Genomic DNA, 130,670 nt, shown 5'->3' with positions numbered 1-130,670 from the left:
ATCTAGGATGTGTCCCGTTCCAAAAGGAATCTCCACATCCTCAATCTCAGACATTAACACTAGGCAGAGGTGGTCAGGACTGTTTAACTAAACTGATAATGTCTAAATGTTTCAAAAAGGGTAAGAACTATGCATGTAGTTCAGTCGCAATACTAATGGAATAAATTTCACAGCACTTTCCCTGATATCATGGGCGAGTATGAAGAGTCAGGCATAAATATAAAACAGCAATATGAAGCCACCATATCAACAAGGTTTGTAAACACTGAGGCATCATTTTCCCATAAGACGCCATACCACCATTTCCACCCTCAACCAAATTACCCAGGGAGGTGGAGCTTCTAGTCTCTTTAGCACGTAGCAGCATATAAATGAAGTGTAGCAGTGTATAAAAGTGTAGTTTTATGAAAAATTTGTGTTTCTGTTACAGTGAGGGACTTTTCTGAACTGCCTTTTATTTTCCTCTCTAAAATGCTTTTGGTCTTCATATTTTCATGACTTCCTTGACTTATCCATACCATGGGACTCGACTTGGAGTTAATTTCATAAACATTGGTGGATTAAGATAGAATAAAATGTACTTCATTTTTTAAAAACAAAAAAATGAGTGCCTAAATAATTCTTAACATTAAATTACATTACTTAATTTATGTACACATACTACATCCTACAGCTTAAAGCACAGAACTCTGCAGTAGGAACATCATAGACATCAGTATCTGATTACAAAATGAAATGAATGGCGCTATATCCGTTTCACTATGGCACGTATTTAGCCAACAACCTAATCAAGGCCTGACATTTACTGTGGGAGGAAATAACACATAGGTAGCAAGGTTCTAGACATCTTTAGGAAGTCTGTTTTTTTTGTTTTATTTTTTTTTTACCTCTAATTCTATTAAATTGACTCCTTATTCAATATGATCTTTACAGAAAGATAGCGCAGGCAAGATTAAAACATTTCCAGATCCTTTTGGTGAAATATATTTGTAGGTTCAAGTTAAAGTTGAATTATGTTATAATTAGGAAACCCCAGTTTGAGCCAAAATAAGATTTTTCTTCTTTTTTTTTTTTGGCGATTTGTCAGAATTTACCCACTACATCATTTAATGGGTTTTTCTCAGACCACCACACAACTGCAGCCATTTTAGTCACTAAAGGACTTGTTACGCAACGAGTCAAGCAGTTTTTGAATATCAGACATTAACCAGACTTCTTTAAAATTCATAAAGCCTCTGAAGACCACCAAACAATGTTATGGTAATTGAGAATTTATGATTGTGTGTATATGTGTGTGTGTGTGTGTGTGTGTGTGTGTGTGTGTGTGTGTGTGTGTGTGTGTGTGTGTGTGTGTGTGTGTGTGTGTGCATGCGTATGCTTTAAAAGTGGTGGTGGGCGGTTAGGAGGAGAGCGTAGACATAGGTTCAGCATAGGAAGAGAGCTGCTTGGGTCCAAGTTAAAGCGTACAGCTAAATAATGCTATGCCTACACTTAACCATAACCCTAACCTCTGTAATCAAAAGGAAAGATTTTTCCTCTCATAGTTTTATATATATATATATATATATATATATATATATATATATATATATATATATATATATATATATATAAGCTCCTGGTTTTGTATGACAAAAGGCTTTATTCATGAACACCAGACAAGAGTCCAAAAGTCATACGTTCAGATTTTTTTATTTCCTTTCAGTCCACACCATGTTATAAAAATTTACACCAAGATAAAAAAAAAAAAAACATGCCCTCAACACACAAAATATTACAACTGCATGAAGGTAAAAATGCAGTCTTGTCAGTGTATTGGCTTTACATGGCTTTGAGAGCATCCATACAATTTAATGTCTCTCAACTATAATGCACTGATGAACACACACACACACCGCACACAGTCATACCTGCAGGCAGTTCAGACACGTGCTCCAGCCTGGACCCCATCTCACTGTAGTCCTCTTTAACACCTGTACAACTAGCTTCCTGATAGTAGGCCCATATGACAGTGAGCCTACAGCCATTAATGATGAGCTTGTAATAATGAGGATTTCCCAGGAGTGTGCTCAGTTGCATGTTGGGTAGTGAACTGAATGAATGCACACAGCTGCCTCTGCACCAGCATGAATCTCTCCAAACTGGTAGAAATGGTTCCTGCAAGGATAAAAACATACACTATTTTTATCAACACTGTCAAAAAAAATTTTTTATGCTAACATCATAGGATGTATATCTTACATTCATTATTGTCATGGATGTTTTACAGTTTTTTAAAAAATATAGGTTTATGTGTTAAACCAAAACAATCAGCACTAATATAAACCATTGGCTAATAAGATTTCTTCCTTTATAAAAAAAAAAAAAAAAAAAAAAAAAAACAGTTCTTCTACATTCCTCTATATCGGTTCTCTTTTTCAGGCCAAATTTACCTTTTACATGCAAAATTATTTGCCAGAAGGCAGCTCATTGAGAAAGGAGTTTACACAATTTTTTATTTTATTTTTATTTTTTTAAAGTATGCATTTATTTTCTGCTTCAAGTTCAAAACAGATGTTCTGAATCTGTGGCACTAGTCAAAAGTAGTACTGTGCAGGTAACTGGAAAAAAAAAGTGGATAACTAGTATTCATTATTTCGTATCCTTATAATACACAATCAATAGGCAATGCGTTACGTGACAGGGCTTTTAATATTTAATGTACCCAGAGTATTTAAGAGACTTTGCAATATTCATTTCATTTCATTTCAACACCAGTGATCATTAAAAGGTGAGTTTAACCATCCATTATGAAATACCTGCATGTAATAATGGACTGTTTTCACTGTATTTGCCTTTATGGTGGCCTGTTGGGCTTTTAATATCCAACTGATCATCGCCACCTTGTGTACAGCTGCATGCATTACAGAGTTACTGAAGACAGGCTCTATTATACACACAGATATTAAAACCTTACTTTTCACGTTGCAAAAAAGATACTACTATCTTTAGATAATAGATAACAAAGAGCTGCTTAAGAGGACAAGTGCCCTTGAAGGACAGAAAGAGAAATTGTGTAAATTACTGTTTTGGGACACAGTGCTAACGCAGGATAGTTAGAATCTATTACTAATACTAATTAGATCAAATTTCTGATTCTTTCAGCTTTATGTACGGATATTACACCAGTAATACTCCCTTGACGCAGCTGTTATGCAGACCTCATGCCATTTGAGTTCTGGATCTGAGATAGACAAACTCAGCAATTAGTATTCAATCTTTCAGACATATTAGTATAATGCAATGTATTGTTCATAATGTGGTGATGTTTATACTGTACTGTATATTATGCAGTACAGTGTATACATTTTAGCTACTGCCATTACTTAACAAAACTTAAAAAGAGGTGGACAGGCCACACCTACCTACCTAATCACTTGCTAGTGTAAATGCAGGGTAACAAGAAGACCAGCAATTCAACGTACAATATAAATTATTATGACAATTTGAAATAGATTATTTAAGTCATCAAACTGTAGAGAAACCATTTAGAAGGGAGGCTGAAGCCTATCCCAGGGCAAAAGGTGGGGGACAGCCTGAACAGGGTGCCAACCCATTGAGGGCACAATCGGACACACATTCACATACCATGGACAATTTTGGAAATTCCAATCAACCTACACATCATGTCTTTGGACTGGAGGAGGAAACCAGAGTACCCAGAGAAAGTCCCTGAAGCATGCGGAGAACATGTAAACTTCGCACACACAGGGCGGAGGCAGGTTTTAAACCCTCAGCCCCAGAGGTGTGAAGCAAACGTGCTAATGTGCATGCACTCTACTCTGCCTTATGCACCCTATGTAGTGCACTACATGTAGTGTACACTATTTGGTATTCAGCCACAGACATAACAGAGCTGAATTTAATGCAATAAAAGTACATCTCTTTCATTACATACAGTATGTACACAATTAAGAAGTCATTTTAATCTACTCTTACAAGTATAAAATTTACTCTTATAAACAGAAACTTGACAAACTGAGATGGTCTTGTTTATAAACTGAAGTTCTGATAGAGACATTCCTCCACTTGTCACATCTACTTCCTCCTCACTTACGTTTTCACTGCGTGCGGTTTTTCACTAAAACTTGCCTAGCAGCACTCAGATAATGTTTTTTTGGGTTTTTTTTTTTTTTTTTTTTTTTTTTTTTTTTAAGTTTTCCAACACAGAGTCTTCAGGATGGATGATGTTATATTTTCTGATTTCTAACACAAAAAGCTGAACTTTTTATTTGTCTAGTGACTTCAAGAGAGTGAAAAAGATGCTGGTACGAGAATGCCAACATAAGAATTAACGGGAACTAACTTGTCTCAGGAACATTCCACATCATTAAATGTAACTATAAATGGTTGGCATTGTATGATGTGCTGTTCTGTAATAATTGTAATAAGTGACAAATTTCTGTGGTATAAGAGCATTAAATCTCTTCAGAACATGCTGTTTTTGGAAAATAATAAGCTTTGGGGTGGTACCAGTAACTCTTTGCTGTTATTTTACTATACTTAAGAATTTTACTAGAAGGAAATGTAGGAGCAGTGAAAATATCCCAGGATAACAATACTGTGCAAACTGAGTAGTCCATTAGCACAGAGATGTATTAATGTAGCGGTGGGTGTACTGTGAATAAATTCTTCATTAGAAGTCCGTATACACAAACAGCCTTGCATACATCACTGGAATAGGCATTCTCCTGACAGAGGCTTAAAGTACATTTTTGTTGAGAGGTCTTGACCCTGAACCCACCGTACTCCAGATCTAGCAGGTATTTCAGACACACGTTCTTCAGCTTTTTACATGTCTGATACACCTCCAGAGACCACTGGAACATGTTGAAAGTCCGAGCAGAGATCTGAGGAAGATGCAGGAAACACTCCTCCAACAGGAGGAAATTATACACATATACAATATTTGCCTTTAATTCTCTTTTAGTCATACTTTGCTTTTGTCTGAAAAAGATTGAAGATTGAAACTGTTAATTTAGTGCAAAACTATGGAATTTGTTCCAGATGATATTCTCTTCAACATGCACACATTTTAGACAAGTTTACTAGGCTACTTGCTAAAACAAATCCACTTACCATGCAGATGTAGGGATTTTCCCCTAAAATGTTTGAAAGAATTGGGAAGTCCTGTAGAGAAAAAGAAAATGTTGGATCCATGAACAACAGGATATATCACAAATATCATGCATTAATTCAATTCTATTCTATTCGTATAGTGCTTTTTACAATGGTCATTGTCTCAAAGCAGCTTTACAGAAACATATAAACACAGGATACAGATTTTAAATGTGTGAATTTATCCCAATTGAGCAAGCCGGTGGCGACGGTGGCAAGGAAAAACTTCCTAAGATGTTAAGAGGAAGAAACCTTGAGAGGAACCAGACTCAGAAGGGAACCAATCCTCATCTGGGTAACACCAGATAGTGTAAAAGTAAAGGAAAGTTCATTATGGTTTAATATGAAGTCTGTTTGTTGAACTAGTCCACTGTTCAAAGGAGACCCGAGTGCAAAACTGCATGTTGTAATTGCAGTCCCAGGGCCTTAGAAGCAACCGTAGATCCAGCAACCACAGTGTGTGTGTCCATCTGGAATTGGAGTAGATGAGAGCTCCATTCCGAGGTAGGTCGTACGAACGGCTCAGGCAGGTCTGGAGAGCAGAAAGGATCAGGGTCTCTAGTATCTCCATAAAATCATGTGTGGCATTAATCAGATCTTGTACCACAGTGCTGTTGAATTCTTTAATCTGGTTGATTCATTTTTTATAACAGGTGTAATTCAAATCACAGGTGTACTTTATAGTAATGCACTCGTTCTAATATGACTTAATATGAGACATCCGGGAGGTCCTGGCCACCGACATCATGGTCTCCTCACCAGGTGGAACGTGGCCGCTCCTCATCAGGTTGATCCTCAAGCTCCTGGTGTCACTACTGCTCGGACGAGACTGACTGGGGTTCCCCACTGCACCAGACATGAGACCCCACAACCACCACCGCCAGAAAAAGAGGCCAGCCGTCAAAGATCTGGTCCAGCTGGACTGCATGGCCCAGGAAGAAGGGGACGCCGCAGGACGAACCCTGTCAGGTGAGACACTCATAACATCTAATCCAGTCTACTCTGTATTTCACCAGGTCTCTTGGGAAGGGAACTTTGGGTGCAAACAGAAGGAGGACGCCCAACTGAGGCACTGCTGGGGCTAGGTGCATCTGATCAACGGCGTGGATCAGCAGCCTGAGCAGCACCTCCCCGCCAACTACTTCCTGGTGTCCAATGACCTCCTTGGCACCGGGCCCGCAGCCAATCGCTTGACAGCCAACTCAGGGCCCACAACACCTTGGACAAGCTGTGGGATCAGTTCCTCTGCCCCAGCATGGATGCCGACATTCGGGCCTTCTGCCAGCTGTGCCCCCAGTATCAACAAACAGTGCCCCAATGACCACCGCCCGCGCCCCTCTCCCCATTATTGGTGTCTGCTTCGAGAGGGTGGGCATGGATCTGGTTGGGCTGCTCCCAAAGTCTGCCCGGGGCCACAAATATATCCTTGTGATCCTCAACTATGCCACCAGGTACCCCGAGGCAGTCTCCCTTTGAAAGGCCACCTCCCGGACAATCGCCAGAGAACTTGTGCTCCTGTTCAGCCAGGTGGGGATCCTCAAAGACATCTTAACTGAACAAGGTATGCCTAAGTTAATGGATGACCTGTGACAGCTGTTGCTGGTCAAAAACCAGGAAAAAAAAATGCTCATTTAAAAACATTAAACTGAGCTGAGACTCGAACACTGGTCGCTACACTTAACCTGCATGTTACTGTTACAGTAGACAAATCCACTGCACATATATTAATATAGATCATTTTTTTCTTAAATGTAACCGACCACACATTCCATTGTTTTCAGGCTCGACAACGTTTAATGTGCTCTGCTGCTTGTTGCAAAATGGTTCTGAGAGAGGTTCACAGATCCACCGGCCAAGCACAAGCAGATAATGGCCTTCAGTACAAGAAACAGCACCATTTGCTTGGTAAAAGAATGTATGTGCTTCCAGTATATGTCCAGGCAGAACTACTGTATCTACTAGCAAGCCGTGCTTATTCAGGGGTGGGGCGGCTGTGGCTCAGGTGGTAGAGCGGATTGTCCACTAATCGTAGGGTTGGCGGTTCGACTCCCAGCCCGCATGACTCCACATGCCGAAGTGTCCTTAGGCAAGACACTGAACCCCAGTTAGCACCTTGCATGGCAGCTCTGCTACCATTGGTGTGTGAGTGTGTGTGTGTGAATGGGTGAATGAGACAGTGTAAAGCGCTTTGGATAAAAGCGCTATATAAGTGCGCCATTTACCATTTACTTATTCAAATGAAACATGACTACCCCTCTTGTATTTCCTGTGCCCACAGCATGCACATGATTCCCGCATTAAATCGTAGGATCCCATTTACTTTGATGCACATTTTTAATGACCACATCTGTACGTCCGCTATACCGTCTGGGAGATTCCCCAAGCAGGTTCATCCCCGTTGAACTTCTCTCTGGGGAGCGACCCCAAGGACTACTGGATGTTGCCCATTAAGCACGGGAGGATCATCCCTCTCCATTCCGGTCCCTGGTCGACTACGTGCATGAAATGCAGGAGCAGATCAACCAGGTCACCCCCATCATCCAGGAGCACATGGAGGCGGCCCAAAGAGAGCAACGGTGGGCCTACAATCAACCAGCCCAGCCCCAGGAATTCCAACCTGGTGACCAGGTGCTTCTGCTGCTCCCGAAGGCCTCCTACAAATTCCTGGCCTGCTGGCAGGAGCCCTACACCATTCTTGAGAGGGTAGGCCCAGTGAACTACTGCCTGCAGCAGCCCAGTAAGCACACAGACACCCAATTATACTATGCAAACCAGCAAAAAAAAAAAAATTGATCCAGCCTGTACCTGTGCGGTCTGCTTTTTCTGCTGTCCTTTCAGAACCCGACGAGTGTACCTTGTTCCACTGAGGAGAGGACCTCACACCCACGCAGCGAGAACAGCTGACAGAGTTGATGGACCAATTCACTGACGTCTTTTCAGCCAACACTGGCCTGACCCATCTGGTCCAGAACGACATCAAGACGCCGCCGGGAGTGGTGGTCAGACAGCAGCCCTACTGTGCCCAGAGGCTTGCTGTTAGGATACTGAGGAGGAAGTTAGCTGGATGTTGGGGGACAGAATCATCGAAGAGTCCACCAGTCCCTGGTCCAGTCCCATTGTGATGGTTTTGAAGCCTGATGGCAGAGCCCAGTTGTTCAATGACTTCCGGAGGCTCAACCAGGTATCAGAGTTTGACAGCTACCCCCTTCCCCAGGGCCATGATCTGATCAAGTGTCTGGGGAGAGCCTGGTTCATCAGCACCATGGACCTAACAAAGGGCTATTGGTTGGTCTACCCCCAGCCCATATCCAAGAAACAGCCTATTTGGGATTGGTGGGATACTATCATCGCTTTGTCCCTAACTTCTCCTCTTTAGCTTCCCTCCTCTTAGATCTCATCAAGAAGGGTCAACTGGACTGTGTGCAACGGACCGAAGAAGCAGAGCAGGCATTCCAGACCCTCAAGCAGGCCGTCACCTGCTTCTCGGTCCTCTGGAACTCTGACTTCTCGCTACCCTTCACCATACATATGGAAGCATCCAAGAGAGGACTAGGGGGTGTCCTGTCTCAAACATTTGACGGTGAAGAGCACCCGGTCCTGTACGACAGCAGGAAGCGAATCCTGGCCGAACTTACGTATGCCGCTGTGGACCGAGAAGCCTTCACCATCAAGTGGGCCATCAAGGAACTGCACTACTACCTGGCGGGGTAACATTTCACCCTGGTCATTGACCATGCCCTCCTGCCATGGATGGCCAGGGCTAAAGACATGAACGCCAGGATGACCAGGTGGTTCCTTGCACTACAGGACTTCATTCCCAGTCCAACAACGGTTGAGGGTCCAGCAGGGGGACGCAGATGGCCTCTCAAGAAGGTATGCACTCTGGGCATGTGTGTATGTAGTCGGAGCTACATACACACGTTTACTAACCTGTCTCTCACTCTCTCTCCTGTTCCAGATGCAGACGCTGAAGATGATGAGGACAGCGGAAAAGAAACTCCTCAGCTGTGCTACACCGCTCCTGACCCTCCATGGCCTCCTCTATGCCACCTGGGTCCCACCTTGTGGCAGCTCCAGCCCCCTCGTCGTGACCCTCACTAGCACGATAGCAACTTCCCCGATCTCACTCCTCTCATTTGCACTCACACTCCTAACTTTGAATAAATAACACCATTTTTTGCACAACCTCGGCCTCCCAGTGTCTGTTCTTCTTGTCCTGGCCTAGAGGGCTCACATTCACCTTCTAGATAGATAGGTAGATAGATAGGTAGAGAGAGAGAGAGAGAGAGAGAGAGAGAGAGAGACAGAGTTGTTGTATATGAAAAACACAAGAAATAAACACGAGGGAGACCAAGGATAAGTAGTAAGTAACATTATTGGGAATTTATAGGGCTGACTTTATTGAGAATTCACTGGGCTGGTGGGTAGGTAATCCGAGAGCGGGGGAGAGCGGCAGGGAGAAAACGGGTGATAAAATGGGGTGAGTTCAGGGGATGTGGGATAGCCAGCCGAGGTGTACGGGGGAGAGTATTCAGGACTGGCAAGTGAGAAGGGGGGAGAGTAATCAGAGCCCGGGTCGGAGAAGGCCACATCATCATCAATCTGGTAGCTGGAGGAAGGGTCAGGCAGAGGATCTGTCTGTGTAGAGGCGTCAATACACACATTCGCGGGGAGGATTCTGTATCTGAGAGGTGGGGGTGAAACCCCGCATTTCCAGAGGGGGTGCGAAGAACATCGAGTAGCATAGTGATGTTAGCAGTGAGATGCGCGAGCTGATAGCGAGTGTTCAGATCCAAATCCAGCCCTTCCAGTAAAGGAGATAAGGAAAAGTGACGGGCACCTAGGACACATAGAAGAGAATGAACTGTATTAGGCGGTGATATTGATGAGTTGGACTCACACTTTAAGATTAACATTATGATTTATTATTCACAGAGAAATCTAGGAGCTGGGGAGTGCAGACAGAGAGATACACACACACAGACAAGGTCAGGCATGCAGACACACACACACACAGAGGCCTATACAGAAGCACACACACACACACACACAAAAGGAATGAAGAATATTATAAGGATAATAAAAGGAGTATAAGGATTATAAGGATATTATAAGGATATTATGAGGTATGGAGTACAGTGAAGGGGGTAAAATACTTGCAAGCATTATAAAATAGAAATGTAGAACAAATATGAAAGAAAAAGCATTATAAAACAGAAATACAGAACAAATATGAAAGAAACTTACCCATAATGCACATGAAGGTGTGGAGAGTCCTCTTCTCACGAGAAACAAGTCAGGGGTGACACAGACGAAGGCCTTAATTTTTAAGAGAGAATCAAGACGGGCCGTTTATAATATATTTGAGCTGTGCTAGGGCGGCAAGAGAACGGTCGACGGGAACGGCTAGGGCGGCAGATAACTGTCCATGGGAACGGCTAGAGCCGCAAGATAACGGTCTATGGGAACAGCGGACCCCGTGAGTACAAGGTCTCTCAAAAATGTTGAGTTGTGTACGTAATGGTATTATGGGAAAGCTTTTTCTAAACATATTGGTGTTTGGGTTTAGAAAACTGTATAAATAAGGGAGCTTCAGCTCCGGATGTGAGATCACTTTTGAGACTCTCAACAGTGTGGATCTCGTGTGGTGGAACGGAACAATAAAACCTGGACCCTTGCTTCTTCTCACTCACGGCTGGTGTCTTATTTTTCTTTCTCCTATTGAATATGTGAGTATCTGTTTCTATGTTAAGTGACTTCAGGTAATAGGCAAAATTTGAGCCTGCAGAGTGTTGCCTCACATTTCCAGGGTCCTGGGTTCAACCTTGAGCTTGGATTACTGTCTGTGTGGAGTCGGGCATGTTCTCCGTGTGTTTGCATTGGGTTCCTTTGGGTTCTCCAGTTTCCACCTCCTCTAAATTCATGGGCTGGCTAGGCTAAAATGCTTCTATGTGTGAACAATTGCCCTGAAATGGATTGGCATCCCATCCAGGGTGTTTTCACGCCTCACAATACTCCCACGGCTCCAGACCCTTGACCAGGGTAAAAGTAGTTACTGAAGATGAGTGAATATTTGTCTGTTCCCTCCCTGAAAGATCACATGATATTCAGACTGTTTCAAATGTTGCCAGGTTCGTACAGGTAGTCACATTGAGTCAATACAGGCTGAAATATCAGATCCATAACAATTTAATTGCCCAACACGGTCTGTGTTTAATATGTTGGAAGTGTAATAATGAAATGAAGACATCTAAGACCCTTATAAGAGCACAGTGTTGTCTAATATCCTTCCTCATTTCCTGTTTTGAGGCAGTGATTAGTTTCCATAGTGATGAGGTGTTGTAAAATATATAGTGAGGACAAAAACATAAAATGTACAGATAAACTTGATGTTCTATCAGTAAAATTCCATGCTTAGCTAAGTAGCTACTTAAAACTCCAGTACTAACATCGTGGAAAATAGTGTAACGTTAGGAGGCAATGCACAGTGGAGTGTGTGGTACCAGCCAACCAATCAGCAGTTAGTTTAACCAGACCCTCTACTACCAGCTATGTATTGCACCCAAGGAGAAATACATTAAGCAATGTATAACTAGTAGACAGTAGAGATATATTCATATGTATGGATTCTTCCCATTTGTCAGTTGCATGTATTTGAGCCTAAAGACATCGCCATGATCAGAAACACTAGGCGGTTATGTGAACAGAGCATCCAGGACTTTCATCAAAGAACTTAGCTTTCCGATTAGATGAAGAAGCCTTTGATAAAAAGGCTTGTTATAAAGACCATACTTTGTTTTAATTACTAAATATGGGCCATATTGCATAACATGATTGCACAAAAAGCAGCAGAAAAAGACCATAGTAACAGCTACACTTTCAACCTTAATCAATAAACTTAGACTCATTCATTCATCCTTACCTGATCAAGTCAGGGGTGCAGCCGGAGCCTATCCCAGGAATATAGACTTGAAACAAGGCGGTAATATACCCCGGATAGGACACCAGTCCATTACAGGGCACAATGTAAATACACATCAACACCTTGGGCAATTTATCGTAGCCAATCCCCCTGCTGTTTTCAGGAGGTAGGAGGAACCCAAACAACCCAGAATCAAAGACAGGGAGAACATGTGAAACTCCAATAACCTGACTCAGGATTGATCCAGGGACCCTGAAGCTGTGATGTGACACCACCACCATGATACCAAAGCACAATAAAACAAAGTACAATCCCTGACTCCTTTAACTAGGTAAACTGCAGCATTCCTCAGGGAAAATGGTGATAAGGATCAACTTAAAGAAATCCAGTTTAACAACCAGATACACTGGAGTACATAATAACAGAAGGAAAAGCAGCAGTTTGCATGACTGGCATTTGCATACTGGAATGTTATAGGCTCTTGGGCAGGAGTTATGTTGCAGTAATGCTTACCATGTTCAAAACTATCTCAGATTTTCCAGTGAAATTAACTGTTAATTAGGGAGTTACTCTATTAAGGGAGTAGACGGCCATACAATCCTGTCTTAAGTGCAGACCGTTTACCATTTATGAAGCACATTTTAACTTTAATGGTTCCAAAGCGCTGTCTCTCATTCACCCATTCACACACACTCGGAGACCAATGGTAGCAGAGCTGCCATGCAAGGTGCTAACTTGCCATCGGGAGCAACTTGGGATTCAGCGTCTTGCCCAAGGTCGCAAGGAACCACCAACCCTACGATTAGTGGACAACCCGCTCTACCACCTGAGCCACAGCCGCCCTGTGTTAATACTACTGTTCTACATGGCGCTTACATCTCTTCAGGATTTACAGTACTGTATAGGTCACTGTCACAAGGACATTTTACTATTAACTATGTAGATTGATTCACAAATCAAACCTCTTCTTCTTTGATTATCTTTGTTTAATTTTACCGTCAGTCAGTGAGACTTTACCACAGTTATTCACATTCAAAATGCAACGGTGTCCATATTTCACACAACTAAACATACACACATCATTAATGGCTTGCATTAATATACATGACAAAGCAATATTCATGTTCATGTGGACATTGTGAAATGTATTCCCACACACAATTCCCACACAATTGTTGCTCAGTTAACAAGCTCAGGCTTTTAACAAAACTCTTTATAGTCCAAGAACATGAGCACAAAGGATTTTTGATGTCTGATTTACAGATAAAGCTGTTGGAAGGCATTACTGTACAGGTCAGGTACAATAGCTTTATCACTACATACATTCCAATAAATCAATCAAACCAGGCAAACAAGTTTAAAACTACAAGGAAACCTAGAAATAGATGATTTCAATGCAATTTGATTAATTTCATATCAGGCACATATAAAACACCAAAAAAAAAAAAAAAAAATCAATATCGACATGTTTTTGTTAATAATAATAATAATAATGGTAATAATAATAATAATAATAATAATAATAATAACAACAACAACACAAATAAAACCATATAAATAGTCAATATCGATGGGAATATATTAGGGATGTTTTGCTATGGCCTAGGGAATGCATGCTTCTTGAAATCAAGCAGCAAAGAACATATCACCACACACTTTATATAAATATTGCATGATCACATGGCTATGTAGATACATACTTTAAATATATAGAAGAAAGCTTAATGGCTTCACCACCTTAGCAGCCGGCCTGAGCGAACGAATGGGACACTATACAGTCAAGTGCAGAGTACCTCCTCCTTTACAGTCTGGAACGATCCTGTTTCTGCTTGAATTAAAGGAATACTCAAGAGCTTTTCAACCTAATCTCTGTCTACAGCATATGTAGTGGCAAGAATTTCCATTTGAATTTCACCTGTACTGAGAAAAGAACAAACGTAAAGTTTACTCAAACCTCTCATGTAATTTAAATTCTAAGGGCAGTTGAACATGTTCATGAATCTGAGTTGAATCAATCAGTCTCTAAATTAAGCTCTATATCCATAAACGTTGTCCTTGCAGAGAAAGTACTACTTCTCAGAGTAAATCACGTTACGTAGTGGCACATTTTATACATTTATTGATGGAATTCAACAACTGCCCTTAGACTTCCATTACAAATCATTAAAGAGGTTTTCTGTTATATTCTTAGCTGTACTGGGAAATCTGTCGAAGTTCTCATCTGTGATGATCGCATATGTGCTACAGGTGCAGTAGATACAGATAGGTGTGGTTAAAAAAATAAAATAAAATAAAATAAAAAGTGAGAAAAACACAGGAGTATTCTTTTAAGAAGGTAAATATGTGAAATGTCTACTTTTCTCAACGTTCATCGTACTAGATTACACAATAGCGTAATAAAAATGTACATACAAATTAAGAGTCACACTGCCAAAGTGTACTAAGCAAAGTGCTGAATAAAAAGTATTTATTTTAGGTTGGTACAGGCGATGCTAAAGCCTATGGCAGCACAACTATTAAAAAAATTAAAGTAATCGTAAGTTGTATGTTTTCGCAATTATAAATTACGGACCTTGGCTGTATTTAATGTGTAGCTATAAGATGCCATCGTGACTGGGTTTCTCGAATATGTGAGTTGCACTACCTAAAAAAATAAAATAAAAGTCAGGTAGGTCCATCTTATAGGTTTTTGCATCAGAGCCCAAAAACCTATTTATCCTGTATTCTGTTATCCGTCTCAGCTAAGCAGAAATCGGTCTCTGAAATCAGACTGAACCTCTATAGGCCAGGAGGTAAGTCTTTGTACTGGCACAGTCTAGCACTCAAGCAGCTTCTTTGGCAACTATTTTGAAACAGGTAAAGCTACCCCCCGCCGTCACCCGCCCACCCCCAGGTCACGCCAGGTTTCTTATTTAAACTGCCATCAGCATGTATTAAAAGCTTCCCGCTCTGGATCTATTACAGCATATAGAGGGCGTCTGAAATGTCAGCCCTGAGGTTTAAAATCCTGAAGGGTAAAAAGTGAGATGTGCTCTTCATTCCGATGCATATATGAAAGGCAGCAGATGTTTTGTGTGGATAAGGCACAGTTCCGTGTGGAAGATAACTTTTTTAAAGGAACACTTCACCCAAAGTTCACTATGTAGCTAATTACTGTACAAGTAAAACTATTGGCGGGAAGGGGGGGGGGTGTAAGGAGGGGGGTAAGGAGGGGACAGTTAGCATTGTATGTCGGCATTCCTACACATCTGTTTTGGAATCGTTTTCACACGTGGATCTTGGAGTAGAGCTGATCGATCTGTTGCCTGAAATGGTTCCTGAGTTCAGCACGCTTGGCTTTAAGTGTTGGAGTCAGGAGGCCGTTCTGGACCGAGAACATCTCTGTGTGCAGAGCGATATCCTTCACCTACAACACACAGGAGCAGATTAAGATCATTAATATCACCCTGGAGAGCAGTTTAGGAGAAGTGTAAGGCTTGGAGATAGGATGATGTAATCGGATATCAGAAATACCTACCATGTCATTGGTCCTAATCCTTAACAAGCAGTGACATCACATGAAGTATGATTTAAACCCTTATCTATACTTGGTTACAATAAAACTCACCTGTTCGAAAGACTTCAGTCCACTTTCTTTGCCCAATTTAACAATATCCTCCAATATGGCATTTTTCACTTCCTGTAAGTAAGTTTGTGAAGAAAAAGTACATACGTTTGAGTGTGTAGCAAAAGGATATGCAACTACTCTACTGAGACATACTACCACATCATGTAACATAAGACAACACTGTTGCCTAGTTACACACAGTCACTATATAACTACTATAATTAATATAAAAACTTTGGTAAGTGTGTAACATTTAAGTTCTTACACTTAATTACTGAGAACACCTCGGCAGGTTTACAATCACAAAACTCCTCCTACCTTGTGCAAGGAAAAAAAGTGTCCACGGATCCATACTTCGAAAATCTATCAGAAGTACTAGGCCATCCGAGTACCTTTGGGATATTCATTTCGACATACTACGATTTGGGACACATTTATTCTAATCTCGGATAAAATTTAGGATGGCGAATTGGGACGTAGCAACAAACTCAGGCCAACTCTAGACTTAAAAAAAAAAATTAAAAAATTAAAATCAATGAAAATACTATACTCACAGTGGCAAGTTTTAAAGAAATATCTCATCTTTTTTTCAATAGAATCTCCCCATACCTCGTTTTCTCAAAATCCACTTATAGTAGACGTCTAAGGGCAAGTGTAGTAAGACATTAATAAATATTTGGGGAAACACTTGAACAGTCAAAAGGCTTTGCAAATGAAGCATCAGATCTGTAGAAGGTTTTCTTTCTGAATTTTAAGAAAGTGTAAGTAACTTTTTTCATTTTTAACTGTATTGCTCCAATGTTGTAAATAGCTTTTGTAGCAACCTTCTCATGCGTCAGTCTTTTAATAACACCCGGTATTGTTGTGTAAAAGATACAGATCAAGGGAACTCAACAACTGGCTTTAGACTTCCGTTAGAAATATGTTCAGAATAAACTGGTTTTCTTCTTTTCACAAGTCAAGAAATCCTTGTTCAATCAAATGCAGATATAGGCTGAGATTAAATAAATAAACAAACAAAACCTGGAGTATTTCTTTATTTCTAGCTGAAAGTAGTATCCTAGGAAATCTATATGACTTGTCACATCTCATTACCTTGCTGCTGCAGAGTTCCTCATACGAGCCGTGAAATCCTCTTTTATTGGCCCAGCCAAGCAGGAAGTCTGGGTCAGGCACAATGATTGCCACCAGGCAGGCCTGAAGAAGAGGTACAATTCAAAAACACTCAATTTTATATAGGTACTTAAATTTTATCAAGTTAGTTTCAGCTTGCACCTTGTGTGTTTCTCGCTCATTCTCTCACCACCAGATAAGAAGTACTGGGACCATTTCATGTATCGCATTATATATAATGCAATACATCTATAAACCGTCTTATTTCACATATCGAGATGCAGGTTATATTATCTCTGAAGTTGCTGCACGGCCATAGTGCTCACAGAGACGCAAACGGAGAAGAAAGACGTCCTGTCTCACCTGTAGGCTGTCTCCATGGACAAAAGCCTGAGCCACAGGTTCGCTCCGGATGTAAATGTTCTCGATCTTCTCCGGGGCAATGTACTCTCCTTGGGCCAGCTTAAAGATGTGCTTCTTACGGTCCACAATTTTCAGAGTGCCATTCTGTCAGAAGATAATGGGACACACAAAAATTGGAAATAAGAGAGTAAAGTCAGCTACGTCATATAGGCTTATTGCATCATACAGGTGTCTTTTAGATACAGAGGAAAATCCACAATGTCTGAAATTAATTGTTATTTTACAAAAAACAGTATGGTTCCTCCAGTGTGGTGTAAATGCAACAAAAACTCTTTAGCTCCTCAAAAGGTTTCTGAAAAATGCACATGGCCGGAAGTTCACCAGAACTGGTTTATGCAGTTTGCACTGAATTGTGTCCCATGAATGTAACTAATTACGCGTTAATTCTTATAATGGTTGGAAAAACCCAACCCTTTCTTTCAGTTAACTGGAGTTACCCGATTTTTTCAATCGTCATAAACATTTGAATTACTTTATTACCACAAGTCTGTTATAAGATTAGTCAGGACAATCAGTGCGTTTACGTGGACAACAATAATCCACACTTAACCCGATTAAGACGATACTCTGATTAAGAAACTACCATGTAAACAGCGACTTTTAATTCCCTTAATCCGATTAAGGTCATACTCGAAGTAAACACAAATCGAATTAAGACATGGAGTATTCCAGTTTTAGTCGCATTATCGACGTGCGTTACAGACATGTACACACCTTAATCACATTATTAACGTCGTGTGGGAGTTTTCACCGCATTTTGCGACAGGACACGTACACACACGGCAGTGCTCAACCGTTTAACGACAAACAAGAGAGCACCGCTGCGTCCCAAACCGCGTACTTACCTACTATAGGACTGTAGTACGAGAAATACATGTATCTCGGCTACTATATAGACGGTAAGTACGCGGTTTGGGACGCAGCCCACGGCTTCAAGCAGTCGTCTATTTGCACGTACAGCATGACAAATAATTAATCGCACTTGAATCGTCCGTTAAAAATTTAATAAAAACACCCAAAACTGTATACGGTACCATAACGAAGACGGACTGTATGTTGATACGTGAAATTCTGGAGGGACGTCGGACGGCATGGAGTGGTGACGTAATGACGTGTGCTGTTAATTGAACTATGTTCTAGAACACGTAAAACGGGTACATGAGAGGAGTATTCTAAAAGCGACTCATGTAAACACCTTAATCAGAATATTGTCTTACTCAGAGTAAGGTCAATAATTAGATTACTGCTGTCCATGTAAACGTAGTCACTGTTGGGTTCCTGTTCTAGAGTATTCTGACTCTGTGTTTAGCTGCTGCTCCTCAATAGCATTGGTACAGAGATAAAACTGACAGCACAACTAAAGCTTTTAAAACCCACCGGTAGCCACCTGCCGATGTCTCCCGTGTGGAGCCAGCCGTCCTGGTCGATGGCCTCCTTGGTCTTCTCTGGGTCTTTCAGATATCCCATAAACACATTGGGCCCCTTCACACACACCTAGCACCCACACACAATGCTCAATTGTGGAAACAAAAAAACAATCTGTATAAGAAGCAGCACCCAATCACACACCTCTCCTTCTCCATTCACAGCCAGATAATTCATCTCGGCAACATCCACCAGTTTCAAAATGTTACAAGGCAGAGGAGGTCCAACATGACCTATGAGTCAATAAAACAGAAGTAACGTGAGCCAGATATAGAAGAAATCCGAACGCATAAATTATTGTGTGGGAGCGTGTCTTACCTGCCGACCAGTCTCCCGGTAACGTGACTGTGCAGCCAGCTGTGCACTCGGTCTGGCCGTAGCCTTCATAAAACTGAACGGAGACGAAAACAGGGTTAAACTCAAAGTCGCAAGCTGGACACCGAAATTAATTCGTTAAAGAAAGACAAACGCTTTCATCGTTACATATTTTGCGCAGCTGAGGTCTAACGTTCAGTTCAAACTCAGTTTAATTACTATAATGCTTTTAACAACAATCACAAAGCAGCTTTATAGAAATCCAGATGTTGATATAGATCCCTAATGAGCACTCCAGTGAGGTGACCGTGGCAACGACACTGGATAGTCAGAGTATAACTCATTACTGTTCTGCAAATGTACACTACACATTCAAATAGTACCAAGTGGTTTGAAAGTGATGTTCAGGATGCAGGCTTTGGGTGTAACGGAATACATGTAACAGCGTTACGTAAATCAGGATACAAAAAACTGGCAACCGTAATCCGTAACAGTGACCTCAAAAAACAAAGTAATCAGATTACCGGCACATTTAGTAAAAAAAATAATTAAAAAAAAAGAGAATAGTATAAGGATTACATAATAAATTTTCATAATAAATTAATCTTTTGACATCATATAGACAGCTGCTTGATTATAGTTCTGGTTCTCTCTTGCCAGTTGTGGCTCACATGCGCAACCTCCTGGTGCGATTTGGCAGAAATGAACACAAACTGTTCTATGAAATGCTTTTGTGATGTTATGTTACCTGCATCAGGGACAGGGACCTTTTATTTATTTATTTAAAACAAATCCAAACATTGAATTTTCGATCATATTGCTTTTCTCTTGACTTTATTTACATACGTGACGTCGAAACAATCCAAAAATAAACAGATTATATTACTTTCATATTGTGATACTTGGATTACGTTACTGATGAAGTCATTTGTAACTGTAACGGAATACATTTTTAAAGTAACCCTCCCGACCCTGTCAGTATGAACGCACTGTTAATAAGAGTCCTGGGATGTGCACAGGACGTAATCTTTATGATTTTAGCAGCAGTTCTTATGAACAAATCTACATTGTTCAGGCGAGATTATCCACTGAAGTAGTAATATTCATTGTTCTAATAAGATTTTTAATGAACTGAAATTCATCTTCACATAAAGCAGGGATGAAAATAAGACTTCAGAATTGCTTAAAGGGTATTTAAATGGTGTGACCATGTATGAAACTGTTTCAATTATAGTAATTAATAGGCATATCTGTGCATGCGTGTTCATTTTTCAGACCTGGCATCCCACAGCTGCACGCAGGTAAGTCAGCACAGGAGCAGAGACAGGAGCAGCACCAGTCAGCATCAAGCGCACTCTGCCTCCAAGACTGTCCTGCAGGGGGCAGCAGAAATAGCAACCTTCAGCATCACCACACCTCTGACACACTACGCATACCAAACTCCATCTAAATACAGTGTGCAGTGCATGGCTTGTGAACAGGAATATTTCCAGGACACCAAAAATGCATGGAAGGTGTACTGTGTGCAGCCAGAGCCATGTTTATAGTGTACTACATCTCACTATGCAGCTTGGTCATTTTATATGAGGGGCAGTGGTGGGGCAATGGTGACTAAGGCTCTGGGTTACTGATCAGAAGGTCAGGGGTTCAAGCCCCAGCACTGCCAAGCTGCCTCTGTTGGGCCCTTGAGCAAGGCCCTTAACGCTCTCTGCTCCGGGGCACTGGATCATGGCTGTACACTGTGCTCTGACCCCAACTTCCTAACATGCTAGGATATGCGAAGAGAAAAGAATTTCACTGTGCTGTAATGTATATGTGATCAATAAAGACTCATTATATTCAAAATGAAACTGCAGCAAGCTAAATCGGGATCCAATTCGTGGCAGCAGATCCAGAGCTGGGCTCAGTACATCCCAAATAGTGAAAGGTTAAGAAGAGTAATACTAAAAAGCAGTACTGAAACACGGGGCTAGATCTCCCCAAATTGAATGAGGCAGAAGTTAATACCTGGACTTTCTTAAAAATGATTTTGTCCCACAGACTGTTTCTCCTCATAATGCCACTCATCATCTCAGCCTCTTTCCTCCGGAAGGCATATCCTAAGATCCACTTCTTCAGAGGAGAGTTGGCCTGCGCAAAGATCTGAAACACACATAATGTAATCATTCCTATATACTCTGATGCAAGGAATAAATCACAACAGGGTGTGTGCTATTATAAGAAAATAATCATGGTGAGGTGGTGTGATGAGGCCTAGTGTAAAGCAGAGTTACTGTTACTAAGACTAAGTTTTTTACTTTTCCTATAACGGCACATTCAGAGGAGTTTTATTCCTTTAATACCGCAGCAATTTGCGAACAATTACAGTTTTTTATTGATTTTTTTATTAATATTTTTTATTAATTAAAAAACACATCATACTTTCAGTCTATTTATAGTTACACATTTAATCTTGTGGAACGTCTGTGAAACAAGTTAGTTACCACGTATGTTGCAACACCTTCTGAACAATTTGATTTGACAATTCAACACCGCTGTGGTATACAATCCCCTCTGAAACTACTGGAACAGCAAGGCCAATTCATTGGAATATTGCTTTCCTTGGCCGACCCATTCGATGTCTGGTGCTCAGTACACCAGTGGTCCTTTTCTTTTTCAGGACATTTCAAATTGCTGTACTGGCTATGCCCAATGTTTAAGCAATGCCTCTGATTGATTTTCCCTCTTTTCTCAGCTTCAAAATGGTTTGCTTTTCTCCCATAGACAGCTCTCTGGTCTTCATGTTGGTTTATCCTTTTTAACAACAAATGCAGTACTCACAGGTGAAACTGAAGGCTTAAACCAAAAGTAGATGTTAAGAGCTATTTATTGTTTAAACAAATCAACCTAACAGGTCACCCCTGGGTACCAAGCACATTCTGACAGTCACATGTCCCAATCTTCTTTGATACATGTAAACACCAGGAAATAAAAGCTGAAATTCTAACGCTCTTCTCGTATTCATCTTTTGATCTCAAACCCAAATGTCTTCAGTCTACAGCAAAAACAAGTGAATTGGCCGTGCTGTTTCAATAGTTTTGGAGGGTACTGTAAATAGTCAAACACTATTAATTGACCCATATTAGGTAAGCATGATGCACACCTTATAAAAGGTTTATCGTTAGTAATAATGAATACATTATTAAGAGGTGTGGTTAGGCATACTGCTGCGAGATCCTCATACGGAAAGCATTTACGATACTCATTTCTCGCTAACCTTATCGAGCATTCGGTTGAGCAGACGTGGCACAACCGGAAAGACAGAGGGCTGCAGGGCCATTAGGTCATTCACGAGACAGCGGATATCTCCCGTGAAATAGCCGATGCGACTGCCGTGAACCAGCATCACACCCTGAGAGACACAAAACACACAAGAAAACCATGCAAATGATTACAGCACATCGAGACAGGTTACCAAAAATGTTATTACAAGGGCTACACATTCACAGAAGCATTCTAGTCCATACCTGGACTACTCGCTCAAACATGTGTGCAAGAGGCAGGTAAGAGATGTGCGAGTCGCTGGGACTCAAAGGACAGCTGGTCTGAAAGAAATGAAAAAAAGAGGGAAAACAGTATGAGACATGATAAGAGAAGATAAAACCTTGGCCATGCATTGTTGCACAACAAACACACAATCATATTCATTATAGCTTTTTAAAGCGAGTTTGTACTCTTAACACTCACACACAAACAAAAAAAAAAACCCAAAGGGCAATTATATTGTCCAGGCACAGTGTTTTTTTGTTTTGTTTTTTTTCATTAAAATCAAACTGCAGAAATTATTTCGCATTAGAGTTTAAGGCCATGTGCTTAAAAATAGATTTAAACATAGAAATTTGTAGAGAATAATCAGTGTCTGCATAAATCTGTTATACTTAGTTTGGTGATGGTAGTTTAAAACACAAAAGGGAGTGCTCTAATAGTAAAATATGTGTCCAAAAGTTTGTGGACACCTGACCATCACACCACTCCGTGCTTGTTGAACATCTCATTCCAGATGTATTCCCCCTTTGCTCTTATAATAACCTCCACTCTTCCGGGAAGTCTTTCCACTGGGTTTTGGCACGTGGCTGTGGGGATTTGTGCTCATTCATCTACAAGAGCATTAGTGAAATCAGGCACTGGTGTTGGTTGAACAGGTCTGGGGTGCAGTCTGTGTTCTAGTTCATTCCAAAGGTGTTCAGTGGGGTTGGGGTCAGGGCTCTGTGCAGGACACTCGATTTCTTCCACTCCAACTTTGGCAAACCTTGTCACATGGCTTTGTCATGCGGGAACAGGTTTAGGCCTTTTAGTTCCAGTGAAGGGAAACTGTAACACTACAGCATAGAAATACATTCTAGACAATTGTGTGCGTCCAACTTTGTGGCTACAGTTTGGGGAAGAACCACATATGGATGTGATGGTCAGGTGTTCACATACTTCTGGCCCTCATAGGTTCCCTCATCAGCAACTTTTTTTTCCCTCTCTTAAGACGAAAAACCAGCTAGTCACTGAGAAGCCCTCTGTTCTGAATACAATATTATCCTTTTATTTACATAAACCTGTGATTTAAATTACAACCAAGTTGTGGCACACACTGTTCTTACTATAGCATTTTTTTTTTTTAAAGAAAAAGACTTGAACAAAATAATAAATGGAAATGTATTAAATGTGTGCTATAAGAATGTGAAATCCATATGTAAGGAGTGTGAGGCTACGTCGTTTCTGCATTTACCGCCGTTATCATGGTAAACGCAGAAATGTTGGACAGGATGTTTCTGTGGGTGAGCATTGCCCCTTTTGGGTTTCCTGAGAGACAGTGAGAGAGAGAGCGAGAGAGAACATCCTCAGAGCAGAGTAAAATGATCCAAATGTGTACACAGACTCAAATATTAGCAAATCTATAAAACACACACCTCCCTGGAAAGCAAACACAGATCTATGTGCACATACCTGTGGTTCCACTAGTAAAGCAAATAACAGCCAGGTCATCAGACTTAGGAGGCTGTAAAGCGGGGAAAAAAGGAAATAATTAGCCATCAGGCCATGTGCATTTGAAAAGCAGAAAACAATGGGTATCAGAAAAAAAACGAGCAGATGATGAGACTCACTATAGGCTGCTGCCGATGGGCTTTTCCAAGAGCCTGGAAAAACAAGACAAGCAGTCATTAACATTTACAGTAACTAAGAGATGTGAGGAGTTTGATGTGTATATCTGTATGTAAGAAAGGAAGGAAACCAGCAAAAGTGACAGACTTCAACCGGGGTTCAGATAAAACGCAAACAGAGGCTCTGAAGAGACAGAAAGCCACAGCTCTACTAAGAGCCACTTACGCGATCACATGCATGAGTGCAAAATTAGAGAGAGGAAGAACAGTGCAGCTTTCTCCAGAAGCTACACACTCATATCAAAACATCTGCATTCACAAACACTGACTTCATAATGCACATGTACATATATAACACTATGCCAGTACTAGTGGTGACTGATATTCCAGTAGAAATGTTTCAGATTCTGCTTCGGTTGCAATGCATCAGTTGGATTTGGTGTAAAACGATACACTACTTTAATCGGCATCTTTTGTACACTTTTCTGGCCACCAGCTTCAGAATCTTAAAAGGTTTCAATCTGACTGGCTTTTGAACTTGTGTGTATAAGCACTTATGTGCACTGGACTTTTGAGAACTGCAACTCAGGTTTAAGAGCAAGACACAATCACTGGATTTAAAAAAAAAAAACAACAACCACCAAACAAAAAAAACAATTCAAGAGCTTTGTTTGAAAAAGTTAGTGACAGGTTAATAAAAAGGTCATTGCATATTTACCGAAAAAAGTAACATGGTCCGTCTTTTTTCAATGAAATGGGCGCTTTCTAATAAACCTAGCAGGTCTTGTCCACATTTACTGACTGATAGACAGTCTGCTACATTCAATCAACGCAAAAGGTGTAGCTTGTGAGATTATCATGCTACAGAGCACAGGCATTAAGGCTGGGTTATGTTTTTTGGCATTTACAGTCACATAAACTAGATTACCCAGCTTCCTTCACTCTGCAAATTCCCTCAAAACCTTCAAGGAACACCTAAAGACTGTTAACAATGCATGTCAACTCCATAAACTACAAGATCAGCAACTCGCCTCTGCATCTTTCAGGCTAATTATGTCTATGCCACATTTCTGTGCTTGAGCCACCAGCTCCGAGTCAAACTCCTCCATCAGGATCAGGGTTTTCAGCGAGTGTTGTTTGCCAGCCACGCAGTCTAGCAGCAGACGAACTTTCGCCGGGAGGTCACACACCACCGTGGAGATGCCGGCTGAAACACGCATACAAGCATTCCTTTAAAAATGGGATGGTTTCTCAAACGCACAAATTTCAAATGTGATTACAAAGTGATTTGCAGTGATGTTGACGTCTGATTAAAAAAAAAATCAATTAGAAACAAACATTTGTGCAAAATGTATACTGCAGTTAAACTGAGAATGAGAAAAGGACACACTCTTTTTGATGATGTAATCGATGGCCTCAGTCCCCAGAGTGTCATACAGAGGCACTGATACCAGAGAGTATGTGTAGCAAGCCAGCTCCGAGATGGTCCACTATGGAGAAATATACAGCATTATTATTATTATTCCTTACCAGTCTGTGATATACTAGACATGCATAGACAGTTTTTACAATTCCCTGTTTTATTTGGATGATATTAGTTTATCATCTTAACATAAGGTTTAGAAATAGATATATCAGTATCAAAATATTTTTTTTCTTACAAGACAAGTTTCTGAATCTATAATATAAACTATAGAAACTAATATAAACTATAGAATCTATAATATAAACTATAGAAACTATAATATAAACTATAGAAACTACTAAACTATAGAACCTAATAAACTATAGAATCTATAATATAAGCTATAGAAACTATAATATAAACTATAGAATCTATAATATAAACTACAGACACTAACAAACTATAGAAACTAAAACTATAGAATCTTTAATATAAACTATAGAACCTAATAAACTATAGAATCTATAATATAAACTATAGAAACTATAATGTAAACTATTGAATCTATTATATAAACTATAGAAACTATAATATAAACTATAGAACCTAATAAACTATAGAATCTATAATATAAAACATAGAAACTAATAAATATAGATAATAAATATTATACTAATAAATATAGAAACTATAGTAATATAATTGAGTCTACTATCTGTTTTCGCTGGCACTCTGTTATCAAAATCTAAATATTATAATATACAGTATATTGTGTATTGTGAAAAGATTTTACAAGTGCCAAGATATTTTTGTGTGCATCACCCACTCGTATCATAACAAGAAAAGAACTTAAAAAAAAAAAAAAGTGTGACATTTGGTATTGTGGAAATGGCAAATCCAAAAAGTAGACTGAAAAAAAAAAAAAAAAAAAAAAAAAAAATCACAAAGAAAATTTAGATTGTTAACTTCATTCACAAATATTTAGCATACTGTAACAAGCGCAAAGCCCAGGTAGATGCCCAGAGATGCGTCTCACCTCAGCTCTGTTCTGAGCAAAGATGCCGATGTACTGGTCGGTGGTTTTGGAGTGACCTTTGTGCAGCAGCACAGAGCCCAGGTTCTCGGCTCTCTCTGCAACCTGAGAGGAGGATAAAGTCAAAAATAACACAAAACCATTACCCACAATGACAGCAGCATTGGTACAGAATAATCACACACGCAGCCCTCTGGACGAGGGCTTTTAAAAAAAAAAAAAAAAAAAAAAAAAAAATGTTGCAAAATATTAAGCTTCTTAACAACTGTCTTAACAACAAATCATCGGTCAGATTAGCTTTTAGCTTGTAAGTAGTTACACTACTTTTTGGCCCACTTTTGTTCTTTAATTTTCTTAACATACATTTTAATATACAGTGTGGTCCAAAAGTCTGAGCGCACCAGTGAAAATGCTTCCATTTTGCATTCTTTTCTAATTTAATACAACGATTTTCATGACAAATTATATTACTGACACCAACTTGAGTGAAAAGTAGAATCTTTGAAACATTTACATGAATGTCAGAGTTTCTTAGTATTCATTACGCCTCCTTTTTTGCTTTAATGGCAGTGTGCGCTCGGGCTTGCATGGACTCCATAAGTTTGTGCAAAATCTTATGATCCGTTTTAGATCAAATCCGTCGTGTCATCTGAACACATGCTTCAATAGAAGAGATTAGGCATGAGGAAAATCTGACCTAGCACGGTCAACATCAGGCATTTGCTCACATTTAAATAGGGACCTAGAAATAGTGCAGAATCTTGAATATTAAATATCCAAGATATTGATCATTTACTTACTTTCTTTTTTAATATTTAAAAAAAAATCTAAAACCTTGTGTTTTAGTTCTAATTCTCAATGGAAGAAAAACCCCAGATTTTCAATGACTTTTGGACCCCACTGTGTGTGTGTTTACATAATAATAATAATAATAATAATAATAATAATAATAATAAATGTGTCAAGTCAACGAGTCGCATTTCTGCATTTGCTGGGAGTCGAGCTCAAACAGAGTCTATTTCCTGATTCCAGACACTGAAAACTGAAAAAGTCGGAGTCAATTCAACACACTGAAAATGATTCATCTCGCACAAACAAGGCAAGCAAGTGTGTTTTCGTTAAAGAGACAGTCAGTGGATATCGGCTTTTATTTTGAATTTGGCTGGACGGAATTCAAGAAATCATGACTTTACGTTAGATTGGGTGTCTGATTTGGTTGACCAACAACACAGATGGTCTGATAAATGTCAGTACTATAATATTGTAATATAGTGACCTGTTGAGCCTAGTTAAGAGTTCTGAAGCAGTAATATTTGATTGAAACACTTCCCCCCCCAAAAAAAAAACACGTATAAATTCTCAAAATAGTTACAGCCCTACATGAAATAAACTAATCTGAATGACTGAATCTCTGCTGTAGAGGGAGAGCTTGCAAGCAAGACAGTAGCTTTTTTAAACAATAACAAATGGAGACGTCTCCAGCAGTCCTACCTCTGAATAGGACAGCCATTCATATGGCTGCTTTGGCTTTCTGGAACCTAAGCAAGGTCCATTATCTAACGGGAGAGAAAAAGAAGATAGAATATGATTAACAAACATCTGTAACCTGAGCATTACATTTAACATTGCAATTTGTATGTATTATGCTCAAAACAAAAAAATTCATTATACACACAGTATATTTGTCCAAAAAAAAAAAAAAAAAAAAAAAAAAAGCTCCATAATGTGTGTTCGTAACATAAGGTCTACACACCTCAGACCTGGAAATGAATTGCTTCTATAGAAAAACACACTCAAAACCTTACAGACACTATTCAAGAACAATTCGTACTAGAAAATGAGTGCTTGATTGACACTGGTTAAAAAGTCTGACATTATGCCCCTTTAACTGTGGAAGCAGCTGCCATGTTGTTGGCTTATTACAAGACGGCACCTCAGAATTTGAGTGTGAATAAGGCGATGCGAAAAGTATTTACAAAGTGGATGTAAAGGATGCTTATAATCTACTGTAACTATGATATAATTATTGTTGTGAATTTGCAATAATTGAATAAAGAGTTTAAAAAAAACAAGAGCAACAACAGCAACAACAATGGAGTGTCCTGTTAAAGAAAAAGAAAAATAGCGTGATGTAAAAATCTGAAACAATAGTTTATTATTTTTCCAACAACAATACGTTTCAGAGTCTTTCCAAAAACATATTTAAACGCTTTGTTTATTAAAGAACAATATATCATACTCCTCTATCCATTTATAGTTATCTGTCATGTTGCGAACGGTATATCATAGCAGCTATAAACAGTTGTTCCCTCACCAGGCTTTCTTTTTATTCTCTGTTTTAAAACTAACAAGAAAAAAATAAAATAAAATAATAATCAGCTTGTCATGTTGTGGAGAAACCAGAAAGCACAAAATCCTCCATCCCGAGGACTTTCCCATGGTGGAAAATACAAACAATTTTACCTCTGCTTGTTATACGTTTATAAATATTTATAAATAAACATCTCCTCATAGAAATCTTCACCAAATCAACATTTATACGGCCATTTACGTGGAGCTGTAAGTTGGTAATATAGAGACCATACCATATTAAAACAGGTGAATTATTACTGTTAATCATTAATATCCATTTCTGGACCATCTGTTACACCGATCCTCGTTTCGCCCGCGTTTTGTTAGCAAACCTAAATATTACGATGAAGATCATGTGCTGTGAAAATGTTAAATATTCTGCTGACGTTTTCGTTGACTCTGGGTATTCTGCTAAAGCTAGCGGCGTCGTATGACGTGTGTTTGACGTCACATGCCATCGACTGCGAAACGGCTTATATTCCGGTTAGTAAAAAGCGCTAGTGTTCCATTTGAGACGACACTACCCTTTTAAAATTCATACACTAGACAGTCGAGTACATAGCGCTCAAGTGTATAGTACGTCATTTGGGACACAACTCTGGTCTGTACACCCTGATGCGTGTATATGAAACAGAAGTAACGCGTTGAGTAAATGTACCCCATGCCACACGCAGACCAACTAATCGATAAAAATATTCATTGACGATGATTTTCAGAATCGGTTATTTTCCAGGGTTCCCACTCCAAGTCAAATGTAAAATTCCATGACTTTCCCTGACCAAATTCTTGAATTTCCATGACCTACTGTGTGAAGAATGGTACAATGTATTGACTGGGTACTGAGCAGAAAAAAAACTAACTATTTTAACGCATTAAATCTGTAAGCTCGATTTCCTGGTTAACGGATATTTTCAGTGCAAAACTTAGTTTCCATTGCTTAAAAAGAACACGTACTTATCTCATGACTAGCCTTTACACCTCATAAACAAAATGGTCCTAATAAAACAAAATATATTTCTGTAATGGAAATAAAATCAATTCATCTACAAGGTACCGTAAGTCATTTTAAGCACATTTTTAACCCATAACACTGTGTCGCATTCAGCAAATGAGCACGCTGTTTAAAAAAAAAAAAAAAAAAAAAAAAGGGCTGATTATATATCTATATCTCACATTTTAGCTAATACATTTTAACATTTTACAAGCAAAATTCCCTGACTTCAACCCCAAAATGATAAAATTCCCTGACTTTCCATGACTGGAATAGACTTTATTAAATTTCCATGACATTCCAGAAATTCCATGACCCGTGGGATCCAATATCAAAAGGAAACATTGCAATTTAAGCTAGTGATTCTTTATTTAATTGAACCATTAATCATCAAGTTTCATAAAACAAACAAACAAACAAACAAACGAACAAAAATATCTTTTTCCACTTACTTGATACCCGTAGGCCCCGGGTAAAGACCTCATACATTGTTGTGGCATCATCATAATAAAAAGACAGAAGCTTGTCAGCATCCACAATCACTGACCTGCGGGCAAACTCTCCTCCCTGAACAACAACAACGCACAATTCATGGGAATTAATCCTGATTCAAAAATAAACCAAATCCAAACCCTGGCTTAACAAATAGGTTGCTTCTTTGATTCAGATCTGCAACATGGACTCACCGGCACCTCGATGGACTGCATGTGCAGGTCACAAGGTGGTTTGAGGGCTTTTGGTCGAGTGGCGTACCAGTAGGTTGTGAGTGCGGCGACGGCCCCCATGCTCACCAGCGTGCCGGTGGACAGGCTGCGGAGGTACTCCCTCACCTCGGCCAGCTCAGGCACACGCAGCTGCTTCAACAGCTCCTGGGCCTGCATGTCTCTCTGCTAATGGATCTGAGGTGTGAAACAAGGTTCAAAATTCAAGAGCCCTGAAGTTTGTGAAAATTTATGTATAAAGGAGACACATTAAGCTTACTGCAATTTTCTAATATTCAATTCAATTCAATTTTGTTTGTATACAAACAAACACTGGACATTGTCACAAAGCAGCTTTACAGAAACATGTAAACACAGGATACAGATTTGAAGTGTGTGAATTTATCCCTATTGAGCGAGCCAGTGGCAACGGTGGTGAGGAAAAACTCCCTAAGATGATAAGAGGGAGAAACCTTGAGAGGAACCAGACTTAGAAGGGAACCCGTCCTCATCTGGGTAACAACGGATAGTGTAAAAGTAAAAGAAAGTTCATTATGGTTTTAACATGAAGTCTGTTGAACTAGTCCACTGTTCACTAAAGGAGACTTGAGTGTAAAACTGTATGTGATAATTGCAGTCCCAAGGCCGTAGTAGCAACCGTAGTCCCAGCAACCACAGCGAGAATGTCCATGTGGAATTGAGGTCCAAAACCATTTCCATGGTACTTCAATATACAGATTATTTATTTACTTCAATTGCACAAAGAAAGTAGCCACAAGCAGCCAGTTTCATTTCTCCGAATAATACACCTGCGTAACATGATACACATTCCCACAATCCTCAGCTCTCACCCCACAGCATGCTTATTAGAATTTAATAGCAGACGTAATTGCCCCTTTTGTTTTCTTCGCGTGCAAAACCAAGGAGACTAGGCCGAATGTATTCAGTCTTCCAACAAACTAACCATAGTGAACTAGACCAAGCATAACCTTCACAAGTGCTCATGGTTCATTGAGCAAGGGTCACATTGCTGATTGAGTTATCAGATGTTTTGTAATGCTATCGCAATTGGTCACAAGTGTGGTATGTATTAAATGGTCTTTACTCCTTACCTTTGACCTGAAAACCTTGGATTGCACTGGCAGAATTCTCCCATCTCAGTATGAACCAGTATACTGAATTACTGGAGAGGAATTATACAGTACACAACTGACAAAAATACAAATATGAAATGGGTCATGAAAGCTAAATAACATGTTAAGGAAAGATAAAAGAAAGAAATAAAATGTTGGAAGAATATTGGTGTCGATATGTATTCAAGACACACATTAACATCGTCAGTGTTGCTTACTCGCAACAGAAGACGCATAAAAACGTTTCACTGGGTCCCTCTGTTTCCAACAAACTCTACATGGATGGAAGGGCTTTGGAAATTTACGGTTTGGGCCTTAAAGGGAAAACTAAACTAAAATATCACTGCAGATGTCTAAGGTGACGATCTTGTTATGCCTAAGATGATTAGAATTTTATCTTCATTTAATTAAATTGTATTTGTATAGCGCTTTTAACACTGGACATTGTCTCAAAGCAGCTTTACAGAAATATATAAACACAGGATAGAGATTTGAAGTGTGTGAATTTATCCCTATTGAGCGAGCCAGTGGCGATGGTGGTGAGGAAAAATTCCCTAAGGTGGTATGAGGAAGAAACCTTAAGAGGAACCAGACTCAGAAGGGAACCCGTCCTCATCTGGGTATTTAACCTTTGAATGCATGTAAACATGAACAAAAATTTTTTTTTAAAAAAGTGTTAGCATTCAATCAAATTCATTCAATCTCAATCAAAAGTTGTTCTTTATCTGGAGCATTACTAATATTGGAAGTTGGCTTAGTGGACAAACTAAGCATTCTAACACACAGGACCAGTTTGTACTACACTCTCAGTCACGATCCAAGCTAAGACAGGGTAAATTTGTACTTTTTTTTTTGTTTGCCCGTTTTGTTTTTACGTTTTATTTTTACTTGAAAAGCATTTACGATCTCAGAACACCGATCTTATTGAATCCAGGCCCCAAGTTGGTTAAAACAAAAACAACAACAAAAAAAACCCCCACCATTTTCTCATTGTAGTGTGAATAACGGAATAAAAATTGCTTTTCGAAAAACGCAGATGTAGGCTTGTCACGTGAGCTCTACAATTCTAGATGCTTACAACGAAACAAAGTTTTCTCTATTGGGTATCTTCAGCATGATCCATCCTAGCATGAACTAGGCATTAGGAAAAATGCTTTCGTAGGGGTTCTTTGGATGGATTTAGCTTTTTAAATTGGAACATTTTCTCAAACATAAACCCTCTGTTTTAAGGTCGGTACAATTTGCGGCACCTTTTACTGTGTTTGTTTAAACACTTTCCTCAGAAAAGTAAACATCTAAAACTATTTACACACTTATACAGGGTCTTGGCCAACAGCCACAAAAGTCATTCGATTTGTGTATCTTGGCTTGTAGTAGACAATCAAATACAGATAAAATGCAGCGTTTCCATTCATGTCACAACCGGCAAACCGAAACAGAAACAGAAGAATCAGACAATGTAAATTTATCACAGCAGCCCTGCTAGTAGGATTTGGAATGAGTCATCCTAGCTGTGAGGTTATACAAAGCACCCTGGATAGCCATGTTTCTGAAAGACTTTGTGTGTATATACACAGACACAGGTATATGTGAGTATGTGTGTGTTGACTCAACACACCATGTTCAACATGACCCAGACAGGACGTTCTGCTCCTTTCACCATTCACCTAGTTTTATTATTAACACACAGATATGGGTCCTGGCTAAGCTGTTCCACTTGTGTGAACAATTTTGCAATTATAGAGAAAAATAAAGCCTACAGAACCAACATCAAACACAAAGGGTCACTGCAATTCCATTTCTAAATATTGTTCTGAAAGTAAGAGGCATCCAAATCAGAATGTGTGAAAATCCATAAAAATCCTAAATTAAGAGGAAAAAAAAAAAAAAAAAAAAAAAAAAAAAAAAATTCCTTCTTCCTTATTAGATCATACACAAATGGTCACAAAGTTTGGCTTGGCCCTCAGCGTGACCCATATCCTGCTTCTGGTACCTGTAGGAAAGTTTACAAGTCTCAAGACATTTAACAGATATTACACACTAACAATACAAAATAAAAGTAAGTCACCTGAGTCTAGAGTGGAGTGATGTTGCAGACTCCTGAACAGGCTGAGTGGAGACAGGTAGCATTAACAGACATTTGTCAACAGTAAAGCATCCGAGTTTATGTGTTATTGCGATAGACAATGCAAATCCGAAGGTCAAACTCAGACCTGCCCCTTCTGCCGTCTTATTGGACGATCTGCCTTCGAAATGTGCCGCGTCAGCTGGTATATTGGGGCTCCACGGATAACAGACTTAAAAGTTCTATGATTAACGATTCTATTAAAGGACAAGCCAAGCCTACAAGACAACAATCCGCTTGACTACTTCATACCACCTCATTCCTTGACCGTTCTACAGGTAAGTCAAGATTTTACATCAAGAAACATTTTTAAAAGGTTATTGATTACCTCTGTCTGATTGCGCTACAGAAGCAGTGACTCCATCAGCACCTGGGCTACTTCCTCTTATAATTACAGAGGTCAGCGGAAGAAGCTGAAGATGTCCTGCACACGCACACAATCACATGCTGCTCAAGGCTTTCCAGGGTAAAGGTAACCAGAGCAAGCCCGCACTGTCTAAACTTGGTCTGCCTGAGAGTGTGGACCAATGATAGAGCCCAAAAAACGGTCACCCGATGAAGGCCAGCCAAGCAAAACTGCCATCCAACCCCCCCTCCTCCAACACTCTGCTATTTTAAAACCACACCGAACGGAAAACACGATGATGTAGAGAAGCATTTCAGCTGCTGTATCAGACATGACAAGTAGCCAATGGAGGTTAAACACACACACACGCACAAAGAGTAGTGATATGTTTCAAACAGGACTCTAGTAATGACACAAAGCAGTATTCGCACACTGTGCAAGCATCAAGAACTCCTATTATCTCCTCCACTAGACAAAAAAGAATTTCCTCCATTAAAAAATATAAGAAGAAGAATGAGAAGAAGAAGAATCTTTGCACAGTTTTTTTTAAAAAAAGGCTTGAAATATATTTCACTTTATGTGTAATGAATCTAGAATATATGAAAGTTCCACTTAAAAGTTCATAAAATGAACTTTTCCACAATATTCAAATTTTTTTTAGATGCACCTGTAATTATTGCTCATGGGGTAATTTTAATTGTTCATGAGATGGATAGCCTGAGTGAAAAAACTGTTCCTATGCCTGACGGTTCTGGTGCTCAGAGCTCTGAAGCGTCGGCCAGAAGGCAACAGTTCAAAAAGGTAGTGGGCGGGGTGACTGGGGTCCAGAGTGATTTGTCCAGCCTTTTTCCTCATTCTGGAAGTGTATCGTTCTTGAAAGGAGGACAGGGGGCAACCAATAATAATCTCGGCAGTCCGAACTGTCCTTTGTAGTCTCCTGATATCGGATTTCGTAGCTGAACCAAACCAGACAGTTATTGAAGTGCAGAGGACCGGCTCAATGACTGCTGAGTAGATCTGTATTTGCAGCGCACGTGACCGGTTGAACTTCTTCAACTGAAGGAAGTACAACCTCTACTGGGCCTTTCTCACAATGGCATCAATGTGGGTCTCCCACTTCAGGTCCGGTGAGTTGGTAGTGCCCAGGAACCTGAATGACTCCACTGTTGCCACAGTGCTTTACACCGTGTTTGGGGAAACTGAATCATGATAAGTTACTACATGCTGGAGTCAAGTGTAGTGCATCTCTTTTTTGTACACTTTTCTGTCCACAAGCTTCAGAATCTTTAAGGTTTGGCTATCAGGACATCTGGTTTCCAGTGGAATAGCAACTTTTTAACACTATTATACAATCAGTTTTTCAGATAAAGCTTTGCTCCCTTGACTGAAAACAGGCCACGAATTCCTGTATTTAAATGTTATTGAAAAGTTTGGTTTGAAGCAGTTAGTGGTGTGTAAATATCTCATGCTCAACAATGTGCTATGGGAAAACGTTTGTGGTTGTACATCCGCCATGTCAATCAAATTGCCCCTTTCTTTTAAAAAGTAGGAAAATCTAGGCTGTATTCATTGACGAAACGTAACAACTCTATCAGGACTATTCGAAGTCTGGTTTGCAAAACAAACAGATTTAGACTCGAGATGCTGCAAAGTGATTATAAAACGATGCACCTCCATTTTTTATGTCTATACGGTACATTATTTTTATTTCCACATTATGACCACTTGCTGCCTCTAAAACATAGTATAATTTCTATCTGTTATTACACACACTAGGCTTAGGCTTGTCTAACCATTTAAGATCAAAAAAAGTATTACCTATATTTATTTATTTGCATTGCTGTCTTTTTTATTTTACAGTTTAATCATATGTCTTATACCATCTTGTATTTTGTAGCACTTTCAGATTTGACTCAAAAGAAAAGTAGCATGTATTATTATTACTTACATTTTCATATTCAAATTAAGTCACAAGATTTTCAAAAATCCACATTTGAATACATTTAGTCAGCCTTCAAATCAAAACATACTCTTCATTTTTTCACTAAATCGCCCTAGTGTTGCTTGACGTGTTAATAAAAGCATATCATTCGTGACACACGCTTTTGTGTCTTTTTTTTCAACCGTCTCAAGTATTTTGCTCACGAAGTATCAAATATTCGTTTTGTGATTGTAGAAAAGCCTTCAACTGTTAAAAGTAGGACAGCATGGAAACTTTGAGTCCCAGGTGACCTTCAAAAGTAAAGTATTTACTCCTCCTCTACTACACAGGCCCCTAGTCACAGACTTGTAATGACCTTTACACAATGTTTTCACTCCCTTTCACCAGTATAAAGTGTTTGAAACACTGAGTGCGTGTACATTAATCCACATTACGTGTTTTTAACGAGAGCGAGTCAAATTAAAACCCTCGGAAAATACATAAATTAAAGAAATTTTTTTTTATTATTGTATGCTTTGCTTAGATGAGTTGGAAAATTTAACTACGCAAAATATTACTCAAGCAGACTAGAACACAACTATATATTAAAAGAAAAATACTGCTACAAACACATTTGGATTACCCTTGTATGCGATCAGCTGTACAGTTCCACCTTCAAGAGTAAGCTGGCGCCGTTATAATAGAAAACAGTGTCAGAAATAGGGCCGCACAATTAATCGAATATCGATCTCGATTACGATTTTGACTTCCCACGATTACATGGACATGATCGACTGCGATATTGACGTTTAAAGTTCGTCCTCCGCTCATAGAAAACTCCGCTTCATATCAAATCAAGCGCTTCCTAAATTTACAGCCAGTCACCATAGAGCGGCGCAGGGATGACGTCATTTTGTAACGCCAAAACCCGGAAACGAGTTAGCATTTTAGCGCTATCGCTGCGAGCTTCGCTTCGGGTTTCAGAACGTGCTGCGAGCTCCAGCGCTTTGCGCAAGGGGAAATCGTGACACTAACATGTTGCTAAACGGGACTACAGACGTTGTCTGGGACATTAAACGTCATCACGCTGAACAGGGAAAAAAAACTTAGCAGATAAACTTGTTCAGGTGTGCACAATTCCCCCCCCCAAAAAAAAAACCTGGATGAATATTCATCCACAGAGTAAATCCGTATTATGGAAAATATTTTAAATAAAGTTTGGGAAAGTTTGTCGGAAGCTTGGTGATGGTGACGTTGAAGACGAGTGACCGTGGTGTAGTTCGTTTATAGCGTACGGTTAGCTTTTTATTTCTGCTGATTGCATTTAGGCTTCAAACTTCATAAAAGTTGTGTTCATTTGTGAAAATGATCTTGGTTGACAAAAGTTTACAATACTAACACGTTTTGTCCATCACAGAGCTTTTTTTTTGCAATAACCCAAAAGTCTATGGGGAAATCCTATTGGGCTTTTGTTGAGGGAACCGGTGTGATGCTAACTTCCGGGTTCTGGTACAAAATGATGTCATCCCTGCACCGCTCTACTGGGTGATTAGTCTGTGTCTCTCCTCCTGTAAACACTGTTATTGCCTTTTCTGCATTCGCCTGAATTGTTTTCATTTGGTTGCATATTGTTATATTTGATGCATATTTTCATTTGGTTCATGACATTTTTATTTATCCTATATTTTGGGTACAATTTTATTAATATTTTGCTTCTACGAGATGATGCACTTTAAGGACCAGTCTAATTTGAAGCAAAGATTTGTACATTAGCAGGAACGTAGTACAACATGGAGGGTGAAAGCAGTGCTCTGTTTATTTAAATGAAATCTGACTCCTGCTGATCTGTGCTGCGACTCTGACTCATTCGGCTCATGCTGAATTGAGCAGACCTGTTCAGTTTTTAATCGTAACGTCTGTTCTCTAACTGAAATAAATGATTTGTATTACTATAAAAAAGGCAAAACGATGGTGTGGGCGGTGCCGTGGTGGGCAAGTGATGTAATCGGTGTGCGGCTCCATCACTGGTAACGCCGGCTATCGCAGCAAGCCTACCTGGGAGGAAACCGGAGTAACTGGAGGAAACCACTGAAGTACAGGGAGAACATGCAAACTCCATGCACACAGGGCAGAGGTGGGAACCGAACCTCCAACCATGGAGATACGAAGCCACCTTGCTGAAAACTTGTCAGAAAAATGTAGTCAATGTTTAGTGTGTTTATGAAGTGTTTATCAGCGGCAATGATCACGTGGAACCGAGAATCGAGTAGAAAATTCTAAACGGTGTAGTGATTCATTGACAAGTCCTGATTTTGCTTCCGATCACAGGAAAATAATGCAATCTAGCCCAATATACTGCACAGCCACAACATCCAGAATCTTTTCTTTATTTTACGATCTGTTTTTAGAGTACAGATTAAAGATGAACACTCTCCAAACAAAACCATAAAGCATACAGTTGTGGTTTAAGGGCAGGGTTAACCACACCCTCCACAACGCCCTCTAGATTGAAGGGGGAAAAAAACATTTCTTATGGAATCCTTGCATGATTAATGGTTGTCTCTTTTTACAGAGGTTTTACTTGGAACCTTTTCCAAAAAGGGAAACCCTTTGCTATAGATTTCTGCATAGAACGTTTAAAGGTTTCATGTATAAAAAAAACAACATTTGAATAAAAACCTTTTCCATCACTGCTCGAGACACACAGCAGGTACAGCACTTTCAGAAAAAAAGGTTTCCTCAAGAGATCTTTGGATGGCGAGGGGTTCTAGCATTCTGACGGGGTTCTACTTCGAACCTTTTCTAAAAGAGAAACCCTCCTGAAGGAGGCTTTAGAGGCTCCAAATAACATGATATGAGCAGAGCATAAGGAAAGATAATGTACTTTGCATGGCACTGTAGCAACTAAACCCATACAATCAGTACGTTTACATGAACAACAATAATCCGATATTAACCCGATTCAGACCATACTCTGATTAAGAAACTAGCATGTAAACAGTGATTATCGATGACCTTAATCTGACTAAAGTCATACTCGAAGTAAACACAAATCGAATTAAGACGTGTGGAGTATTCCTGTTTTAGTTAAATTATCAAAGTGCTTTACAGACGTGTAAACACCTTAATCACACTATTAACGTCGTGTGAGAGTTTTCACCGCATCGTGCGACAGGACACGTACACACACGGCAGTGCTCAACCGTTTAACGGCAAACAAGAGAGCACGGCTGTGTCCCAAACCGCTTACTTACCTACTATATAGTAGGAGAAATACACGTATATCAGCTACTATATAGTAGGTAAGTACGCGGTTTGGGACGCAGCCCATGGCTTCAAGCAGTCGTCTATTTGCACGTACAGCATGACAAATAATTAACTGCACTTGAAGCTTTTGTAAAATTAAAATAAAAACACCCAAAACTGTATACGGTACCATAATGAAGACGAACTCTATGTCGATACGTCAAATTCTGGAGGGAATGTCGGCCGGCGTGGCGACGTAATGACGAGTGCCGTTAATCGATCTATGTTCTATAACATGTAAAACAGGATCATGAAAGGAATATTCTAAAAGCGACTCATGTAAACACTTTAAATCACAATATTGTCTTATTCAGAATAAGGTCAATAATTAGATTACTGCTGTCCATGTAAACGTAGTCATTGAGAGCTTAGTTGTGCCTCCCCTTGGCTAGTGACACCAAACTAGCCTAGTTAGAAAAGTTTTATATTTTATCAGTCTGGTAGTCCTGTAAACAATGACAACACAGGAGGCAAGTTTTATGATAAATCCAACTTTTTCTGATCATGTCATACACTGACAGCTAAATTACCTCAGCGTCCATAAAACAAAACTTAGGCTACTAGCTGAGCTTGGAAAAAACGCATGGAGAAGAATCTGGGCTCAGCCCCGGATGATTAACAGTCCAGCTAACGCCCCTGTTGATGACAATGTTACAGAAAGACCGAGCCTATTTAAGTTCACACACACGTGCACACAAACCTTTCACCTCATTCCAAGCATGCAAAGACAGGTAACAGGTATGCAATCACACACAGGGGGTTTACTGAAATGTCAAAGTTATTGGTGCTCACAAAAACATATTGACCATCGTCCTCTACGTCCTCCAATTTCATATCCACACTCTCTGGAGGAAAAACAAAAAAAACCCTGCACTAAACTGCATCATACCTTCACTGGTACAGTAGCATTAAGAGTAGACCTTTTGTATCTTTACCTAGAAAAGGTGCATATATAGTTTACCTTTATACGTGTGCCTTAAATCCGTTTTTAAAAAAGGTACACTATATCCAAGTGAAACATGTGTATTAACTATCATTAACTAGAAATAACAAGAGTGCAGTTTAGCACCAATTTTTGAATGCATCTGCAGAGGTCTGGGAGGAAAAAAACTTTGTTTTGTTTTGTTGTCCTAAAAGCAGAAACTGGACAATAGCACAGATCAGATTCATGAGATAACAAATAAAACCTAATAAATCAGGCGGATTAGGAAGGTGAGACAGGTGACTAGAGGGACCATACAGGGCGCGCGCCTGCGCGTCCAAATCCTGATATTCAACATCTGAAGCTTTAAATCCCTTAAATCCTTAATGAAAGCAATGCAGTTTAATGCAGAGGTGAGTACCTGTTGAAGTGTTTTCAATGCACAAGAAAGGGCTGCTCTAAAAAGCGACAAAGCATGCTGCACTATTAGTAATAGTCTAAGATGAAAACTTGATGCGTTTTGTTGGTGAAATACAAACCTTAAATAAAGGTTACACAGACTGTTTAGCACGACATTGTGCACTAACACACACACCAAACTTGTCTTGACAACACGTTATCGTATACTCTCGCGCGCGCGCACACACACACACACACTGGAGACATACAAGTTAAACGCACGCGCGCTATCTGGACACGTCGCAAGATCTGGTGAAGCTCTCTACGCACGTGCTACATCTCTCTCGCTGCTCAAAAACAAATACACATAAACCTCTAAAATATATTTCACAACACTGACTCAACCCCATGTGAAATACCCGCACTGGTGTTTGGACATGAGCGTCCAGCACTGACCTGTTTACAAGCGCCGACACCGTGAGCAGAGAATGTAGTTTGGCGATGGCTAGGCTGCGGAAGGTATGTTTGTATACCGAAACCGGCTCCGTCAGCCAATCAGAGAGCAGGAACCAACCAAGTCGAGCTGCCTTATCCAATCGGAGCGCGGCATGTAACGAATGATCGTTTCGAGGCACCGGATTGGTCCGCTTTTTGACTTTGCGTAACCCTTGATTTTGCCTGCTCTGACCCTGGTTACTGTGACTTCTAACTCTGCACAGGATTTAATAATAATAATAATAATAATAATAATAATAATAATAATAATAAAGCTTGATGGGGAACTGCACACTGAATCTGTAATGACAATACAGCTATAATAATAATAATAATAATAATAATAATAATAATAATAAATGATTTCTTTATAGCAAAAGTCACAGGACAGCAAAATTGCATTTTTAAAACGTTTAAATGTATTTAATGTAATGTAAATGAAAATGAGTAAACAAAAAAATTTACTCTTGTATACGTTAACTAATTAAGTATTATTAAATGTATTCATTTGAACCCTGACCACCACTGTATATCATATTATTATTATTATTATTATTATTATTAATATTATTATTATTACTACTACTACTACTACTAATAATAATAATAATAATAATAATAATAATAATAATAGCTGTATTGTCATTACAGATTCAGTGTGTAGTTCCCCATCAAGCTTTATTATTATTATTATTATTATTATTATTATTATAACAAATATCCAATATCAGCACTTTTGGGTTCTGATGATAAGACCAGGGTTATCCTTTTACACTACAGAAATAAATTTTTCAATGTGTGCTCCCCCTTGCGGCTGTGCGCTGAACTGCAGTAACTGCAGCTGTGACCTTTATACACACTTCCACTGAATCCTGACAGCTGCGGATGACGAAGCCAAGTACATGTTAGGACCAAACCGCTGATAAGAACTCGTTGATCAGGGAGACTGGTGGAATTATGATTTTTTTTTAAAAAAATAAAACAATAATAATTATATTCTAGATGATATTAGATTATATAAGGAATGAGTGAGCTAATGATATAAAAATGAATGAACATGAGAAGAAATATAAACTAATGAATAATGAACATGTGAATGGTGAATAACACACACACACACACACACACACACACACACTCTTGAACAGTGAATATGTCTGTCCTTTTTACAAGTTTTAAAATGTTCAAAAATCAAAAACTTCCTGTTTATTCACAGGTCTAAATAAAAAAAAAAGTCAGCGTGGTCTCAGACGTCTGGACCCCACTGTGTATAACAAATAATAACAAATATTATGAACTTTTTGGGTAAGTATCCTCCTAAATGAATGACACCACTTTCACTTATAGAGACCAAAAATACAGTTTAAGCTGTACAATATTGACATTTGACTGGGGAGTGAAAACAGCAATCTAAATATGTGAAATTCAGGTCAAATGTAATCTGTAATTTAGTAAAGATATGTAAAGTTAACATCCCCTACATGTGGTTTTACATGCAACTTACTATAATTTGCTTGTAGAAGTGAATGCATCAAATTGTGGTGGTGATAAAGCAGTTATCTGTTAGCAGTGCACTACTACTACCACCAGGGTGGAAAATCACACCGCATTACCCAAAATTTCATTTTTAAATGTCCATTTAAATGTTCCAAAGGACATGCAGCCTGAGAAATAGTGTATTTATGTTCTCTTTTGCAAACTAATGTGGTCTAGGATCTGTAATTTTCCTGTTGCTATTATTAGTGCTGCCAACGTTCTAGCGCCACCATTGGGTCAAATTTGGGCCTAATTTGGAAATACGTTTATGGTCATAACTTTTGAACCGCATGTCCAAAATGTAAAAGTCCCTGGATTCCCTGGGTCGAGACGAGTTCAATGCACCATATGACATCAATTTCCACCTAAGAAGATTTTCCACCATCTTGGATTTTGTCAAAAACTGTTGTTTCACCACTCCTCCTACAAATTTCATCCAATCAGCAGCAAATTTGGCACACATCATCTTCAGAGTAAAGCCGGGTTCACACGGTATGATTTTGGCCACGATTTAGTCGTCTGAGACAAATTTTGAGAATCCTAATATACTCCTATAATCCTAGGTCAAAATCTGTACTCTTTGATATCTAGTTTGACACGTTCCCCGACAGCCGATTAACGGCCGTTGCGATCAAATTTTTCCTCCGATTAAATTCTGGCATTGTCAGAAGACTTGAGGCACAGTCCTGCAGTGTGGCTTCTCCTACTCTGTACGAGTCTACTTGCGTGTGTCCGTTTTTCGCGTCTTGACTGTCGTACAGTCTGACATTAATGACGGGTGGGATCCTACAGTGTGACATGGCTTACAGCGGGGATCATGTTCGTGCAGTCTGACAAGCAACAGTCGCAAAGGACTATTAAAAATCATACAGTGTGCACCCGGCTTAAGTTATCAAAAGAATTTTGAATAGTCTTAACGGTTTGCCCGTAATGGGCCAACAAACAAGATGTGAGGCTATATCTCAGCAATGACCTTGCACACTGACACAAATCTTGGTAGGCATATTCAGCACCATGCCCTGAGGCTACGCAACAAATTTTGTGACAGTGCCTCTTACTGGTCAAAAGTTATAACAACATGCCAGAAATGTATTAATCTAAGTGACATTTTTGCTACTACTCCACCAAATTTTGTCTAATCTGCACCAAATTTGGCTCACATCATCTTGAGATGTGTCTAAACAAAAATTATCAAAGGAACTCTGATATTCAAAACCATTCTCCTATAAAGGACTGGCAAATGTGTGTAACTACAAATCATTCTTAAATGTCTTTGCCTATAGTTATGGCTTTGCTGTTGCTTATGCAACAATTGCAAAACCCTAATTTTTCCATCTGGGGTTAATAAAGTATTATCTTATCTTATTATCTTAATTGTAGCACTTCTGTTAATGTGCGGTTCAACAAGTCTGGGTGCTTAGCCCCCAAAATGCTGCTTGCAGCTTTAATTATTATTATTATTATTATTATTATTGTGGTGGATAGTTGTACCCTCTAGTTCAAAACACAAGTTCAGCATCAACAGATCACACCAAGTTAGTGATTGTTTGTTATTTTATTGTCTTAAAAAGTTACACAATACCCCGAGGGGCGGGGAAATCATATACACTAAACATTTAACACCACAACTACACAAGTAGGGACTTTTCAATATTACAGGCTTTACAAAAAAAATCCCTCTTTGAAGTTATTATACTGAGTATGACATAAACATCTCTTACAGCTCGACGTAACGTCACAATGAGGAATAATGTCTTCGAGAACGCTAAGAAACCCATCATGATAAGGGAAGACATCTTATGGACTATCCACATTTCATGTGAAATATGTTCAGTATAAACACAGCATCCATCTTGGATGGTTCGTCTGTTAGTTGGTCTTGTTTACAGCCATTACACATCAGGCATTTAGTGCAAACGTTTTAAAATCGCCATTCTCTCCATTATTCTCTCCGTTATCTCAGGAAAGTCACGTTTCAGTGTGTCTGTGTGTGTTAGGAAGCAGAATGCAGAGCATTGGACTCGTCTCTCTGACACACATGGCGAATAGAGTAGGGAAATGTTTTAAATTAAACTTACACTCCTTCAAATGGATCTTTAAAAGGCTTAGTATAGCAGTGTTCAGGAATCTGGATGATTATAGAAGGATTAAAGGAGAATAATATGACTACACGTGTGAACATTATTCAGTTTTGGTGTAAGTTAATATTCCATGACTGCCAGGGAGTCACTGTGGGCCATGTGAAAAACCCTGCAAGAAATAGTGCAGCCAAAAAAAAAAAAGAAGAAAAAAAAAAAAAAAGAAATAAATACTTTCCCCATAACTGTAGTCAGTACAAACATGTTTGTTGTCTTTAAAAAAAAAAAAAAAAAAAAAAAAAAGTTTTCAGGCTGAAGAAATAAGGGACGAATAAGCATGTTTGGCTCAGAAATCATATTAATAACAAAAATACATAATATACCAATCAAATAGGAGCTACACTGCTGGTCAAAAGTTTTTGAACCCTTTTGAGTATTTTTTATTAATTTTTTAAAAACATTTTTGTTAAGGACTGAGAAGTGTGCATCTTTTAATTTTATTGGTATCATTTATATTAATGTGGATTTCTGGGAAAACCCTTCTTCTATATATTTCTGAATTCTGCAGATTTTCCTGAGCTGAAATATCCACACACTTATCCTACACAAGGTCACGGGACATCTGGAGCCTATCCCAGGGGACTCGGGGCATGAAACACCCTGGGGGGGCATCATATATATTAATTAGCCTTACAGTTGATCCAGTTGATATGATCACTGTCTAACAAAGTCAAACCTAGGCTTACAATAACTGCTTCATTTTTTAATATAAAGCACTCGTATACAGTGGCAAGAAAAAGTATGTGAACCCTTTAGAATTACCTGCATTTGTGCATAAATTGGTCTTAAAATTTGGTTTGATCTTCATCTAAGTTACAGTAATCAACAAACAAACAATCTGTTTTAACTAATAACACACAAATTGTTGTATTGTGCTTGTACATATTAAATATATGATGAAGAAATTCACAGTAAAAAGTTGGAAAACGTATGTGCCTATAAACCCTAGGATAATGACTTCAACAAAAGCTAATTAGAGTTGGAAGTTGGCAAACCTGGCGTCCAATTAATGAGACCATTGATGTGGGTTAGAACGACTTTGACTTATAAAAAACACTCAAACATTTTGACTTTGCTATTCACAAGAAGCATCTGCTGATGTGAACCATGCCTTGCAAAAGAAGAAATCTCAGAAGACCTATGATCAGGAATTGTTGAGTTGCTTAAAGCTCTAAAGGGTTACAAAGATATCTCAAAGACCTTGGATATTCATCCGTCCACTGTTAGACAAACTGACTATAAATAGAGACAATTTAGTACTCTGGCTACTCTCCCTAGAAGTGGCTGCAAAGCCAAGATGACTCAAAGACACATCACAGAATACTCAATGAGGTACAAAAGAACCCTAGAGTGACAGCTAATGACTTGAAGAAATCATTGGAACTGGTTAACGTCTCTGTTCATGAATCTACTGTATGGAAAACATTACACAGGCATGGTGTCCATGGCAGGACATCTGCACGCCTGGAGTTTGCCAAAGACCTTGACACTCCACAACGATAATGGGAAAAAGTTTTGTGGGCTGATGAAACTAAGGTCGAGTTGTTTGGGAAGAAGACGCAGCACTGTATGGTATAATAATGGCACAGCATACCAACATGAAAACATCGTCCCAACAGTTAAGTCGGTGGAGGGAATGTCCTGATTTGGGGCTGCTTTGCTGCTTCGGGGGCCTGGACTACTTGTAATCATTGAGGGAAAAAATTTAATTCTCAAGTTTATCACCATATCCTACAGGATAATATCAGGGTGGCTGTACACCAGCTAAAGCTCAGTAGAAGTTGGATGATGCAGCAGGACAATGAACCTAAACATTAAGGTAAATCCAATACAGAATGGCTTCAAAAAAGAAAGAAAGAAAGAAAGAAAGAAAGAAAATGCACCTTTTGGCGTGGCCCAGTCAGAACCCAAAACTCAACTCCATAGAGATGCTGTGGAATGACCTCAATAGAGCTGTTCACACAATATACCCTAAGATATAATAATTCCTGTGAACGTTGTGCAAGTCTAATCCACAGCTACCGGAAATACTTGGTTGAGGTTATTGCTACCGAAGGAGGATTGACCAGCTATTAAGTACCGTACTGTGTTCACTTACTTTTTCCACAGCACTGTGAATGTTTAATGGGATGTGTTCAATAAAGACACGAATGATTATAATTGTTTGTGTGTTGTTGGCTTAAGCACGTTGTGTTTGTCTATACTTGTGACTTGGATAAAAATGAGATCACATTTTATGACCAATTAATGCAGAAAACCAACTAATCCCAAAGGTTTCACATACTTTTTCTTGCCATTGTATAGTCCCACTACAATCTGAGCGTGGCCAATAAACATATCCTTAAATACAAACGTGTAGTAACTGGACTGAACACTTGTTAATTTTTTTTTCTCCTCATGTAAGTGCAGATGCTGGGTGAGCGGTCATAAAACATTCATGCTCAGAAGCTTTTCACTGGCAGTGTGTACAATCATCTGATTCTAACCTACAGGCTTGAGAACATATGAAATTAAGTGCTAAGAAACAAAATGGCTGCTGAGGCTGTTTTTAGCTCGATGTTGTCCTTTTGTCCATTTTAATAGATAACAATGTATCATACAGTGTCAGAAACCACATTTTAGATACCGAACACCTCAACATTGTTAGCTACTTTAGCCTCCAGTGCAATACCTAAGAAGCAAATGTTAAGACACCAAACATGGCTTAGCTGACACGCCTGCATTGGAGTAAGAGGAAAATTGTAAGCTGGATAAATGTGTGTGCCAAATTAAATAGAAAGTGTAAGATAAAGAGAGTCTTATAGCTATTCAAACCAAATCCAGATGATTAAGAAGTCCTGTATTTTTTAAAAGTCCACAGTCACAAAGAATTGTAAATTAGATTTCTAGCACTTTATTGTGGGTAACATTAGCACCTTCACCATCTGTCTCAGCTCAGAAAGCGCCCACAGCTCATTCACAGTTTGCAAGCTGCTAACCGTGGGCTTGACCAAATGGAAGAAACGCCATTCGTGTCACTATTAGCCATCATACCAAAGTGTGGAGGTAGCAGTGTGTGTTTTTTTTCTGTCATCTTGTTCAGTAGTTCAGAGCACCGGGTTAAAATAGAAAATTGAAAAAGGAAAGAAGGAAAAGAAAAAAAAAAAATCAACGGCTGGTGGAGAGCATCCATATCTCTGTCCTGTCCTAGATACGCAATTCATTTTTAGCCAAGAGAAGAATAGCACCTGTTGTATCAAAATTTGTATGAATTTGTTAGGGTTTTTATACAATGGATGCTTGATGCGTATGTATGAAAATATTCCTTTCTTTTTTCTTTCTTTTTTTTTGGTTTGGCGACAATTCAGCTATAAACAGAAAAAGGATTTTGTTGACCAAGGTGTCTGAATCGGATCCGGATCGTGAAGGGCACTGAGAGAACCGGTCTCGAGAGCAGGTGCACAGGACTGCACTTGTGAGAAATAGCTCTAAAGTTCTCTAAAGAGTCTATCTTCGCAGAACAAGGTGTGGAACTATGATTGACCTGAGAGTAGAGAATCAACACTGAACACGGTCGAGAACAAGTCGTCGGAGGCAAATCTGCAAAGGTTACGGAGACCCGTAGTTCCTTAGATCAACTTATTTAAATCAAATAATGAGAGCAGTTTCATACAACAAACAGCATCAGTCATTATGAAGCTTTTTTTTTTTTTTAAACCAATCCCAAGGTACCTAAAATAATGTCGTTTTTAATGGGTGTGTTTCAATTTATTGGCAATGCTTCAGTACGTTTAATGAGTTGTCCTTTCCTCCATGCTCCAGTTCCTTGTTTACACGCTGGTAATTGAGGCTTGTTTCTCTGGACGAGCGGCGGGTGGCTCTGGAACCGGCTGGAAAGCAGGTACGTGGTATGGAGGCGGGGGTCTCTTGCCGCCCATGTGCCTGGGACTCAGAGCCATGTTCTGCCGCCGGTTATTGTCCACGTTGCTTGATGTGTTGGAAGCAAGGCTCTCGCGAGTGCTAGGGCCCAGAGAGAGAGAAAGAGAAAGAAGAAGAAGAGAAAGAAAGAGAGAAAGCAAAAGGTGTTACGGTGGAGAAAAGATGACGAGGGTTAAATAGTAACAGAGATCAGTGAGAAAGCAAAAGGAAAAGGAAAGACGAACAGAAATGGAGCCAGACAGGAAAGCACAGCATCATGACATGACCCTGGTCATATCTGTAGAAAAACAGTAAAGACATTTTCATTCTTTAGGAAAGTGACTACATTTGCACCTGGTCATTTTAAGCATCTTGTATCTGGACTGTGTTGAGAGGTGAGATGTAACGAAGTACAATTATTTTGTTACTGTAATTAAGTCTGGTTTTTAAGTAGTTGCAGTCAATTGAACGCAAGTCAATGTGTCGATCCTGAACAATACATTGAGACGAGTTCATTTAAAACTAGCGTGATGTAGAATTTTATATATTTTGTAAAATGATCATGGGTCAAAACTTGAGGTAATACCTTTCTACATTTACTTCAGCAGAGGATTTGTTGTAGATAAGTAGATGCACTGTTATTTGACCAAAGAATTCGGGTAAATGTGCAAATCAGCTTACAAATCTCTGGTGTCGTTCCTCAAAAATGCTGTTTGTAATGACTTTAAACTCTGAGGAACATGCAATTTAGTGGTAGATGTTTAGAAGAAGGTACCAATGCACTATGATGCTCCACAGCTCAATTTGAGCATGAGAACAAAGTGAAGGCTGGTGGGAATTAAGAAGTTCCCAGTAGAAACAGATGCATTTCCATTTGTATAACATCTGGCCAAATATGTCTCAGATCCTGTTTAGGATATTTAAAAAAAAAAAAAAAAAGCAAAATGTAAAAGCATTTCAGATGCAGTTGAAACAGATTTCAATCAGAGAGCCACATCAGGCATTTTGGTAAGATGGATTAGTGTAAATACAGCTGTATGATTCAGCCAAAACCTCTCAAAACCCCTCCTTCCAAACCAAAACTGCTGAAAGAATACATTTGCCATGCAAAATCATGATTTTTAAAAAAATACTAAAACAAGTAACAAGTAGTGGTGGTTGCCAAGTGTGCTGCTTTGCAATAAAATAAATAAATAAATCTTAATATAAAGATGCATAAAATGACCAGTATACATGGTCTTGCTGACTAAACTGAATCATAATCTGTTTAGATTAGCTTTAAAACCGGAATGGCTGCATTTAGGCCCGTGTTTTTACATGAAATATGACTGGTGTAAATAGGGTTCTCCTACTAAACCTGTAATTAGCTCAATTTTCTTTCTGCTAAACCATAAGTAGATGTCAATAAGGAATGGTCCCCTGTTTTTCTGGTTTTCTGCTCTGCTGTCAGCGCTCATAACAAAAACATAGGAATTATGCTTTCTCCTATAAGAAAACCAGGACCAAAATGCCAACCAGTAGTTTAGACACTCCTGGCTGATTTCTGTCACGCCACAAGAATTGAAAATATTCAGAAAAAAAAAAAAAATGTACTAGAACCACAACAAAGCAGTTACAATAACAAAGCACATTAATTGGATGGTGAGAACTTGTGTCTTCAGTGTAACTTCGCTCCACCTGGAACCAATTGGTGTGGTTTGAATTGAATTGAGTCATCCAATTATTATTAAAAAAACAACAACAACAAAAAAAAACAGCTCAGGGAACATCAGGTTCTGATTCACTGCTCAGCAATTCGGCTCTTGCAACTGAGAACGTCCAAATCACATCACCATAAAATGGTTGGAAAGTTTGATGACTGAGGTTTGATGCGTTAGTGGTTTTAACTGCACGTTCTGTATACAGTGTGAGTGCGGGATGCCAAGGAGGCTCAATTTTTCCACAGTTTGGTGTCTGTTGGTATTGAAAGCGAAAAAAAGAACATTGGTGTGGCAAGAGAAGCTATTTCCTTAATATAGAACTGGGCTTTTTTTTTTTTTTTTTGGTCGAAACGCTTAGGCGAGATCAATCCAAATAAGACAAATTCAGAAGTTAGGTTGAACTTCCATCTCTTCTTTGTTCTTTTTCTTTGTTCTTAACACAACAGTACAAACAGTACAAGTGGGAATGAATGCAACACACACACACACACACACACACACACACACACACACACACACACACACACACAGAACTTGGGGAAATAAATACAGCAAACGGAGTACAACATGAAAAACACAGCGTTGTTTAATTCATAAAGACAATTCACATAATTAATTATAAAAAAAAAATAAAATAAAAAAAAATAAGACATACAGGGCACATTTTTGCTTCCGTGAATGTATGAAATGTCTTGAGAGAATTTTTTTTTGCCTCTTGCCAGTATCTGTACACTCCAACTATACCATTCCTTATCGCTGATGTAGTACTCTCAGGCGTACACCCTTTTCTAACCTAGATATTTCTAACCTAGAAAGGTGCACATAGTGTACCTTTAAATTCCACAAGAAATGGCTTGATTGGATTCTGAATGCTGAATTATTTCCTTTTAAAACAGAAAGTCAGAGTGACTGTACAGCTTGACTGACTTACACAACAGCCAATAGCGTTTGAGATACGGAAAATCTAAACAAACCTGACGGTAGGTTATTGAGCTAGCTAAACACAGAACTACGGAAGACCCAAGCGGGCATGCATTATTTTTCATTTCGAGTACACAAAAAATTAAGTGTTGATCACGAGAAAACAACTTTTATGTCGATATCATGAGAAAATTAAGCAAGAAAGAAAATAATAATAGTAATAATAATAATAATAATAATAATAATAATAATGCATGGCCACTTAGCATGGCTTCCGTAGAGACTGTAGGGATTTCTCACTGCCAACTTCGCCCAAAACTGTTAACTTGAACAAGACCAATATCCTAGATGACAAGATTGTGCAAGACTTTGTAGCTGTACTGTAGGTTTGAGCCCAAGATGAACAGCCAAAAACACCCCAATGAACCATGATTCTTGCGAACGAGCTGCTGCTGTAGAGTAATGTTCTAGAGATCGTATAACTGGATGGTCACAAGATTAGTACTCGTCAGAAAACTGTAATCACTTTCCCAGAATTGTTTGTCCCAACTATGACAATAAAGCAAGAATACATACACTAAGTGTCAGGTACAAAAAGCTCTGAAACGCCAATTTTGATCTCATGACCACTTTAAAGTCCAATTATGTACCTTGAATCTTTTTTTAAAAGGTACAATATATCCATATATTAAAAGGTATAAAGCATAAGAGTACCACCCTAGAGACAGGATACAGGTACAGTTAAATACCTTTTTTTTTCTGAGAGTGTACAGTGAATTCCCACGCTCAGGCAATGATGCTAACTTACTAACCTCTTGTTCTATTTGCTCATGAATTTTACGACACGATGAGAAATGTAGATTCTTAAATTACAGCACGCAAGCAGAAGCGGGAAGATCAGCAGACCTGGCCTACTGCGTGGAACACATTATTCAAAGCACTGGTTTTTGGCTTATGTCTAAAGGCTGTTGGATTATTGGACTGTTGTGTGGGAATGTCGAGAGAATGAACAGGCTGTGGTTTGACAGCTTTCAGACATCTGGGAGGCAGTGCCACAAATAATAATAATAAAAAAAAGATGTACTGTCGGGACTGGAGGGCAAAGACACAAACATGGCATAAAAGGGGAGTAATTCTGAGTTGCGCGGTGTGCTCGAGGCATCAAGGTTAATACTGCAGTAGAATTCATGAACATTCGTGCAATGTTTTTCAAATCCTGTCCCTGCAGACTTTTAAAGTTTTCCTACTCTAAACACACACAATCCAACCCACGAGCTAGTTATCGAGCTGTACGTAAGTCAGATTAGGTCTGTGTGGAGCAGGGAATACTCACATCTGTATAGGACAGTAGGTTGAGAAACCCTGCTTTAGGACATGAAAATCTATAGAGTATAAATGCTTGGTTACGGTAGCATGTCTGTCTATCAACAAATTGCAAAGGTTTATTTATGAACTGAATTTTTTTTTTTTTGCTTCTGCCGCTGGAAGAGCACACAATGCAACCAAACCACAATCAAAGAAATATGAACAACACTCATGTACACTTGGACAACAGCGATCAAGGGTACAAAAAAAAATAAATCTACAATGTAAACAAAACAGAAAATGAAACACAAACAATTAATCAGTTAAAAAGTGTAAACACTTCCGAAACAAACTTGGTAGAGGTATAGACGTAGTACCCACTAGAAAATATACAGGTCATGTGACTTTTTAATAGTAATCATCAAATAAAATTAGATTACATTTGTGACCTAAACAATTAGGTAGGTTTATATTTTGTGTTATTTTGAGAGCTTTCCCATTTAAAAAAGTTACACAAGCTAGTTAGAATGCTGAAAAACAGGACGGTTTGGAAACCAATGAAAACTTGAAAGCTGCGTCACTGTAATAATGAGCCCCAGGATACATCACTGTCTTTTTTTTGTCTTAATAGCTGGTGTCCTAAATAGAAAATGCTACTGGCAATAGAGTTGGAATGTGTCATTTTGTCCTGATAACACACACAGGTTTTTACACCAACAGCATGGTCAGTCATCCTTATTGTTACTCATGCGCATAGTGACTTTATTAAAACACATTATTTACACGCTTGGACCAGGTGTGTGGTTTGTGGCCTACCAAGTGGCACAAATAGTGCTTTCCCACTGGACAGTGCAGTACAACACCATACTATTAGTAATTAAAATCTAGAACTAGCCGTATGCTTGTTGTCGTGCATCACATAATAGCTGTGAAAGTAGGTGGAGTTCTCTAGAGGTTGAACAGTAAACGCTAGACAAAAGCATAAATTGCGGTAAAAAAAAGGAATTTGTCAGGAATAAAACACAATTGGTCAACAATGAGATATTGTACTTTTTTTTATCCGTTTATATTTAGATTTTGTGGCTATTCCATAACATTAAATGTGTTACTTCCCGTTATTATTTATGCTATAGCAGCTATAACAACTGTTCCCTCGCTAGCTTCTCTTTTTCTCTCTTCACGTTAATAATAAAAAAATGCAGCTTGTCACATTCCACAGAACCTGCAAAGCCCTAGATACTAAATATTTTCCCATGTTGAAAAACAGCTTAACCTCTGACTGTTACAAAGTACTGACACAAGAGACTCGTTCAAAATCTTATTTTATGTGGAGCACCACACAAGGCCCCATGTAACTTGTTACTATCCATCCATCCATCCATTTTCTGTACCACTTATCCTTACTGGGTTGCAGGGAACCTGGAGCCTATCCCATGGGACATGGGGCACAAGGCAGGGGACACCCTGCCACAGGGTGCCAATCCATCGCAGGGCACAATCACACACATTCACACACTCATATTCACACACTACGGACATTTTGGACATTCCAATCAGCCTACAATGCATCAGTCTACTGTCTATAGTCTATGTAATCAGCCTACAGTCTCTGGACTGGGGGAGGACAGCGGAGTACCCAGAGGAAACCCCCGAAGCACGGGGAGAACATGCAAACTCCGCATGCAGGGCTGTGGCGGGAATCGAACCCTCAACCCTGGAGGTGTGAGGCAAATGTACTACCATTAAGCCACCGTTGCCCCCTAACTTTTTACTATAGAAACAATAATGTATTAGCAAGAGCACATTAATATCAGCCTGTGATTTGCCTTGCAGCTGGAGCTAACGGCAGGTTTTGATTCGTTTTCTGTAACATAAGCTCTATCAGAATTGAGAATTCAATGGTGCTGTGGTATAACATACCATGCAGAACTACGCTGTCCAGTGGAAAAATACAAAAGTTGCTGTTGTGCAGAATCAGTTTTAATTTTTTATATATGAAGTACAGCGTTCATGCTGAACTTATATACCTTATATATGTGAAGATGATGGCATATGATGCTTTTCTTCAGTCAGAAACACCTGCTCAAAATATCTCCATGTGCATATTGGCAGTGGCTTACCTGTAATATTTAGTATATGTGGCTTTTTAATATTTGTGCCGCTGCTATATTAGTGAAAACGATTAATTTCACAGTAGTATTAATCTCATTCAGAGGTTGTTACCACTGATATAACAGCAAAAGATGTGAACATTCTGGATTAGCCAATGCTAATATTTTATAGAACGTGTGTCAAGTTTAAAAAGAAAAGAAAAAAAAAAGACCCTACTTGTCGAGGTGAATAAAAAACACTGACACTTTGTCTATTCACAGAATAGCATACTGCTTCAGTTCAAGCAGGAGAACTACTCTGGCATCCAAACAAGAGTAGGAAACCCAATACTGGACCCGAGTGCCTTACCGTGGGGAATTAAATCCACTGTCCACAGTCACACTGCTGGAGTCCATGCTGTCCAGACGTGTGGAGTGGGCCGACTTCTGGCTGTTGCTGCTTTCACCCTCTTTGGGACTGAGAAAGGTGAGGTTCTTTTCAAATTTGCGCTGGAGGTCTCGCTCCTTCTCCCGCTCCAGGAGCCACTTCATCGTCCCACCACCTTCCAGAACTTTCTCCTCCACTTTGTTCTTATGGCTGGTGTCCTCAGAGTCGTCATCTGATACATTGTAGTAGTCGAAGGTGGTTTCCATGCACGAGGCCTGCTCTTGACCAGACGATGATGGTACAGACAATGGAAGAGGATCCTCAAAGTGTTTCTGGTTCTCCAGTACCTCCATGGACTTTGTGTGTGGAGATTTCCGTATCGTACCTGGCCTGGAGAAACTACTTTCCACATAGTCCACAGGTTTGAACAAAGCCTCTTGGCTGTAAACCTCTGCCATTTTGTCCAAGTCACCTGAGTCAGGGTTGTGTTGGTGCATCAAGCGTCCATTGGGCAAAGGCTCCGGCATCTGGTTAGACACAGATAATGCTATACTGTTCTGTCCCATTGTCGAATCGTCATTATATTCTACGGGGTGAGGTGAGGTCAGAATTGGAGCTGTATGTTCAGAAGGAATCCCTTTCCAAACACCATCTGTAAAATCATGGTTGGATTTTACCATAGAAGAAGGAGCAGAGTAGGATGCCTCATTTACTGCTGTATGCTGGAAATAGTCATCCACAGGTGTTTTTAGGGAGCAGGCCTTGAGCTCAGTAAAGGCCGTTAAACAGTCTTTGCTTTTACTCTTTTCCAGCGTTCTACAGTGCATGGCATCCTCAGGGGCCCCCCTCCCAACATCAGGCACACAAATGTCAGAGTTCAACCTAGCAGCAGAGTGCATAGCACGAGTGTAGTGGCCCTTCTGGGCAGATGCCCTCAAAGTCCCATCATCAGTGTAATACCGATTCCGGTCATCTGGACTGCACTCATAGTCATCAACAGTGCCTAAGAAGGGTCCTCCTAGAGGACCCTTGGAATTGTCCATGGAGCGTGACCTCTCTTTAGCCTTATCTGACCTTTCATTCCGCGATTTCCTTTCCTGGGTGTGGCTGTGGCTGCGATGGACTTTGGAATGTGACTGCGCTCTGGATGGTTCTGGAAAGGGCATCTCTGTCCTTCTCTTAGCTAGCTCTCCTGACACGTCCCACTCTGGTGCTGTAGTAAAGTGTGACTCCACAATGTTTGGATTGCTATGCACCATGTATTTTCCCCTGTTCCTCTCCATGGACATCATCGTCTCTCTTGGAGAACGCACCAGAGAGGAGCTGTAGAACCTGTAGTCCCTGTCATATGATATATCCAGGTTGGAGCCTTCAGACCGTTCCCCTCTAGAGGCACGTGTTTTGCTGTGGGATCGCGAGGATTTGCCCTGTTGGGCCTTGCGGTGACTACGGCTGCGTTTGCTGCGAGTGCTCTGTTGAGCCGACGAGTTAGCTTTGCTTCTCTGAGCCTTCTCCTCCTCTAGCCGCTTCATCACGGCTGTATGCCGGGCCAGATTCTCAACTGTCAGGTCTGGGTTGATCCGTCGGATGATCTCCATCTCCACATCTCGTGGAACAGTGCTAGGTGTCTCCTCATCCCTCAGAGGCCACTCCTCAGGAGGAAACTGGGCAGAGAATGTAGCGAGATGCTTCGACTTGTCCTTCTTGAAACTCAGCCGGAAGAGCTTCAGACCAAACTTCTTTGATTGCTTCTCGCTGCCACCACCGCTGCTACTCCCATCCCTCTGCTTGCTGTTGCTACCTTCTGTCTTGAAAGCAAAGCTGAGTGCACTTTTGTTCTTCTCTGAGGACTGCTGAGGAGGAGGAGGAGACACTGGGTGTGGGGGTTCCTTATGCTCCTTGGACCTTCTCTGCAGTGTGGAGTTGTGCGTATTGGGCATATCGTCACGGTAGCTATCACTGTAGGGGTCAGCGTGGTTTTTATGGTGTGATCGTTCCCTGACACAGCCTGAGGCAGAGGGCGTCATGGTGCCAGTGGGAGGGGAGGAGCATGGCTGCATACCCCCTGGTATCCTCTCATCCAGATGATACCACTTGCTATTGGTGTGAATGAGGGAGGGTGTGATGAAGTATGTCTGTGGGGTAACAATGAAATAGCCCTCTGGAGTTGGATAAATCTTGCGCTCCCGGACCAGCATGTTGAGGGTATGTCGCAGGACCTCAAGGCTTGGAGTTGGGACTCCTGCAGGAAACACACAAAGCGGGTTAAAAAAATCTACCTCTAATAATGACACAGTCATGAATTAATACGGGTGATATTAAGGTATGAAGGAATTGGTTCATAGGCTGCTGACATTTGGGAGAGAAATTAAAGGGAAAAAATGGTGGCTCTGTTATGACCCTTTAGAGGGAACTCACTGCAAATCAATACAAAGTTCTTATGACTGATCCTCTTTATCCTATGCTGAAACATTTCTATCCTGAAGGGTGTGGTCTCTTCCAGGATGACTCCAGCTCCATCCACAGGGCACAAGGGTTCACTTAATTGCTATGGCCTTAACAATCAACAGATAACAGCATAATTGGAATCTTTTGGAGTAACATTTTATCTCTATTTTATAGAGACATCGCTCTCCAACACCATAATCAAAACATCAACTGAGGGAAAATCTTTTGGAAGAATGATGTTCGTTCGTTCAGAGACTTGTATAATTGATGCCAAGGTGCATTAGAGCTGGCCTGAAGACTTGTGGTGGTCCAACAACTTGCTAATTTTGTCACTCATCTGTACATTACTTGTAAGTCCTAAGCCATAATAATCAAAGTATAGCAAATCCATTTCAATCCCATTACAATATCCATTCATTATTAACATCACATCATTTAGTGTTCTAATAAATGGGTGGATTTTGACACACCATGTAGACACAACACTGCCAGGTCTGCCTTCGCTGTCTGGTTCATTCCTTTCAGAGCGTCACTTCACGCATGTAGCGTCCTTGCCCTTACCCTCTGTTACATCATTGAGCCCTTAACGCCAGTCTGGCATGATGCAACACTTTTGACTACAGAAATATGCATGAGGCAATTACAGCATTAAAGGTATACATGCTGAAGAGGGGGGACACCAGGAATATCTGGCTCATTTTTAAATACAAATAATGCTGCAAAGGCATTTGTTGATGCAATTATTGTGAAAGTAAGTCAGTTTGATGAAAGGCATATTTGTCAAAGGTTTGCGATTACCAATAAGAATTGTGTTGTTTTTTTTACTCCCACTAGGCTCGGGGCATACCAAGCCAACACTCTTGAAAGACACAAAATGTCAATTCCACGAGCTAGAAAAGTACTAGACACAAAAGATAAAAGTAACAATCCTACTGGTGTGCCACACCTGTTTGGGGATGTTTACCAGTTTGCAGCAGACAGCCCCAACACTTGCAGACAGACATAAAAACAGGTTTGCTACAATAAGACCCAAACCATTCCCATGATTCAATTCATGGATGTGTATTGGCAATAATGGCAAGCATTCGCCCTGTCACCAGCGATTGCAATGATGCCACAGTCATCAATGGCCAGGCGCCCAAGAGCACAAAATTGGCGCTGCTCTCTGTGTGGGTGAGATGGCAGTACTCAGTCCCTTGTCAATCACAGCAACACTAGCCAAACAGAGTATTCGAGCTCATGTATGCTGAAGAGGGCAATTAGTGCAAGGTTTCCTCTAAGTGTGTGGCTGCTCTGTGAACACGGCATGAACAAGATGTGGTAGCTGATGTCATGTGACTTGGATGAAGCATGTGCTAGCCATCACCCTCTCTGGTTGGTTGCTGTTGCATGATAAGTGAGATCCGACTTATAAGTGGAAATTGGCTAAATGACAATATTGGGAGAAAATAGATAAAATGGTATTGGAAGTGAATAGGATCCACCATCGTTGCAATTCCCTAAAATATATTATAAGGAGACTTTATATTTGTCACATATACATTACAATACAATTAAATCCTTTTCTTTGTATATCCCAGCTTGTTAGGACATTGGGGTCAAACCACATTGTCAACCACGATACAGCACATCTGGACAGAAAGGGTCAGGGGCCTTGATGGTGCTGGGACTTGAACCCTGACCTTCTGATCAGTTACCCCAGAGCATTTAACCATTGAGCCACCACTGAACGGTCTTAGCACAGGATACTGGTTGTATTACTCTATGAAAAGTTAAAATAGCACAGCGTGACTTCAACCCTTTAGTGCTAAAGCACTCCTGACTAATGCTAAAGTTCTTGAGAAGGCTTATGTAAAAATGTACAACATTAAACGTACTCAATAATGTGACATTTCTTTCTTTGTTATTGACTTACTCTAGAGTATAGAATGTCACTTAGTGAACATTCCACACAATTCATTTTAACTCTCATACACTGTGTGCAATGCTTGTATTTGTGCTCTATAAATTTGAGTTATGCGCCTCACATGGTTTGCAGCATTTCAGTGCTGTAATTCTTCGGCCTTCAGGGACTAGCAGTGTTGTGGAACATAATGGGAGTAAATCAGAGACACCGTTTTGTTTGCCACAGTCTAGTGCACGGAAATCACATCTTATTGACCATTCCTCCCCTCATCACTGATTTACAGCTCAAGAAAAAAATAAGCTTTCACCAACCTGGCAAATGAAAAAGAACTTTATATGTAGTTTTTTAGAAGGAATCTTTCAATATATAAATTCAAGATATTATTCTTTGAGATCAAAATCACAGGAGATCCATGTACTGGCCTTTTTAAAAAATAGCCCTTCCTGTACAGTTTAGTAGTTTTCCTTAATAATGGTTCCATAGTCATTTGAATGATTGTAATTGCAGTTGAATATTATGCATAAAGCTCATTGTAAATCCTGGCTAAAGCTATATACACACACACAGACACACTGCAGAGTACATACACCAGTATGCTGGAATACACGCTAATAGCTCTGAATTTTCACAAAGTTACGTGATAATTCAAATGTTAATCCAGTACATTGTTGTGAAGAGAAAGCAGCAATTGCAACAAGTATACATAAAGACAATTTTAAAGTGTGTAAATGTTAATGGAAAATTCACAAAGGCTAATTCCATTATGTAGCCAATCACAATGTGATTAGGCTGGTGTAATCAATAGAGATTCAGATTAGTGTCATTTAGATACCATTAAGTTTATGTAATGTAAAGGAGAACCTGGGAAGCATGTAGAGAGATGCTCGATGAGGGTCTCCTGTGTGACGGTCTTGCGTGCGGAGTTCATGGCTGAGATGGCCAGGCATAGGATGTCCCCCAGCGGGATGAACTGGGACTGACTAATAGGAGACATGCTGATCGGAGACACATCACCTGCGAGACAAAAAGGGAAAGGTCAGGGGGTCAGAGTCAGAATTGCTGAGGTAAAGTTGCATTGACAGCACCAGGATATGTGAATTGAAGAAGTAATACAAAGAAGAATAAGTTCACGCTCACCAGCGGTACAATCGATTAACAGACATTTCAAATGCACCCAGAAGAACTTAAACACCATTCTCATTGGTTATTCATCACACATACCATTCTTAAATACTAAAAAAAAAAGTCCAGATCACATATGATCAGTTTGTGTGCAATTCATTTCTGTATGAGCCATTTATAATTTTTTTGTATTATGACTTGTATTTCTATAGTTATGCGCCCTCTGCAGGTGAGGTGATGCCTTGTTGCTTGTTGAGTGGTGGCCTGCTGGGAGCACACAGTCTTTAGGCCTTCACCTTTGTTTGTGTGCTGGCTTTTTGTCTCATTTGTTGTAGTTCTTTTGCAAACACTGCATTTATTTCTTTCAATTTTATCTGCAACATGAAGAAGTTAATGAACAGCATGGAACTCAACTTAAACTTTGTGGACAATGGAAGAGTCTAAAACACTCAGCAGACCCAAGAAGTGACTAAAACGGACTATTTGTTTAAGGATAGTCACTACAATATCTATGCATTGAATACTTTGACCAACTTCCAAATATTCCAAAATTGTGCAAAACATAATGGTTCACTCCATATTTAACTACTAATGGAAAAGAAATGGGCCTGCATTGAGGACTGCACAATCATTAAAATTTTAAATCTCGATTTGTTTCTTCAAAATGTCAATTCTGAAGCATTACATAAGACCATGGCATAAAACAGAACAGCACTATTCCCCATTATTCGCTGTGACCAGTAACCAGTGACCACAGATGCTGCACGACATGACATCAAGTGTGCAATGAGTCTACAGAAGAAAAAAAAAAAAGAGAGAAACAATCTCTGAAAGCTGTGAGTGAATTTTAAACCAAACCAAGTGTCCGCTTGCGATGAAAAGGAACAGTGTGTCCAGTCTGGTTAAACAAATATTTAATATTATGTACTGAATAATAAATTCCCAATTACTAAGCAATGACTAAATGAACAAAATGAATAATGGGTGAATGAGTCATGGCTGCACATGCTGTCTCACTCACCAATGGTGCATTGTGTATAAAATCTGTTTATCATCGAAGGTTTTCACCCACTGTGGCTTATGAATCACTACATAACAGAAACATTGCCACGACTAATTGTGTAACCACTTCAGCCATTAATATTGTTAATGTCCAGATGCGAGGGTTACATTTAAACTTTTAGAACATACATTGCTAGTGTTACAAGGTGTCCGGTTTTTGTGCATTTTGACCAAATGTTAAAATGTCTGGTCGAGTCTCACGCTAAACAAATTCCATGTGGTGAAGTAGATAAAGCGCTGTTCTAGCCACAAAGATACACAGCACTCTAGGTTTGTGCTGGTGTATACTCCACCATGTCGCCTTGAGTGGATATTAATTTTCAGCTGTTAGATGGGCCATTCTGCAGCTCTGTCTCAAACCCTATATATCATAACAAATAGCAGGTCAACGCTCTCATTACTATGGTGGGCTAAATTAAAATGAAAGTGAACCTGTTTGATGCAGTATGAATCTATCATATTGGTGACCCAATGGATGCTTGCTGAACACCACCTCCAACTAGATTCCCACCATTCACTCATTTTCAATAGCTTTATCCTGGTCTCCAAAGCATGGCAGTGAGATGGCACAGAGGATGAGGAGATCCCCATGAGAAGGGACACCTAGGTGAGTAGCTCTGTGTAGACCTGAGGATATTGGTCAATCTTTTCACATGGGTAAAGTGACAGAAATGCCTTGTTAAAGCACTGTATTGGCCACAGACGAGAAAAGCTAAGCTGATTAGCCTGAAATGCCCACATCAGCAGAGAAAACACAGAGCTCCTTGTATGACTAAGTGGACTGTGGGTGGCAGACACCTTAAAAACTGAGCCTTTAGATCCTCCACAAAGTTAGATCAGCTTGAACATGTAGCCTTTAATGGTTGCTGACAAAGTTGCCTAAAGTGTGTGCGTGAGTGAGTGAGTGAGTGAGAGAGAGAGAGAGAGAGAGAGAGAGAGAGACACAACAGCAGGTCAATAACTATTAAATAAAGGATTACTGAAGTCTATTGCCAAATGTAATGTAATATTTTAAACTGCCATACAATTTATTTCTAAATAAATAAATAAAACTATCAACACGCAGTTTCCCTTAACACCAAGGAGCTTCCAGTGAGCACCAAGGAGTTCACAGGGATTGTATGATGGCCGCTCCATATAATCTAATAATAACTAATAATAAAAACACGTTATTTAACCAAGAAAGGTGTATATCATTCATACAGTTAAGTTTTATCTAAGGAGATATTTCTTTAGCATTTATGGAAGGTGTCTCAGGGGTTCGCATTTTTGTACGGTCAGTAACTTATCTTTCATGTGAAAGCCTTCAGGATTTAGCATTTTCTGGTTTCTCGGTAGCATGACAAGCTACATTTTGTTTTTCATTAGGGAAAAAAAACAAAACAAGAGAGGCTGGTGAGAGAACAACTGTTACAACATGTGATAACAGGAACGTCGCCATTTCCTAGTTGTTCCACAATATTGGATGTAACTAGAAACTGATTAAAAAAAAATTAAAAAATCATGTGGAACATGGGTCATTCTTTAATAATAACAATAATAATTTTAAAAAAGTGTCATCGCTGGCTCATCACTCTTTGCTTCGGATTACTTCACACCACGCCATCGATGATTCTTTTTCTATATCGGTATACCCCAAGTGTTCTATACCTTACATAATAAATAGCAGTTATTTTTGCTCAGGGTGTAGAGTATTAGTGTACAAATGTGCCAGTAAGTCAGTAACTAAGCAGACAGAACTAAAAACAAAAACAAACATGCATTTAGTATTATACAGTAGCATGGCAGAAAATTAGGTACAAGTAAATGATCTGAAAGTAGAACTTAATGATTTAAAAGACATAATTCATCGAATGTATGCCCAGCATCCAACCTCCAGCTTCCAGCGAAAAAAAAAATCTATATATTCAAAAACTGCTCGGGTCCATGGAAAAACCCTGGCAACACTACTTGGTGCTGGGTTTCTGGATATTCAGAAATCTAATCCTTTATCGAAATGAAAGGTGGCTTTTATTCACAGCTTAGAAGCTGAACAAAAGAAGAAAATGTAACATTTTAAAGCTGGTACAAACTTGTATTAAGAATTTACAACTTTCACTAAAACAGAAGTTTAAAAAAAAAAAAAAAAAGAATTCGAAAAGTTACACAACGTCCATCAACATCAGTGCAATCAGGAAAATATAGATTATAACAAGAGGGTAAAAGTTATTTATTCTAACTACTGAGAAGAATAAACTTTCTGATGGTGACGGTGACAGACACTCCATCTCATGATTACATCTCTGATTTAAGAGACAAACATCTGCACGCTTACGTCATTGTTTTCCTTCTCATTTCCTGAACTGAAGAACTGAAAGATCTCCAGCCTGGAACTGGGATCTTTATCGGCTTTCACACGGTCACAGAACAGGAAACAGACATAAGACATCAAACAGCACTACTTACTCCAACTCTCGAAGATTTAAACATCACCACTAACATATTCAATGATTCTTTTTCTGAAAAGTAGAGGTGTTGGTGTTACAATGCAGACCAATTTATTCAGTATTTTAGTACCTGAAAAGTGATTCCTACGGCATTTAACAGAAAACATTTTCATGTCCTTCAGTTTTCTGTAGATATGTTTGTATCCTGAGTATCTGGGGCAGTGGTTTGACTTGGTCGTTAAAGCTCTGAGTTACTGATTGGAAGGTCGGGGGTTCAAGCCCCAGCCCTGCCAGGCTCTAGGTTACTGATCGGAAGGTCGGGGGTTCAAGCCCCAGCCCTGCCAGGCTCTGGGTTACTGATTAGAGGGTCAGGGGTTCAAGCCCCAGCACTGCCAAGCTGTCACTGTTCGGCCCTTGAGCAAGGCCCTTAACCCTCCCTGCTCCAGGGGCGCTGTATCATGGCTGACCCTGTGCTCTGTCCCCAACTTCCTAACATGCTGGGGTATGCGAAGAAAAGAATTTCACTGTGCTATAATGTATATGTGACCAATAAAGACTCATTATCATCAGTAGCTTGCATCTTAATCGCTCAAAAAAGCTGGGGTTTTTTTTGTGTGTGTGTGAAAACATTTACCACTGAATTTACACTGATTTACAGTGGTTTTTTTTTTTTTTAAAAAGCACTATCCCGTGTGTTTCAAGAGGCCGATCATTACAGAATCAGTTTACCAATCAGTCCCTCCATGAGTCCGCGAGTTTGCGAACGCAGAAATGAATGCACCAAACTCCGCAATATTCGGAGGTGCTAGCAATTTTTCAAAAATTAATCGCGGATTTTCCGCAGATTTGGGCCAAGACGAGTCATGTGACGTCACCACGACGCGCGTTCAGCCAAAGCCCTCTTCGATTCCCGTGCATTGAACACGAGTACAGCGAGAAGGTTGCATTTACCAGCAAACATCATGGCAAAAGACAGTGCAAAACCATTTCAATGGCAAAATTGTGAAAATAGTCGCAGCAACATTAAGCATTTTTGACAGCAACAATCACATAACTCCGTGAAATCCTGTATAGACTTACTAATAAATTTGACTATGTAGGATTTTAGTGAAATTGGTTTTAATAGAAGATTCCAGATCCATGTTTTCACTTTGCTGTGCTACTTACATAACCCTACTTTCAATTTGTTGCAATTCTCAAAAACACGCTCATTTATTATCTAGACCATTGGTTCATCACTACAACAGAACTTATTATTATTGTTATTCCCCTTAACGATCCCAGTCATGTGCTACTCCAAGTTACTCCAGATGGTGTCATGGTAAGGAAATTATGCTTCCACAAATCCCCCTGACATCAGTGGTTCTCTTTGGCAGTGGAAAATACATAGAAAGGTTTGTGATTAGGAATTGTCTCAGGGGCCAGGATCTGCACCTTGTCATCAGTGGAAAACTACACACAGTCGTCACGGCTCAGTGAGGTCTCTGGTAGCAATGTCGACAGGATACGATCACCTCCATGCATTACAATAGATACAGAGAGAAAGATAACACCCAACACCTCACTACATTCAGCAGGTTTGCCTGGATTCAAACCTGAACCATTCACACGTGTTCATTGGGTTGATTTACAATTTATTCAGGAATACAATCCATTGATGGATATAGCACAGAGCAGTTAAAGAATAACAAGTAGCAGGTTAAGAATCCTAACAACAAAATGTTACCTTTGTATTATAATGTTATAATGATTTTAAAATCATAGAACCTTATTATACATTTTATACCACAGAATGCTGGATTCTGATTGGTGTGTAACAGTGTGTAATTATTGGAACTAACTTGTTAAAGAGAACTATAAATGCATAAAAAGTATGTTTCGTGCCTTAATTAATGGAAAATCTTAATCACCGGCAAATTGCGATGGTATAAGAGATATAAAAACAGTAACTCTGCATTACATTCCCCATCACGTTTTACATAGTTTGTATAAAAGTTCAAAACGTGAAGAATTAAGACAAATCCAGACAGACATTTTAGGTTACGTGTATTTTTTTATCATTTACACAAGCCACATCACATGCTCCGTACGTAAAGGTCCTTACTGGCTAAAATCATTCACGTTTATGATTCCTAACACAACTGGACCTGTAAGACACGGCTGCTTTGGGCCTGTTAATGTTTAACGTTACATCGTATTAGTGACTAATAATGTGATTTGGGCTGTTTTTCTGTGATGTTTTCGAATCAAATCTAAAAGCTTTTCGTGAGACAGCACCTCAAATGGGAAACCTAGATCCTGTCTGGCTTCCCAGACCATTCAGGGATCAAACATTTTCACACACACACACACACACACACACACACACACACACACCACTCAATCCTGATGCAATAAGAGCCAAGGTAAGTAAAGCCACCTTAGAAAGCATAGAGAGTGAATTACATGAAGTCTCAGAAAGGGAGAGAGAGACAGAGAGAGAGAGAGAGAGAGAGAGAGAAACACAGAGAGAGGGGCTGGCAGACATTTTCATTCTGTCCTGCTCCCTCCCCCTGGGTGGGTGAAGGGGACAGAGGAACAGCTGCAGTTCAAACAGTTATGGATGCCATTTTAATGACAACATATCCATTAATACCATAAATTCTTCCTCCTCAGACAACAACTGTATCAACAAGCTCTCCTGAGACAACCTTAACCTTTCAATGAAGGAACCCCTCCGCGCGCACACACGGCTAAAAGAGAAGAGCTCACTACTAAAAGCCTGAACTGCATAAATGCAGCGTGAGAAAGAAGAGAGAGAGAGAGAGGAGACCTGGAGAGACAGGTTTTCATGTTCAGTACTCGCAGCTGTCCTTCAGCAATCGCTGAATTCGCTCTGGAAGCCTCTGCCATTCAGCAGCAAGTCAGGAGACGCTCGCACAGCAGTAAACAATCCTGTTCAGCCAGGCTTCTTTGTCCACGCATCTCCCGGCTCAACCCCACCCCCTGCTTTTGCTATTCTGACGACACAGCTCCTGATTCCTCCTCCCGGATGTGCCCTGGAGCACTACAACACACAAACGTGGTGCGCTAGAGAAAGAAAATAAAGAGGCTTCTCTACCTTGCAGTTTCCTCTGTAGCTTCAGCTCCTAATCCAAACATAGCCTTCCAGCTTGGTCCCAACCTTGAGTGAGCATTCAGTCAGCCAGGGCTCCTTACCCAGCATGCTTCATTCCACACAAAGGCAGAGGAGGTGTGACCAATCACATTGTGACTGAAATCATTCCCCCATCCCCTCCTCCTCCTCCTTGATCACTCACTCCTTCTGAATTGCCCACTGACACTCAAGGCGGGGCTTCACCAGAGGGTTGTTATGGCAACGTTTCCAATGAGCCACATCTCCCTCTGACTTTCTCTTGGTTCACATCTCAGTGTGCTTCCTTTACTTCCTGTTTGGCTCCTCTCTTTTTTTTCCCCAGGACCATTTAAAAAAAAAAAAGATTAAGAAAGAATAATCTCTTTGGACCGCAGATGTTCTGAATTCTGAGTGGACAAATTATATTCCCTTTGTAGTGCACTATTTTCATTATTTTATTTACCTTTATTTAACCTGGGGGAAAAAAAAAACTCACTAAGATTAAAAATCTCTTTTACAGGAGTGTCCTGGCCAAGATAGACAGCAGAGTTTGCATATAAAATTATACAACAAAGTTGCAACATACAATACTAAATCCAACATAAAACATACAACCAGTTCAAAACGTTTACTCACTATTAATTCACTCACTAGGTTACGTAGTAAAATAACTGAAAATGACTAACACACCGAGTTTTGTAACTTCGGCTCCGTCTGGAGAAGCTTCCAATCCAAAATGGCGGCATATATGAAGGAAGTTTTACCAAGCTCAGTTCTGACAAGGGGCACACAAAGATCGTAACTTGATTGAGAACGTAATGAGTAATTGCCAGGAAATTTCCGTTGAATAAAACAACAACGATAAGAGGGCAAATAACCCAATATGGCTTTATATATCAATAAATACCAATACATTTTTCTTTGAATATTCAACGAAGGCCAAGCGACTCTTTTGTATAGTTCACAGTGGTGTGTTGAAAATTTACAATCAGTTATAAATCTCAGAGTACCATTATACCAAGCATCCAAAGAGGCGATAAGGTAAGAGGGAGCATGCTGATACACTACATCCCCATAATCAAAAACCGGTAAAAAAGTAGTGGACACTAATTTCTTCCTGACACTGAATGAAAAGCAAGACTTATTTCTAAAGTAAAATACTAACTTTTGAGTTTTCGCCTCAAATAATTAATATGTGAACCAAAACGTAATGTGTTATCAATAATAATACCAAGGTATTTATACTCCGACACTGATGTAATCTGACTTGCCTGAGAAGTCCAAAGAGTGACTGAATTTTCTGGAGACATTTTAGAGTTTGAGAATAACATGCATTTTGTTTCTTCAACATTTAAGACCAGCTTCAAAGCACAAAACCTATTCTGGAGAGATATATTATATATATATATATATATATATATATAGATATCTATCTGATCTGGTCTATCATATATATATATGAAAGATTGTATTAAAATTATAGATAAAAAGCAAATGCTTAATATCTATAATTTTAATACAATCTTTCATGATACAAGGGGGAAGCTCCGTAGTGGTTTTGTTGCCAGTTAGAAGCTTAATATTCCTCCAGAACTTCCTAGAGTTTGTTGAATTTGTTGTAGTTTTATCAAGAAAATAATCGGATTTAGCCTTTCTGATTGCAGCTGTGCATTTAGTACGAGTTTAAATTTGTTTGTCTAGCCTTAGCCCATGCTGAATCCTGCTCTGGAATAAAATCATTTAAGGCAGCCGAGAACCACTGTTCGTTCTGGCATTTAACTCAACATTTTCCTCATAGGTGCGTGCTTATTAATAATTAACATAAGACCATCATAAAAAATATACCCAGGGGCAATCAACATCTGGGATTAAAGTAATTTCATCCCAATCAAATTTAGCAAGATCATATAAAAAAAGCTTGTTCCTTAAAATATTTCATAGAATGCCTAGTAATAATTCTTGGGTTCTGCTTAGGTAACTTCCTGTCTCTGACTACTGCCACAACACAGTGGTCACTAACGTCATTTGCGAACACAGAAACTGAAGAGTATTTATGTGGAACGTTTGTAAGAAACAAGACCTATTAATGTAGAATTTTCTGGAAATTTCAAATTAGGCCTAGTGGGTCTGTCACAAAGCATTTTAAAATCATTGGATATTGCATGCATCCAGTTCAAATTAAATAATTTCCTTATAATTCAAAGAAGCCAACGAATGCATTACAGAATGTAAACCACAACTAGTAGCTGACGGAGGTCTATAACAGTCAGCTATGGTGAGCTGAAGGGTCTTAGACACAGAAAGATTTAGAGATAATAGTTCATACTGTTTAGCTATTGAAATTGAAAGTAGCAATGTTGTCTTAAAATGCTCTCGGACATAAACTGCTCCCCCACACCCCCTTTTTGGTCTATCTGATCTAAAAACCTTACAACCTGTAATACTATTATCTTTGTCTGAGATAGACTTATTAAACCAAGATTTATATATGCCTGAACATCTGCATTTGTATTTTTAGCCCAAATATACACCATATTGTAATTTAGGCAACAGACTACGAATATTTAAACCCCAGTCCTGACGTTGATTTTAGTTCAATCAGAGTAGTGAAATTTGAAGCAATGTGAGGTCCTGGGTTTGGTGGTACATTCCCAGACATTAATAGCATTAGAACTATTAAGCTCCTTCATTTGACTGGATTACTCGCTCTAATTCTAATCATCGGCCCCAAACAAGAAAAAAAGTTAATAATACAATAATTTTCTTCCCTGGTTAAAGCACATCTTGTAAGATCAGAATACGTAAAATTCAAAGAGTACAACATCTGATAATATTGTTCAGAAATGACAATGTTAGTAGACAGTCCATAATGTGTCCAGCTATCAAAATTTATGGATGAGGAATTGCACAATAATGGTAGACAAGAGACATACCCGCTGCCACTCCTGTAAACACAAGGTGTCCAAAGGAATAAACTCAAAAAGAGCACACATCCAGTGGTTAAACACCACATTGTGCTCCAAGAAGTCCTCAGCCAAGAAGTCCAAATAAGTCCATAAAGCAAAGCAGAGCACGCACCAAAACTCTTTTGCAACTGACCAGGATCCCCAGCACACCGTCGATTAAAAGGCTGAGTTGCGAGATTGAGCAGCCAGTTCTAATAAAGATGCAATGGCAAATGGCACCAACGAAGCAACAACAAACACGCCCTTGTTAGGGGGCTCGGGTCCAAAATTGCAAAAATGTGCAGAATAAAATGCTGTTCTCCTTGCTGCTCCTTGATACTTGCTGCGACGCTGCTTTCCCTCACTGCCAGGCCCGCGGACTGGTGCTTGTGTACGATGTAACAAAAACAGCCGGATTAAGATCCAGATCCTGAACAAACAGAAGCTCGTAGACTTAAAAACTCCAGGCTTGAGCAACAGCACACAATCACACAAGCTTGACAGCTTGAGCCAGGTGTAACTACAAGTGTGACACCACACTGAGTCCCAAGGGAGCACACGCTGACTAAACGACATTTACTATAATAAACACAGCGTTGAAGACGGAATCATGTAAAAATTGGAGAGCTTTTAAATTCAAAACCAGGATTGTGGCTTTTTAAAAACACGTAACACCAGAAAGTAAAAAGGAAAAAGTAAAAAGGAAATAATAAAGTAATAAAAGACGACAGACGAAGACAAACGCGAACAAACTAACGAGCTGCCATCTTGGATTGCAGATGCATATGCTATAAATACTATAGTATTACCCATAAGGCACTGCAAATCCAAGGTACAATTCCCGTACGTCTCAAAGTTTACTCGTCAGAATGGATTCCAGACTGACGAACAACAAAAAAGCTCTTTAAAGAACAAGAAAGCCAAAAGATACGTGTTAGTCATGTATTTAATACATAAGATCACTTTTAAACCATCTATATTTTTGTAGTTTGAGTAAATAGTGAAAAAGAGAAAAGGAACTATTTTAGACACAGCACTCGACTCTCATACACGTGCTTCATCGGAGGGGGATTTTCTGTAAATTCTACAAAATATCTTCTGGTCTGTACTCATCATGATACATCGTAACTTGATAAACAAACAATGTTACAGTCCACTTTTCTGAGGGTATCACTGGTTCTGTCAGTACTGTGTCTCAAAACACAAATGGCACTGTGGCATTGTTTGTAGATAGTGAATAGGAGGCCAAAATGGTGTTCCTGTGAATCCCAGTTTGAATAAGTAACGTAAAAGCATTAACTATCAGTGTCAAGAAAGCATTAATTGAGTAAAACACATACAATAAACATGAAACTAAATTAAGGTTACCGATTAGTGCTTTCTTGTGTTTTCCTTTGATTACGAACGGCACATTCTTCCTCTTCTGTGGCTTATACAAAACAAACGTCGGTCTAAAATTACAGACTCATTAATAACATCAAATACTAATTAATAATTTTCATCTACATGATATCTACCATTATTTTCATGCCACTAGTTATATTGGCATGTGTGTTATTGAAGGCCCAGTTTCCCAACAGCATCAGTTTTGCAAGATCATCTTAACTACAATCGTTCTACAATTTAACTAGGATCTATGCTGTAATGACTGCATAATCGTGCAAAGTTGTACAATCTAGTTAGACTTGGTTAGATATATAAAGCAGCATGTTGAGAAAAAGCAATACTATTAGTTGCTTACTATTATTACTACTGCTATTAATATTATTTCTCTTAACATAAGTATTAGTTAGAGCCGATATTTGTTTCGCACTGGTAATGTTGTATTGCTGTTTTAATATTGTACCGTGAACAGTCATGCCAATAAAGCAATCTTTGAGTTTGGGTCTACAGGATACTGACAAAACTGATCTAAACAGAACAGAATGGACATTCTTTAGTGTAATTTGCAATATACATTCTAGTCTGTGCTTCAACTTGTGTGCATTTGTGTGATATGGAAAGACTCTGACATGGTGTCCGCAAGAGTATTGGAAAGTCTTTAAAGAGGAAAGTAGCTAACGCTTGCTCACAAAGTAGCTAGAAGTCACCAGATGTCATTTGGCACATTCACCGACTCTTCAGGATTGTTTGCATATCGAAATGTGTTACATGTAGGAACTAGAGTTTTATAAGAATAGAAAACAATACAACTTATATATATATATATATATATATATATATATATATATATATATATATATATATATATATATATATATATATATATAGAGAGAGAGAGAGAGAAAGAAGTCGTCTTTGGGCACGGCACCACAAACTAACTACTCACACATCAAGAAATCAAACAAGATGAATGGTCTGGAAATAAACTTACAGGAAATGATAACGGATGGAGTAACTCACTTTTATTACTTGCAAATATCACCAAGAAAAGAGTTTAAAAACGATGAGCAAAAAAAAGTGAGTGGATGGACAAACAATGGTGCTCAGCAGTTGGCCGTTGTGGCTTATACAAAACAAACGTTGCCAACAACAGAGATCAGTTATTGGTTGTTGGTAAAATAGGGTCATGTAAGTGAAAGTCAGTCAGGCTTTACAAACTTGTGGTGGGTTAACCGAACCTCTTCTCTTAACTCATATAACCAGCTGCTGGAGAGCTGTATCGGCTGCAGGACAGTCATTAATGCCTGTTCAAGAAGTTGCTAGACTCTTTTAAATAAATAAATAAACAAACATTTAAAATTCAGTCTTGCAACAAAGTTGGCAACACCGATCAGCAAAGAGAGTGTAGTTAAGCTGTTAAGGTGACAATGATATGTGAGAGGAGGAGGTGGAGTGAGGGAGCGGGAAGGGGTGATGTATGCGAGTGGGGGAAGGGCAAATCATCTAAGGAGACGTTACGTGACACAATGGCCCTCTGGTTTTTCAGATGCCCTCTGTGGATATGCCTCACCCCCACACACACACCTCCCTATAACTTTATGTTCCCACGCCTGGCTGCCCAGAAAAGGGGAGCAGGGCCAACAATCAGGAAGTTTAAATTACAAGACAGGCCAGTTTCTTAATGACAGTACTACAGTTCATTACCGTAATTAACTTCAAACACAAACAGGCTGATTAGAGTTCGCTGAAACATGTTGATAATGTTGATATATCGAAGGCCTCGGTTACGGTTCATGGACTTGTAATCTAAAATAGTATCTTTTTCATTTTTTTCATAAACATGGCTGACCGTAAACGATGACTAATTTTAAACAAGAGGCAGGGACATGTGTATGGAACGCAGAGAAATATAACGAACCTAAAGCATCTCTTGAGAGAGCTTACCATGGTTTCTAAAAGCCAGACAAAAAGGTTAACCATCAATTTTCCAAATTCAAACTATTTAAATGGCACTATAAGGACGAAGTGGTGGGCCTCCAATCCATCATGGCTGACAGCGTGTTACAGCAGGGAAATCCTCGGCATGCTGAGTGTATTCCCTCAGCCATGACGGAGCATGCGCTCTTCCTGCACTCTCTGCACTTCAGGTCGTTACCTCCTGATGTGTGAAAACACAGAGCAGGTGCTGCTTCAACAAATCACCAGCCAAGAGGGAGCGGCTGTAGGCCACCACACGCCTGCGTGATCACAACCTCCCTCTGGAGTTCATCAGAGTGCTGAGCTTTAACAAACCTCAGAGCTGCATGCACGGCACAAGAAAGGGGGATTAACCTGAGCAGAATAAATTTGTAGAAAAGTCAAAGGAAAGACTTCATTACTTGTGCTGAACTATTAAATACTTTTTGAATTTGAAACACGAGAAACAGTCATCAAATATTGCAGCTGTGGATTTTCAACAGAGTGCTTAATTATTACAGTATACAGCAATCACAAGTCCTTCTGTGTAATATTATTAATTGGCATAAAACAAGCGTTCAATTTAGGTTGCGTCTTGGGGGTACAGAGATCTCCCTAGTTCATGCCAGCGCTCCGCTAGTTATCTCCTACATCAGACCATGTCATTTATTACATGTTGATTGCGAATTATACCACAGCACTGTTGAATTCTCAAAATCAAGATCAGACATAAAGTGTTGGTTTGTTTTCTATACCATGACAATAGTTCCTACTGTAATTCAAATCACAGGTTTGTAATCAAGCATGCACTCTAATCATCGTTTCTATAGTAACAGCTCATTCACAGGGACTTGTTTAGAGTTCACATAATCCAAATCTAATGATAAAATAATTTAAAAGAAATTTGTTTATTAACTAAGAAAATTGTGCAGTAGTTGAGATGGTTTAGTTTTCTTTAAGGAGACGATTATTTAACACTGCTTCAAGGAATCTCCAGTATCAGTGTTTTGTAAGAGATAAAGCTGTTCCTTTATGTTTTCTACCATGGGAAAGTCTTCAGGACAGAGCAGCTTGGTGCTTTCCGGTGCTTTTCTCAGTAGACTGCATTTTTGTCTCAAGTTCAAGAAAGAGGAGGGAAAAAAAAAAAAAAAAGGAGAGGCTGGTGACTGATGTTTTTAATTGGTATAATAAGTAACTGACTTGTTTAGTGGGAATTCAACAACATTAAATGTAACTACAAAAGGATAAAATGACAATGCATCATTCTTTAATGTAAAAAAAAACAAACGGTTGACGTTGGCTGTGGTAAAAGAGGAATAATAAGTTTGGGTTGTGCTGTTATACTAATTTAATACGAATGTAATGAAACAATAGGGGAAGTACCTGTGCTACACATTAACGGTTGGCTGTGATATTAGATATTAGATAGAGAGGCTAAAATCTAATATCCATTAATAGCTCAACAACAAAACTAATGTTGATCAATGAATTATATCAAAGGTATATTTTTGTCAACTGAAAACCTTTAACCTAAATTATTAGTTGTATTTTTAATCTATGCCTCTTTGCCTTGTTTGGGTTCATGACTAGATTTTCATGTTTTGTTTCCAAATGTCTTTTTTTTTAATGCTGGCTACATACTTTCATTAGAAAGTCCAACTTGCCACACACTTGGGGCAATGTGTCTGTGCATTTTGAAGCTTTGGTTTCATTACTGTCCATGGACATACACTCTGCTTAAAAAAAAACAAAAAACAAAACAATAGAAACCATCACAGAAATTCTAATGTTTTCCACTATAAATACCATTACAAACCCTCAGATAACCATTAAAACCATTACATTATTGGTCCTTAATGGTATCCACCAAATATAATGTTCCACCAATAGAAGGCAACAAATTACCATTAGAGAACTAAAGAGACCATTACAGTTTCCATTAAAACCAATACAATTCCAAATACCACCATTACAAATTCTATGAGGGTTTCTATTGCTTTTTTCAGCAGGGCAGTTAAATCCAAGTTTTAAAAATTCCTTGCTATACTTGGAGAATTTTCCTGCTTTGCTTGGATGTTCCTCCTCTTATGATTTTCTTTCACTGACAATGTGTCTCTCCATTTTAAGTGATTTTAAGTGAGTCCTAAAGCTGAAGACATTTTTAGCCACAAAAATAATGATTTAGCTAGCTAATACTGTAATTTACTTTGAACTCTCACGTGTTAAGTAGTATCTCATGACATGAGCAATAATTAATTCAATCAACTTCTATCACTTTTGACTTCTCGGCCTCTCCAGGATTTTGAGATCACAGAAATTAACGCAAAATTAAAGAAACGCTGCAATTTTCAGAGGAGCTTGCAATTTTTCTAAATTGCTGCAGATTTTCCGCAGATTTGGGCAAAGATGCGTCATGTGATGTCATCACAACACGCATTCAGCCAAAGCCGTCTTTGATTCACGTGTGTCCAACATGAGTACAGCTAAAAGGTTTCATTGACCAACAATCATCACCGTGAAAGACCGTGTAAAACAATTTTGTGCAACTGCAACTTCGCCAATTAAAGTAGCTCCCTTTCAAAGGGAACTAACCATTGCATGAACTTCACGCTGTGGGAAGCACCCTCATTCATGACCTGTATCTGAAGCTTGTGTAACATCATGCCTATTTATAAGCCTGCTGTGACTGGGAGACGTGGCAATTAAGTGCGTCGCCTGGTATAAAAACAGCACCTGTGAACCTCGCAGACAGCCTTACTTTCTTCAGCGAGACTGCATGTCAGTCATTTGTGTAACGCTGGAAAAAGACTTATTTTCTCGATCTTTTTTTTTTTTTAAAGAGAAAAGTATGAATGAGAGAGAATTCAGGAAGTGTGTCACGCCTTGCTCCCGTTTCGTCACGGGGGGGGGACACATTTTCTGTGTTAAATGTCTAGGGATGGAGCACGCCAGGGCAGCCCTCGAGCGGTCTGTGTGCATTGTGAATGCCTCACATTTAGGCAGCTCTGCTCGCAGCTCGTTCTCTTCTCGGCTGAAGGGAGTTCGGTTTCAGAGCCTCACGGATCTGGGCTGGCCGCTGCTGAGGCAGCCAGCCAGCTCAGGTCCTGGGGATATAGATATTCCTGGGGATATGGATCTAGAAGAGGAGCTAGAGACGAGCGCTGCTCTATCTCTTACGCTGTATTCCGGGTCCGTCTCTCCACCGGATTTTGGAGCTTGCGTCGCGACTTCTCCTTCCGCTATGGAAAGCCAAAAAAAACAAAACCTCTCTGATTCCAAATAGCCAGAAAGAGGGTGCCATTGCACCAAAAATGGAGAGCAGCTCTCAAGCATATAAAGAGCTGCTTGAAGTGATTACTAAGGCAGAAAAACTAAATCTAGACTGGCCCAGGGAAAAGGAAGTGGCTTGTAGCAGGCTGGACAAGCACTTCTCCCCAGTGAAAATAAATCTCCATCATACCACAGAAAACTCCCCTTTTTTTCCAGTAGTGCATGATGAAATATCACACTTACTAGCCATATTTATAACCTCACAACGACAGATTATTCAGCCATCATGGGGAATGAACGGCACGGCTATTTAGCTATGTCGAAGGTGGAGGAGGCGCTTGCGAGATACCTCTCTCCATCGACGGTAGGAAATTTAGGGGGGCCAGCTTTGCCATCCAAGCCATGTAAGGCCACCTTGGCATTGGTGGGCAAGGCCTATGCAGCAGCAGGTCTTGCTTGTGGGTCACTGCATACTATGACAGTGTTGCAGGCCTACCGAGCAGACCTGCTGAGTGAGCTTGACATACAGTGGCGTTCAGCCATTTCCTTCACAGTCATTTCAAGTTTGTCAGCGCTAGTGCAAGGGTAGCACAGAAGGCGAGTGTGGTGGCCCATCTCCCCCTGCGGAGAGCCAGGGGGACTGGGTGGCCACAGTCGCAGCTTGCTAATAGGCCTGATCTGAGAATGATCAAAGGCCAAGCAGACAAAGAAGGAGCAGTCCTGATGGGCCGTGGAGAGACATATCAGGGGGCATGAGGTTGTTACGGCAGTTAGCCCCCAGTATTACTGGAGGGCCACACCTAGCCAAGGCTGTACCAAGTTTTCAGTCTTCTCTGGTCAGTGAGCTGTCACAGGGCAACAAAAATCCTGCGTTCCTCCAACAGAATGGGGAATAGTTAACGTTTATTAAAAGACCATCTGGCAGTGTGGAAACTACTGCCAAATGTGTTGCCATGGGTTCTGTCTACCATAGAAAAGGGTTAACAGGTCCAGTTCAGAGCTCGACCCCCCCCCTTTTCAGAGGTATGCTCACCACAGTAGTCAGCACAGAGCAGGGCCCGATGTTAGCACAGGAAGTAAGATCCCTCTTGGAAAAGCGGCCATAGAAAATGTACCCCAATCCCTGAGGGAGGGAGGTTTTTACAGCCGTTATTTCCTGGTCCGTAAAAAAGATGGGAGTATGCAGCCAATTTTAAATCTGTCTCATCTGAACCAGGCTCTTCGGACATACAGGTTTCACATGTTGACGCTCAAACTTATTGTTCCACAGATTCAGTTTGAGGTCTTGTTTGTGATGACAGATCTAAAAGGATAGCATAGAAATATCGGCCCGTCACAGGAAGTTCCTGAGGTTCACATTTGGAGGCAACGCCTACCAATTACGGGTTCTTCCTTTCAGGCTAGCTTTATCCCCTTGCACCTTCATAGAGTGCATGCCATTCTGGCTCCCTTGCTACTCCAGGGTATCCATGTACTAAACAACCTGGATGACTGGTTAATTCTAGCACAATCCAGGGAACTGGCGATTCAACATTGAGATGTTGTTCTCGCCCATATGAAGTGCTTGGGGCTCAGGTTGAACCTCAAGAAAAGTATCCTTTCTCCAGTGCAGAGGACAACTTTTCTAGGGTTTATATGGGATTCTATTACGATAAGGGCATTTCTATTCCCAACATGCATAGGGTCAGTCACATCAACATTGAGCAAGATAAAGCTGGACCTGGGCATCCCCTCCAGTCTCTACAAGAGAGTGTTGGGGCTTATGGCAGCAGCAGCCAATGTCATACAATTGGGCCTATTGCACGAGACCATTTCAGTGGTGGCTGAAAAGTCTGAGAGTAATCAGTGTCACACGGCGATGCCTACATGCCCTAAGAATTTGTCCAGCACATGGTCTCTGGAGTGGCCTCATCTGGAGCTGCATATAAAATCGCTTAGAGAGCCGTATTTCTAGCACTGAAATTCTTTCTTCCTCAATTGAGAGGTCACCATATGTTAGTTATGACAGACAGCACAGCAAGGAGGTTCTGCACATTCATGCCCCCTGTTCAGGCAAACACAACTAATTCTTCTCTGGGTGGAGGAAAAGTTTTTGTCAGTAAGTAAAACGTACATTCTGGGCAACCGGAATATGGGGACAGGCATCCTGTCAAGGCAGGGGCTGAGGCCCAGGGATTGGAGGCTCCATCCACAAGAGGTGGAGTCCATATGGCAGCTGTTCGGCTAAGCAGAAGTAGATGTGTTTGCCTCCAAGGAAACAACACACTGCCCGTTGTGGTTCGCCCTCACTCCTCCCGAACCATTGGGGCTGAACACCATGGCGCACATGTGGCTGAGGTCACGTTTGTATGCTTTCCCCCCCCAATCGCTCTGCTCCCACAAATTCTAGCGAGACTTCACCAAGACCGTCTACGTCTTCTGCTAGTAGCACCTTATTGGCCAGCTCGAATACGGTTCTCAGAGATAATATCCCTGCTAGACGGCACTCCTTGGGAGATTCCCATCCCAAAGGATCTACTGTCTCAAGCAGGAGGGCTGATTTATCACCCTCGGCCGGAACTATGTATACTGTGTGTCTGGCCCCTGAGGGGCACACACTCATAGATTCTGGTCTCACAACTGAGGTTGTAGAGACTGTGTTGAACGCAAGTGCCCCATCCTGGAGGAAATTGTATGCACTCAAGTGGACTTTTTGTCTCGTGGTGTGAGGAACGTCAGCGAGACCCAGTGAACTGCACAATAGCTACAGTCCTAGGGTTCTTACAAGGACAATTCTCAGCAGGGTTGGCTCCTTCTACAATCAGAGTCTATGTGGCTGCTATTTCGGGCAGCCACGCCCCTATTGATGGAGCCTCTGTGGGGCAACATCCTATAACATCAAGGTTATACGTGGTGTCCGGTGGCTGAGGTTCATCTGCAGACCACACATACCTTCATGGGACCTTTCTGTGGTCCTGCAAGGCCTGTCAGGTGCCCCATTTGAGCCCTTAAAGTCAGCCTCAGAGAAGCTTCTGACTCTAAAGGTAGCTCTTCTGCTGGCCCTGACATCTCTCAAACGAGTAGGAGATCTACAAGCTCTCTCTGTTGCCCCTTCCTGCCCTGACTTTGCCCCTGGATTAGTCAAGGCCTTCTTATATCCTAGGTCGGATTATATTCCTAAAGTACTTATGTCTGCTCCCCAGCCGGTAGTGTTGCATGCTTTTTGCCCTCCTCCATTCCTCACACCAGAACAAGAGAAATTGCACCGACTGTATCCAGTAAGAGCTCTCTGTACTTACGTCCACCACTCTGGCCAGCGGCGTAAGTTGGAGGAGCTGCTGGTCTGCTTTGACAGTGAGAGTAGAAGTGATGCTGTGTCGAAGCAGTGCATCACTAATTGGATATTGGAAGCAATCTCTATCACTTATGAGGCGCACGGTCTCACAATGCCTCTGGGCATAAGGGCTCATTACACTGGGGGGTCGCCTCCTTGAAGGCTTTGGCCAAAGGGGTACCCTTACAGGATGTGTGTGCTGCAGCAGGGTGGTCTACACTGCACACATTCCTTCGATATTACAAACTGGATATACATTCCACAGCAGGCTTGAGTGTCTTGCAGTGACCCTCAGGCTCTGATCTTTTCAACAGGTCATGCCCTCAGTATTCTCATTCCCATAGCGTGAAGCTCACCCAACGTTGAGTTCCCTTTGAAAGGGAAGTCTGGGTTACGCATGTAACCCTGTTCCCTGAGAAGGGAACGAGATGGTTCACAGGCTTCCCACAGCATGAAGTTCAGCCAACGTCTTACTCCATTCTCAGCGAACAGGGTTACATGCGTAACCCAGACATTTTCCACAAAAAAATTCAGTAAGTTGAATTGTAAATTTTGAAAAAAGCCGCAGAAAAATCAAGCATTTTTAGCTTGATCACAAAAAAACTTGGCGAAATCCTGTACAGACAGAATTATGAGGCTTAAGTTTATATAGAAGATTATATAGTTTAATTTTTTATAGTTTATCATTTTATTTTTACCTTAATGTGTCACTGACATTTTATCACTGTCTTACGAACCACCTGCAATGCTACCACAAACCCATGGTTGGGAAACCCTATATTATATCAAAAGGTTTCTTCAATGGAACAAAATGTATGATGTGGAACTAACTATTACACACACTTAAAGGGCAGTTAGGTAGCTGCATTTGTTTTTATTATATATTAAAAAAGTTTTTCCAAGTCCACTGGGTTCATGACCTATTTCCTCCCAATACCAAGCATGGAAAACAAAAAAAAGCCATAACCCTTTTGTTCAGTCCAAAAACACAAAACAAAACAAAACAAAACAAAAAATCACATTAAACTTACAGATCTGTCATGTGTCCTTTTGTGTAATTTATTCTTTGATTGGACAATATGTGTTTAGTTTATCTACGTTTAGTTTAGCTGTAACATATTTTGGCTTGCTGTGTTTCTCCTTCAGCCACTCAAGTTTTTAGAGTAAAGCAGACTCAGTATTAGCACTTTAGAGAAAAAAAAACACTTCAGGTCATAGCAGCTCCAGCATAAAAATAACAACTCTTTCACATTTCCCATTAAATTTCATGATGCACTACAAACCAAAATAACAAACTATTGTAAAACAACCTCATTATTTGCATTGAAACCCTGAGCGCAGGCTTCAGCGTATGCACTTTCATCTGGTTCTGCTTTATCATTCAAATCAGCTCGCTGTGCAGACACACTATGGAAACACGAAGCAAACAAACAGCACCAAGCAGTAACGTGATCTCAGAAACTACTATTTAAATCGAACAGTGTGAAAAATGAAATACCAAACAGCCTGGATTTGAGATTGCTTCCTACCTGCAATGAGATTAATGTCACATGAGAGAAAACAAGTGAAAAGGGCGTGAGAGAGAAAATTGTGTGGCCATAAAAAAAAGTAGGACGGGCCATAAAGTGCCGAGAGTTATGCCTGCTATTCTTAATGCAACACTAACAAGCACTAAAAGACACAACCTTGAACACATTCTCAGGCACTCTTAAACAGAAGTGCACACACTCAAATTTGCTTAATGAAAGCACAACACTAGCACACACCCCAGTAAAAGAAAAACAAAGCGGTTTTTCAATTACCAATCTTCGCTGATACTGCAGGGTTAATATAATATTTATTTATGAAAAGATCCTGGGACAAAACGTGCATAAACATGAGTATTTCTCAATATCCAAAAATAATAAAGCTCAAAAGGCTGAGCAGTTTAAGTAACCACACAAGTGACATTTCTATCCAAATGATTACACAAGTTATACTCAAATTTTAAAAAAAGTGGCATAGCCACATCTATGAGGAGGAACAAGCTGACAAAATGAAAACACCACCAGCCAAAAACCATACAATCATACGTTTCTATCTATTAGTTAAACAGTACTCAAGCTGTGCTATGTTCTACATAACAAGCTATATTAGCTGTTAGCTAGTTGAGCATTTAATTAGCAGTACCAATAATTCTTTAGAGAGATTATAATGCAATACGGATATTACTGCAACGGATTTCCCAAAAAAAGGGTGGAGAAAGGTGACTTGAGGCTGATTCCTTAGCTGTTTTGTTCAATGTACTATACTCTGGGTGATTAGTGGTGCATAATTTACGCATGATTTTGTAGACTTTCCAAAACCATGTGGAAATTAGCACCATGCATGTTAATCTGAGCTGGGTCGACGATGTAGCATGGCCTTCCCCCAGAACTGGAATACTTTAGGTCTGTCAGTGCAGGCTGTTTTCCTTCAAGTGTGTAATAATTAGAGCCACAACTAATCGATAAAATCGATAATGATCGATTATGAAAATCGTTGTCAACGAATCTCATTATCAATTAGTTGGTCTGGCACATTTACTCAAATGCGTTACTTCTGCTCCGAAAACATACAACCGGAAACATGGCAGAGAGTACAGACCAAAGCTGTTTCCCAAATGACATACTATGCACTTTACCGTCTAGTGTATGAATTTTAGAAAGGTAGTATTGTCTCAAATGGAATGCCAACGTTTTAAATTTTTTTTTTTACTAACTGTAATTACAGTATCTCACAAAAGTGAGTACACCCCTCACATTTTTGTAAATATTTGATTATATCTTTTCATGTGACAACACTGAAGAAATGACACTTTGCTACAATGTAAAGTAGTGAGTGTACAGCTTGTGTAACAGTGTAAATTTTCTGTCCCCTCAAAATAACTCAACACACAGCCATTAATGTCTAAACCGCTGGCAACAAAAGTGAGTACACCCCTAAGTGAAAATGTCCAATTTGGGCCCAATTAGCCATTTTCCCTCCCCGGTGTCATGTGACTTGTTAGTGCTACAAGGTCTCAGGTGTGAATGGGGAGAAGGTGTGTTAAATTTGGTGTCATCGCTCTCATACTCCCTCATACTGGTCACTGGAAGTTCAACATGGCACCTCATGGCAAAGAACTCTCTGAAGATCTGAAAAAAAGAACTGTTGCTCTACATAAAGATGGCCTAGGCTATAAGAAGATTGCCAGGATCATGACACTGAGCTGCAGCATGGTGACCAAGACCATACAGCGGTTTAACAAGACAGGTTCCACCCAGAACAGGCCTCGCCATGGTCGACCAAAGAAGTTGAGTGCACGTGCTCAGCGTCATATCCAGAGGTTGTCTTTGGGAAATAGACGTATGAGTGCTGCCAGCATTGCTGCAGAGGTTGAAGGGGTGGGGGGTCAGCCTGTCAGTGCTCAGACTATACGCCACACACTGCATCAAATTGGTATGTTGTCCCAGAAGGAAGCCTCTTCTAAAGATGATGCACAAGAAAGCCCGCAAACAGTTTGCTGAAGACAAGCAGACTAAGGACATGGATTACTGGAACCATGTCCTGTGGTCTGATGAGACCAAGATAAACTTATTTGGTTCAGATGGTGTCAAGCGTGTGTGGCGGCAACCAGGTGAGGAGTACAAAGACAAGTGTGTCTTGCCTACAGTCAAGCATGGTGGTGGGAGTGTCATGGTCTGGGGCTGCATGAGTGCTGCCGGCACTGGGGAGCTACAGTTCATTGAGGGAACCATGAATGCCAACATGTACTGTGACATACTGAAGCAGAGCATGATCCCCTTCCTTCAGAGACTGGGCCTCAGGCCAGTATTCCAGCATGATACCGACCCCAAACACACCTCCAAGATGACCACTGCCTTGCTAAAGAAGCTGAGGGTGAAGGTGATGGACTAAACCCTATTGAGCATCTGTGGGGCATCCTCAAATGGAAGGTGGAGGAGCACAAGGTCTCTAACATCCACCAGCTCCGTGATGTCGTCATGGAGGAGTGGAAGAGGACTCCAGTGGCAACCTGTGAAGCTCTGGTGAACTCCATGCCCAAGAGGGTTAAGGCAGTGCTGGAAAATAATGGTGGCCACACAAAATATTGACACTTTGGGCTCAATTTGGACATTTTCACTTAGGGGTGTACTCACTTTTGTTGCCAGCGGTTTAGACATTAATGGCTGTGTGTTGAGTTATTTTGAGGGGACAGCAAATTTACACTGTTTCACAAGCTGCACACTCACTACTTTACATTGTAGCAAAGTGTCATTTCTTCAGTGTTGTCACATTAAAAGATATAATCAAATATTTACAAAAATGTGAGGGGTGTACTCACTTTTGTGAGATACTGTATAAGCCGTTTCCAAGTCAGTGACACATGAGGTCATATGCACATTTAGCAGAATACAATTCTGCTGAATGAATCAACAACAATGAATTTCTTCATTTTACTGTTTGTCAATGTTACATTTTATGCCCAACATGACCTCAGTCCCCATCAGACGGAGGTGTAAATGTCAAGTGACGGCAGAAAAAAAGTGTGCGACCCAAGTTCTCTAAGGCATGGGAGCATTTTATATTAAGCCACTGAGAAAACTGTAACCTGTAAACCTTACAAAGCACATCTTGTGTAGCACGGAAGCACGATAGTGATGCACAAGCACAAACTTATGTTTTTATCCAAAAATGCTCCACTGTGTGCAAGGGGTTGGGGAAATCGGTGTGAGTTGCTTAAAAGGTTTAGTTTAATTCAAGTTTATCATCATTATATGCTGTATTTGCACTCGTGCAGTGTGATTTCTGTCATTTATTATGACGGAAGTGATCTATTAGTAACGAGGCAGTGTTGCTCCTCACTCGCAGAGTAGACACGGTGATAAACAGTGGGAGCACAAGTAGATCTGTAATGTCAAATTAAAATGATCAGAGTAAACATAAGTAAAACAATATGCCTAAAGGCAGTGTGTAACAGAAACCGTAAGGTGCAGTGAAAGTGAGTCTTTTATTATTAGTCTAGGGCTGTGGTTTAATTATAGTGCTTTTTTTTGCATCCATATATGGACATACAGTTGTGTTAATACCAAGTTTTAGTCTGAAGTTGATATATGCAACACTCAGATTATAAATTTTCATTTAAATAAATGAAAAAATGGATTTTTTTTTTAAAAATCCAATTAATCGGAAAAATAAATAAATAATAATAATAAATCGGCTGATTATTCGATTATGAATTGATCATCATTAGTTGCAGCCCTAGTTATAATACAAGAATTATTCAGGTGAACTACCTGTATTAATACTGCTTCTCCACTGCCACCCTGGTCCCAGCACATACTTCATGAAATATTACATGAAATTCCTTGCATTTAGCGAAAGCAATTTATCACATTATACAGCACTCTTGTGACATTGCTTACTCTGACATTGCTAATTAATTGACTTTGCTAATTGTTAATACTGTGACTACTAATTGTTAATTTTGTGACATCGTTAATTCTGTGACTTTGCTAATGGTTAATTCCGTGACATTGCTACGTCCTTGATAAGGCTAATTCTGAGACATTGCTAATTCTCAGAGATTGCTAAATTTGTGGCATTGCTCATTTTTAATTGTGACAATGCTAATTTTATGACAAATTTTTTTGATTTTGCTAATTTTGTGTCTGCCAATATTGTGACGTTAATTTCATATGTACATCTGGCTCAGAGCGTTACAATTACAATTAATCTTCTAAAACACCAATGGTGCTTCACTGATATAGTATTGAATTTTTTTAATATAATTTGCATACAACAAAGCGTCGGTGCTGTCCGATACAAATACATTCACTCAAACATATGTTTTGTAATTAAATTTTTTGTACGGAACATACCAAAGCTAACAAGAGTTTTCAATGGAAAATTAGCCCAAGCCTAGACATTATGTGTCCCAGCCATCACTTATCGAGTGTGTTTCAAAGTGTTAAAGGATAAAAATAGCACAAATGAACACCATCCCCATCTGTACAGAGTGGCTCTGTGCCCTGAGAGAGTCATGATGATAAAATGTGGTTAAACTGGTAGATAAATTCATTAGAAATAAATCTCTACATTGCAGTTTATGATGACGCTTCTGTTCTGTAGACATAAATTTCCTCTCAGGGTTGCAGTGAGAGACAGAGAGAGATAAGAAGAAAAGCTAGAAAGGAAAGAGAGCGGGCATTTTGGGTTAATCTGAGCAGAGAGAAGGTGCACAGCGTGTGTGTTTCTACATAGAGAATAATGTTGCATCAGGAAACCGAGGGGCAGCCATAGGTTAACAAGTTCATTTCAATCCCAGCATGCCCTGCTCTGAGTGCATGAGAGCTGCTGTGTCAAAGGGAGACGACGCGATGCAGCGCGTGAGTGTGCAATGGAATAAAAGCAAAGTAAATAAGGCTGCGTTCACAAGGACGTATATAATGTATCCATTATAAACACAGCTCGTGCTATTCATCATGCTATACAGGAGGAAGGAATTACAGTACAACAGGCACCAAAGCATGGCAACGTGTGAAAATTACACAGCGTTATTTTTGTTGGAAAAAGTCCAACCAGAGATATTTTGATGTCGTGCCAGTACGAGAAGGTTTGAGGCGGGACTTCATGCTTTGGATATTGATTGACATATGAACAGCTAGCTATGATCAAATTCGAAATGAGGAATCTTGCTAAAACGAAGCTTTATAAGATATTACACGTTAGCAAAATTATGTTGCTAACAAAAATTTTAATTCTGATGTTCTTGTTTATATGCTGCAATTTTATATTTGCTTGAAAATACAAATTCCAAATTCAAATGTAAAAACAATGTATCAGTGTTAGCATGCTAGCACTGCAGGCATTAAACAGCACTCGAAGGGCTTCTGAATCTCCATGGCATCAAACAATGTGGTTCGAGGATAAACCGGAATTTTTATTTCTAGATAATTTAATAAAAATGTTTTTCTAACTGAAACATATTGTTCCCTTCAGACCAACAACCTCCAACAGGTCCAGCTTACAAGTACCCGTGTTTGTGGACAGAGGTCAGTGTTTTTCTTGCCACCAGGAAAAACAAACACACCTACACAACCAACCAGTAAAGCATATTGTATTTTTGACAGATGCCTAATATCCTTGTGAAATTCATATTGAAATGAAATCTGCCAAGCAGCCCAACAGTAAGCATGAAGTGTTAAACAATGCTAACTCTAAAGCTTTAATAAATGCTCACTGGTCTCCTATCTCTATATAAGGGCAGGGAACCGAAAATTCAGGATGCACTTGGCCGAAATCCGAAACTGCATTTTTTTTAAAAACCCATTTTAAAATAGGTTTTTTTCTATAATTATATTAATACTAGACTTTTTAATTCATTTCATGAATTTAATGAATCTGAATTGAAAAACTACAAACCTATAAAATGGTCACACTTTTATTGAAATTAACACACCAAAACAAAAACAATATTAAGTATATTATTCTCCATTCAGTTTTGTAACAAATTTGACAGATTTTTCTTTTTTTTAGCCAATTATCCAAACAATGTAAAGTTCTAGAAAACTATTATGATATGCAAAACAGCAGTCAAGTAATCAACTAGGTATGTAAACATATTACCACATTAATTAAAGATTATTGTGCAAAACTACAGCAAAAGAAACAAAATAATGTCCTTTAAATCGTGGATCCAGTAATGTTGCAATGCAGTGATAACCACTGGCTGGCTCGAGAGTGAAATCTGAGCGCCGAGCACTTATAGCACTTATGGCAGCATATATTTTGGTTCATATTTTCGGCCTTTTTTCTCTTTCAGCCAAGAGTTGAAAATTTTCAGCCGAAATTTTTTATAGTGATGCATCGACAATTCTAGAGGGCTGAGATGTCTGTACCAGGCGCTACTGACCATGAGCTGCAACTATGTTGTACATTTCTGGTAGACATTTAACTAAAAGTAAATTTAAATTCTACTAGGCACTGTGTAACAAGGCTCAATATGCTGTATTAGCTTACAAAACTCAGCGTCACATATTGATATCATTTTGCGTCTTGTACAAACCTACAAATTATTAACATTAGTTTTTTTTCTAGATAAATCCTACATACAAGTGCTATAAATATACTTAATTTGATCCTTAATCCTATAATGTATATACAAATAGCAAAAATATTTTGTATAAATGTATATACACAAATATATTATATATTATATTAAGAGTAAGAAAGTATCGAGCTAAAAATAAATAAATAAATTCATACATACATACATACATACATACATAAATAAAGTTGTCATATACTTCTGTGTCGAGACAGAGAGAGGGGGATTATGGGTAGACATGGCAAGCAGAGACATACTCCCTCCCAGTCCTCCCACAAGCTAAACTACATTTTGCACATATCTTCTGCGCTATGTCTCGGGTGAAAGCCAATTGCTTGGGAGTGAGGTATGTCTGATTGCGGATACGGACATTTTCTCAGGTGCTTTAATCCGATTTAAATTAACATTGTTGGAATCAGAGTAATAATGTTACTGTCAAGTACACCTGAGCAGTCTGTACAGGATTTCACAGAGTTCTCTTGTGATTGTTGCACCCAAAAATGCTTGATTTTGCGGTGGGCTTTTTCAAATTTTTTATTTTTTTCATTTACATTTACAGCATTTGGCAGACACCCTTATCCAGAGCGACTTACATTTATCTCATTTATACAACTGAGTAATTGAGGGTTAAGGACCTTACCCAAGAGCCCAACATTGGTAGCTTGGCAGTGCTGGGGCTTGAACTCCTGACCTTCTGATCAGTAACTCAGAGCCTTTAACCACTGAGCCACCACTGCCCCACTGCCCCTTTCAGAAAACTACTTTAACTGGCGAAATCACAGTGATGTTCGTTGCTAAATGAGACGTTTTAGCTGTACTCATGTTCGATGCACATGAATCGAAGAGGGCTTTGGCTGAATGTGCGTTGTGATTATGTCACATGATGCGTCTCGGTTCACATCTGTGGAAAATCTGTGGTAATTGTTGAAAAATTGCAAGCTCTTCCAGATATTGCTGCATTTAATGGATTTTGTAAAATCGCAAAATCCTGGAGGGACTGCCTGAAGTGTAAACAATAAAATTTTCCCTTGTCGCATCCCGTACTTTCTGTCTTCTAAAGACGAGCTTTCAATTCAATTCAATTTTATTTATATAGCACTTTTAACCTTGGACATTATAACAGACATTCTAAGCATGTGTTCCAAAACTGCTTTCTGAAAGTGTAGTCTGTTAAACACAGTAAAACAGCTCACTGAACGGATCAAAAATGCTCTGTAAAAAACTCCATTTAAACATCTTCCTCAGACCGGTGTCACTTACCGAATATTTGATTACGTGAAATGTTTCTCAAGGATTTTATTTTTTTTATAATCGAGTAATAATACTTGATAATAAAATAATAATAATAATAATAATAATAATATTTTTTATTTATAATGTGCTTTGAGTGTAAGAAAAGCACATTATGAATAAAAGATATTATTAGTAGGGGCCAAGCACCGAAGGTGTGTAGACACCTATTGTATATGTTATTTTTCCCATTATTATTATTATTATTATTATTATTATTCCCCACTGGGAGTCTATGGAAGCCCTATGAACCGCAAGTAGGAAAATTATGAAATTTGGCAAACTAATAGATATGACCATGAATAGTATCTGAACCAATTATGGGCTCTCTAGGACCAACTCTGACAATAAATAACGTTTAAAGATGTTAAAGCAAAATAAACAAAAAGAGGTTTGAGCACCTTGCCTGTTTGTGCCAACCCGCAGACAAAACAGCAAAGAGAGAAATCTAATTTTATTTAAGCACAAGAATATTTCATGCAAGTGCAGTCGCTACACTTTGATATTCCTCCAAAAGCATGGTGGGATCCAAGCCAAAATGTAATTATCCTGTATAGCACAAAGAAACTCTACTGAGTCTTTCAGGCTTCCCTGCAAATCTGCATACAATTTTTCATCCTGCGGAAAGTTCAAAGCCAACTACAACAAATATTCAGATACCGAAAACGATTAAGAGGGTTGCAAATGAGTCATTATGTAAATCTCAAGCTGTAACCGTTCACAGAAGTTTCCCCATTGGTAGAGGACTGCAACCTGTAACGTAACATTTTATAATAGAAGTGGGATGATGAACTGCAGGCACTCACGCAACACTGGTATGAAAATAAGCCTGCCATTAATCATGCCAAATATACATATAAATTTATTAACCACATTCACTGTATGCCATAACACAGTCTAATATTGTGGAGAACTTTCCACACACTACATATACATACCACTAAATGAATATTGAGCTACTAACGGGAAAAGAAGAATACGAATCTGGACATAAAAGATACTGGGAAGATACTCAACAATCTATCTTAAAATAAATAAATAAATAAATAAAAAAGGTGATGACAATCGTTTCTGCATTAAAACGCTTTTTTTATGGCACTATTCTTTTCCCCAAAAATATGCTATTCATGAGCCAAGGTTAAAACAAGAAACGGCCACAGGATTGAAACCATGACTGAGTTTCACCTCAGACACAAAGTGAACGCCAGAATGCGTACGGCTAAGACAGGCCGTGAAGCTGTCACTGAATGGATCAGTGTTTATAGAGGGATCCTGGAAGACCAAGAGAAGCATGGCAGATTGAAGAAGGGTCATAAAATGTTGACAGAAACACAATACATTTTTATTATGACTTACGATCGGCTGGACGACATGAAGACGGTCATGGCAGGGAGATGCATTCTGGTGGTTTACTATCCTGAAGGGTGCGTTTACATTTATTCGTTTGGCAGAAGCTTTTATCTGAAAAGATTTACAGCCGAGACAAGCCATACAATGTGAGCATACAAATGAGGTTAAGGGTGTTTACTCAAGGGGCCAGTAGCGGCTCTCTGGAAGTATAGGGAATTAAAACAACACACTCAGGACATTGGCGAGGAAGGGAGAGACCTGAATATTGGGTTAATATTATAGAACAGTTACTTCCGGTCCACTAATTTGACGGTTTGTACAGTGTTACAGTGCCTACATTTTCTATAACCACACTGGGACGTTCACTGTATGTATCAATCCGCTCGTCTGTGTTGGCCAGAAATAAAACCCACTTCCTAGTCCAAAACGTTTACCACAGTAGCGTTAGCGACATCATCAGTGAACATGGCAAGCGATACTTTCGACTTAACATATAAAAAAGCTCATCAGATGAAGATGAAAACGAAGACGAGACACCAATTTTCCCGTTAACATCTTTAACAGGAACGTACAAATCATTGTGAGCTAGCTAGTGTGCTAGCCGACGTGCTATAAAGTGAGTGTGGCCTCTTTAGGATCCATTTCTGCTAGCGGAGCGAAAATAAACAGGACATTTGTCACTTACGAAATGCCACTTACCCGATATTAAGTTTCTTATTTATACAACTGTTGTATGAAATCGTGTGGTTATACAGTATAACCGCACTCTTGCTCGAATGATATTGTTCAAATATGAATTTATCTTGGACAATCCACCTACTGACATGTTTCTGAGAGGTGGGAGGAAACCAGAGAACCTGGAGGAAACCCACGTGGACGCGGGGAGAACATGGGAAACTCCACACAGAGTTAAGATCCGGAACTGTGAGGCCGAAGCACTAGCTTGCTGTCCCACCTCAGCTCATAACTGCTCTTTTTTTTCCTTTAAATACAAAACAGCAGAAAGACAAAGACAACTTTCTGCAGATGTTAACATGTGGGGTTTTGTGGATGAGTAGACAGTTATGTTTTCACTTGTCTGTAATAAAATATAATAAACTCAGACATTTAGACTGTGAATGAACACAAGACATGGGTAGCAGCTTTCACCAATATATTCTGTCACAGATGGTAATCACATTAGTGTATTATGAATATATGCCATAAGACAATGTGTCTGGAAGTTCAACCTACAGTTAGACAGTTTAATGAAAAAAATGTACAGATTTAGCTTGGAAAAAACACATATCCAAGCTTTAAAAGTGTCCTGTTTATTGTGATATAATCTTTAATGTATTTGGAGAGGACTATTCTAGCCCTAAAAACTAAACGATCATGTCTAAAAGCCTGTTTTATACGAGTATGACACACTCGATGTGCCATTGCTATGAGCTAGCTAATGTTTTAAGCGGGTATTTTAGAAACGGTCTAAATTCCTTTGTCAATGTTCTTTATTTGTATTTGGTGAGAGAAAAATAAAGGAGGAAAAAAAATATGAAAAGAGAAAGAAAGCGATCCAGAAAATGTCTTGTGCGATCCAAAATTGAAATGCACGCTGAAACATCACGAATGATGAGCCAAGGATTCAGACTGAGGCCAACCAATCAGACCGAAGATCGAAGACGGGTTCCTCTGAATTCCAGCCAACTCGTCTCGGTGAGGATTCGGTTACGAGACAGTGTTCGACTGTTGACGCCAAGCTTGCTACACAGCATCACCACCAGTAGGTCAAATTACTTCCAGCGTAACTCTATAAGGGTTCAATTCAGCGCTGATGATTTTACTGTGTGCTAAGCTAACACGCTGTCATCAGCAGACGAAACACTGATGACTGAAACCAGAGAAACAGAGCTTTCCCCATTCACAACATTGTTATGACTATCAGATGCAGTCCTAAGCTTGTTTGACATGGAGCAGACAGTAATGTGATAAAAAAAAAAAAATTGACACACACATGCTGTCATTCTCGTGTATAATCTTGCCCTAAAATGCACAAATGTTTTGATGGATCTGGAAGATGCAAAGCTTTCATGATTATTTTTTTCTGAGCACATGAAGGAACACATTCTGCTCACTTGATTCTTTCAGTTGTATACGATTATTAGCACAGATGCATGCACAGATAAAGCTTTTTTTGGGAATTTTTTTTTTTTTTGGTCCTGCCTGGAAACGCTACAAGTCTTCAGGCCCAGGCAGGCTGCTACTAATGCTCAGGACTGCCCTTCAATTCATAAAAGCACTTCTAATGTGTGTTACTGAAACCACAAAGATGATGGGTGGGGCTCTTTAATGCATGATTTATGGTAAGTAAAAAAAAAAAACACCAAATACAATTATTCATTATGAAAATGAATGAATGTATCATTTATTAATGTTCAAAGCAAGCTTTTTTATGCAATAGAACTCAAGAAGTTCAGGTTGGCACCTCTGTGTCCGTGTGAGACTGGATTTGTGCATGTGCATGCGATTTGTCAAATCCTTGAAAACTTGGGATCTCTCCTTATAGGGTTATGTGTGACTTTTAAAAGACAGTCAAAGTTTCAGACTGAAAGATGGGAAATTTTCCTGAAATGGTCGGGATCGTTTCAGGCCTTCTTCAACTCTCTCTGGCCTTCTTCACGAACCTTTCTCTGGCCGTCTGCACAACCACAACCACAGACATCCTCTTTACCGCCATGAATTAATGATGCATTCTCAACTTATACATTCCCTCTCGTTCTCTCGCTCACACAGACACAGTCAATCTTCCTAATGGATCTGGGACCTTCTCCAAAAAGCCCCTGTTTGTATAATTTTAGGTTGTGTGATAGCCAGGTGAGATAACACGAGCTCAAAAACTCGATGACCAGAAAATGAAAACCCACTGAAAAACTTTTAGACATTCAAACTGGAACACTCTTTGTTCACTAGAATAGCACAGTGGAGACTCAGGCTTGTGAATGTTGAAATGTACACCACAACAGTCCGGGGAACTGTAGCCAAAAGAAGTTAGTCAAAATAATTACATAGCGATTCTAAAAGCTGTATTTCATCAGGCTGCAAGATATCAACCAGAATGGAAACCCAAATACTCTTCGCATTAATCTGGAATCCGGCACTTCCTAACTGGCCGAGGCCTGCTTTGCCAAAAACATCCTAGCATGAAGATCACTGTAGATTAACATTACTTTGAATACCGTTGTTAAATCCCAGACTATTTTTGAGAGATCTAAACTTAGCCCCGATCACACAGCCTTGCAGTCCGGCAGTGTTTAATCCCAAGCTCAAGATCCAAAAAGATCTGCAGCTCTGAAATCTCCTGAAGACTTCTGAGGAGCCTCAAGATCTGCAGCACTGAAAACTCCTAACGTTTGATTCAGTTCGGTTCTCTTTGTATAGCTTGAACAAAAGACACACACAACGTTACAGAAATCAGGATACAGATTTAGATTCCTAATGAGCAAGCAAGGGGCAACAGTGGCAGGAAGGAAAAACTCCCAACGATGATATTAGGAAGAAAGCTTGACAGGACCCAGACTCAAAAGGGAGCCCATTCTCTTCTGGGTGACACCGGACAGTGGGATTATAAACAACTACTCTTCCACAATTGTATACTCTAAACTCAGACAGTACAGAGTGTGTTGAAAGGATCCTCATCAGGGTCTTTTATGATTACAGCTGCAGTTTTTAGGTACTACAGGATCCAAGTGAAGTTATCTACTGAAGGACAGGTCAGAGTCTTGGGCATAAATTGCTGTAGTAAATGCAATCTTATGGATTTTTTAGAGACTAAAGATCTGCAGCTATAGTGACACCTGAAGATCTACAGCTATTATAACATGCAGTTAATAAAGATCCTTGGAAACAATCGAACATTAGAAGGGGGTGTATTATATTAAAGTGGCAGCGGTTCTCTGGGGGGTTAGATCTTCAGAAACAGGTCTGACGATCCTGTTACTCAAGATTTGACAAGATAATTAAAAAAAAATTTAAGACACCGGTCCTTGTCTGCACAAAAAAATCCATAAAGAAAACATAAAAACAAGACAAGCCTTGAAAAAAAAAAGAAAGGTAAAAAAAATAAAAATGAAATAATTACAGCGATAAAACAAAAAAGAACAGGATGGAGCCTAACCTAGTCACAGCTTGTATGCTACCCCAGAGCTTGCACTGTTGATCTCACAACAATGATGCTGATTGTGTGGTCACTGCTTAATATAACTAGCGCCAGGAACCTCTTGGCATGGGGTCACAATCCGTATGCTTACTCGAGCAGTAACATCATCACCACAGTACCATGTGAGGCAATTTTGACAGATTTAATATGCTGAAGTCATGCCATTAGCGATAATTCACTGTTTGCATGGTTTTATTTTAATAGTTATTAAAAGAATAGCAACTCGGTTTCTCTTTGAGTTGACCATTACTATTTCACCTCATTCAGAAGTTATATGAAAACATCAGCGCCTTATACAGATGCTTGCCTTAGAACAAAATTGGCCTCAAGTCCCACTCCCTCCATTTTGATTGGCAGTAAAGATGAAACTGACTGTTTTTAAAGCAAGTATACAGCATTATGAATTCTAAATTCGCATACATCTGTAAATCAAAGTGTCTTACGAAACGGTATCTTCCACTAACAGCTCAACAGGAACGGGCCCAGTTCTGTTTCCCCAGTCATTTTCTCTTATGCTAGGCCTTTGTAATCTAAATCATACTCATTTTCCATAATGGCCACAATCATTTAACCTCTAACCCTCAATGTTGCTAGGAAACATGAAGAGTCGTTGAACCAATGTGAACTTGGCAGCTCCTGCTGTGCATCCATTCAGCATTTTTCTCTGTGCTGAATGAGCGCTCTGAAGCTGAAAAACCTTCAGCTCTCCTTCCCTATGATTAAGTAAACTGATCTCTAGCTGTTCTCATGCTACCATGCATATATTTGAGCTGGACATTTACCTTTTTCGGTTGCCAAATACTGAGCCACAATTCACTTTCCGCTGACACTGGGCACAAGTCAGGGAAAACAAACGAATTTCCGGGCCCAACGTGTGGTACATTGGAAAGGAGACACCACAGGACACTTCTGGCTCCAAGTTTTAGCTTCAAGCTGAACCCAAGCAGAGGGCTGTCAACTTCATTGATGCCCCCTGCATCATGCAAATCAAGTGGAGATTAAATATTAACACCCATCCTTTTCTAATGCTCTTATTAGCAGGAAAGAGAATGCAATAATAGTGAGTTCTGCACCTGCAGGAACATTTTTTTTTTCTTTTCAGATCACCCATCTGGCTTGTGCATTGTACATGGATCTGTACATGGTACAGGACATGGATCTGGATTGTGTCTGTGGGTATATTGGAGGTTAGAAAGATTTTCTGATGTGGGATTGCATAAATACATTATAAATGACGCTTTATTAATGCCCAACAGAAAACCTCCTCGTATATATACACCATATATATACCATCGTATATATCTAGTGTGGACTGAACACACTGTGTCAAAATGCCCATTGATGTGCATAGACTATTAAAACCAAGCTTGTTAGCAAGTTTGCCCAAACAAACTTAGACACACTGTTCATGCCATATCATACAGCAAATGTTTAAATGGCCACCATCATCTGCAATGCCTCACCAGCAGATGCTGCAACTGAGGGAAGGACTACAGACTCCTAAAAGTAGGTGACCTGTATCTCGTGGCCTTGAAAGGCATGCTTTTAGCAGAACACCAATAGCAACTAAATCTCCTGATCCCAAACCGACTACAGCTTACTCTCTAAACATAAGAACATTTCCAGTGTGTACAAATTGACAGTATGAGGAAGACGTATATTATTTAGTGGATTAGGTCAGCAATGCTACAGCCAGATATATACATCCTGAAGAACATCACATTCAGTAATTCGTGAGGCTTATTGAATTTCTTTACAGACATTCTTTACATATGGCATCATAAGCAGACCCACCTGTAGGCATGTATATCCGGGGCGAATGAGAGACCGAGTGGGTAATGAAGGGCTTGGGGTAGTGCTTATAGAGTCGGTAGTCCTTCTCGCTGCGGGAACGGGTGCGTTCCGAGACCCGGTCGGAGAAGTCCGAACTGGGCCAGGCCCTGCGTAGAGTGGTGCTGCGCGTTTTCTTCATGGCCGCTCAGCCGCACCTCCTGAATCCCAAGCCTCACACTTACACTCCCCACATGGCTAGCCTCAACAGAAGTGGTGCTTAACTCTCTCCCTTCCCTCTGATGCCACATGCAGGGTGGTTCATGCAAACTGCTCAAATCTGAATGATCCTCAAGGAGCAAATTGTCCTTGTCTCCTGGTTAAGCATTAATTCTGGAAAGATATATCCAGCTGCTCAATACCCTCTAGATTCCTAATCCAGGCTTAGAGTTACAGCTTTACACGCATGGAGAGGCATGCACACAGTTACACAAACACAAACACACACACACACACACACACACTCCAGCTTCTCCACCATAAGGACTGAAGAAGAGGAGGATTGGTTGGGACAGATGAAGGGATCAGGGAGGGAGGGATGGATGGAGGGGTGGTCTTGCTGGGTTTAGGGGTTGCAGGGGTGCAGGAACAGCTGAATGTCTGCAGCGTGAGAGAACTCCCGGTTCAAACAATAGCTTAATTCAGCAAAGCTACGCTCCACTAGCGGAGCACGGCCAACACAAAAGAATCCACTAAAAACAAATTAGACTTAAAAAAAAAATTGAAATAGGGTGCTACTGAGGAGGTCAGCAGCAGCCTTCAATTCAACACTAATGTTCCTTCAGTCATCATTGCCAATACAAATTATATCATAAAAAAATATAGCGAAGAGTCAGCATGATATCTTCTTGTAATGTGAGAGGGAACACTGAATCTCTTCAGGCAGACATTACAGTGATCCAATACATCACATTCCTGCAAGAAAACCTACACCAGAAGACACAGAGAGAGCCGCCCATGATCCGAAGCACTGGTGACAGAAGGATAAACACTGCTACATGCACGTGTGGCTTTCTAAACGTGGAAGGGGCTGGAGGCACAGCCGAGTGAAAACAATTCCAAAGCAGTACACACACCCACACATGCTCTCGTTTTCTCATTCTCCAGGCTGTCTCATCTGTTTCAGTGCCGCACTCTTTCCTACCAACTCCAGCAAACACACCACTGTTTAGTACATTTTTTCGTGTGGGAGATTTAGATGCCTTTCAGAGGTGCTGTCTCGTGTCAGACTTGTTGATCTAGTCAAGCAGTGCTTCTCAAAGTGCTGCACCTCCAGGGTCCCACTGCTGGCTTGATACCCAGGTTATAAGAGCACAGAGCTTTATTTACACACACATGGCCTGTCAGTATGCAGCTGCTGACAGCTTGACTGTTTCAGGAGGAGACAGTGAAGAAGATAAACCTTCTCTGACGCTATGAAAGACAGAGAGGACGCATCAAGCTCCCGTACCATCCACTGCTAGGTTCCCCTTTTGTTCTTTTCTCCCGATTCCCAGTTTCCTTTTCAAGGGGTTGTCCACAATTCCCGGCAGTTTCCTTTAGTCTGAAAGCCAGCTGCTGCACACAAAGTTCCTCTGGAATGCAATTAAAGAGATCCGAACATGAAATGGAAGCGGGAATGGCGGTATGGGGTGCAGAGAGTACGGAGAACACCGTATAGAGCGCTTGATTTCTCTCTCTTTGGCTTTCCTCCCTCCCTCCCCGTCTCTCCTGAGTTGAGCGCATTCGTGCAGCTGCTCGAGCCCTCACAGCCAATCACTCTCTGACAGCAGCCTATCGGCTTAGAGCGACGGAAAGTGAGAGGGGGGAAGGGGAAAACACTACTCTCCGCTCTGCAGTCACACACACATATCCAAACCCATGCTGAATTATTTGCTCAGGAATATGCCAAGATAACAGAACACAGTGGCAAAATATTTATTTGGCTACACTTAACCTTTGGTTACCTGGTAAGTCTCATGAGAATACGTCCTCTTTTCCAGGGAAGACACATATCCTGATGAGTCCTAAACAAATTTAACGATTTCACAAGTTAGAGTGAGATGAATGGGAAGAATGAAGTGTATGCGGTCGATTGAAAATGCCAGTATTTTGTGATGAATTACTATTTCATGAATGTATTTTTCATAAGACGTCTGTGTGAGGTATTCTGAAATGGACTGCCATATAAATCTGTGGTTATTAAGTAACTCTACTGGACCAGAAACTTTCCCTCTTTCTTTCCTGCAGCTTGCCATTAATCATGTGGAGTACTTGCTTATTCTGACCAGTTGGCTGCGCAGCAAGGAACTAATGTTTTTCCCAGTAAGCCATGTCAAAGGTCATCAGTCTATAATAAAGCACAAGTCCATCCTCTCAATCAATTCAGCAGAATCATGTCCTTAATTCCAGCAAGTTCTTGAGAACCATTTCCAGAGCAGCCTCAGAAAGGCAACAGATCATAAGCATCCATGGTATAGTCCATCTATCCCAAGGTATGTCTACAGAATTTAAAGCAACACTATCCTCCACATTAACACCACAGGTCACAATGTCGAGTGAAGAAAACAAAACTGCTGCGTATTAGTCATGTGACTTAGTCTTGACCAAGAATTGGTCCTGAGTTTTGGGAAGTAACAGATTGGGATCTGAAGCTTCCCAGATGGTAGGTGTTGCCTTACAGTGCCTTGTAATCGATCCACACACAATCCCGGAATAGAAAAATCTGCACTAGCTCAATGTCACTCACCTTAAGCTTCCTTGGCATGTCAGTGCTGTGTTGAGTCTTCACCTAGTGGGACTTTAAGCTGAACTGGCTTACAATTTTTCAAAAGAATGGACTAATTATGAACTAAAATAAGGATGTGGGAACATTGTAATTAACTGCGTACCGAGTATAATTTATCATCCTATTTTTGATTGTACCCTTGCCATATTGGTATGGCCACAGCTCTTATAATGCCCATTATACCGTTCATCCTTTTTGACCAATAAATTTTTTGCATGGAATGGAATGGCATGACTGGAACATCCCTGCATATCCCTGCAGTCATTTCATGCCTTTCAACCACCAGAAATTTATACTCCATGTGCTCCAGAGGCCCATTTGTCTTATTCCTGGCTTGTCATGCATGGGACTCCTAGAAATGGTGTACTGCGTGGTTCTTTCCTGGCCCTGTTGATGAACCTCTGCTTGTTATGCCTCATGTTTTTGTGTGGGATATGTCAGGGCCCAAAGTGATGAAAGCAATGCTGAAAAGGGGCTGGAAAACCAGTGCAAATTGACAACAATAGGGCCAGCCAAGCAGATACGGGACATGTTTGACCCAAGAATTTAAGTGTTTCATGTCAGGAGTTGTTGGAATTCACAGCATTAGTGTTGGGGTAGTTTTATGGTGACAGCTTTAGTTGGACTGCAGTTAGTCACACCACTTGAAAGCTGGTTGTCAGAAAGACTTGTTTGAACTCCTCTTACACCCAGTGAGCAACTGATTGTACTCCTCGTCCTCGCAGAACCAATGAACTAGAACCATCTTTGGTGTTTTGAGCAAAAGGGAAGTATATTTAACATGCAGGTCATTTTCATCTAGCCAATGTACTGTATACGTTTTGAAGACTTGATCATTCCATCACTCAAATGACCCATGTATCATAAGCTCTCCATGTTTAGACAGGGTCTGGTCACTCTCTTGGACTGAACTACACATTTACAGACTGTTTTTTTCCCCTTAATCAGGGAAACTCATAACACACATCCTATGTAGACCCCAGACCGCCTCCAGGCTGTAAGAAAACATGTTCTGAATTATCAACCCTTCCCCCATTTTCCATCTTTCTCAATCTCTCTATCACCACAAGCACCCAGTCCAACCTTGCTCTTACCACAGCATGCTGTACTTTAGACCACACTCCCCCTTACATCCCCCAGAAATCATTAATGCTATAGAGCTGCACATGCCAAAAAATGTGTCAAGCTATATGGCCTACTGAATCCCAGAACCTCCAGAACTCCCTGAGAAACTCACCAAAACCTCTAGAAGAACAGAAACAGACTTTATGTTCCTAAACGAACCAATAGATGACCTCATATCATCAGTGTTAGTAGGATTAGCATGTCAAACCTGAGACGAAACAGTTTTTTTATTTGATTTGATTTTTTAATCAATTCCACCTCAAAAGTTTGCAGCGCAAAAATTAGTGCGGAGGTCTGAATGTGAACCAGTAACAGGAACTCCCGTGTTAAGGTTGTGGAGCAGATTCATTCGAAATCAAAATATGTAATATGCGGGTTTTGAACAAACAACTTCGCTTTGGAAAACTTGCGCTCAAAAAGAGGTTCCTCAAGGGTTGTTGAAGAATCTTCTAAAAGATTTTTAAAAATTCTTTGCTGCATGAAAAGGTTCTTTGCACCTCAAAATGATTCTCCTATGATGAGTCCTAAATGTCCATACTGACTACGCAAAACGTACAGAACCCATGATGGCTGCAATCTGTTTCAGTAGCCATCATTTAAACTTACACCCTTAGAAACAAGGGTTCTTCAAGGGTTCCCAAAAGTGTCTCTACTTGAAAATCCTTTTTAAAATGGAATCACTCTGCTGTTGGGCTCTACGTAAGACCCTCTTCCAAAGGGACAAACCCAAGGACCCTTTAGGGTGCTAAATGAAACCTAAGGAGTCTAGAACAGTCTAGTGTAGACTCTGAACAAGGATCTTGGTAGAACCATAGCAATAATAATGTTCTAAATGAAATACTTTTTAATGGGGTTATATTTGGAAACTTTTCAGAAAGGTATTTTCGTAGGGTTCTACAATACATAGAAATTTTAATATCTCGCCCAAAGGGACAAAACAAAGGAATCTTTAGGGTTCTACGTGGAGCGGTATTTTTAGTGACTGTAGTCCACTGATCACAGAACCTGCAGGGTCAACAAGCAGACTGCAGGTTTGTTAATCTATTTTTGGTTGTCCCTGAAAGCAAATAAATTATAATTATATAACTCAAGCAAATCGTTACAACTGTTTAAAAAAACTGTATATTTAAAAATAGTTAATAAAATGAAATAATTTAAAATGATATTTCCACACTCAACCTTAAAGTATGAACTCCAAACATGTCATTCAGATATAAAAATGATAGAAAAGAAGGTATTTTTGTGAGACACCACATGCCCTCAGTGCCAATGAGGTCAGATATCCAGTCTCTTTCTGCAAACAGGACACAGTAATGGCTCAATACACATCACATCAAAGCCTCAGCCAAACCACGACCCTATGGCCTCAGTCCAAAGCCTAAAACCATGCCTAAGGGTCATGCACGACTTGGTCTTGTACCTGCATGAACTCTGGAGTGTAACTGTTACAACTCATTTCACAAGACTGCAGAGACAGTGGATTAACGGTGTGTCTGATCATATTGACCATTCATGGGTTAAACATAAATTTTGTGAAATACTGCTTAATGCAATCATAAAGTAATTAGTCATTAGGAAGGAAAATAATTGCAATTTGTTGTACTTTGCACATTCAGCAGTTAGTTAAGACAGACATACAGTGCATCTGGAAAGTATTCACAGCACTTAACTTTTTCCACATTTTGTTATATTACAGCCTTATTCTAAAATGGATTCAATTCATTATTTTCCTCAAAATTCTACAAACAATATCCCATAATGACAACGTGAAAGAAGTTTGTTTGAAATCTTTGCAAATTTATTAAAAATAAAAAACAAAAAAAAAGCACATGTACATAAGTATTCACAGCCTTTGCTCAATACTTTGTTGAAGCACCTTTGGCACCAATTACAGCCTCAAGTCTTTTTGAGTATGATGCTACAAGCTTGGCACACCTATTTTGGGGCAGTTTCTCCCATTCTTCTTTGCAGGACCTCTCAAGCTCCATCAGGTTGGATGGGGAGTGTCGGTGTACAGCTATTTTCAGATCCAGAGATGTTCAATCGGGTTCAAGTCTGGGCTCTGGCTGGGCCACTCAAGGACATTCACAGAGTTGTCCTGTAGCCACTCCTTTGTTATCTTGGCTGTGTGCTTAGGGTCGTTGTCCTGTTGGAAGATGAACCTTTACCCCAGTCTGAGGTCCAGAGCACTCTGGAGCAGGTTTTCATCAAGGATGTCTCTGTACATTGCTGCATTCATCTTTCCCTCGATCCTGACTAGTCTCCCAGTTCCTGCCGCTGAAAAACATCCCCACAGCATGATGCTGCCACCACCATGCTTCACTGTAGGGATGGTATTGGCCAGGTGATGACTGGTGCCTGGTTTCCTCCAGACATGACGCTTGCCATTCAGGCCAAAGAGTTCAATCTTTGTTTCATCATGGTCTGAGAGTCCTTCAGGTGCCTTTTGGCAAACTCCAGGTGGGCTGTCATGTGCCTTTTACTGAGGAGTGGCTTTCGTCTGGCCACTCTATCATACAGGCCTGATTGGTGGAGTGCTGCAGAGATGGTTGTTCTTCTGGAAGGTTCTCCTCTCTCCACAGAGACACGTTGGAGCTCTGTCAGAGTGACCATCGGGTTTTTGGTCACCTCCCTGACTAAGGCCCTTCTCCCCAATCGCTCAGTTTGGCCGGGTGGCCAGCTCTAGGAAGAGTCCTGGTGGTTCCAAACTTGGAAGGAGGCCACTGTGCTCATTGGGACCTTCAATGCTTCAGAAATGTTTCTGTACCCTTCCCCAGATCTGTGCCTTGATACAATCCTGTCTCGGAGGTCTACAGGCAATTCCTTGGACTTCATGGCTTGGTTTGTGTTCTGACATGCATTGTTAACTGTGGGACCTTATATAGACAGGTGTGTGCCTTTCCAAATCATGTCCAATCAACTGAATTTACCACAGGTGGACTCCAATCAAGTTGTAGAAACATCTCAAGGATGATCAGTGGAAACAAATTTTCAGTGTCATGACAAAGGCTATGAATACTTATGTACATGTGCGTTTTTTATTTTTAATAAATTTGCAAAGATTTCAAACAATCTTCTTTCATGTTGTCATTATGGGGTATTGTTTGTAGAATTTTGAGGAAAATAATGAATTTAATCCATTTGGGAATAAGGCTGTAACATAACAAATTGTGGAAAAAGTGAAGCGCTGTGAATACTTTCTGGATGCACTGTATATACATATTGAGTTCATGTTCTATTCTTCTTCTTGCCAACATTTCTGAAACAAATGAGCTTAAACAATAACATGCATGCTATTCACCACACACACACTCACCATTAACATGCAGGAAAAAAAAAAACCCTCGACATTATCTTTAATCTAATTTCCAAACGATACACGGGATACATTAAGTCAAGGTGTAGACCCACCTCTTAGACATTACGATAACGTTGTTTTCATTCTTGAGGCATAAAGTTCAAATCCTCCTTGGATAATGGAATGCAGGAATCGACTGAATGGTCTGCATCTGGCTCGGTGCCATTTCCCTAAATGCAGTCTTCGTAGGGGAAATGACGACTGTTACTGCTTTTCTCTTACCGCCAAAAAACCACACACTCGTACACATTTCTACCGTGTCTCATTTAACAGAACGGCCTGATAGAAGACTTTCTTAAGGCAAGACACTACAGGCAGAAACAGCTTTTGTTTGCATCAATCATTTTTCAGATTTTTGTATAAACTGCATCTATAACATGTCTTACATTGTAGTAATGAAGATAGCAACTTGGATGAAGACTTTTAACTCAAGATACAGGTCTTTATGATTTACATATACATTTCCTTTTTAGAATTCACACAACCGTGGCATGGTTATTGGTGCCGGATAGACTGGTTTGAGTATTTTAGAAAAAACATTTGTAAGAATATCAGTAATTACCTGGCAAAGAGTGATTATGACATCTATTGTCAGACACAACCTGCAGTGTCTTGCCTTGTACAAGGTGCAAAGTAGGTGCTTGAAGAATCAAATGATACAAACAGCTCTAATAAATGTACCAAATGGATCATCCTATGAATGCCACAATATTTCCAACAGAGGTTCAATACTACAAAAATTGACTACAAATTCACGGCTCATAGGAACCCAAGAATAACATCAAACCCAATGAAAGGTTAAAATGAGGCCATTTTCACAGGCACCTCCGTCTGACAAACTTTCCAGGTGTCTTGTCTATTTCATCACATCTAAACAGCAAAGACATATTCCACCTGAAAACATTTTTTAAAAAGTGACATTAGATGATCAGAGGTTGGCATGTTGCTGAACTCTCTCCGACCTCTTCAGCTGAATTTATGCAAGTAGGCCATGTGTGCCAGAGAGATAAGTTTCACTTGCAGTCGCCTGCTGCTCAAGATGGAGCCGTGCTCTCCGACGCTTCATTAGAGAGCTCTGTGCAAGCATTTCAAACACAATCCATCATACGGAGAGGACTGAAACCCAAGCAATTAGGCAGGACACCCCTCTGTTCCTCAAAGGCACTGAGGAACAACTGTAAAGCCATATCTCTATTACTCATGCCTGAGGAATGGTGGCTGTGTCTTTGTCGAGCTTGGCTCCTGCAGTCGCTATGATATTCTGGCTTTGAGTTTGTGGTCTTGGACTGAACTGCCAAAAACATCCCACTGCACTGCAAATTCAGTGCTCAGGTGGTGGGAAAAGTGTGTCGAGTCTCTTTGAGGGCTTTATCTGCTGATAATGATTTTGAAATGAACACGGTGTCGACAGCATTGTGGGTAATATTATTATAAAGCAGGGCCTTAATCAGAACATCAAGCATTTACGGAGGCAAAAAGACCTCTGAAACTTAAAATTACAGCCTGTCTAGTGCATTAAAATCCATCCCATCAGCCCACACAGCATCTAATGATGCATAAATAAGGCTTCCTCAGCTAGGGTTACGGACAGCTCGATATCTCTACTGTTTTCATCGTGTCCTCCCCTCAGTGCTGAGCTGTATGTGGGTACTGGCACGCTGCCCGGCAAGGAAACATGTCACGATTTGAGCAATATAATATGTGAGTAATTTATCCTCAGCCTGCGAGGCTGTGCTCCCATCGTGGGCAGATTTAAGAGTCCCCACTCTGCTGTAAGTCAGGTGCAGACAGACTGGAAGTGGGCACTCTCCGCTCAGCTGTGTGTAATTTGGAAACACATAACTGTGACTGAATGGTGTGACTTAAAAAGAAAATAACACTCAGTCAGTAACAATTTAAAACAACACATTCCTGGGCGTTTTTTTCTTCTTCATGGAAATGTGCTATACACATGTGCGAATGCTCAGGATTCGTGAACTCGTCTTAAACTTCTCTTGAAAGTGACCTGGTCTGGGAAATATCACAAAGAGAAATGCAGGTCTTCATTAGGAAACTGACAGGACTAAAATTCTGAGTAGGAGCATCTGTTTTCCTAGTAGAGGTGAGAGAAGGACAGTATTCCCTGTTTGGACTCGTCTACTGCATACGTGAAAGAGTGAAACCGCTGGTAGAAAACTGGCAGCACAATTTAACACAATCACAATTTAAATCACGTGCAATACACTGCTCAGTGAGCTCAGATACTGATTGTTGAAGCGGGGGTGGACGGGTTAAGGAGTGCCAGGAAAAACTCACTATCTGTGAAAAACCCAAATACGGCCCAGGTATTATGAACCACTGATTAGATGAATATCGTCATAATCAACATTACTGAGAATTATGTCTTGTACACTTAAGCCTAGCTAACCCAAGAGGATCAATCGCAAATTATCTTCCCAGAATTCCAGGTCATTATTCAGACACGGCTTCCTTAATACTAGTCTTGGTTTGCTTAGTGCTAGATTTGCTAAGTGCTCCTTCTTGCTTTGCTTAACGTTTGCTTAAGTTCTTGATGTGTCAAGGCCCATACAGTCCAACACCAATGTGAAAAATTAATTGCCCCCTTAAACTTGAAAACTGGTTGTGCCACCTTTAGCAGCAATAACCAAACCAAACACTTCTGATAAACGGAGATCAGTCTTTCATTTACTTACTCCTATGCTTTGGATCATTGTCTTGATGTATAATCCAGTTATGCTCGAGTTTCAACTTACGAACTGAAGACCAGACATTCTCCTTTAGGATTTTCTGGTAGAAAGCAGAAGTCATGTTTCCCTCAATTATTGCAAGGTGCCCAGGCCCTGAAGCAGCAAAGCATCCCCACATCATCACACTTCCACCACCATGCTTGACCGTAGGTACGATGTTCTATTTGTGGAATTCTGTGTTTGGTTTATGCCAGATGTAACTGGACTCCTGTCTTCCAAACAGTTCCACTTTCAACTCAGCAGTCCACAGCACATTCTCCCAAAAGATTTGAAGATCATCAAGGTGTTTTGGCAAAATTCAGAAGAGCCTTAATATTCTTCTGGGTTAGCAGTGCTTTTCACCTCACCACTCTTCCATGGAGCCATTTTTGCCCAGTGTCTTTCTGTTAGTGGAGTCATGAACAGTGACCTTTATTGATGCAAGAGAGGCCTGTAGTTCCTTTGATGTTGTCCTCAGCACTTTTGTGACTTCCTGGATGAGTAGATGCTGTGCTCTTGGAGGAATTTTGGAAGGTCGTCCACTTCTGGGAAGGTTCACTACTGTGCTGAGTTTTTCCATTTGGAGATAAAGGCTCTCGCTGTGGTTCTTTGGAGTCCCAGAGCCTTTGAAATACCTTTGTAACCCTTCCCAGACTGATGTATTTCAATCACCTTCTTCCTCACCATTTCTGGAATTTCTTTCAATTGAGGCATAGTGTGTTACTGTGTAAGACATTTTAACCAACTTCATGCTGTTGAAAAAGTTCTATTTACGTGTTGATTTGATTGAACAAGGTTTGCAGTAATTAGGCCTGGTTGTGTCTAGTCCAGCTGAACCCCATTATGTATGTAGTGTCATATATTTTTCACACAGGCACAATTGGTATTAGATAATTTTTTTGCTTCAATAAATATAATTTAAAAACTGCATTTTGTGTTTACTCTGGTTGCCTTCGTTTTATCTTAGGTTTCATTTTAAATTCGGAAACAATTTTGTCTGAGATATACAGAAAAACAGAAGAAATCTCACAGCACTGTAGTATCTTAATAGTATTATAATTTCACAGCACATCTGACACCGGTTTGATGGACAGAGGCACAAAATGCAGAACAGTAAGTTATGTGTGTGTAATCCCAGCTGATTGAGAAGTGCATTGATACACGTAGCAAACAGAAGTCAAAACATATGGGCCTACACTGTAGTGTGCAGCTAGGAACAGAGGGTCCAGATTCACACAGAAGAAAAAATTAACCTTAAATAAGTCTCTTAGTGCTGGTGTTTGAAAAAGTGTTTAAATAAAATTGAGAAAGAAATTCAAGCTCTAATTGTACAATAAGGCCAAAGCAGGATTGATGTTGACCTTATATTAAAAACCATACATTCGAAAACAATTTTTGTACCAGTGAGCCGAGACCACACATCCAAGGTGTTGCTGACCTTTGGCAATGAAGCCAACGTGTAAATTTTTGAGTGTTAGTCCAAGCTTCAAGTTTCAGACCTTATTTATTTTTGCTTTAGAGGTAATTTCTTACTCCAGAAGGGTATGTTAACTGCATCTGTAAAAGCCCACCCACAAGAGGCAACCCTATCACTGAGTAAGGCTCCAGGCCTGCCAGAATATACATTAAGCCAAGAACGCTGGCATGAGAATGTTATGCTAGGTTCTGTTTCCCCAGGGATGCATTGATTTCATTAAAACCTCATGAATTAATTTGTTCTTACTGTAAATAAATCCACTGAAACAGATTCCTGGTAGACCCTTGTCAAATGCATTGGATTGCCTTATGTTTTATGCTGTAAACTGGAGGTTTTCCAGTGTATGCGATGTTGTAGCAAATCTCAGTATACATGCCACTGATTGCCTGGACGTGTGAATCAATTGAGATCAATAATGAAAGTAGGTCAAACATGGATTTTTCCATTCGCCCAGCATGACTTTGTGTGCGAATATGAAAACCTCCCCAATGAAATGCTTCTTAGCTGATTTAAAGCTTCAGGCAGCAGATGATTTTGGCCAACAATACTACTAAACAACTCCAACCACTACCATATAAACATTTTGAGAGAAGAATACAGCGTGAGTGTTTAACTACGTGTTTAAACATGTAGTTTAATTTGTCTGTGGTTGGCCAGATTAACATGTTAATTATCATGTTAATATGCAAGATAAGCTTCTCACTTTGAAACGCCGACTCCCAGTATTCTTTGATAATCAAAATACTTTCTCAAGTAAGTGATGCAGCACTCATTTTATACATAAAGCAACAAAAATGATGGACAACACTGGAAGTTGGTGTTTGACTTTAATGAATTGGTTTGCATATTAACTCAAACAGCTATCAGATGTTCATTTTTATGTGGATAATCTCCATCCAGATATAATCCTGAAGACACACAAACTGACAGAATGTAAATGTCATTAAGACAGTGTGAAGAATGTCAGTAAACATATCATTTTTGTGGCTTTTAAAACCTGTTTATTGTCCCTCATTAGCTGTGGTTTTGCCCCAATTCTCCTGAGCCAGAAAGTGACATGCCCTTGGTCTTATTTTATGCCATAATCAGAAAGCACCCAGCTCAAGCAGCTGGGGCTCAGTGATTAGGATTTTCAACTAGTGATCAGAAGTCTGTGTACAAATCCCAGCAAAGCCAAACAACCACTGATGGATTCTTGAGAAAGACTCATAACTTTTAATATTCTTTTTGTATTCCTTACATCTCATAACACTGATTGACAGGACAACTAGTCTGAGCTAGATCTGTAATGAAAATAGGTCATACATATAGATTTATTTATTTTTTTTTATTTTTTTTACAGCAGCCATGATGTTGATGCTCTGTGTTAAAAGTGTTGAGATAGCATGAATGCTGTTTTAAAGCTCCACCATGAGGTTGTGCTACACAGTCAGCTCCAGGCAGCAATGTTTCATCTCTCGGCTGGTTTCAATTGCAACAGATGCTTTCAAATAACAAAAATACTCATCAACCCCAGCCACTAACATATACAGTGTATGTACCGTGACCTCAGTTAGTAAACTTGGAGCTGTTCCTGTCGATGCTGTATCTCTTGTCTTGCACATACTGTAAGCACGGTGTACTAATATACTGCAATAGGCAACACCAAGGTTCTTCACACTTCAATAGATATTGTGAAAGCTTAGGAAATTTTTTAGAGTTTCCTGTGACCTTTTTATAGTCACTTTCTTTTTACTGGTTTTACCATAGATGCCAATGAAGACATAATGTAACTGAGGGTGTGAAAGCACAAACTAGAGTTTGTGCACATTTCAAACTAAATCAGGCTTAAAATTGATTAGGTGTTGGAGTTTATTAAAAGAATCGGTTGGTGTTTATTAAATGGTGGTGAAGAAAAATAGTGAACAACCCAGTATGGGATTCAAGAAATAGAGCAGAATTCCCTTAAAAACTGGGAATACTAGAAGAGGGTCTAATTACACTATTAAGACTATTGGACAGGGTCATGGTGGATACAGAATCTAACCCTACAACACTGGGCCTGAGGTGGGTCTACACTCTGGAAGGTTTGCCATTTCAGGGCACCATACATTCACACCTAGGGGCAATTTAGCATAGTTGACCCATCGAATGTCATGTTTCTGGGAGATGGGAGGAAACTGGAGAACCTAGAGCTGGGAGGAGAGCCATGCAGACATGGGGAGAACATGGGGAAAAATTCCACACAATCGGTAAATGGTCTGGATTGAACAATGGGCCCTGGAACTGTGAGGCAGCAAGGCTACCTACTTCACTGCTTTTCCACTCATAAATACTAAAAAATAATTTAAAGTATAGCTTTTTGGGTCTCACCTGCAAAATTTCATTTCTGTAAGAAGTTAGTTTAAGAAAATTAGAGTTCACCCATAATTTTAAAGCATTCATGGTAGGGACAGAGCTGTATAGTAAGGAAGACCTTCTACAGGACAGTGTAAACTCAGATGATGTTGATTAATTATCTGACCAATGGAGAGAACCATTTTGAACTCAACAAGAAGGAGCCAATTCAAGACCAATCTGGACTCAGAAGGTAATAATAAAGAGCACGTTCTTCGTGTATTCCTCATATGTGACCAGATAACGGGAATGCCCAAGCTCAGTAATGAAAACAGATCAAACATAACGATTTGTCCTTCTGTCACTGGACTTCGATTGCCGCTGTGAGCTTAAATGACAAATGTCCTATGAAATTCTGTTAAACTAGTAAGACAGTTTGAATGCTGACTTTAAGCTGCTTCTAATGAAAACTTTTGAAAACTTTTATGTCGCAAGGTTATGTCCAGCCACACAATCTCTCTGGAAAACAGTCACTGACCACATGACACACTGTTTGAACTTTAACATCCCAGTTATTCCACTCACTTGGTATACTTCAAGACTTCTCAGTGGTCAACCTTCCACCCTAACATACCATGTAATACGATTACATGCTGCATTAACTGTTCTCTTAAACTGGAAAACACAAACAATCCATTTTACACAATTGTCAAATCTATAACAATAGAACAACAAAACAGTAGGGAAATTCACCACTTTTAATCAATGATCAAACCACAGTTATTGAAGAAACCTCTACTGAAGAATTGTGCAACGGGTTAAAAATGCTAACACAGCTGATGAAGGATTTATCCAAAATGTCCAGTTTCTCTGGAAACTTTGTGTGCTTCCCTTTTTTCTGGTGGGGGTCTGGTGGCAACAGGCTGGGAAGGTCAACCCAGACTTGTCTATCCCAAGCGTCAGACTTCAGCTCCTCCTGGGGGATGCCCCGACAATTGTGAGATATAATCTCTCCAGAGGGTCTTGGGTATGCCCTGGGGGTTCCAACCAGTGGAACATGCTAGGATACAGCTCTAGCAAAGTTGACCTTTTAAGGTGCCTAATCCTCCATAACCTACTCTGCTCAAATTAGAGGGACAGTGGTGCTACTCCAGGACGGTCCCAGTTACTACTCCGAAGCTTTCCCTTACTCTTTTCACCCTATCACAGAGAGTAAGCCCATCAACCCTGTGGAGGAGCCTCATTTCTGCCACTTGTTCTTGCAAGCTTATTCTTTTAGTCACTACCCACAGATGACCATAGATGAGGACAGGGACATGGTTTGACAGTAAATAGAGCTTCGTATGCTAACTGAGCTCCTGCTTCATCACCACATCGGTCTCTTTTTCCATCAATTATGATTTTCAACTCTCAGATGACCACGTACATCAGCTAACACTAATCCTAACAGCCACGCTTCTGCGTTTGAACAGATCCGTTTTTACTGCATAATCACAATCATAATGTGTGTATATACGTATACATACAGTGCCCTCCACTAATATTGGCACCCTTCCTAAACATGAGTAAAGTAGGCTGTGAAAAATTTTATTTATTGTTTAACCGTTTGAAGTTTTGTTAAAAAATGAAAATCACAAAATACTCTGCTCTCATTGATATCAAACAATTGCAAACACCACAGGTTTATCCAAAAAAAAAAATCTTTATTAAATATAGGTGTGCAACAATTATTGGCACCCTTATGAATTCATATGAGAAAACTATATTTTAAGTATATTCCCACTGATATCTGACAATTTTTTAGTACAACTGGGTGACAAGGAACAGAAAATTGTTCAACCATTACTTCCTGTTTCACAGGGGTATAAATATGAGGTAACACATAGGCTAAACATCCTTAGTCATTCATAACAATGGGTAAGACTAATGAATATAGCTGTGATGTGCAGCAAAATGTTTTCACAAAATGGGAAGCGGCTATAAGAAAATAGCACAAGCATTGAAAATGCCATCAGGGTAATAATTATGAATTTCCAGTCAACTGGAAATGTTATGAATCAACCTGGAAGAGGACATGTCTATACTGTGAAGAGGATGGTTCGAGTAGCCACAAAATCTCCAAGGATCACAGCTGGAGAATTTAGTTGTGTCTTGGGGTGACTCAGCATCAGGGAGTGAATGATGCTGAGAATGAAAGATGACTCAGCATCAGGGAGATTCAATCTTTTAACATCAGCTGAGAACTGGGTCATACTCACTATTAAAGATTATTTATGGCACTTATCAAACAAGAGATTTTCACTAGTGCTAAGAGGATTACACAGCAGGTCTTTCTGAGAAAAATGTGAAAGCCTGTGTGGACTAGTTGGTATTTAGTTTGTATCATGGTGCATTAAAATATTTTGAACAATGTATATCAAGGAATACACTTTTTTTTTTTTTTTTTTTTTTTTAAGAACCGCAATCTCTACAGTGGGATTCTGTGGTCATTTATACAAGCCAGTTCTTTAAATGTTCTGTAAAGCAGCTAGCTAGCTAGTTTATAGGAATTCTAGCTAGCTAATTTTAAGGATTTTTGCCAACACTCGCCAACACTTTGCCAAGACATCGGCTAGCCAATTTAGCTAGGTAGCTATAAGCTTTAAAAAACATGCCCAGCTTCTTTTCCGTTCAGGTAACTAGCATAATCACATCTAACAACTAGAAAACACCAACACAATTCAGAAATGTAACTTGGAAAACCATGACAGAACCAGTATTTGAAGATTCTGGACATGTCTAGTTCCTCCCCCACCAACAGAGAGAAGTGACAGGTAGACCCCTATGAAAGTTATGAAGTGCACACCGACATCCACCTTAAGAAGGTAACAAGCATTTCAGGTTTTTAGCTGGGAAACGGGCGAAAGCGTTTACGCTCTTATCAGGTTTCAATTTCAAAAACCTCTAGAATACATCTGACATCTTAATGAAATAAATTTTGCCTCCACATGCCCAGTGACAGTTATCCTCTATCACCATAGTGCCTTCCCCTAAGGGAGCTTCTTTAGTGTTATTAAGTCAACATCTCCACTTGACAAGCTTAATAAACATGAAACACTGCCGAATTAACATTCCTGTAGTGCTGCACAACTGATTGTGATCATGAGATCATCTCTGTTAATTAAACAATCAATTGCTATAGTTGTAAGTTTAGCTAAAGGTTGATGGTGTTGTTTTCATGACACCGATGCATTAAATCTACCGTCTAAATCTAGTTCTACCGTCGTTAAAACATACTGAGTCCTGATTGAGTTCTATTTAGACATTTAATGTTCAGTGTGAAAGAAAAGATTGTTCTATTTCATTTCTACTAACCGCCAGAGGCGGTGCTTTAAGCACCTGGATGTCCATCACATGTACGTGCAGGTCGAGTGTTTGTATCAACAAAGTCACCTGTGACCTGGGTGACGTATGCCCTTTGCCCCGCTACTAAAGGCACGTTCACCCAGGAAGTGAGCTCTTGTCATCTTCTCGTGTTGGTAAGCAGGTTTCAGGGGTGCAGGCACCGCTGGTGGTATTTTAACCCGAAGTGGAGTTGGAGCTATGAACTCTTGTCCTCCAAAGACTGCGGCTAGCCTTTTTTGTGATTGTTTAACTTCAGATAGTGCGCTATCCAGCAAAAGGTAAGTGAACTCTGCTATCAACGCCGTTTATGAGTGGACACACTAATTTGGAAATCGGCAGTTTACATTTCGTGATCAGTTTTGGTGTTACTCGCCTTAACGCTGATACAACGCTAAATACTTGAGTGTCGGGTTGGAAGCCCCTCCCGTAGTTTTCTGTTTATACTTATCGTGGAGTCATTCCCCACGATTTTGGTTGGTTTGGTTTTGACGTGTTTTCGGTAGGACAGGTTACACAACGCACTCTGATTGGATTTGATTGAAACGGGTGATTGTTTTTCGTCCCCGTGATTTAGTTAATTGATTTCATTCATTATTAGCTACAGTGCAAGAGTCTGTTTGCTCTTAACTGCACCATATTGCTTCACATTTCTTGCTTCACAGAAATACTACAAAATATATATTTTTTTTTTCTTCTCTCTTTTTCCTCAATTACCACCTGGTAAAGTGTTCACATGTGTATATTAATCACTGCTTGTAACCATGTTTATGACATTTACTGATTGACAGGCCCCTCTTGAACCAGAGGATGGCCATGATAGTCGTCCCTCTTGCCTGGCGGTTGACCACTTAAGAGAGAGACTGAATGAGATGGCATGCATGAACTGCAGCTGCATGAGCTTAGCAGCACGTGCAGACAGGCTGGCCCAGCTAGAGGGCCGGTTGGGCACTCAACCGCATCCTACGCAAGCCATGTCTCCTACCTCTTATAAGCACCATAAGATAGATTTGCAGGGGGCACCTGATAGGGTTAAACGCAGAAAGGTAGATCCCCTAGCCCAGAAGGTAGACACCTTGGCTTCTGAGTTTGCAGAGATTAAGTCTCTCCTCCTTAATCTGCAACCACCCGGTACACAGCCTGCTAGTGGTCCCGCTGCAGCTGCACTGCAGGCTCCTCCCATGGCGCTGCCTCCAATACTGTCACCAGCCTTTGAGATCCAGGAGGAGGATGCACTCTCCACTAGGGCCTCGGAGAGCCTAGTTATCAGTAGAGGTTATGACAAGAAGGGAGCAATTGAAAGCTCCCGTTCATCTCATCCCAATTCTCAGGGGACAAGCCGCAATACACGAAGGGCTCCGAGACCAGATAGATGTCAGTCAGGCCTGCGGTAAAAATGGCCTTGGCATATCTGGGGTTAGTTGAAGCACCTGTCCAGGTGACTCCTCAGAGTGCTTTTTTCAGGAAGACCTCTCAGTCCACAGCTCTGTGTCCCACCCTCAGCTCCATATATTGAGGAGCTGCAGAGGTGCTGGGCAGACCCCAGATGTTTCTCTCATTTCCTGACAGACTGTAGAGCACTGGCTAACATGCAAGATGCATCCAACCATGGCCTTGACCGCATATCTTATATAAAGGGCTGTTGTCGCCCTTGTGCTGCCGCCTGATGAAGCACTTTGGCCTGATGCACGCTTTCCCCAACCACAGTGCCGTTTGACAGATGACTTCATTCTGAGAAGCTATGACACTGCAGCATGTATGGGACATGTTGGGAAATCCATGTCACACCTTATACTGGCCCTATCCCAGATGCTGCAGGCCTCAGAGGTTGACCCTTCTGCCCAGAGTCTGAGTGACACCTCTTTGCAGGCATGCGCCTACAGGACCAGGGTGTTCGGTAGGCTAATGTCTTTGTTAACTCTCGCTCGAGACCAAATATGGGTGACCCAGTCTCCACTTTTGGAACCCTGCAGAAGACCCCTCTGCTTTCTTCCTGTCATATATGGGGAGCTGTTTGGGGGTTCCCTTAGGGGCCATACCTTCTCACAGAGAAGTAGTGACCACAGATGCCTCCCTGGCAGGCTGGGGAGCTGTACAGCAATGCAGGGCAGTCAGAGGCCAGGGAAGTCCTTTGAAGTAGGAACAACACATAAATGTGCTGGAGCTACAGGCAGTGCTGTTCACCCTCAAATATTTCCTCCCAGTGCTCCCAGACAACACGTCTGAGGTCTAACATATAAATCACCACGGGAGCACCGGGTCCAAACAATCCTTGAAGATGGCCCAACAACTGTTATTGTGGGCCCATCCTCACCTATTGAAGCTGAGGGGAATGCACCAGGCACTCAAACACAGCTGCAGATTTCCTATCCCAGCAAAGCCCGCATCCTGGGGAATGGAAGCTGCACCTCGAAGTAGTGCAAGCGATCTGGCACAGATATGGCAGAGCAGAGTTGGATCTTTTCACCTCACTGTCAACGACACACTGTCCCCTTTGGGTTTCACTGGGGGAATCAACAAGCCCCTTGGGCCAAGGTGCAATGGCCCATGCATGGCTAAATCAACTGCTGTATGCTTTTTCTCCACTACCATTGATACTGCCCACCCTAGACAGGATCCTCAAGGGGAATTATGAGGTGCTACTAGTAGCCCCCAAATGGCCAAGGAGAGTGTGGTTCCCAATAATACACAGATTACTTTACAGGGAGCCTTGGTGCATCCCTGTGAGGATGGATCTCCTCTCACAGCTGGAGGGTTGAATCTGGCACCCGAACCCATCCCGGCTGCAACTTTGGGTCTGGCCTCTGAAAGACCAGAGCCACTATTAAGGCTGTGTGATCCAGCAGTTGTACAGACCATCCACAACTCCCGGGCACCTTCCACCAATGCGGTGTATGCTAACAGATGGAAGCTTTTTTCTGAGTGGTGCAAAACACAAAATCAGGATCTGACACGCTGTCCCATACCAGTAATCCTCAGCTTTCTCCAGTCCCGCCTTGAGGGAGGCTTTGCAGCCTCCACCATCAAGGTATAAATAGCTGCCACTTCAACCATGCATAATAGGGTAGATGGTGTGACTATTGGCTCCCACACCCTTTATCAAAGGTGCTCAATGACTGAGACCTCCTTGACAAAACCCAGTATCCTCTTGGGACTTGCCTCTCGTATTAAAGGCACTATGTCAGCCTCCATTTGAACCTCTAGTGAGGTCAGAATTTAGGCGGCGGTCTATGAAAACAGCTTTCCTCTTAGCCATAGCATCGGCTAGACAAGTAGGCGAGTTGCACGCTTTGTCAGTAAGCCAAGGGTGCCTACACACAGGGGTAACGTTATGGCCAAACCCTTCATTTCTCCTAAAGACCTTTTCTTCGTCTTCGTCTTCGCAATTTTTGACCCTCAGGAGGATGAGCAGGGGTCGAGTGCGTACCTGTTGTGTCCAATGCGAGCACAAAAGTATTATATTCAAATGACTACTGAAGTCTGGCAGTCAAAGTCACTGTTTGTATGTCATATGGGGCATAGGCAAGGTCACGCTTTGTCTAAGCAGCGTCTTGTAGACACTATTGTTTATGCCTATAAGGTCAGTGGTCTCCCGATCCCTCCTCAGGTTTGATTTCACTCAACCAGGAGTGTGTCTACTTTATGGGCAGCCTTACAAGGGGTCCCTCTTTCAGATATTTGTGCAGCTGCATCAGGCCATCAATTTGGATGATGGATTTTATAGGGTGAACGTGGTTTCGCACAACCCAGTAGCTACAGACGTTTTTCCTCCGGCTTTACAGCCTTTTTAAAAGAGCACATAGGACTTCCTTGTGACCTTGTTGGCATTACTCATCCAGGTGCTTAAAGCACGGCCTCAGTAGAAATGAAATAGTAATGCAGCCACAGTTCTATGAATTTGGGATGACTGCCAGAGCTTGGCAATCACTCAAAATATTCACGAGAAGATTGCCAAGAGGTCACTTCCTGGGTGAATGTGCCTTTAGTACCAGGGCAAAGGGCATACATCACCCAGGCCACAGGTGACTTTGCTGCTACAAACACTCGACCTGCACGTACACGTAATGGACATCCAGGTGCATCTGAAATTCATAGAACCGCAGTTACATACATAACCATCGATTTATGTTGGTTTAAATTGATAAAATTACAAACTGCAATAGAACTATTCTATTCTTAATTTGTTTGGACATTTATGATAATCATGATTTAAATATCAAGCAAATAACTGTGCTTATTATTTTAGCTATTATCATGCTATATTCTGGCAAATTTGAACTTTGAATATGAATATTACAGCTCTAAATTACTGCTTGTCTGCACAGAAATCAAGCTTCAAATGAGAATATCACTGAAAATACTGTAGTTAAAAAATTTTAAAAAGAGAAAATCTAATGTAAATAATATACCACATACAATATACTACATAGACATCTATACAAAAACGTGCACTTATGTAAGGCAGAAAAATAATCAGATCCTGTCGTTTCTTAGTTAAAATGGCTATAAAAGTGAATGGTATGGTTTAGACACATTAATAATCTTTTTTCATTTTTACAAGGGTTTAATTTTGATGCTTAAGATCACAGTTTTTACATCTTACTGCAAGCCTGAATGAAGAGAAAGAGTCTGAGCTACTGCACGTGATCTGAATGGACAAAAAGAAAAGCTTCAGTCCTGTGCAACTCTGCGCTCTAGTGGAGGAAAAACAGAGATGAGCACCAAATATCTGAACATACGACTTCATATCCACTGCTGTTAGATTCTCAGTTCATATCTCCAACAGGACAAAGGTTTAAGCCACCCACTTCCACTACACAAATTACTTTTCCTGCTACAACACACCTGAGCCAGTTCATCAGCTGCTTAGTAATTAGTTCATGAAATGGAAGAAAACACCAGGACTGCACAACAACGACTAAAATATTAATCACAGGTATTTTGCCCAGTATTGACACCATGATTGTTCATTGCAGGGAATTAAGTACCAAGTACTTCAGCCAAATTAAGAAAGAAATGGTTTTGATTACACTCATATCATTTTAAAAGAAACCAACCTTCTCTGAATTGTACATTATACAGTAAGTCTACAATCTGTCAGTTTAATCAAAAAGACATGTTAGTCATGTGAACTAATTTAGTTCATTACTTAACTAGTTAATCTTTTAAATGCTAAATCACAGAGAAAATGAATGAACATTGAATAAAGGAACAAATAAACAGTCAAATGCATGCAACTGGTTAAAACATAAAACCTGGAACTAACTAACCAACTAACTCAAACAAATACATTTAAAATCAATAATAAATAAATAAATAAATATAATATAATAAATAATTGATTTTAAATTTGTGATTTATTGATTTTAAATTTGTAAATATTATAATAAAACAACAACAACAACAACAACAACAACAAAAGCAACAGCTAATTAGGTATCCTTGACAAAGTTTAAAAATCATTTAATTAATTTGCACATACATACATACATACATACAAGCATATATGCTTCTTCTTATGATTATTATTATTGTTAATAATAATAATAATAATATTAACAACAACAATAACATTATTATTATTATTATTATTATTATTATTATTATATGAACAGAATAATCTTTCAAGTGTTAGAACATACCAGGTAATGCACAGGATAGAATATAACAAAGAAATATAAAAACACCCTAGCAAAAACATTAAGATACAAGCACAGACCTTATCAGTTTGTCTCCAGACATGCGTTGTGACATCATGCATTAGATCAGAGTTAAAGAGCGCCACATCAGGCCTGATCGAGTTGCTTCATGTCTGCACCAGTAGAGGGAGCGCTTTCCATTTCCATGTATTCATTTAGCAGATGCTTTTATCCAAAGCGACTTACAAATGAGAAAATACAAGTAAATTTCCAGTATCATACGCTAGCTGAACAGGAGTTTATAGGGATGAGATCAGAGGCCACTTCACCATGAATCACTGCATGACTCCTGGTGAGAGAACAATCACGTAGCATCAACTCGGACAACCTCACCGATTTTCCTAAAGCTGGAACCAAAATATCACATCGTAATATTTGAAGACGCTCACAATACACAAATTTAGTTTTGCTAACAAGGTGCAGATAAAACAGAGTGGAGCCATCTTCGGAAATGAGAGACGTACAGAACCAAGTAAAGGAAGAAAATTTAGAAAGGTTTAACATTCTATGAAAATTTTCCTGCAGTTATAAAAGCAATAGGCTCAGCCTCAGATGCTACAGCTCAATGAAAGCCTGATATGTTTTGTACACTTTTCTGGCCACAAGCTTCAGAACTGTAAAGGCTACAGTTTAGCTGGCTCCCTACACTTCCCTGTATGCACAATTCTACGCGAGTTTCCAGCAGAACCAGTTCATTTTGATCACGGTCAGACACGGAGTTTTTCAGAACAGGACATATTGGGGGAAAATCCACAGCAAGACATGTTTAATTATTTTTTAAATAATTAGTACCTTGTAAATGTGGTTGGTCATTTGCAATATCAGTTAACCGGCCTACTCCTCTAAGAGTATGCATTTATCGGCCATGTCAGACATGTTCACCAGTCTCTGAGGTGGAGTCCACGTCAAGTCTCAAATCTTTGTTCTGTTTTTAGCAATAGTTCTTTCAGCTAGTTATTGTAATTAACAGTGTATGAGGCTAAATCAATTTTGAAATATTAAAACTGACTACGTCTACAGAATGTCTTGTTCATTTATTCAAAATTGTCTAATAAAAGCACACACTTGAATCTTTCATTCAAAATTAAACCATTAATCAAAAAACTATTACATTTGATCCAAAAGTGTCTTGTCATTATCCCTATAATGACAAGAAAACAGAACATTCATAGAAAATTCAGGAAAGATATTACTTTATTTGGTCATTTAGTGCAAGATGCCAACGTGCTGTGTTTTTTGAGCTATTTGAGTTGCTGTAGTTTGCTGTAGTTCTCAAGCAATGATGGGTAAGGTAGTCTCCCAGTGAGCGCCGGCGGTAACAAAAACCCACGTGTGGAAATGTAATAGACTGTGCACAAAAGCTGCTTATGTATTATTATTATTATTATTATGATAAAATATTTACTAGAAATACACTTGAAATGTTTCCATCTCTGGGCCATGTCTATTAAAGAAACATATCCAACTCTCTACCCAAAGCTAGAGATTGAAAGCACTGACACATGACAACACAAAAAAAAAATTCATGCTATTAATCTTTTGCAATAGTATTTGCAGTATAATGCCATCACGTGACATCTTCGTAGCCACTTTATATGCAACACTTCAGATTATTATTAGATTATTAGGTTCGCTTGTAGTGAGTAGGGGTGTGGTTTGGGGTGGGTCTACATTAGATGTAGACTGTTTGATCGGTTTTGACGAGCAATCTGAACCGAAAACTGACAGCTGGAACTGTAGTTTTCCTGGTTGCCTCGGTTGTGGGAGCGGCTAAGAAGGGTGTGCTGTCATTATACAGTACGAGAGCGGCCTCTAGAGGCGAAATAAAAACTATCACTGACACATTTTGTTGTGTTATTTGAAGTTTTATTTTTGGTTCATTTTGGATGTCTCAATTATTTATTTGTTATTTGGAGTGTTACTTTTTGGCTCAGTTTGGATGTATATCTTTTATGTTAATATTTATTAATAGTTAATATATATGTATATAAATATTTCTATATTTATTTCATTTCAAAAAGTACAGTACATTTTCATGGTACAGTCAGTACTGTTTATTTTGGTAATAAAGTTCAGCAATATTTGACTTTCAGTGTTGTGTTTTCATTCAGTATCAGTTTTAAAAACGATCGGTTGATCAATCGGTTAATCGGCAGGTACCGCCCGACGTAGTTATCAGTAAAATCGTCGACTGCTGGTCTACGTTGTGAAGGAGGAGTTTCGGAGCTGGAAGGGCTGATGTGGCGCACACCTGAAACCTGCTTCCTGGCATGTATTTATGTGATTTATATTCTCGCTCCCTCCATCTCTGGCAGGGATCTGAAGCGTACGTGCAAGTGAGTGTGAGACCAGAGAGCATGGAACTGCAAAGGAGATATTATTCATGCTTTCGTCTTAGTTATGTGACACACAGAAGGAAGTGAATAGAATTAATGCGCTTAACCTACTTAAAAAAGCAGGTCCCCATTTACATTTTGGGTCAGTATCAGGATTCTGAATAATGCTCGGAGTAATAGTGAGTAAGCTCGGATATCAGTACGGCATCAAGAGATTGAAAAAAACAAGACGAAAAACAAACAAACAAACACACAAAACGAGTTCAGTGCGAAGAAATTTCGGAAACTTTTTCAAGCTCCTCATTAAATATGATTCAGCAGTGACCAACAAGGAGCCATCTGTTTAACACAACAGCGTCTGCACCTGAAACGTGCATCTGAAAGCGCGAGTCACAAGTCTCCAGCCTGGTTTCCCTTCACGACAATAAACAACTGTATAAAGCAGTAACTGATGAGGCCTTACAGTTACGTCATACATCAGATGTCTTTGCTAGAGATGAGAATATGGAGGAAGTGGTAAAAAAGTCAGGAAGGGACATGCCCTTAAGTGCAGGTGTCAAGTTAAAGTCGATTCAGCGCAAACGTCTAGTAATTTATGGTTCAGGATTTATTATTTTTTTTACACAGATCTGAGATCTGCTTTGTGGGAGTTGTGTGGGATCAGCAGAGGAAAAAATGTGTGCCGTGTAACTAGAGGAAGATTTATTTGCAGGGTGATTTTTCTTCTGCTCTGACCTGTACACACACACACACACACACACACACACACACGAAACACAGCGCTGCTGAAAATATGTAGGAGATGATTCCACACACCTCAGGGTACAAGTAAGTCCCCACACACACACACATACACACACAAGCATGCAAAGTCACGTTTATAGCAGCTCGTGTTGCAGAGGCATGCTGGCCAGAATAATGGCCCATTTATACTAGCCTAATCCGCACTCGACTAAAAATACACTGAAGGTTGTTACACTTTTTGATGTTAGAGAGAGTCCTTTTTGACCAAAAAAACATGCTCATTTTCAATCAATCCTGGTAATCCTCTTTAAAACACCCTGCAGTATATATATTGGCTTTTTTATTTATTTTTTTTACCTCAAATGCTTTGAAGCACTTAAAATGTGACCACGTACTATATCCCCCTCGAGTCTCTCCGTCTCTAAAGATCCATGAGCGTAAGGTCCGAGGCCTCCACAGCCACTAGGCCGAGTTTATCGCATGACAAGGACACAATGGACCAGGAAACGTCTCACTTTGTGGACTCATAATGAGCCGACGTTAATTGTGTAAAATGAGGAATTTCGCGGGAAGTAAAACAAAACACGCTGACAACGTCCCCGTCCATTAGCGGAGGCAGGGAGACGTCCTCGCGGCAAAATGGGCAGCTCTTGTTCCGCAAGACGAGACAAACACAAAGATACTGATATGGCTTTCCCGTCCTGCTTCGGCGTGACCGAGAGAGAAAGGAAACACGAGACGAGGAAGAACATTGCCTGTGGTAACACTGCACACTGAATCCTGCTGAGATTTTACCAAATGTACCAGTAATGGTTGTGCTGTTGCAGTGTGTCCGTCGGCAGCGTGCGCTAATATAACGGCTGATCTGAGACAATAAGTGGAGCTTAAGATCAGCAGGCTAGAAACTGTACCAGAGTCTATGCTTGGATTGGTGTGAATAAAGAAAGTAAGAAGGAATCACTGCTGTAGTATGAATAGACGCTGGAATGTTATGCTAGTATTTTAAAGCAAAAATATCAAACAATCTGTAACACGAAGCTAACATCAACCAGCCAGTCTATTTTGCTTAGTAATATGAGCTGAAGACCTGGTGTAGCACGAGTGCTTTGTTTAAAGAGCACCTCTGCTTTGTGTACCCTGCTGTGGATCAGTTTATCAGGCTGTACAGGATTTCGGTGTGTTTTCTGATGATACTTGATGTTGCTGTATACTTGATTTTCCCTTAAATTTCCAATGCAATTTGAGGAGGGTTTTTTTTATGTAAGACTATTTCCATCCATCCATCTTCTATACCGCTTTATCCTTTTCAGGGTCACGGGGAAACCTGGAGCCTATCCCAGGGAGCATCGGGCACAAGGCGGGGTACACCCTGGACAGGGTGCCAGTCCATCTCAGGGCACAATCACACACACATTCACACACCCATTCATACACTACGGACACTTTAGACATGCCAATCAGCCCACCATGCATGTCTTTGGACTGGGGGAGGAAACCGGAGTACCCGGAGGAAACCCCCGCAGCACGGGGAGAACACGCAAACTCCGCACACACAGTGCAGTGGCGGGAATCGAACCCCCGACCCTGGAGGTGTGAGGCTCACCACTAGGCCACTTAGTGGCTTGTTCCACACGGTCGTTCACAGTGATGCTTCTTGAGAATGAAATGAGACCTTTTAGCTGTACTCATGAATCGAAGGGGGCTTTGGCTGAACGTGCGCCGTGATGACGTCACACGATGCGTCTCGGCCCAAGTCTGCGGTGATTTCGGAAAATTGCAAGCTCGTCCGAAATCCTGGAGGAACTAGCTTATACTTTAAGCAGAAAAACTCTGCTTAAACATTTTAGGATTCAAGACAGCATGGCACTCCATCTTGTCATCGGTTACTCATGCTTTCAAATGCTTTTGAGCACTTTTGGTGCATACTTAAACTAGTTATTATGGCTTTATTACAGAACATACATCACTAAGTGCACATAGTGCCTTTACACTCAGATATTCAATATGTAGTATACAAATTAAGCTCAAATTATGTAAAAAACTATATAAAAAAAAGTGGAACTGCAGTCAGAGATTACTAAGCAAACTTTTCTTTTTTTTTTTTTTTAGGTTGAATGACTTTTTCCCCCACTAATTGGCTGAATTCCTAAGAAAGAAGTAGAGCTATACGAAGAAAACCTGTATTAAAATCGCAATCTCAATTTAAGTTTCAATGCAACTAGATTCAAGAACAGTGAATGACATAAAACAGCACCGCTATTCCAGCTTATTTGTTGTGACCTATGAGCATAGATGTTGCACCACATACACGGCGAGTCTACAGAAGAAAAAAGGGGCAAAACAACGTGGGAAAGCTGTGACTGAATTCTAAAATGCTCGCTTTTCGTGAGAACTATCCAATCTATCCGGAACAAACATCTAACATTAGATTCTGAATATTAACTTCGCAAGCACTAAACGAACGATGACTAAACACACGAGGCGAACGAGGCATGGCTGAACGCGTCGTCTCGATCAAATCTTGCCAGTCACGCATTACGCATAGAACGTGTTTCTCAAGCCTCAAGTGTCTGGAGACGCTCTCGCCAGAAGAACAGAGATTAATGACCGGTTCCTTCCAGGATTGTGCGATCACAGAAATGGACATAAAATATAAATATTTACATAACATACAATATTTATATGAAACTAAAATCTAAATATGCAGACAAAAATATTCAGAGGAGCTCGCGATTTTTCGAAATGACTGAAGATTTTCCAGAAATTTATGCCAAGGCGTGTCATGTGACATCACAGCGCGCATTCAGACAAAGCTCTTTTCAATTCATGTGTGTCGAACATGAGAACAGTTTTATTTACCAGTAGTTGTCCACACACACACAAAAAAAAAAACAGAACAAAAAAAAGCCTTTTTGGCCGCAACAATCCCCAAAAAAATGAATTCTGTGAAATCCTGTACGGACTGAATGACTAATGACCATGACTCGTTATTTAACCAGCTGTTAATATCGCTGGTTTCATTATTTTGAGTAGCAGGGCTCCCCCCTTCAGGATTTTGGGTACATCAGTACTAATGTGACATAAATCAGAAATTCAAGCTGTGGCAAGCAATCATTCATAAACATTAGCTAAATAAATACCACCCTCTTCCTACAGAATATGATAATTTAGTAAATATACATGTTCCTTAAAAAAATTATGAAAAAAAAAAAATTATTTGATTAAAAACAAAATATTTGAGATTTGCTTTTTTTCCAAAAATCGTCCAGCCAAGATCTCCATCCATCCATCCATCTTCTATACCGCTTTAGCCTTGTCAGGGTCACGGGGAAACCTGGAGCCTATCCCAGGGAGCATCGGGCACAAGGCGGGGTACACCCTGGACAGGGTGCCAATCCATCGCAGGGCACAATCACATACACACTCACACACCCATTCATACACTACGGACACTTTAGACACGCCCAATCAGCCTACCATGCATGTCTTCGGACTGGGGGAGGAAACCCCCGCAGCACGGGGAGAACATGCAAACTCCGCACACACAGGGCCACGGTGGGAATCGAACCCCCGACCCTGGAGGTGTGAGGCGAACGTGCTAACCACTAAGCCTGCCATTATGAGATATAGTCAAGAATACATAGTATACAAGATGGATAGACAGACAGACAGATAGATAGTGTAGTATCGGTCTATATTCTCTTTACAGCCAACCTGTAATGAAATGCTCTTTGACTTGTATTGCTCACTGAAGTAACTAGCATTATCGATTTGTTGATGGAAAGAACAGCATTACTTAAAGTGCACTTAGAAAAAGAGTGCTTGGGGTTCACAGAGCCTGGAAAGGTAAACCACCGAACAAGCGTTTCAGCTGCCTCAATCGTATTTCAATCTTCTCCGTGCCCAAGAATCATTATTCAAAAGATAAACATCTGAATCTATATCCAATTTATACAGACTCAACCTAGAACGTAAAAAAAAAAAAAAAAAAAAAGCGCCATTATGGAAAGAACAGGAGCTGGCATGATGCTGTTCACTGACTGAGTTAATGTTTGTATTGCTTGGAAGTACAGGACACCAGATAAGAAGATCGACATTTAGAAAACTCTATACAGCTATTGTTCAGAAACAATGGTAATTAAAGACCCTGGTGAGGTGCAGAAAGGTTGTTCAGTGCAAGTGTGTGCAATTCTCTCTCTTCAGGACGGACGTTCGGATTATTAAACCTTTCCTCCACCCTTTTTAAATAAAATGCTATTTCTTTTGTCTTACGACAACATGTGACTTGATCAATAGAAGAAAAACACATTCCCTTCAACACCAATACACCAGGATTGCTCAAGCAGTAGGATGTTAATCGCTTACTAATACTCGCCTTCCTCAACTAAACATAATCCTGGTGGGTTTGTCCGAGTTAGCGATTTTATTTATAAGTCTAGCGATATTGTTTCTATTCAGTCATTAAATTGTGTGCTTCGCAGTTTTATGTTTAAATTGTATATATACACTCTGGAAACATTTATATATATATATATATTCATCATCATGCCTAATCACTTTATCCTGGTCAGGACTGCGTTGTCTATCTTAGGAACACTGGATTGCACAAGACAGGGACATACCCTGGATGGAACATCAGTCTATTACAGGGTCTCACACACAGACATTTCACGCACTCCTTCAAACCTAGAGGCAGTTCAAATGCGTCATTCCACCTACTGGAATGCATTCTGGAGGTAGGAGGAAACCGGAGAACCCGGAGGTAACCCAAACATACACAGGGAGAACAGGTGAAAGTGATGATTCTAATGGTTTCCACTACAAACACCATTACAAGCCACCAACATTAAAACCATTACTATTATTGGTCCTTAATGGTATCCATTAGACATAACATGCCACCAATAGAAGGCAACAAAATACCACAGAGAACATAATAGTTTCCATTAAAACCAATACAATTCCCATTATAACCATTCAAACCATTCTAGGATGGTTTCTCTTGTTGTTGGGGGGGTTTTTTTTCCAGCAGGGTGGTGCTGCAAAATAATAATGATCATCATCTTAGCTCTTACTGTGCAGCTTTTGAATTCAATCTCTTCCCTATCAATCCACTAGTCAGTCCCTCCAGGATTCTGTGATCGCAGCAATTAACGCAAAATCAAGCAAACTCCAAAATATCCCGAGGAGCTTGCAATTTTTCAAAAATTTCGCAGATTTGGGCAAAGACGCGTCATGTGACGTCACCACAACACGCATTCAGCCAAATCCCTCTCCGATTCACGTGCGTCCAACATGACTACAGCGAAAAGGTCTCATTTACCAACAAACATCACTGCGAAAGGCCATGCAAAACAATTTCGTGCAAATTTTGCCAATTCAAGTCGCGTTCTGCAAAAAAAGCACACCAAAAAAACCCTCCGCAAGTTGCATCACAAATTTTGAACTGCACAAATGCTTCTTAAGGCTAATTTTAATAAGAAGACTCAAAGGCATATTGCATTTGTTGACAATGAACACGCCCCCCACACCACACACCCCCAACCCTGTTACCTGCGGGCCACGCCCCCCAACAACCCTGTTTACCTGCAGACCACGCCCCCGACAATCCTGTTTACCTGCTGACCACGCCCCCGACAATCCTGTTTACCTGCAGACCACGCCCCTGAAAATCCTGTTTACCTACAGACCACGCCCCCAACAACCCTGTTTACCTGCGGACCACGCCCCCGACAACCCTGTTTACCTGCGGACCACGCCCCCTGAAACCCTGCTTACCTGCGACCACGCCCCCAACCCAAAAACAGTGCTACCTGCGGACCACGCCCCCAAACGACAGCACGCTTTAGGACCACGCCCCCTGGCAACAAACGAAAAATTGATTTGTGGTTTTGAGAAATTGTTGTGCTACACAATAAAGCGTGTAAACAAAATGGTTGACAGAATACGGCTCACAAGGCTGCACGAGACGGCCTCATTTTCACACACACACACACACACACACACACACACACGACGAAGTGTCCGGGCACCTAAAATACACCCAGCAATGTGTGTAAGAATAAAGAAAGAAATAAAAACTGTATGCATGTAGGTGCACGGGATGTTCATTACCGAGGTATTTGATGTCGAAGCCGCGCGGCGCTTTGAGCGATCTCCGGGTCCAGGCCTCGCGCAGCGCCTCCAGGTGCTCCTCTTTGCCCTGGATGAGCAGCACGTGCTCGTCCAGCCAGCCGAGGAAAAACGTCTCGGCGATGGCGTCGGCTACCATCTTGTTCCAGAAGTGCTCGGTGTTGAGCGCCTTGAACTCGGCGAACACCTCGTATCCGGTGTGGTGTCGCGGCGGCTCGGCGCTCTCCGTCACACCGCGTGAGTCCGCGGGCGCGCGCCGCGACAGCACGATGGCCAGCGAGTGCGGCGCGAGCTGCAGGAACGGCTCCATTCTCCGGGGCTGTGCGCTGATCACAACACACACATGGCTCGGATTTTAAGGCGACTGTTTTGTTTTTGTTGTTGTTATTTGTTAATTTTTTTTGTAAATGATTATTATTATTGTGATTATTTTCACGCCGTTACCGAACAAAGAGCGGGAGAAATAACGCTTAGTTCATCATATTTGCTCTGCAGGCGCTGAGACATGTTTCCGTAACGGTTAGACGTTTCTAAGGCGATTTCAGCTGCTTGCACCGAATCACCGGGGGAAACAGGCGAAATAAATCGTCGTGACGTGCTGTCGTTATTGCAGATAACGTTAGGGTTCCGTCGATGGCGTTTGATCTCATCCGTTTTCTCACCTTCAGCAGCATCATCCGCACGGACACCGTCAGCATGTCAACATTAATCACCGTGAAGGACGAGCGACACAACCGCCAGGGCGGAGAGCTGCTTCCAGACAAATAAATGCAAGATAGTCGAATGAGAAAGATTACAGTATTAATATATCTAGATCTGTTTTTTTTTGTTGTTGTTCCGACGAGACCACGGAACGCTCGCGCCGGTGCGTGCCTCTGCCTCCCTCCCGGTGAGTCACTTTTATCACCTAGGCGCGTGCGCTGAGCCAGCTGTTCAGCTCCACGCGCCCCCTGTCTGCAGCGCAAAGCCACTGCAACTCCTGCACTAAACACTGTGCATTAGAAGAAAAAAAAAAGGGATGCAAGCGCCCGTTTTCAGTGGTGCAGGTTGTGCTACAAAAATAAAAGAAAGAAAGAAAGAAAAAGCAAGTGTTTGGGTTTTATTTTAGGCTTTAATATAGTGATTTGTTATTGTTGTTGTATAGATCCCTAATGTTATTGACAGCTATGCTTTAAAACCAGTACCAATGAACTGAAGAAATATTTCCATCTTCACTGAACTCTTTATCATTAGGTGTTCCAGAAAGTAGGTGATGCGACTTCCCTGGGTAAGTTTACTCAGAGTTAACGGATAACCTCATCTTTCGGTTCCAAAAACAGGGGTAACTTTCAGGGTTCTCAGGCTCCTCCTGGTCCAGAGCAGGTTATGTTCCAGCAACATTGTGTAGAACCATTCATACAGTACATGCCTTGCACTCAAACGGTTCCTGCACAATTTTGTGAAGTTCCCTGGCTATAAACCATGATGAACCATTGATGAAGATGGCAAGAGGAACCCCCGGTGAACCAAAGAGATTGCAGGGTGTTACAAGATATGATCTGAGCACATCGTTTATAATTAAATGACTAATGCACAAAGTGCTTTATGTGGAGTTATACGGCTCCTTTGCGGGAAGACAGAATGATATTTCAATATAATCGATATTATAAATGTCTGTAATACATACACAGACCAAATATTTTTTAATCAGGAC

The 130,670-nt window shown here is 40.2% G+C and overlaps 2 protein-coding genes across 3 annotated transcripts; both read right to left on the bottom strand.

Moving 5' to 3' along the window:
* Window positions 1–12,005: 12,005 nt before the first annotated feature.
* On the bottom strand, window positions 12,006–41,366 carry acsl1b (acyl-CoA synthetase long chain family member 1b). 2 transcript variants are annotated; one of them, XM_053642460.1, is made up of 21 exons: window positions 41,182–41,366; window positions 30,559–30,771; window positions 30,325–30,439; window positions 28,021–28,085; window positions 26,533–26,634; window positions 25,482–25,581; window positions 25,123–25,298; window positions 24,095–24,127; window positions 23,937–23,988; window positions 23,719–23,792; window positions 22,469–22,546; window positions 22,219–22,353; window positions 20,970–21,104; window positions 20,240–20,335; window positions 18,966–19,038; window positions 18,792–18,880; window positions 18,600–18,716; window positions 17,163–17,306; window positions 16,782–16,883; window positions 15,687–15,758; window positions 12,006–15,485 (listed from the first exon to the last, which is right to left on the bottom strand). In XM_053642460.1, the coding sequence occupies exons 2-21, from the start codon at window positions 30,751–30,753 to the stop codon at window positions 15,345–15,347; spliced, it is 2,094 nt and encodes a 697-aa protein (XP_053498435.1). In that variant the 5' UTR covers window positions 30,754–30,771; window positions 41,182–41,366; the 3' UTR covers window positions 12,006–15,344. The 2 variants fall into 2 exon arrangements, with proteins under 2 accessions (XP_053498435.1, XP_053498436.1); XM_053642461.1 differs by lacking the exon at window positions 41,182–41,366 and adding an exon at window positions 34,160–34,705.
* Window positions 41,367–48,703: 7,337 nt separating this feature from the next.
* stox2b (storkhead box 2b) lies at window positions 48,704–129,628 on the bottom strand. The gene is made up of 4 exons (XM_053642459.1): window positions 128,960–129,628; window positions 60,411–60,563; window positions 55,178–57,437; window positions 48,704–48,893 (listed from the first exon to the last, which is right to left on the bottom strand). The coding sequence occupies exons 1-4, from the start codon at window positions 129,285–129,287 to the stop codon at window positions 48,704–48,706; spliced, it is 2,931 nt and encodes a 976-aa protein (XP_053498434.1). The 5' UTR covers window positions 129,288–129,628.
* Between the last annotated feature and the right edge of the window lie 1,042 nt (window positions 129,629–130,670).

This window comes from Ictalurus furcatus, chromosome 14, assembly GCF_023375685.1.
Source record: "Ictalurus furcatus strain D&B chromosome 14, Billie_1.0, whole genome shotgun sequence".
Classification (NCBI taxonomy): Eukaryota; Metazoa; Chordata; class Actinopteri; order Siluriformes; family Ictaluridae; genus Ictalurus; species Ictalurus furcatus.
The sequence above is the reverse complement of the archived record's forward strand: the minus strand, read 5'-3'. Positions and strand labels throughout refer to the sequence as shown.

Excerpts from the sequence above, each read along its gene's own strand:
- stox2b (XM_053642459.1), bottom strand. The coding sequence starts at position 129,287 with ATGGAGCCGTTCCTGCAGCTCGCGCCGCACTCGCTGGCCATCGTGCTG. Across the intron at positions 60,564-128,959 it reads CTTCGACATCAAATACCTCG|GTGATGTGTCTCCGATCAGC; the intron begins GTAATGAACATC and ends TTTGTCTCGCAG. Across the intron at positions 48,894-55,177 it reads AGTGGATTTAATTCCCCACG|CACTCGCGAGAGCCTTGCTT; the intron begins GTAAGGCACTCG and ends TCTGGGCCCTAG.
- acsl1b (XM_053642460.1), bottom strand. The coding sequence starts at position 30,753 with ATGCAGGCCCAGGAGCTGTTGAAGCAGCTGCGTGTGCCTGAGCTGGCC. Across the intron at positions 26,635-28,020 it reads AATGGCTGTCCTATTCAGAG|GTTGCAGAGAGAGCCGAGAA; the intron begins GTAGGACTGCTG and ends TCCTCCTCTCAG. Across the intron at positions 16,884-17,162 it reads TCCATGGAGACAGCCTACAG|GCCTGCCTGGTGGCAATCAT; the intron begins GTGAGACAGGAC and ends CCTCTTCTTCAG.